General features: G+C 42.6%; 2 protein-coding genes across 6 annotated transcripts in view; one reads left to right on the forward strand and one right to left on the reverse strand.

Moving 5' to 3' along the window:
* Window positions 1-11,541: 11,541 nt before the first annotated feature.
* On the forward strand, window positions 11,542-95,601 carry agbl1 (AGBL carboxypeptidase 1). Of its 5 annotated transcripts, none has more exons than XM_083973779.1 (27): window positions 11,542-11,676; window positions 40,141-40,214; window positions 46,888-46,951; window positions 49,297-49,443; window positions 49,648-49,779; window positions 52,543-52,636; window positions 58,566-58,603; window positions 60,467-60,675; window positions 60,831-60,996; window positions 61,391-61,458; window positions 67,059-67,175; window positions 68,404-68,584; window positions 69,988-70,081; window positions 70,998-71,264; window positions 72,164-72,247; window positions 72,373-72,453; window positions 72,730-72,878; window positions 74,277-74,364; window positions 74,614-74,746; window positions 82,728-82,881; window positions 83,887-84,067; window positions 85,802-85,931; window positions 86,797-86,928; window positions 87,030-87,092; window positions 88,793-88,906; window positions 90,583-90,740; window positions 92,645-95,601. In XM_083973779.1, the coding sequence occupies exons 2-27, from the start codon at window positions 40,158-40,160 to the stop codon at window positions 92,940-92,942; spliced, it is 3,399 nt and encodes a 1,132-aa protein (XP_083829905.1). In that variant the 5' UTR covers window positions 11,542-11,676; window positions 40,141-40,157; the 3' UTR covers window positions 92,943-95,601. The 5 variants fall into 5 exon arrangements, with proteins under 5 accessions (XP_083829905.1, XP_083829908.1, XP_083829907.1 ...); XM_083973782.1 differs by lacking the exon at window positions 11,542-11,676 and adding an exon at window positions 16,827-16,977; XM_083973781.1 differs by lacking the exon at window positions 11,542-11,676 and adding an exon at window positions 16,977-17,014.
* A 22,387-nt stretch (window positions 95,602-117,988) lies between these two features.
* Window positions 117,989-129,592, reverse strand: part of smpd3 (sphingomyelin phosphodiesterase 3) — a gene marked incomplete at both ends in the record, with an annotated part of 38,609 nt that continues 27,005 nt past the window's right edge. The window contains 3 exons of the mRNA XM_083973798.1: window positions 117,989-118,090; window positions 128,834-129,002; window positions 129,405-129,468. Of these exons, the coding sequence (XP_083829924.1) occupies window positions 117,989-118,090; window positions 128,834-129,002; window positions 129,405-129,468 (335 nt within the window). The remainder of the gene's footprint in view (window positions 118,091-128,833; window positions 129,003-129,404; window positions 129,469-129,592) is intronic.

The raw sequence follows: 129,592 nt of genomic DNA on the forward strand, positions 1-129,592 counted from the left end.
CCTGGGTGTTAAAATTTCACATACACTGTTCTACACCACTGTGCATTAGAGTTGTATTTATCTTAACTTTTGTTGTCCCTTTCAATTGTACCTAATTTAGTTGTTATTGCCACATGACTACCTCAGCCACTGCACCATTTTCATATGAAATCTTTTCTAACGATGAAGCACAAACTATGGTCGAATTTATGTTATTTTTATTGCATAATTTAATTATATGAAATCTCAAATGATTGTCATCTATACACAAAACGAGAACAATAAATTTTTGATTTATTTGAGTCTGAATTTGTGAGTCTGGTCTCTGCTTATTAGGATATGTTTGTAGTTGATAGAATTCAATTCAATATACCTCATCATGACAGTGGTAGACAAAGTCATCAGTCCCTTTACCTGAGTAACAATACAGCAATACAAAAACAATATCCCACGAGTTCTCTATTTTAAATCCTACAAATGCAAATGCAACCTCAGCAAAAGGCATTTACAAGTAAAATATTTCCTGATTTATCCAATTTACAGTCTAAAACTCAAACATTTATGACAGAGGAAGGAATAAATCTACAAATGATGTTGGCATTTACATTAAGAAAAGGTTTTACAATTAAACATTTATCAAACATAATTCCAGATATTTGTTTCAGTGATCATTTGAGCTATAATTCACACAGGGTTGCCTTAGCAAACCATCAGAAACTGTTCCAAACTATGAATTCTCACTTTTTTTTTTAGCTTTGCATGCACACTGTTTTTACAACACCTACCTGTCTGGGCTGAGAAGCTACTCTGCCATCTTGAGGTGCAGAGGGAGAAAACCTGAGGAAGATAAGGTGGTAAGTCATGGACCTGTAAAGGCAGCTTTGGTCAACAAATTCAAAGGTTACACAAACAACACATGACAGATAATAGCACAGGGGGCAAAAGTCTGTATGACACAGATACAGTTGTTACATTAAAGACTTGTCACATGTGTTTAACTGAACTGAATTTAGTGGGACACCCAGCTGATTAGAGTTGTTGCAACCCAAACCTTTTCCCAAACATAACCCCCAAATGCTAAATTTAGTCTTCCGCAGTTAATTGTGGACTTTACAAAGGGAATAATGTGATTACGCTGAAACTGCAATATTGACAGTAACCCTGATGATACAAAGGCAGTGAACAACCAAAGCTTAATTTAGCGTGACTTCCTGCAGCTGTGATTAGCTATTAGCAAACATTAGCTACATTGTGTATTTTTATTTTTTATTTTTAGCTACGACGTTTTAGGCTTTTAGATGATTAGACTCTTTAGATAGACTCAAAGGGTGGTCACAACATTCGTTTTTTAGTTTGCTGTATTTTGTATGCAGAAGGCTACTTTAAAAAAAAATATATACTAGCCTACTCTTATTTTGAAACCATACTCACATTTATTTTCGTGTCGTATAATTTTAAAAGGCGATAACAAGCCTGCACATGTTTTCATAATGACTAATAATATTTTGGCGTTCTACAATAAGAAACAAGGACAAATGAGAGAGGATAACGCATAATACATCCATGGGATAACGTGGTAATTAAGGGTAAATGTAGCCGTTATTTCCCGGCTAGACCACCGTCCGCATTTTCGACACTTAACCAAAAAAAAAAAAAAAAACAGGTCTCCTTCGAGCCGGATTCGAACCAGCGACCTAAGGATTTCAGCTATACAGCCACTACAGTCCTCCGCTCTACCAACTGAGCTATCGAAGGGACAGTGCACTGTAAGAATACAATACAGTATACATAACTGTGCCAAAGACATCGTCACTGCGTTATGTTATGACACATAATTAGTCTTTTAAACAACCCCCCCCCCCCCCCCCCCCCCCCGCCACTTGACGAAAGTGCACGTGAAATCAATCTTAGCAATTACCTAGTTCGCTACCTAGCAACCGCTAGCAACCTCCAGTCAGTACGTTAGCATTCGTTTTAACTGACCGTAAAGACGCAGCGCTGTGGCGTCCACTGAACCACCCGGTGAAGGACTAAACTCGTCGTTGCTTTTTGGAGCTGATGTTTTAAACAAAATCACTAAAATAATGAGTAAGTTGCAAAAAACACTTGTGTTGTGAAAGCGCAAAGTGCTAATGTTTGTGCTAAAACTGAACTAGCTTTAAGTTAGCTAAAGTTACCTGTAGCCCCTGCCTATTACTTTGCAACAGAAAAAAAAAAAATCAGGAAGCAGAAAAAGGTTAATAATGGGATTTGTAATACATGTAAAAACAAACGTAAGCTACATTTCTCCCTATGTCCACAGACAGGGGTTAAAATAAGCCAAATCACAGTTTAACGGGGCATTTTTGTTCACTAAGATGAATGAAAATCATGTGCAACTTTGCAAATTTATGCATGGAAGTGTACCTATTTGTGATGTGTATTGTGTTTACAACATGTTTGTACAGAACCTACGATGGTTTTCCGAGGAGGTAAGTGAACATTTCTCTGAAGCCAGAACAAACTAAAACCATATGAGAGTCTGACTGTCCTGAAGCATCCGTGATTATCTGCTTGCATCACAATTGATGCCTAACAACATAATTTGGGAATTAGGCCTACTTGTAACCGTGATCAACAAAAATAGACGTAATTAAACAGCCCAGGACCCTTCTTAAAGAAGTGATTACAGAGTTTGCTTCACTGAACAGAGAGCAATTTCATTCTTCCTATCATCACCGCCATCTCTTACAGTGCCCTAAATAACAGGAAATAGCACTGTTATGTTAGTGGAGGGGTTATCTCCATAGAGCAGAATACACTTGGCTGTTGTCTCTGCAGTGCTGAGCTCTGCTGTGGTCAACATTATCGGTAACTGTGAAACATGAATTAAATGTGCATGCGTACTTTAGAGTTATGGAGGATTAATGATAACTTGTGTAAAACATAAAAAAATAACTACATATTACCCTCGGAGAGACTTATAGTTCACATGCATTGCTTAGGTTACCAGTAAATGCTTTAGGCTAAATTTCTCTGACAGACAGGAGTAGAAGTTTCCTGCAAGATATTTCCATATTGTGTAGGCTATTTCACATGTTTTAGTTTAAGACTGTGGAGATTAATGCATCTCACTCATTTACCTGACATATTTCTTCAGATTGACTTAATCAATGCAAAACTACATGATGCTCCTCTAGGCTACACAAAGATATCAGTGTAGTATGGGCCCTGGCTGTTGGCAAAATCCAATGTTCTCCACTAGGTGGCAACATTCGCCCATATTGAGAAATGAAAAACGTTTCCCTCAGTGAACAACCCAGCATAAGGTCAGATCACATCATTTTCTGTTTTCTACACACAGCAAAGTGTCATGTACGAATTAAAGCTAACATTAATTTAGTGTAAAATAAACATACATCATACACACAGTATTATATGCAGTTCTGTAATAACTGAGGTGGAAACTTAACAGGGGGAACTGACATTTACTTTAGTTCATTGTCTATTGTCTATTATAATGTGATCACTGTTAGTTTGGTCATAACTCTCTTATTTCCCAAAGCTAAAACAAACTTCAGTTCAAGTGTCAACACATGTCAGCACAGGACATTCCATCTGCAAAATGAATCTGTCAGTCAACCAACCGTTCTGACAAAGTGACAAGATGGTATCGGTATCAGTAACAGAAAATGAGACCAATCTTCATCCATTTTTGCTGGAAAAATGCCAGTGATTTCTGACAAGACAGCTCCCAGCTGCATTGGACATCTACAATGGACAGGGTCACGCTGGAAAGTAGGAAAAGTGCATTTATATTTATATATATTTATATTACTCATGTAGGGGAGAAAGGGTGTTGTAACATTTTTTGTATCAGTGCTGTTATTCACTGAATTACAGTTACCCGTACTTTTTCCTTTTATCAAATTGAAGAAGTAACACGTGTACTTCATCTTTCTCCATCTTGGACCCCTATGGAACATAGACCAGACACACAAACACCACATAGGCGCGAACGGAACGTTACGAGACAGAGTTGTTTTCGAGGCAAATGCAGAGACTGCTTGCCAAAAAACTGCCTCCGATGGGAACGCGCATCAGCGGTTTTGCACGAATTTACCTTGAAAACAACTCTGTCTCGTAATGTTCCGTTATTATCTCATAGCTTGGTGAATGTGTAGGTCACGGGTAACAGAGCGCTTTGGAGTTGTTGGATTGTGTATTCGGTGAGTTTGATCAAATCAAACTCATCAAATCCCATTAGCCTCCGTAGCGTAGCTCTGAGCAGCTCGTGGCTCTGCTCCGCCGTTCTAAAAATAACTTGCACCGACAATTAAAGGTAACAAACTTGCTCCTAAAACTATAGGGATTATGACAAAGGGCCAATTTGCCAAAATGTTGAACTATCCCTTTAAGACATGGCACCATCTATCAAGCTGTCTATCAGCGTTGCAACTCAAACATTATAAGTGTTCAAGTGTTTTGTGTTTTTTGAGCTTCTTCACTCTATTGAATGTAAAACAATACAACCTGTCTACACGGTTTAATGTCACTACACACACACACACACACACACACACACACACACACACACACACACACACACACACACACACACACACACACACACACACACACACATATATATTTATAACCATGTCCAGTCTTCAGGACGTTCAGGTCATAGTGCAGTGGCCACCAGTGACTGATAAAACAGGAGCTGTATGTCTTTGTAGATGACAACGGACCTGTAGCCTCCTGATGGAAAAGAGCCTGTCCCTTCCAGTAGATGGCATCTTTGTTCAGGCATCAGTCCAGTTTACCGTCCAGGTGCACACCTAGGAATCTATAAGCAGGCACCACTTCAGTGCTGACTGGCTGAAGGGTGGGCCTAGACCTCTGAGAGTTGCTGATCATCTCCTTGGTCTTGAAAGTGTCCAGAAGGACACAGTTCTTGTTGCTCTATTCATTGAAGGCACACAAGGTCAGATACCCGTACCCCTCTTCCTGCCCGTTCCTGATCCACACCACAATAGCTGTGTCATCTGGTTATTTCTGGATGGGAGACTCAGAGTTGTTTTTGAAGTCAGCCATAGAGGGTGAACAGGGTTGTGTGTTTTCCTGTTGTATAAGTGCCCCCCTAGTTTTTCTTGATTGCTAAGACACATTTCTCGAAAGCTGCTCTCCTTTTCTCTAAACTGTCAACACAAATCCCAATTTACATTACATTAAAGCAGATATCAGTGGAATGTTTTTGTTAATATAAGTCCTAAATAGTCCTATTTTCCGTCAGCAATCACTTACATGAAGTATTTCAGCCTAAACACGAGTCTCTCCGTCACTCTGCTCTGCTGTAACCCGAGGAGAAAATTTTCCTTGTGGGATACAAGTGTTATCCAATGAGGAGAGAGAACGGCATGAAGGGCTGTGTGTGCAGCCAAGGGGTGCGCGTGAATGTGGTGACGTAGCACGAGGACCAATTGATGCCTGACAAGGGCGGGGGCTGCTAACTCATGGTGCGTTCAAAGAAACTCGTACTTTGTGTTTTTCCTTCCTGTGAAGTCATACCAGTTCGATCTGGTACGAGTTCACGGGTCGGAAGTTACGAGTGGCCGTTATAGGGAACTTTCACAGACAACAGGATGGTAAAAACACGAGCTACGGGTTACCTGGAACGCTACCAAGTCGTAGTTGTGACTTGAAGCTGTAACTTACGGTTTCAAAAGCCTGCCTTGAACGCAGCATTAGCCGAAACGGCCGTGAAGCTGATATCTGCTTTAATCTACATTCACAAAACCTCAGACCCCTATTGCAAAACCAAATTTTCACCTCAAAACAGTTTAATCTGTGCTCAAAACTGAACTATGTTGTCAAATTGTGCCCCGAGTCAATCAAAATTAAAAACACTACTGAGCAGTCACTAAACACTACCATGGATGCAAACAGCGCGCCGAAAAGCGAAACTTGCTTTTTTCATGACCAATTAGGTGACTTGTGTGAATCGTTCAGATCCTAAGAGTTTTTGTTTTGAGAGGGGGGGGGGGGGGGGGGGGGGGGGGGGGGGGGGTCTCAGCGTCTCAGCTGGGGTCAGTAAAATGTTTTTCTAACAGGCTGACAGTGACAATCACGTGAAACTGAGGCGAACTCATTCATGGTTGTCTCTGATTTTACTGATAACAGCCGACCTCCAATGTAGACGCGCGACATGCGCGCTCATTAAAGCGGCGCGTATCCGCGTACATCGGTGCGACGGCGACGCCGTTTTTCCCCCCGTGCATGTGGAGCTGTGCGCCGCGGACATGCACGGTTCCCTACGTTGCTGTGTCAGGCAGGTGTCTCCCACGGAGCTCTGCCCCGTTTCAGAGGTGAAGGAAGCCCTGAGTGGAAAGACGTCACCTCCGCGATGTAGAATGTGTTCAAGTAGGCTAAAGTGATACTAACACATTATATAGGCCTAGCTATATGTCCATTACACACTGAATGACACATCCCATGTCTTTATTTACCGTATTCAGTTTATTTTAATAGTAATAATTATGACTAACATTCAGTGAAGACCTAAAAATCAGTATCAGTATAATGGAAATATTGCAAAGGTTTTTTTTTTAAAGCATTTTTAATATAGAAATGTTGGCCTTCTGAAAACTATGTCCATCTATATGCACTCAATACTTGGTTGGGGTTGAACTACTGGAAATTGCCTTTCCGTGATATTGTAATGTACTTATTTGTTAATGGTGAGCACCCCCCTACCCCCCCCCCCCCATCCCTGCACTACATAGAAAAATAGAAAACACAATGCTCAGCACATGAAGCTGTAGAAATACATGTTTATTGTTCACTGTAGGCTAAATGCATAGCAAAAAAGTACAAAAAACAGAAATCCTGTGCATTTACACGTAGCACTTGTACAGTACAAAAACAAACAGAAATCTTGTGCATTTAGCACTTGTATACAGTAAGCCTACGTAAAAAAAAATATAGAAATGAGAAGTGCATTACTCAGCCACAGCATCATTTCTCCGTACTGGGTCAGGCCACAGGACTTCATCCTGAACTGGTTTATATTTGTTCCCTCACATCTTTAGCCACAAGTGTGATCAATTTTGAGTTGTTGTGTTCAACCGGTGACACCCGTGCTTTAATTGTGTTTGACTTTTGCCACCTGTGCTCAGCATTATGCAACACAGGTGCATCACAATGAAAATGTGTTGGTAAGTTGTGTCTAAACAGGTGAAAAGTGCTGATGGTTTTGCCAAAAGAGTGACTGATTCAGTCAGTGGGTTCAGGCAACTGAGCATTTGGTTCAGACAACAGGGTTTAGTGTTTTAGCAATTGAGAAAAACTGTATTACTGTAAAGTGTTGTCTTCTGTCCACATGTTCGTATAAAAAGTCTTACATTGGTTCAGATGCTGCAGTGAGAGTTAGAACAAAACTCATAGAAAGATCAAATATTGAAGTGATAACATGGGGTTGTGTGAAGTAGCCATTAGTCATTGTGTTACCTGCAGTAGGCTATATGGTGTATATAGATTGTGTGTTGGTTTAGAGATGCAGTAGGATAGAAGCAGAGTGATGTGCCAGTGTGGATTGGTACAGGCGGCAAAATGTGTTTTTTTAGACACTAAGACACCATTTAACATTCCAGCGCCCCCTGACGTACTGTTCATATAGATTATTTCCAGCACTTAATCAACTTAATCGACTTTAAGCTTTTTTCTGATGTACTAAGCTCACCTGCCACTCTAGCATTATACAGGGTATTGTAAAGGTGTGCTTGGGCTTAGAAATATAGTAGTTCAGTGGTTAAGAAGAACATGGCAACAACAGACAGTTTTGTCTTATGGCTCTGCCTCCCTCTGATGCTCTGTACACAGTAACAGCGAGCAGTCTGGTCTGTTGTTTCAGTGTATAACCATCCATAGTTTCATAAAGAGATGTGATCACAGTGTTGGTTGCTAACGGCTGCCAACAGGTAGTTTGCTGCCACAGATCATATGGGACAGGAAAGATCTGATTATGGGAAAACCGGTGAATGTGACATGATAAATGACTCGTGAATGTGAAAGCTCTGGTAATTATCTGCCTGTGCATGTGCTGTGACAAACAGCCGTGCTGTTTACCAGAGTACAACCGGTGAATTGCTGGTGTGTGTACTGGAGATGAAGAGTGTGCCTGCAGAGAGGCTTGGGTTTCAGCCCATGTGGAAAATGCTATTTCAGCCATGTACAGCATGACAAGTGCAGCGACTCTCAATAAGAGCTCATGTTACACATGGTGTTGATGGATGGTGACACACATCAGGAGAGCTGCTCTCCAGCCAGTGTGGAAGGGACTCACTGTCAGGCTGAAGGGAAGCCAGCTCTGATCAATCCAGTATGCGATAAAGTTTGAGATTCTCAGGCCTGTATTCTGTGTTAGACTGCATGTAAAGAGTGATCCCTCACAGGTAGACAGTGCAGTGTCTTAAACAGTGGGATATATTACAAATAAGAACATAAGCTGCACCCCTCAATTCATGTTTGTCAGATGAGCCTTTCTCCAGCTGGTGTCTCCCGGCTGAAAACCAACCTTGCAACATCAGTGTAGTACCTGGCCACCGCCTCGGTGTCCCAGCTCTCATCTCTGCACACCGCGACACAAACGCACTCCGTAACCTGTATTCTTTTGTCTTTGACGGTTAAGACTACACAAACATACACGCCGTAACAACGTATATGTTATGTAACGTTATCCAGCACTCCCATTTATTGATTTTTCGCCAGCTTCGTTGTCAACAAATGCACATGGGGGAGAGGAGCGTAACCAAAACAGCGGAAAAGCGAGCAGACTTGCATAGTTCCCCTTTAAATAGCTTTAGGTTTTGACCACTTAATCTTTAATGCTAGTTCCGAAAAAGACTCAGAGATAATATCTGTGGGACTGTGTTTTCTGTGTTGTTTAACAAGAGTATAATATCATCTATGAAAAAGAAGAAGCCATGCCTCCTAAATGTGACCACAAATGGCGGATGCTGGAGGTTCCAATGCTAGAATAAACATAAGAGGGGAGAGGGGCCAGCCCTGTCTGGGTCCATGGGGGAGATATTCCTGTTTGTAAGGACAGACTGCCACACAATAGTGGGTCTTTACCCGACTTATGACTCAGTGTTATCCATACTCTCCAGAAGGCTTACCCTCTGACACGCATCCTGAAAAACTGAGCAATCCTGGAGCCAGCAATTCTGAGAATGTCCTGTAGAAATCCTTTGGAAATCCATCTCCCCCCCAGAGATTTCCCTGCACTAAGATCGTTAATTGCTTGCTGCCCAGCTAGTCTGTCCATGTAGACCCTTTTTTTGTCCATAAGGGCTTCAAGTGAGCCTGCCTGGGATTTAGGTGGGACCCAACTGGTTGAGTTACATGCAACCTATAAAACCCCATATGTTGGCTATATCAGTACCAAGAGGGATTAGAATGGACCTTAAATAGAGCCCAACTTGGCAATAAATGTGATACCCATTGAGGCCCAACCTGTGCTCTAATGGTCTTAGGTGAGGCCAATAAGTCATAAGCCAATAAGTTTTGCATTTAAGAAAATGCAAAACAAAAAAGTGCTACAGTTCAGCAACAAAACCTCCAACACAAACTGTACACTGAACACTGTATGTTAAAGAATACCTGTATCATAAAAGACTTGATCTGCACTGCAGTTCTGCAGTAAAAGATAAAAACAAAATGACCACCACATTAGCAATTTAATAGAAATTCTTTTTAAGGTATTCATAACATATTGCATTCACAATAGTGCACCAGAGAAAGGTAAGGTGATTGCAGTGTTGTATCTCAGGATTGGATGGATGTCAGTGCCAGTTGGTCGGAGGTGGCCCAAGATTCCACTCTTCACTTGGACGGTTGCCTGAGAGTGGCCGCTCAGAAGTTGGTCCAAAACAGACAGGGCCCTTTATGTCCGACTGGCCACGGGAAGCTTCGTCTGCATGTGTGCATCAGTAGTTGTATAGGCTTCTTTCAGTTTTTCAGAAGCTAAAATGTGTGTGATTGCATTGTTTAATCATGTTTTCCTGAAATGTGTGATTGTATTTTATTTGAGTCTTGTGTGATGTGCAACTGAGCTGTTTGTGTGCTGCCGTCTTGGCCAGGTCACTCTTGGAAAAGAGGTTTTAAATCTCAATGAGTTTTTTACCTGGTTAAATAAAGGATATTGATTGATTGAAAATATAGTACATCAAAACTGAGAATTGGTATGTTCTCTCAAAACAACAAGGGAAAGTACTGGTAGTTAAGTTTGTTATTATGATGCAGAGTAGCAACAGGAGGATTGGGACTCTGGGACCTTCTGAATGCATCTGCTTCCTGTCAAACATATATCTTCCTGGAAGGCAGTTGCACATGATCCTCCAGCACCATCTCTACCAGAGGCCTGGGTGACACTTGAGTAATGTGTTACCCTCTTACAAAGCTAGGAGAGCTAGGAACACCTCAAGATGCTTGTCACAGAGTTGGTGGACCAATTTATTTGTGATGAAAAACAAGCTGTTGAGAATAAAACGAACACTGTTGAATGCACAAGTACAGTCAACAAATACAGCTACATCGAACACAAGTTAACACCCACCTGAAAAACCATGACACACTTATTTTTAAAATAACCAGTATACCTGCGTAAGTACTGAGCTACAGTCGTATTTGCTCTTCATGCTACATCTTTTGACAGACCCTTTCTTCTGGTTTTGTGAGGTAGCTCTGATCCAAAAGAAGCAGATGGGACAGAAAATGGCACAGATTGAGTTTTGAGGATGATTGCAATGCACTGACAAGATAATTCACACTTTGTTATGAATAAATGGTGTTGATCATTAAGTACACACAAAGTATTCATCTTACCCTGTTCCCCCCAATGGGATAATCATGCAAGTAAACACAAGGCAGTAGTTCAATTTAATTGCTGATCTATTATTAATGCCATTATCCTGAATGTAGCCTAATATTGGCCAATATGAAATAATTTTGAAAAATTAAAGCAGAAGTAAGCGATCCGGTTATTTTGGCTAACTTCTTGTCAGCCGATGGAGTTAGCAGTCCCCGCCCTCGTCCCTACGTCACCACATTCACGCGCATCCCTTGGCTGCACACACAGAGAGGACCGCCCCTTTATGCCGTTCTCTCTCCTCATTGGATAAAGGTTGTAGGATACAAGGAAAGTTTTCTCCTCGGCTTACAGCAGAGCAGAGTGACTGACAGACCCGTGTTTCAGACCAAACACTCTATAGAAGTGATTGCTGTCGGAAGATAGAACTATTTAAGACTTATATTAACACAAATATTCCGCTTACTTCTGCTTTAACACAAACAATATTAAATGGTTGCAAGTTTGCAAAAATAGACAGATGTTAATTTATCCGCTATTTCATGTCTAACATGTTGAATTGGAGGTCAGGCTTGTTTCTTTAAAAGCTAACAGCAAAAAGTGCTTTCTAGGAGCTAGCCTGTGCTTGCATTAACTCCCATATTGTACAGATGACATTTATTTATTGCCTGTTGCAGCAAGAGATACTGACATGTTGTATCCTGTTTAGGGGCACTTGATACAACAGGGCCACTGCTGAATGGCTGCCAAATTCAGGGGGAGGAGAAGATGGCAGTTCATCCTCATCACATGAGTCAGCTTCCTCTTCACTGTAAAGACCCTGGGCTTGTTGGATGGCCTACATTCAGGTAAGAGATTTTTATTTTTTTATTTTTTAAGTATATTTTTTGGCGTTTTTGCCTTTATTTGATAGACAGTGAGATAGACAGGAAAGGGGGAGGCAGAGAGAGGGGGAATGACGCACCGCCACACACCGCCCCAGGTAAGAGATATTTTAGCAAATAGTAGAAAACCTGAACATTTATAACTTAGTTACAAGTAAGTTTTGAAAGACAAACTTAGGCTTAACTATTAGTATGTGGGGCAGTTGAGAAATTGAAAATAATAATAGTAAATCCCTAACGAAAAAGGCATGATATCGGCATGTTTTTATTTGTCAACATATTGGCTGAAAATAATTCTGTAAAACTGTGATATTTTTTCATACTGTTGCAATCCTCCAACTGCCACGGTAATACTAAAATGCTGGTAAAAAATATGTCCTCCATGAAGCATCTGACCAGAGTAACTGTAGGTAGGTACAATGTCAGTTTTCAAAGACTCAAGGATTACAGTTTCCACTATATGATGCTTGTCTCAAACTGTTTTTTACATGTTGTGCAGTTAAAAAATAAATAATAGTTTAAACTACACAAGAAAGTTTAATTATAAAATATAAAATGAAAGTGAGTCACAGAGCCCTATACCAAAGTTATTCACTAAACTCACAAAAGTTAGTATAGTGTGTACTATACACACACACACAAACATTGGGCACAATGCTACTAATACACCAGCAATGCTTTGACATTCAACATGTGTTGTGCGTGGTCAGAGAAAGTCTATATGAGAGGCAGCATCAGCCAAAGATTTCTCGTAACTCAGCTTCGTTCGACACTTGCTGAGTTGAAAAGCTAGCTTAATCTTCAACTATTTTTCACTCGCAGCATGTCAGGGGCTCAGTCAGCATTACTTTGAAGATGCATTTGTTTTTCTTAGCGCCCTGGTTGGGTGGAGTTCCACTGACTGTACTGACCTTAATAGAGGCTCATTTACAGAGCAAGAACTTGTTCAAACTTACTTTAATGATTGAATATCTCCACTCCAGAATTTGTTATCCACTCTGTGCACATGTAGCGTCTCTCAACTTCCTGAATATGTGAATGTGCATTAGTACTTCTGGTTTGAGCATTTCTACACTGCTAATGACAACATCAACTAAAGGAGCTATCTCAAAGTTACGGATGAGTAGATTGAGAGTAAAAGAAAAGTGATCCAACAAGTGAGAAAGTTGGCATTACATTGTTGTGTTCCCCTTTGTAACACTAAGCTGCACTATAACTCTGAGATTTTTCACTCATTACTGTACATGTTGATTCTGCAGGACAGGCTCAGAAGCTAATCAAGATCCATAGAGACAACCTCAGTCCAGGAGAAATAGTCTTGTGTGTAGCAGGCACTTTCAGCCAGGAGATGTCATAGTGACTGCTGGGCAAGTGAGGAGAGTAGAGAATTACAATCATCTTTTCCTGGAATGAGTATGTGCTACCAACACAAGACATAGTGTTTGTGAGTGTCAGCCGAGGGCAGAGAGCAGTTTAGACTGGACTGCAGACTCTGAGGCTGAGAGGGAAGCAGCAATGCCTGATGATGATTTCTGTGTGACTACGGCAACGGGGTATAAGGGAGGGGGGGGGGGGGGGTGACTCAGCTTCGATTTTATTCTGAAAGACACGCACATCCGTGATTCTGCGCCCTGAAGCCTGCATCCCATTCATGTAATAAATTGATAATAATACATTTTATTTTTAACGCACTTTACATTTAACAAGAAATCTCTACAAAAGAAAAATAAGTGATTGGTCTGGATGGCAGAGGGAGAATAGCGCAGTTTGGTCGACTCGTCTGCAGCTTGTGCTTCAGGTGGAGTGCTCCAACTGTTTTGGACTAGTCAGACCAACAGGTCAGCTCGGACCGTGATTGGCTCCTAGTTTCCCCGTTTTTCAAGGGGGGCGGGGCTCGCGATGGCAGGCTGCCCCGCCAACAGAAAGGTACGGGAAACACTGCATTATTACACCAGGTTTGGGGAGGCTAAATTTAAAAACACAATTAAAGCAGAAGTAAGCGGAATGTTTGTGTTAATATAAGTCTTAAATAATTATATCTTCCAACAGCAATCACTTCTATAGAGTGTTTGGTCTGAAACACGGGTCCGTCAGTCACTCTACTCTGCTGTAAGCCGAGGAGAAAACTTTCCTTGTATCCTACAACCTTTATCCAATGAGGAGAGAGAACGGCATAACGGGGCGGTCCTCTCTGTGTGTGCAGCCAAGGGATGCGCGTGAATGTGGTGACGTAGGGACGAGGGCGGGGACTGCTAACTCCATCTGCTGACAGGAAGTTAGCCAAAACCACCGGATCGCTTACTTCTGCTTTAAGTTTAACATGAATTATAGTTCTATAGTAGAATTATATTGAGTTGAGTTATTGAGTTATATTCTTAGGTTTGCCTGGTGCAAGCATTTCTAGGCCATTTAGAAGTTGCAGTCAACACCAAAATGGCCCAACGCTTATTTATGACCACTGATGGTTTCATCTGAGCAGGTACTTCGACCTGCCTACCCTTATTAGTTGTCTGCGAAGTTTAAAATGAGTTGAGTAGCCCTTTAAATGAAGGTGTTTGAGTTAAGTCCTGTTTGCTCTTCTCAGTGCTGCTCCTTGGTTCACCCCGGCTCTATCATTCCTCTCTGTCTTCAGAGTCGGTGTACACACTATTTTATTCGATCCACTTGAAAAGGATCCAGTGCAAGTGATGAAGCAGGGGTATTTTCACTCAGGCTAGGTTACAAGGAAGGCTATTTCAAGAAGTATCAACCGTGTCCTCCTGGCAGAGGGAGAGAGGGCAGGGTTTGACACCGAAGTTTAATGATGAGGGACAACTATAAATTATTTCTGCATCAAGAATTAACAGCGCTTGTTAATGTGTCAGGATGAAGGAAGCCCTGCTTAGACCTAAGACGCATGAGGATCACACCTGCATAACTCGTGTCGTCACTGTCCACAGAGTCTTCTGTATATTAAAACTAAATTAAATATAGAGGAAGTGAAAACATCGTGATTAAAAACCTTCACTGACATAAGGTACCTGGAGAGAGACGCATTGTTGCTCAGCAACCAGTTAACATAAACTTGGTTCAGTGGGAGAAATTATTTTTACAGCTGGTAACTTTATCCCAGTGAGCAGGAGCAGGACGCATTGGAACCAGCAGGCCTTTTTTTTTTTTTTTAACTCAGTGTTGCGTTCCTCTGTAGATTGCTATGTATAGTGTAAGCCATTCTTATTAATATTGTTTCAGGCTAATCTCTCTCCGATGTTGGAGCATGAGCATTGAGTTGTATCGCTATGTAACCCTGCAATAATGGCTGCCCTTCATTATATGCAAATTTTAATGTCAAATTCAGGAACTTGAGACCCAAACCCGGACCGATTGAGTCAAACGTGAAACTGAAGGCAACATGAGACTGGACAAGAGCGTGGCTCACATGCCAAGATGATGTTCTGTTAAGTCTCGTAGATGACAAGAATGTCTCAGTATGATTTCTTCCACCTCAGGAGCTCCAGCCACTAAATACTCAAACACCAGCAAATACTAATCGACAGTATTTTAAGAACTGGCATGGCAGCAAAGTCTTGTCCCATTTGATCCGGGGGGAGGGGGGCTATGAAAACTAGAGTCTTCTGGACAAGGTGGATCACAAAACACACCTGCAATCACGCTGAGATTATACAGTGAGATCCACAGTGAGATTATAAAAAGTAGCGCTGGGACGATACGCTTTTCTCCTGATTCGATTCTTCTACGATTTTTTTGGATGCCGATTCGATTTAAATTGCGATTCTACGATATTGACGATTTTCTTGATTTTTAGTCTGCATTTTTAACACCAGTGAAACAGTTGAATGATTATGATTGTCTACAGACTATTCCAGGAACCATATTCCCCATAAAATACACATCACATGTGAATCAGTTTTTAAGATTTATTCAGCAGCAATATATATGTTTACTCTCTTTTCAAAAGCCTGGACTGCATAAAAGAGGCAAAAATAAAACAGTATAGAAAAAACAGGCTTCTGAAACCTTTCTGACAAAATGAGATATAGACTGAGATAAACTGCTACATTTTAACATTTATCTGCACACAAATACTGTAGGAGTCTATAAATTAAAGCAGAAGTAAGCGATCCGGTGGTTTTGGCTAACTTCCTGTCAGCCGATGGAGTTAGCAGTCCCCGCCCTCGTCCCTACGTCACCACATTCACGCGCATCCCTTGGCTGCACACACAGAGAGGACCGCCCCTTTATGCCGTTCTCTCTCCTCATTGGATAAAGGTTGTAGGATAGAAGGAAAGTTTTCTCCTCGGCTTACAGCAGAGCAGAGTGACTGACAGACCCGTGTTTCAGACCAAACACTCTATAGAAGTGATTGCTGTCGGAAGATAGAACTATTTAAGACTTATATTAACACAAATATTCCGCTTACTTCTGCTTTAACATACTCCATTATAAAGTGAACTAAAACCCTTTTCAAAACCTGGACTCTCTGTATGTAAAAAAAGGCCAACAAATGCGCATTGCACAATATAAAAAAGAAATTGATTTTAAAAATCGTCCAAAAAAATATTGCAATACTTATGTGAATCGATTTTTTCTCCCACACCTAATACAAAGAGGTAGGAAGAGAGCTCCAATGTGCTGGTGTGGTGTTTGAGAACCTTTTTGACACCTGTTCTGAGGAGAGCAGGCTCTGAGGGAGAACAGGGGGCAGGAGCTGGCTGTGTTTGTCTGTAGGTGGCTGCCTGCAGCTTCCTATGGCAGCACAGACTGATGGACAGACACCTGAGCACGGTCAGAAAGCAGTTGTTCAGGTTTGTCACTGCTTCTACTTGTTTGGAAAACATTGGGTGTCATCAGTGTGGTGGAGAAACGTGTGTTTTTGAATGACAGGGGCAGAAGATGAGATTAGATTTCTGATGCAGATGAAGTACCTTTTACAGGGTGAGGTGAGGGAGGAGCAGACTGTGGCCGAGCCAAAGATTCAACCCTGAATAGGAGAATGCCTTGGTTACCGTATCAGGAGATGGCACAGGTCCATGGATCAGCTATCACTCCCCATCATTCAGATATTGATAGCTGTCGGAGCAATCGTTCCTTGGCTGCAGCGATAGAGGAGGAAACTTATCTCCCTGTAGTTCTCTATGTCTGTGGAGGGTAGGAAATAAACTTGTTTGCTGCAGGCGGCTGCAATGACACAGAGAGCGCTGGCAACGTGTGTGTCCCTGGAAACAAGCCGAGCTGGAACCATTCAGACTCACCACTGAAACAGAGGTACTAACACCACATCGGAAAAAGACTTAAAGTTCAGGTTGGTCCAGATGGAACATTATGAATATTGAGCTATATTTTACATTGTGTCAGTGTAGCAACTGCACCTAATTTAGCTGTGTGCATGTCAACTCAGATTAGTGCAGAGGAAGAGCGTGGCAGGAAGTAAACTTCACAAACTGGACGGTGTTGTCTCCAAATGATCCAACACAACATTGCTGAAACCTTCTTGTCAGCTGACAGACAGGAGAGAGGACAGGCAGGACACATCTATGTCTCTGATGAACAAAGACTGTGAAAGACTGTCACAGTTAAAACATTGGCCTCATGGCCTGTGATTAAATGTTAATCAGAGCCAGAGAAGATGTTAATATCAGGTCTTAACAGGGTTTAGGTCACACGTACGCACACAAACACACACACACAGGCTCGCTGTCTCTTCAAGCTGTTAAGTGTTAAGTGGCATTGGCATCTGTATTATTTCTCAATGTGCATTAGTTTCTAATGGATACTTTTGTGACATTGCAGTATTACAGGGACAACGAGGAGTTTGTATTTGGTTATAAAAAAGTCTCATATTAATGTAGATGAATCTACATATCCACTTGTTAATGGGCCCATTTTTTGATAAATATATCGTTTTGTCTCTATCGTTATTTTGTTATTATCATTAGTGGTGGAACTGCTGGGCGAGCCGACCAGCGTTTCTTTACTTTCGGTTTCCCAGACGCTGCCTGGCGAGTCATGAGAATAACGCCGCAGAATCGCCGTTTATGGTCGGAACTACGACGGTATCTGATCGTCTTCCAACCTCCAACTTTCATTCTTGATAAATGAAAACATTCTTGGCAAGACGTCCGTCTTGCGCCGGTCCAAGAATTTCACCGTGCGCACAGAGGCTCATGGTAAATGTAGTATGAAAACACTTCGCTTCCCAAAACTCCTTGTTGTCCCTTTAAGTATTAGGTTTTTATAAATCTAACGGCGTGTTCCCACCAAACGCGATGAACGCGATTGAATCGCGCGTCAAATGAAATCGCGTCGCGCTAGACGCTCCAGTTTTGACGCTGGTTCAATATGCAAAAAACGCCTCGTCGCGGCATCGCGTCGCGCGACGAGCCCGCCCAAACAACAACATTACTCCCACTATTTCATTCTCTGGCTGAGATAACCACCGTCGCTGCACTGTTCCTGTCCCTGTAGATGGGAGAGGAACAGCGGTGTGGGTCTCTGGCTGCAGGAGGAGGAGGAGGAGGAGACAGCTCCGTGAACTACTGTGTGACTGACCGCCTGTTGAGTGCTTTGGGACGGGGCGGCCGGCTCGCAGCGCCCGCTGGTTGAAAACAGCAGTGATAACGGGCTTTCAGGTCCGAATCTCCAAACCACAAACGTTTGTAACAGCACCGGAAAAGCAACAGTGAAGAGCTGTGGCTTTGCTGCAGCTAATGGGGATCTGAATAATAAACTAAACTAAACCAGAAAACTTCTAATATTGTCAATAGACTCGCTCTGACTAAACTGCCAAGGGAACACCAGTACGTCCGTACGTCAGCACGTCGGTGACGATCTCAAAGCTGATTGGCTGTCGCGGCGCGTCTTCACGCGAATTCGCCGCAAAAGTTCAATTATTTCAACTCGAGCGATGAAGCGTCATCGCGCCGGGCGACGCGATGGAAGCGATTTTTCGCGGCCAACGCGTCCATCGCGCCGCGCTATCGCGTCCATCGCATCGCCCGGCGTGATGACGCGACTAATCGCGTGTTTGCATTGACTTTACATGTAATCTCGACGCGCGATGAAGCGTCATCGCGTTTGGTGGGAACACCCCGTAACAGATTAAGTAGTCCAGTCATTTGACTTAAAGCAGAAGTGAGTGATATATTTGTGTTAATATAAGTCTTAAATAGTTGTATCTTCCGACAGCAATCACTTACATAGAGTGTTTGGTCTGAAACACGGGTCTCTCAGTCACTCTGCTCTGCTCTGAGCCGAAGAGAAAACATTTATCGTATCCTACAGTTTTTATCCAATGAGGAGAGAGAACGGCATGCAGGGCTGTGTGTGCAGCCAAGGAACGCCGTGAATGTGGTGACGTAGCGACGAGGACTGTTATGGTGCGTTCAAGGAAACTCGTATTTTTCCGACCGTGAAGTCGTACCAGTTCAATCTGGTACGACTTCACGGGTCAGAAGTTACGAGTGGCCGTTATAGTGACTTTCACAGGTAAAACAGGTCGGAAAAACACGAGAGGGTTGCCTGGAACGCTACAAAGTCGTAAGTTGTGACTTGAAGCTGTAATTTACGATTTCAAAAGCCTGCCTGGAACGCAGCATTAGCGAAAACGACCAGACCACTCACTTCTGCTTTAAAGGGACAATGAAGAGTTTGTATTTGGTTATAAAAAAGTCTCATATTAATACTATGAATCTACCCACTTGATAAATATATCGTTTTGTCTTTATTGTTATTTTGTTATTATTATTATTAGTGGTCGGCTCGCCCAGCATTTCCTACTTTCGGTTTCGCGGACGGCTCATGGGAATAACGCTGCCGAATCGCTGTTGATGGTCGACGGTATCTGATCGTCTTCGAACCTCCCGACTTTAATTCGTGATGAATGAAAACATTCTTGGCAAATGTTTTCGCTTTCGACCGTCTTGCGCCGGTCCAAGAATTTCACCGTGCGCGCGGAGGCTCATAATGTAGTGTGAAAACCAAATATAGAATCATACAAAAGAATTCCTCACAGATGGGCTTCGACTCACGTGTGGTGGTGACTGTATCGGGACGTTTCTGGGGGCGGAGTCGGTGTGTTTTCCCCAGCCAATGACAGAGTGCAGGTGAAGTTGGGCGTGCGGTGCTGTGAGCTTGCATAAAAAGCATCGTCTTGTTACCAACTGTCCTTCCTCCAACACAACAGCTCACTATCTGATCACTGTCCTGACGGCCGAGCTGTTCACTGATGCTTCGCCACACACTGTCCTTCATTTAGTTGCCTTTGTAATGTTTGTGTCCCTTGTCAAATAAGACAAGGTGGTGAGAGACGCAGGTTGTTGACATTGTTGTCATGATGTTGTGTAGGGTTGTGATGTACCTCCTTTCCACACAACATGATTGGTGATGCGTTTACTGTAGCTGCCGGACGAAAGCTCAGAAAAATCAACCTCACTCCAAAAAAAAAAAGTCATATTTTTGCTGCGTAACATGCGTGGATTGTGTGAAAGGAGTCATGTTGAAAACCAGAGATTGAAAAAAAATCCTAACGTGCTAATTACTCTCACAAAAAATACATCCCCTCCTGCTGTGTAAGGGCCTTTAGACTAGGGTTACTGTGGCTGTGAATAATGACTGTGTGGATTATTTGCATTGGTCATTAGTTAACTATTAGTCATCAAATATCTTTAAAATATCACAAATACTGTGGAATGTCTCTGTGGTAAGACAGCTGTAATCTCCGCCATCTTCATTGAGTTGTACCATTTGTTCCGTCGGCATTAACAGTGGTGAGCCTGAGCTGCAGACATGTCAATGTCACTGTCCTCTCACATGACTGACTTCTCTACATTGTTACTGTGATGATGGCAGCCCAGGACTCACTGGTTCATTTGTGTGTGTGTGTGTGTGTGTGTGTGTGTGTGTGTGTGAGAGAGAGAGAGACAGAAGGTGCATGTACATTACAATACAGAGCTGTCTGCTTAGACAGAGAGGCAGCACACAAACAGTCCACTGATGCAGTGGGACATTCCTGATGACACTGTTGTTAGTCGGAGCAGTAATGAAATGATACAGCCTTTTAATCTGATCTGAGAGCTGCTGAGGGTCTCGCTGTGGAGAGCTCCTTTTCAACACTTAGGTCAAGGTTTACTGTATAGAACATCTCAGAGCAAAAACAAAAGGATAAAAAAGCCCCACAATAAAAGGGAATAATAGCAAATGGTATTGTTCATATAATCATATTAAAGGGATAGTTCAACATTTTGGCAAATTGGCCCATTGCCATAGGCCTAATTGCTATAGTCGTAGTAGTAGGTTCGTTACCTTTAATTGTCGGTGCAAGCTATTTTTAGAACGGTGGAGCAGAGCCGCGAGCTGCTCAGAGCTGCGCTACGGAGGCTAATGGGATTTCTTGGTTTTCCTCTTCAAACTCATAAAATACACAATCCAACAACTCCAAAACGCTCTGGTGGACAAGTTGTGACCTGCACATTCACCACGCTATGAGATAATAACAGAACGTTACGAGACGGAGTTGTTTTCGAGGTAAATACAGAGACTGCTTGCTGAAAAACTGTCCCTAAAGGCAACGCGCATCAGCGGTTTTGCATGAATTTTCCTTTGAAAACAACTCTGTCTCGTAACGTTGTGTTATTATCTCATAGCGTGGTGAATGTGCAGGTCACAACTTGTCCACCAGAGCGTTTTGGAGTTGTTGGATTGTGTATTTGATGAGTTTGAAGAGGGAAACCAAGAAATTCCATTAGCCTCTGTAGCGTAGCTCTGAGCAGCTCGCGGCTCTGCTCCGCCGTTCTAAAAATAGCTTGCACCGACAATTTCACAACAATCAACAACAACAATTAAAGGTAACGAACCTACTGCCATGACTATAGCGATTATGGCAATGGGCCAATTTGCCAAAAATGTTGAACTATCCCTTAAAATAAAATTAGTAATGATTAGAATACAGTTAATCATTTCCTGTATTCAGACTCTAGTCTTTGTGCAGTATTGTTCCTCTGTAGTAGAAATCAGAAAGCCCCTGTATCAACAAGTAATGTCTTGATTGGATTTCAGTCAATTAATACATGAATTAATTATAATTCTATAAAACTGTTATACACCGAGTCGGCAACCAAGGAAACGTCACTTCCGGTCAGAGCCGTGGGGGAAAACAAACCGATTCCCCCACAGACATACGTGTAAAAAACGCGGCATTTTAAACCTTTGTCTAACGCTTGTCCGCTGTCATGTCTTAGTTTGAATCACTTGTATCTGCTGACAAAGAGCTATATATTAAAAAACTCATCACGATCCGGGTCGATTGTTGTCCGTACATTTTAAAATATTGGGTCTTTCACAGTCAGTTACATCTCGCCTACACCGAGGCGGCAACCAAGGAAACGTCACTTCCGGTCAGAGCCGTTACACGGTTGGGTAAGATATAAAAGTTCAGGTTGTGGTTTTTCAATTTATTTGCGGTGCAAAATGGTACACAACGACTCTTAGGCATTGTCTCCGAGTGTCTAGAGCCTGTCGGCGGCGACCAAGGGGACGCCACCGAAACGTCAGAGCCGTGGGGGAAGACAAACAGTTCCTCCATAGACATACGGATGACTGACTGTGAAAGACACAATATTTTAAAACGTACAGACAACAATCGACCCGGATCGTGATGAGTTTTTTAATATATAGCTCTTGGTCAGCATATATACAAGTGATTTAAACTAAAACATGACAGCGGACAAGCGTTAGACAAAGGTTTAAAATGCTGCGTTTTTACACGTATGTCTATGGGGGAATCGGTTTGTTTTCCCCCACGGCTCTGACCGGAAGTGACGTTTCCTTGGTTGCCGACTTGGTGTATACAAATGTACAAGTTACTTAATTTTAACGTGTGGCCTTTATAACGCTGCACTATTCATGTACTGCTGGGGTGAGAGGGGCGCTGGAATCTCTTTAAAGACAAATGCATCCAATCCACAAACGCATTCCCTCCACTCTCTCCTGTGACCTCTCTCTCTCTCTCTCTCTCTCTCTCTCTCTCTCTCTCTCTCTCTCTCTCTCTCTCTCCCTCTCTCTCTCTGACCATACTGTTGACAGCACTGATTTACAGACGCACATATACAGTACATATACACAGGAGCTATACATTCAGCCCACCTACTCCTCTGCACACACGCAGGCGCACCCACACAAACACACACACACACACACACATGCACCCAACATTGACATTTAGACTTCTAACCAATAGGCAGGCAAAAGGCGCGGGGGCATTTTACAGCTCAGCCAGGTGCTTATAAGAGCTGCTCACACACTTCCTCTCTCTGCAGTCACACACACTCAGACAGGCTTTCAGGGTTCAGCACTGTACTACTGTCTCTCTGTCTGAAAGAGGCAGACAGGTAAACACACAGACAGACAGGCTGTAGACGCGCGCACACACACACACACACACACACACACATACACCTGCACAAGAGAAACTAGTGGAAACTACTCATTATGTTTGGTTACGGCAAAAATAATTTCACCTGGAATGGAACTCTGAGGGAGCTGGAGGGTGGACACCGAGCCTCCTGCACAGGTAGGCTCAGTCTGACAGTGTGCATGTGCGAGTGTGTTAGTCACATCTATTTGTGTATTGAGAGACAGAGCTGCAGAGTTGATCTGATAAGATTGAAGTTGGCACGAGTCACTTCTCCTGAGTGAAGCTTTGACTCGACCAGACATCTTAGTTTGCGGCCGAATCACCGTGTTCTATAGCTCAGACAGGTGTCGGCTCTGATTGTGTTTCAACATAAAGTGATATTTAACTTTAAATCCGAGCCTCTTCTCCAACGGTTGGAATCACGTGGCCGACAGCCAGCCTCCTTATTACAGGCATCCCCGTCACTGACACAGTCTGACAGCTGTGAATGTTGAGATGCAGAGGACAAAGACAAACTCTTTTGGAAATCAGCTTTTGTGCGTCTGTAATGCACGCTGTCGGCACACCACAGCTCAGGCTCGGTGCTGCTGCTATCTGCGCTATGTGGCCCCGCTATGTCCTGAATGTGAGTGTGTCTCTGTGTGTTGGCTCTGTGCAGAGGGATGGGGTGACAGATCAGAGGCATAGCACAGGGGAGCGGGGGAGCACAACCATCTAATGAGACACGAGAGACCTGATGATGCTGAAGGACATTTAGTGCAGCTGTGAATGAAACTCAACAGAGCAACAAAGTGATGGTGTCACTCATCACCACTGCCTGAATAGTCCAGTCCATGGGCTGCTATGTTGTAGGGCAGTCCAAACGTAAAGTGAGACATATCAAAACCTATGTAGTTGACACATATCCCACAATGCATCATGAAAAGTAGTAGTGATCATTAACAGAGTCATACATACCATCATGCATTGAACTGAAGGACAAAATCGGCGCAGAGAAAATGAGTTATGCTTGATTTACATTCATTTATAATGTAAAGGTTTATTGGCAAAATCTGAATATTACCAATTAATTCTGAATATTACCAATTAATCTGTATAATCGTTATAAAATAAAATCTGTTTGGTTTTCATAGCCTTTCTTTTATAAGTTGTGTCTCAATTCAGTGGCTGCATCCTTCAGAGGCTGCATTTGAAGGCCGATTATGTCACAGCGTTGGGACTAGGCCTGTCTCAATTCAGTTTAATTTGAAGGCTCCTCCAAATGCAGCCGATGAATGCAGCTGCCCTTTGCCTGTTCTAGGAGGACGCACCACAACTATCCTGCTTTGTGGCCTCCTGTATCCCAAGATTTGGGACTTTAAAGGGATAGTTCACCCAAAATTGAAATTTCACTCATTATCTACTCACCCTCATGTCGACTAAGGGCTGGGAGAAATTTCAGAGTCCTCTTTGGCTTCTCTGAGTTACAGGGGTTCTCGGCGTAGCAGTGCATGTCCATATAATGGTTGCAAATGGATACCAACTATCTTGGTAACAAAAAGACACACCAAAAAACATCCAAATACCTCCATGCTGCTCGTATGTAGGCTAATGTCCGTCTTGTATTGAAGCCCCAAAATGCGAAATTGTTCCGAAAAAAATTAAATAAGTCTATTTTCCAAGCTTGTTTTGTAGCGGAAGCTTCTCGAAGCTTCTCTTCCCGGTTCGTCAAATTTGGACGAACAGCTGCAAGCTGTTTATTTTTCATAAGGGGGGCTCACTCTGACACTTTGAAAACCCCTGGGTTAGTGTGTCACTTTATTAACACTTTTCATTTCAGAAATACAACGAAAACCATTTGATTCACTCGCCTGAGATGTGAGAACGCTTGATTTGCCGTGGTAGATCAGCTGGCGATGGCAGGCAACGCCGGCACAACGGCTTAGTCTCGGTCAGCGGAGCGAAGATCTATTTCCGGGTGCCGTAGCCGTGGCAAAATCCGTCGTTGCTTAAAGTCCCTATTCTTTGCGTGCTGTTGTTGTTGTTATTAGCAACCTAGCATGCTATCGAACGTTAGCAGCTCTGCGCCGTTCCTCTGCTCTGCCGCCGGCTCGGAGGCATGGTCGCCCGCTGAGCCGGGCTCTGCCGGCCGCACAGGTGAGGAACGGAGGAACAGAATAGCCGTTGCAAGCGCCACTTTCAAATGTTTAACGTTAGGACGTTGTTTACATTCGGACGCAATCAGGAAATGCACCGAAGGCTAGACCGTCCCATTTACCGACCGGAGGTGCCTCTGAAGCCATTTCCTCCGTAGACCGCGTAGGCTGGGTCCTCCGAAGGCTGCAGCCGCTGAATTGAGACACAGCTATAGCAAGGGTCTTGCTTAGAGAGTGTCGCCATCTTGCGCCACCATGTTTGTATGGAATGGAAAATCCAGCCAACCAGAGAGCACGTTCCAAGAGTTTCATGTTCATAAACAATATAATTATTTAATAGATAAACCTTTAAACAAGGATTGGTATCAGATTACATTGTTCTGAATAGAATTGTATCATATTCTATTGAATGAATATTTACCAAACTGTTCCATATTAAAATGTATTGTCCTTGAACCATATTGTACTGTGAATGTATCAGATAATCTTGGATTGGAGTGATGCACACCTCTTGGTGCTCCAACTCTGTGGAGCATCAACTCCATTGCAGGGATGAACCTACATCTTCCCCCTGCTAGCATAACTGCTACCTCCGACTCTAGGATGAATCAGCCTGCATGGGTCTCAGTCCAAAACTTTTTTCATCTTTTGGATGTGAAGGTGAGGGGGAGAAGTCCTCCACAGCAGCAGACCCGCAGAAGGTGCTCATCGTACAGTCAACGTGATTGGCTACCGAAGAGCAATCAATATCCGCAACATGTGCCTCCCTAGCTTCGTGTTTTTACGGGAAACATGCACTCATTTCAGGCATGGACATATTAGAAGAACTTCCTATAATTGGATACATGATCTTTAATTAACTATAACTCTGACAAAATGCACATTAGATCTGTGCTGCCTCGTGCAGTGATGATAAAGACAGCTCACATGCGCAACAGGTAAACAATTATCATAATCCTCAGCAGCCATAACTAGTTAAAGGGATAGTTCAGCAGTTTTAAGATTAGGTTTGTTTTAATTATTAATTGTTGGTGCAAGCTATTTTTAGAAAGGCTGAGCCAAGCTAAGCTATGGAGGCTAATGGGATTTCTTGGTTTCCCTCATCAAACTCATCAAATACACAATTCAATAACTCCAAACATGCACATTCACCACGCTATGAGATAACAAAACGTTACCAGACAGAGTTGTTTTCGAGGCAAATGCAGAGACTGCTTGCTGAAAAACTGCCCCCGACGGGAACATGCATCAGCGGTTTTGCATGAATTTACCTCGAACCAAGAAATCCCATTAGCTTCCGTAGATTAGCTCTGAGCAGCTCGTGGCTCGGCTCGGCTCGCCCGTTCTAAAAATAGCTTGCACCGACAATTAGAGGTAACGAACCTACTGCTATGACTAATGGCGCATTTCCACTAGCACGGTTCGGCTCGGTACGGCACGGCTCGGCGCGCTATTGCGTGTTTCCACTAGCACGCAGTACCTGCAACCGGGTACATTTTTGGTATCACCTCAGCCCTGGTTCCAAGCGAGCCGAAGCGTTACTAAAACGAGACGTCAGCCGACTGCCTTCCACTGATTGGCCGATGAGTGTCGTCACTGGAAGCGACGACCGACAACAGAAATGTTCCTGCTGAAGCCTGAAGCCTGTTATTACCAGAGAATTTCTAATATTGAGACTGGCTCTGTTATTACGTGACTTTATTAAGTTTTAATATTTTTTCATGCGAGAAAGTAACTGTTTAGATCCCCATGTGCGGTTAGTTTATCCAAACGACGGCTGTTTAGAAGTTTGCCCCGATGTTTTTCGGAGAAGTGAAGCTCCAGGTCCGAGCAGCGACCGCGACATCACAGAGGCAGCAGCCCGGCTCCTGACGTGCTCCGCTGGCCAGCCTACCACCGTCACTCCGAGGAGAAAACGACCGCTAATTAACTTACCCGATGGCTTTTAGAGGTTTACCACCGGCTGGTTAAACTCTTAAATGTTGGTCTCATTGATGAAATCTAACAATTGTGGCTGTAGCAGCAGTTTGTTTGTGGTTAGAAAGAAGAGCAGCACTGCCTTGGGGTCTGAACGCACAGAAAACACCACATTTACATCAATAAATAAATGTTTTACAATGAACCAGGCCGATCTCAGAGCTGGTAGAATCTCCGGTAAGGCATATTGAATGGTTAAATGCCGTTAACGGGACGAGAGCAGTCAAAACGGCGGTTTAAAGCTAGCTACAGCGAGGGTAGGTTTACTTCCTGTTTACAAAGTAAAAGCACCAATTCTATCGTAATGGCTTTCCTTATGATAAAAGGCAACGGGTATTTTATTTTGTGAAAATAACCGGAAGTGCGTTGCTCACTACGGCTAGCTTTAGTAACGCCGACTTCGTTGAAACAAAATTGTAAACAGCTGGTATTTTGTCAGATTTTCAACATGTTGGGGATCTAAACGACTACTTTCTCGCCTGAAAGTGATTCAAATGTTGCTAAAGTTATATATTTACAGAGTTTAGAGCGTTGCTCGGCGCCGTGTAAATGACGTCACGGCGGCACTAGTGATACTCAGTTGTAATGGAAACACAACCAAACCGAGCCGAGCCGTGCCGTGCCGAGCCGTATCGAGCCGAGCCGTGCTAGTGGAAATGCGCCATATGACAAGGATTATGGCGATGGGCCAATTTGCCAAAATGTTGAACTATCCCTTTAAGCCACATCACGCATCGGGCCCAGTTCTAGACCACTTTAACTTATTTTTTAGAACATTTTGACTAACAGAGTATATGAGCATTTTGTCTCTGCCTATGTAGGAGCACATTACCCTCTTGATAATGGGTCCTTAAAATAACAGTGAAATACTGCACCATTGACCCATTGACCCATTGACTTGCGTGTGTACTTGCTATTTAAGCAGCATGGGTGGTAGATGGGGAAATGAAAACTGCGCTGGTATGAAACTGGCAAAGACACTTGTTTCTCCATTGTATGAACCCTGTGGTATTTTGTGATGTCGTTAAGTGCTGACATCAATAAAAGGACAGTGAAAATCTCCTCAGGTGGGTTAAAGTTCATCTGCTGATCTAAGCCGGCACAGCTGCGCCACTTAAATAGGTACAGTCACAAATCTAAAGGTGCTGTGTTGTAAAACTCAGGTCAGTTGTAGATGACAGAAAAAGAAAGTTAGAAAAAAAATCATAAACCTGTTTGAATGTAGATACAACAAATGCTGACAAAGATATTACATTGTAAGACTAACTTTCCATCAAGTTTTTGGCCATTTTACTAGAAAACAACTACTAGACTACAATGCAATGGATAACTGATTATAGTACAGACTCCAGCCAGTCACAGACCAGCTTTAAAAAAAAACAGTTCAGTCTCCAGAGCAGATATGCTGCTGCTCCAGCAGACTGCAGCAAAGAACAGTACACTGGACAAAAACATGTGCTGTGTCTCACTGCAAATGTCAAAGGACTTTAGGCTCTTGAGGAAAACCAGTTCAGCTCTGTCCCTTCCAGTAGATGGCATCTGTGTTCACGGACTGTCCAGGTGCCCTTCTAAGTATTTATAGTGTCCCCCCTGTGGTGCCTGCTGTACAGTTACCCAGCGTGATGTACTGGTCCTCCTGTCAGGTAAGCAGTGATCCATCCCCCATCCCTTTTTGAGATGGGTGGGTGTGTGTGGTTTTGGTGGTGTCAAGAAAGCAGAGTACAGTCCTTGCTAGTAATTCAGTGTCCATAATGAAGTTAATGTAGTATATGGTACATTTAAAGGGACAACGAGGAGTTTTGGAAAAGCAAAGTGTTTCCACACTACATTTATGAGCCTCCGTGCGCACCGTGAAATTCTTTGACCGGCGCAAGACAGACTCATGTTTTCATTCATCAAGAATTAAAGTCAGAGGTTTGAAGACGATCAGATACCGTCGTAGTTCCGACCATAAATGGCGATTCGGCTGCGTTATTCTCATGACTCGCCACGAAACTGAAAGTAAAGAAACACTGGTCGGCTCGCCCAGCATTTCCGCCACCACTAATAATAACAAAATAACGATAGAGACAAAACAATATATTTATCGAAAATGGACCCACTTGGGGGTAACGTAGATTCATCCACATTAAAGCAGAAGTAAGCGGAATATTTGTGTTTAATATAAGTCTTAAATAGTTATATCTTCCGACAGCAATCACTTCTATAGAGTGTATGGTCTGAAACACGGGTCTGTCAGTCACTCTGCTCTGCTGTAAGCCGAGGAGAAAACTTTCCTTGTATCCTACAACCTTTATCCAATGAGGAGAGAGAACGGCATAAAGGGGCGGTCCTCTCTGTGTGTGCAGCCAAGGGATGTGCGTGAATGTGGTGACGTAGGGACGAGGGCGGGGACTGCTAACTCCATCTGCCGACAGGAAGTTAGCCAAAACCACCGGATCGCTTACTTCTGCTTTAATATGAGACTTTTTTTTATAGTCACGGAATTTTTCGATCTGCCGATGGAGAAACTCCTCGTTGTCCCTTTAACTATTCCATAAAAGTCAGCATCCTCGCTGTCATCATTTTCTGGTGACCTCAGCAGCATATTCTTATCTAAGCACTCAAAACTGTCCTTTAGAGGCTCACTGGGCTCTGGTCTCTTGGATGAGCTGGTTGAACTTAAAGCCTGCCTCAGTGTGAGGTTTTATAGGAGTGCTGAAGAAAAAACAGATTATAATGATCTGATCTGCCAAGTGATGATAGAGCTGTAGCCCTCTAAGCCCCCTTGACATTTGCATACAACAGATCAAGTGTCTTATTTTCCCTTGTGGCAGAGTCAGTCAACGTGCTGAGTTGGAGTCGGTCAGGTGGCAAGTGAGAGTGACAGGGTTTACATATTGCAGATATTGCAATCAATGCATCAGGGTGTTGGGTCTGTACTGCTGCCACAGAGGTGACAATGTGAGCGAGTACATGCTTGTATGGTTGAAGACCGACTGCCAACACTTAAATATCCAAACAGCAGGTCCTCTCTTCCCCTGTGTAAGATGACCGGGGTTGCACCACCTGTTGTTCACAGGTTTCTTTCTGTCCTTTATTACATAGCTATAGATGTTCTTACAGGTATGTTTGATAGATGCTCAGGAGACAGGACACTAAATGTAAAATCCATGTACTTTCAGAGGCTGACTGCAGTGCTGTTAAAGGGATACGCCAACATTTTTCTTTTCGTGTCTTGCCTCACTCCCGAGTCCATGACAAGCAGATAGACACCATCCTTTCGACTGTGCGTGCAGTAACAAGGGAGATACGGGCAGAGCTGGTGCACCGGTAATTAGCTTAGCTCAAACGCTGGAAGTGTATAGGTAGTGTTAGCCTGCCTCCTACCCGAGACAAAATCAGCCGTCAGAAGCTGATTTCATTTTAGCTCTAAACTCTGTAAATATATCACTTTATTGACATTTCAAACATTTTTAGGCGAGAAAGTAGCCGTTTAGATCAGTGTTGTTTTCGTTGATGACGAAATATTTTCGTTGACGCCCCTTTTTTTCATGACGATAACGAGACGGTGACGAGATAAATATGGCTCTCTGATGACGAAAACATGACGAGACGTGTGTGAGTTTTCGTTGACGAGACGAGAACGGACGTAAATGTTAGTGGTCGGGCTGTGATCGCCTCTAAGTTCCATACTATGGATTGTCATAAGCTTCACACGATTTAGCAACGGCTCCGTCAAAAATAGAACGAAGCTGCTGAGACGAGCCGCGGTGCGCCGCCGCCCGGTGCTTGTGATTAGAGCGGCAGAGAGCAGCAGGCTGTGATCAGCTGCTCCGGTGACCGCAGTGCAGCCGCTCCGCGGCGCTGACGGGTGGTCAGACGTTCAAAATGCACGACATTTCTGCTTATTGTGCGTATAACCAGCAGAAAAAAACTGAATGCACTACTGTTACCACTTTATGTGTGTAGGCTAATGCATAATCCTTAGACCATAAAGTATTTGCCATTGGGTGGAAACATTATGTGTAAAACCATTCCTTTATTGAATTAATTTGTAAAGACTTTTTTTTTTTATTTTTTTACTGAAACTGACTAAAACTAGACGAAAACCTTGTTGAGTTTTCGTCGACTAAAACTAGACTAAAACTATCACATATAGAAATGACTAAAATTGACAAAAACTAATAAGTATTTTCGTCAAAAAGACTAAGACTAAATCTAAAATGCCTGCCAAAAACAACACTGGTTTAGATCAGCAGTGTGTCGTTCATTTGTCTAAATACCAGCTGTTTACAATTTTGTTTCGACGAATTAGGCGCTACTCAAGCTAGCCGTTGTGACCAACGCACTTCCGGTTACTTTAACAAAATAAAACACCCGTTGCCCTTTACATACAGAAAACCATGACAATAGAATTTGTGCTTTTACTTTGAAATAGGAAGCTAACCTACCCTCGATGTAGCTAGCTTGAGCCAAAATAAACCGTCTTTGCTGAAGAGTTTCTCTGATGACTTGAGGTGGAGGCAGGCTAACACTACCTAGCGTTCACTTCCAGCATTTGAGCTAAGCAAATTAAAAGGGGGGAGCCAGCTCTGCCCGTATCTCCCTTGTTACTGCACGCACAGTCGAAAGGATGGGGTCTATCTGCTTGTCATGGACTCGGGAGTGAGGCAAGACATGAACTTTTATTTTTTGGCGTATCCCTTTAACTCCAACAAACAGTAATACAATGATGTCAGACATTTCCCTCACCACTTCCATACCTCATTCCTAGAAAGTCTGGACCGGCTCTGCACATCTTTCACCTCCATCATCTTCCACCATATTGAATTATTAAATAACCTGACAGTCAGTTTGCTGTATGAGAACCCGGCTCTATGTTTGGGAGGGAGCTGTTAATGTTCACAGCCACCGGAGGAGGTCCATGATCACAGCAGCAGGAAGAGGGAAATGTGTCTTACACTGCTTTTTACTCTTGAAACATTCATGGAATGAAAAGTGGTTTGACCTCAACCCCAGAGTTACTACCACCTCACTGCTGATCAGGCATGTGTGCCTCTCACACATGTTACTATGGAGATGTCACGGAGAGTCACACGAGAGAGTAAAGTGTGTGTGTCACCGGACATCATAACTCAGCTGATCTATTACCCTCTGCTCGGGTCCATGACTTGCAGAGGGAAAGAGCCACTAAACTTTCTATGTATTTTTAGAGGCTGTGATCCTCCTTCATTTAGAATTCACTGTGATATTTACTCTACCTGGATCAAGCTGGGAATGAAGAAGACTTCCATCAAGGTCAAAGTGAAACAACACACACTGGATTACATTAAAAAACAAACATACTCTCTAAATAGCAATTTCTGCCTAATCTGAATCACAACAGCTAAGATCATCACAGTGTGCAAGAGTTTGTCTAGCTTGGCCTAAGATGAATCAGTGATTGTGAAGATGGCAGAGTTTTAGCTAGCTGGTCTTCAAAGTAGTCATTCTTCTGTTTAGTTCAGCAGCATCAAATGTCTGTAGCTAGTTTTAACTTTACAAAACTAACAGAACATTTTATTTACTTTGCTTTGCTCTTAGAATGTTTTGCAACTTTTTAAAGTTGGTCAGCAAAAGCGGCATTAATGTTTTTCTTATCTCATTTTTTTTTTTTTAATTATATCAATTAATATTTCCAAGGGATCATCAGCTTTACCCTGGATGCAAGTTCCATGGAAAAACTTGACCAGTACACCCATAATGTGCTTTGTGTGAGGAGCTGCAAAAGTGAATATTCATTGTATTAAAAACATGCTGAAAGAGGCAGTTGTTGAGACACCCATCATAAAAGAGGAGCACTTTTCACTAAGGATAAGATGGAGGAGAGAGGTTGCTCTCTGTGGCTTCATCATGGTGTAGGCTATGTCGGGAAATAGGAAGACGAGCTCTTCAAAGAGCAATTTGTGGGTAAATCTGAAAAGTTACTTTTATTACTTTATTCACAAAAAGTTAGAGATATTCGGCTTTTGGATGAAATTTCAGAATGCACCTAAAATGCGCTATAACCTTTACAGGTGAACTTAATTTGACCTGCTCTAAACTTTTGAATGCACATGTCCAACTGTTCAGTGTTTCAGTACTTATTACATAACATGATGTTCTCTAACAAGGTGATTAAAGCAGAAGTGAGTGATATATTTGTGTTAATATAAGTCTTAAATAGTTATATCTTCCGACAGCAATCACTTACATAGAGTGTTTGGACTGAAACACGGGTCTCTCAGTCCCTCTGCTCTGCTCTGAGCCGAAGAGAAAACATTTATCGTATCCTACAGTTTTTATCCAATGAGGAGAGAGAACGGCATGCAGGGCTGTGTGTGCAGCCAAGGAACGCCGTGAATGTGGTGACGTAGCGACGAGGACTGTTATGGTGCGTTCAAGGAAACTCGTATTTTTCCGACCGTGAAGTGGTACCAGTTCGATCTGGTACGAGTTCACGGGTCAGAAGTTACGAGTGGCCGTTATAGTGACTTTCACCGGTAAAACAGGTCGGAAAAACACGAGTGGGTTGCCTGGAACGTTACAAAGTCGTAAGTTGTGACTTGAAGCTGTAATTTACGATTTCAAAAGCCTGCCTGGAACGCAGCATTAGCGAAAACGACCGGATCACTTACTTCTGCTTTAACCACAAAAATCACAAGTGTCTGATCAATGAATCGACCACTACATGTTCTGGTTGAATGACAGTTTGTAAACAGTCCTCTTCATCATGCCGTTCACATTTTGACATCAAGTGTCCACAGAGCTTAGAGCGTCACAGAGTGTCATCAGCAGGTTGAACAGAGACACAGAATGACTGGAAGAGTAACAGAAAGGCAACGTAAGGCTGGTTGTCCAGAGGGACCCGCTGCTCCTGCATGTCGATCAGAGCCAGATGAGATTGTTTGGGCATCTGGTAGGGATGCCTCCTGGGGACCTCCTATGAAGGGCCAACATTTTTTTCCGTGTCTTGCCTCACTCCTGAGTCCATGACCAGCAGATAGACACCATCCTTTTGACTGTGCGTGCAGTAACAAGGGAGATAGAGCCGTATCGCCTGTAATTAGCTTAGCTCAAACGCTGGAAGTGTATAGGTAGTGTTAGCCTGCCTCCTACCCGAGCCGAAATCAGCAGTCAGAAGCTGATTTCATTTTAGCTCTAAACTCTGTAAATATATCACTTTATCCACATTTCAAACATTTTTAGGCTAGAAAGTAGCCGTTTAGATCAGCAGTGTGTTGTTAATTTGTCTAAATACCAGCTGTTTACAATTTTATTTTCGGCGCTACTCAAGCTAGCCGTTGTGACCAACGCACTTCCGGTTACTTTCACAAAATAAAACACCCGTTGCCCTTTACATACTGAAAACCATGCCGATAGAATTTGTGCTTTTACTTTGAAATAGGAAGCTAACTTACCCTCGATGTAGCTAGCTTGAACCAAAATAAACCGTCTTTGCTTGAACCCTCCGTTTTGACCGATCTCGTCCCGTTACCGGCATTTGACCGCTCAAGATGCCTTACCGGAGAGTTTTGTCAGCTCTGAGACGAAGATCGGCCCGCCGGTTTCCGTTTAGAGTTGCTGAAGAGTTTCTCTGATGACTTTAGGTGGAGGCAGGCTAACACTACCTATTATATATATATATATATATGTATATATACATATATATATATATATATATATATTATATGCACTTCCAGCGTTTGAGCTAAGCTAATTACGGGCGATACAGCTCCCTTGTTGCTGCACGCACAGTCGAAAGGATGGTGTCTATCTGCTTGTCATGGACTCGGGAGTGAGGCAAGACACGAAAAAAAAATGTTGGCGTATCCCTTTAATACATTTTTTTAGGGCACCTTCCTGATGAAAACCTCACTCACATGGGTATGGATTTATTTGTTTATTGATGCTTAGCAATGTTGTTCTCACCGATGTCGTTCGCCTCGAAGAACTGTAGAACCATACTGTTTACCTTTATGACCTTTTATCCTTGTCGCCAGTTTTTCACACTTTCTGCACGTTTGCTCTTTTACTCGGCTCAACAGGAAGTGAATACAGGTATCCCAAAATTTCCTAGTACACAGATGACTACAGTATAGCTAGGTTTCCAAAATACAAAACTCAAAATGTAATACATCACAAGTGTGTCTCTTATAGATACGTCTTGTGCAAATGTATACAGTATGAATATATATTGGAAATATAAAAATAGTACCTTGTTTCTTACTGTTTGTGCGTATCTCAGTGTGTATTACCATGTGTGCATATCTCAGTAATGTGAGCACTGTTACCATTATAGATGTGTCACTGTCAGAAGGTATCAGTGAAACAGATTAACCAGACAGCTGAAAATACACACAGGGTCTCCCCTCATTACAAAGGAAGTTTGTTTGTGTGTGTGTGTGTGTGTGTGTGTGTGTGTGTCTCACCCAAGGGGAATCCTTTGTGTGTGTATAATTTCACAATCTATTTCCTGACAGAAGAGGCAAAGCCTGTTTGCATGTGTCTGGAAGTGTGTGTGTGTGTGTGTGTGTGTGTGTGTGTGTGTGTGTGTGTGTGTGTGATCCCATGTTGTGATTATTGTGTGTCTGTGTGTGTGTGTGTGTGACCTCATGGGAAGAGTCCACGCACTCCAGGATTCATGTGGGCTGGAAAACTGGCTATGACTCACTGGTTGAATGTTAGGATTAAGGATGGATATTCTCAGCCAGTGTGTCCTTCAGCTTGACTCCATCTGTCTCTATTACACACACGCGCACACACGCACACACTTGATACTGGTGCCAAAAACAAGTCAATTGTGATTGATTACATTGCAGACATGTCTACCTTTACAGCAGAGATAAACAGCTAATCTACAGTCACAGTCTGGCACAATAAATGGTTTTGGTCTCCACACTTCAGACTTCAGAACAGATTTAGGCTCAAACTGCTAGGCTACTTCATATAAACTGGTGTCACACACAAAGACTGATGATGAGTAGTAGCTCATGGACTTCTTGTTCCTCATCTCCATCACTTATGAACAGCTGCAACAGCTTAGGGTCAACCTGTCAGCCACACTATTGCTCTATACTCACATAGCTATTTTTACACCTCTACATTTACATTTTTAACTAAAAAAAAACCTAGGATGTTACACCAGAGATCTCTCTCTCCTCTCATGCAAACCTCTTGTAACAGCAAACTTCCCCTTTACCTTCATCCACAACTGTATTTTTTAATTTGTGTAATTTGTTGACACATTTAATTTAATTGTATCACATTCACACACATTTTTATACAAATTACCAGTGTTGTAATTTTTTAAAATTGATGCAGTTTCATGCTTTTATTGAGCATTTCTGCTATGAATTTTAATAGTAGCATTCCTGAGGTCCTTTAACGTCTGCTGGATCAGGCTGAGGATGTGCCATTTTCCATGCAAGGCCACAGGCAAACTATGGCCTATCAATCAAGTCCAACTGGCCTGATGATCAATCGTTTTCTAAATACGACACTTGTGATGCAGTTTAAACCCTGTGGTAAGTCCTGCTTTTGCTGTGATGTAGCTCTGTAAGGAATGTCTGAATAAATCAAAGGATGTGCCAGACAGCTGACATGCTGTGTTGTAGAAAAAAGTGTTCATATTGCAGTTTATGTAGCACAGGAAATCAACTGAACCACTTGGCTGGATTACTTAAAGCAGGCCTAATTATTTTCTTTCTTAGGAACTTACAGATGTGAAAATGTGGTGCCATGTTGTATCAAGTTGTGCCTAAATAATGCAAATAGTTAAAGGAAATACCCAGTCACTGGGCTCTTAGCTTTGAGGAAATGTGGCGCCCTGAAGAGCGTGGGCCAGCAGACTGAGGGTAAAGGATGCCAACAGTCTGAATAAGCTCATCCACTCAGCAACATTGTAGCCGGCCTTGCAACACTGGACAACTCTTCACACCCTCTCCATGTCGTGCTGGTCAGATGCAAGATCAGCCAGAGACTCATTCTCCACGTTGTTCCACAGGAAATTATTCCTGCCTGTTGCCATGAAACTGTTCAACTCCTCCCCTAGAGTCAGTCTATTAATTTACTGATCACTGGACAGTTACCACTCATGTGCAACTAACCCTGACCTACGACCCAATTATGACACAACAACACAAGTATAGCAAAAAATTCAGGTAGATTATACAAATAAACAGAAAATAAAACACCCCAGTGCCTGACCTAGTGAATAGAGACTGTAAAAACAAATGGCTTAAGTCTATTTTAAATGAATTTCATTTTTGGGGGGCATGGTAATTGAATGCATCTTCGCCTGCTTTTGTTCTTACCTGCAGGACAACAAGGAGACCACTCACTGACGACCTGAGGCATCTTATTAGTTCATATGGAGGGAGCAATGCTGTGATGTTTTTTTTAGGAGGGAACTATTGTGCTTTATAGACGGTTAATTAAAAAAACAAAACCAACAATTCTAGCCTATCGTAAAACACCAAATAAAGGCCCGGGCGTTTATTTGCTTAAATCGCTCAAATCAACAGGCGTTTATTAGGGACCTGCGTTTATTTGGGACCTGCCTTTATTAATAGTGTGTCCGTGGCAGCAGGCTGCGGTGGGACGATACATGTTTCTCAAGGGGCGGGGCAGACTAGTTCTCGGTCTCGCTGACCTCCGCGGTCCTGGCCCGCACATGTAGCCTACCAGGAGACCGAGACCCCCGGTCATCCGCCACAAGGTGCAAGAGCCCCGTGGACGCCCAGTCTCTCCACTCCTCTCCCTCACTTCAGCACCTGTGTTGGCTCGCTCCTCCGTCCTTTTTTTTTTTTTGAGGGAATGAAGTATAGCTTATAATAATGCAACGTATAGCCTAAACACGCGTATGAGAACAGAACAGTAAATTGTCTACTTTTAAATGGAGTAATAAGTCATTTAAATGATGAGTAGTGAGCCGAGCCGAGCCGACACGGTGCAGGTGCTGAAGTGCGGATGAGAGGAGTGGACAGACCGGGCAGGAGCAACCAGCCCAGAGGCGTCTCGTCAGTCCTCGGCCGTCTTCAATGTCTCGAGACACCCCTTTCAATTCGTTTAAGGTTATTTGTTTGTGTTTAGGGAGGCTATATTTGCATAGAATATTTTTGGCAACCAGAAAAACAATGTTTGACCCGGCGTTTATTTGGGATGGGCGTTTAATACAAAAAATATTTTGCTCTACCCGGCGATTAATTGGGACCGGCGGCAATTTGGGACTCGGCCATTATTTGAAGTTTTACGGTATTTAGGGAGCCAGTGCAGGGACTTAAGAATTGGGGTGATGTGAGTGTTTTTTTGGACCTGGTTAAAATAGTTGTAGTCGTTACTAGATGAGGCAGATGCAAACTAAAGTCGTTACCCAAGGCAGATACAAACTAAAGTCGTTAGTCGAGGCAGATGCAAACTAAATAAGAGTGGACCGAGAACTGAGCCCTGTGGAACCCCACAGGTCAAGGGACAATTATCAGATGAAAAATGATAAATGGAAACGAAGAATACTAGTATTGACAGAGTATATTTTATCTTTTGAGAAGGCCATATTTTATTTATTCGTAATATATTTACATATTTCGAATGGAGCAATGTAAGAAAACACTTTCTCTCTTGGAATTAATAACATGCCTCTGATTTATTATTCTGAAGAAAAAAAACACTTCAGGGCATTGTTCAATGCTATAACTGAGGAAGGAGAAGATCACATTAGTGGGGCCACTGGAAGCAATGATGTTGGCTTCAGATTTATCTTGGTTGAAAAACTGCAAATCATCCAAGTATTGCCATCCTTCATGCAGTCTTGTCAGACTGGATTAGGCTAAGATGTCTGTGGACTGTGGTGTGAATGGAGATATGTGTGTGTCATCAGCATAGTGATTGAGGCTGTGATGATGAATTATGTGTAAAAGGTAAGTGATGAATGGCAGTGGCCCAGGAAATGAGCCCTGGGAAACATCATGGGAAAGGGGGGGGGGGGTCTGGGAGACCTGAGGTTGTGACACATGAAAGTGAAGTAAACATATAGTTATTAAACTGCAGGTTTATTCAGAGGTTTCACAGCTTCTGATTCTGAGCTGGTTGTAACACTTCTATGTGTCTGTGCTTGGTGGCTTTTGTGACAAGTAGGATGATTTCAAGGTTAATGTTCTATCAGCCATCACAGACCCGGATTGGCTGAGGTCTGCACTGACTGTGGTGTGTGTCCTGCAGCTGCCCCGCTGGTCTTGTCGAGGCCTTTTTATAGTGGCAGCCTTCTCAACACCACAGTGCAAATGTTTTCTGGAGTGCTTTATCCTGCAGGAGTAGGGTTACACATGCACGGGCACATGCATGCACTTAGACACAACAACGCACACATTTGAGCACATGCGTTTATGTTCACGTGTCCAACAGTGTTGCACACTTTTCACCACTATTCTACAAGATAAATAGATTTGTATGTTTGGGTGAAAAAAGACTGATCACACATTGTATGCACAGGAAAACACTACAGACAGCAAACACACACACACACACTCGCGCACACACACACACACACACAGACACTTACTCTGGCTGTGGGCATTAGCAGTCAGTCACTTTGAGTCAATCAGTCTCGTCTCGCAGCTGCAGAGCTGCATGTGGACGTCTGTGCTGGTGTGAGAGAGGAAGACGAGAGAGACAGATGCTTTAAGTTTCACGTGTGTGTGTGCGCGCGTGTGTGAGTGTGACGTATGTACAGGACGTACTTTGCCTCCCCTGGCCGACGATCCTTGCCGGTCAGTGCTCCTCTCCTCTCCTCTCCCTCCTGTCCGTCTGTTTTTCTGTTTGCCGTTTTAACTGTCTGTTACTGTAACTTATCCGTCTGTTTGTCCCTCTGTCTCTCTCTCTGTCTGTCCGTCCGTCCGTCTGCCACAGAACGAGGGAGACTAAAAATGACCGCCTCCCCGAACTCGTCCAGCGGTGTGGAGGTCCTCCTCTCTGCTCTGCAGGTAGGGATCTACAGTGTCACTGTATTCTTCATAGTATTAGAAATGCAGAACTAACCACATGGCTAAGCTGTAACAATTCAAGTGTTGAATTAGCATCCAGCTTTTTTTCATTTATTACTAACATTTGAGCAAAAGTTTCATCATATACACAAATACCATACGTTTGTTGGTGCATTGTATCTAAATGAACAGTATGTAAGATTGTCATCTGACCCACAGAAGGCATTAAGTAATGAGACCACAGAGGCTAGATTTAGTCCTGTATCCCCTGTAGATTTGGGATCTGCTGACATTTCAGAGTCCGCTCTGATAGTTGACCTCTAACATTATCAAAAGCACCATCTCAAGTAAAGGCTACTAACCAATCCAGTCATATTCAGTGATGCTCTTCAAAGATAAAAGCAGAGGTTCCTCACAGGATCACTGTGGAAACAAATCTGCACGGTTCCAGAGAACTCTCTGAGGAGGAATGGGTGGGTGGGTGGGTGGGTGTTGATGGAGGTCACAGAGGAAAACCATTTACAAGTTCTGCTTACTAGATTTTTTCCAGCCGCATCTCATGTGACAGCAGATCAAACTCTGCTGATAGAGGTCACAAATTGAGATACATGTAATCCCACACAAAGAACCATAGGTTTTAATATAGGTTTGAATATATGTGACGTAGGCCTACATAAAATTGGCCGTTTTCATATACAGCTCTGGAAAAAAATAAGAGACCACTTTCACAAATGTTTCTTAAAAGCATCTCTACATGTATGACAGTCATTCTTTTCCCTTAAAAAAAAATACCAACACAAACACAACTCATTCTACTTAATGAGACACTGATGAGGTCATCACCTGAACCACATCTGGTTTTATAGGAAGATTATAAAAGCCACTGCTGGGATTAAACATTGACATTATGCCACAAAAACTGATTTATAAACTCTTCCTGAGTTAAAATATTCTTACTGTGTTGTTTAGGAATAAATATGAACATGTTTTCTTTGCATTATTATTATTATTCAAGGTCTGAAAAGACTTGATATTTTTGATATTTAGACTAGTTTAGTCATTAGCCAATAAAAGTTCTAAATGATTTTTTTTTTTTTTTCAATTTTGGGAGACATGTTGTCAGTAGTTGATAGAATAAAACAAAAACAAAAAATTAATTTTACTCAAACACATACCTATAAATAGTAAAACCAGAGAAACTGATCATTTATTGGAGTGGTCTCTGCATATATGCAGCATATATGCACAGATGAAACCTATATGCAGTTTATCTGTGCATATATGCTGCATGAACAGAATGTATTCCCAGTGATCACACTGATGGGGAGACATGTCTGCTCCAGACCCATTAACAGTGTTACCGTCACGCTAACGATTCCTTTGTTTAGGTTGCACCCCACTCAACTTAATGACCTGTTGGGGACCAGTGCTCCCATCACTTATCAGCACCAGTGGCTGAGCAGAATCTGATATTAGTCCTGTCCCTGGAGTTGAATCCTTCCCAGGTCAAAGCAGACATGACATTAACAGTAAATCCAGGTTCTGCAGTTGTATGCTATTATGACACCCGGACAACTGGGTCTGTGATAACTATAACTGGTATGTCTTGATTGTCAGCGCAGCTCAGGCAGGTGTGTGGTGTGTCAGGGTGAGACTGAAAGCTCACACACTGGAGACAGTCAGGTTTAGGTTTAGGTTTATTTATTTAGCACAAAAAAATGCGTAACGCTGCGCAAGGAGGGAAAGAAGTCCTAGTGAACTTGTACAAGGTTCCACCCCTGTCAATAATACAAAACAAGAGACAAGCAGACAACATACATGAGCTAAACAAAAACAAAAAGACAAAAGATCAATAGCAGCAGGAATCAAGGTAGGACTTGAAGCAAATAAGAGCAACAAAAAAAAAGTGACAAAAAGAGAACAATGACAGAGAAAATATAGTTAAAGAGCTAGTAGGGAAAGATAATTAGGTTCCTGTGGAAAGCAGATTCTTTTTTAAAAATGCAATGGGAGGAGATGGACCGCAGTGATAAGTTTAATTCAGTCCAAAGCTTGGGGCCTCTATAAGTAATGTTGAATTGATGACTTGATGTTTGGGAAGACGGTAAAAATAAGCTGTTATGACTAAGCCTCGTTTGATAGGAATGAATATCTGTAGTCGGAATAAAGAAATTATGTGAAGTAATAGGCAGATCTTGATTCCTGTTAATAAACTTATGGATGAAGAGGCATGTTTCAGGCTTGATAGTAAACAAACATCCATGTGAAATGACCAGCTGTGTGTTGAGGTCAGCAAAATGATGCAGATCCATAATGTATTTAAAGTGATGATGTTGACTGACCTCAGGACACACATACAGCACACTGAGTGCAATAACAGAGGTATAGTTTCTTGCTGAGGTGATGCGATTATATTAAAAGAACATTAACGTCACAGAGACTTTTGTGTAATTTGCATGCACATGTTCTTTCGGCTGCTTCAGGTTATAACTGTATCAAACATATCGCATGTGCACCAGACCCCGATTCCACATTGCGCAAACTGTAGATCAGGTTCGCATAATTTGGTTTGTGGTTGATACTGGAGCCTGGAGAAGTGAGGTGACATAAAAATAATAACACAGACATATTCTATGTGATCTCTCATTAACCAGCAGAAAGTTGGAAGCTTCAAATGTGACAGATCACACAGATCTGGCAGAATGAGGTTTGAACTCACTGGCCCAAACATGTTAAGAACAAACAAGCGACAGCTGTTTGCTTCTGAGCTACAGCCATTTTCTTTTTATTCACGTTAACACCTTCATTTCTGATGTCCAGTTACTCAAACATAAGGAGTAACATTTTTGTATTTTTTACCATGCAGAATAGACTATAGCAAACAGTACCTACCAGACGATGTAACCACCATAAGGCTGCTGTGTTTTTATATCTATTATATAGGCATACCCCACATGAATCATAGAATCAATGACTACCTACAACCATCAGCTCTAAATTAATGAATGAGAAGGAAACTGAATAAACATAATCAGTTTACTGACAATATCCTTTTGGTTATGGTACTGTATATTATCTGATAATATACTGTAGACTTCAATGCAGAATATAGAGTGAATTAATTAAAAAATATACGACATCTGTGTCAGAGGTTACTCACTGATGATCTGTACTGGATCAACACAGGAAGCTGCATTCTGAGAAGAATAAGATTGAAAAGAAATTAAACTCACATCAGACTTTACCTTTTATAGAAGCATGTCAAATATTCAAACTAAAATCTGCAAAAGTGTGAGACTCATGGCAAGAGGATCTTGTTGGTGAGACTGAAGAAAATTTATGGCAGGATATAATCTTAAAGGGACAATGAGGAGTTTGTATTTGGTTATAAAAAAGTCTTACATTAATGTGGATGAATCTACGTTACCCACACTTGTTAATGGCTCCATTTTTGATCAATATATCGTTTTGTCTCTATTGTTATTTTGTTATTTTAATTAATGGTGGAAATGCTGGGCGAGCCGACCAGCGTTTCCTTACTTTCGGTTTTGCGGACGCTGCCCGGCGGGTCATGATAATAACGCCGCCGAATCGCCGTTTATGGTCGGAACTACGACGGTATGTGATCGTCTTCCAACCTCTGACTTTAATTCTTGATGAATGAAAACATTCTTGGCAAGAAGTCCGTCTTGCACCGGTCCAAGAATTTCACTTTGCGCGCGGAGGCTCATGGTAAATGTAGTATGAAAACAGTTTGCTTTCCAAAACTCCTCGTTGTCCCTTTAAATGTCGATTGGGCCACAAGAAAAGCACAAGAAAAGCAAAAAGCAAGCTTATCCATTATAAAATTATACATAGATATTACTCGACACCCTAGAAACCGTTTAGGTTTGACTTGCTGGTAATAAAGAGTTGGGCACATTTATTCAAGCAATGTGTTTCTACCTCTCTGGAAGGCATACGGGTAACGGTGGCTCAAACAAACTGCCATTATAACCACAATTATGTCTGTTTGTGTTCAAAACTCTTGTTCCACCAGGCATTGAAAATACACAACAAACCAGACTTGGTTTACATGTTCAGGAGCATCATCTTATGCAGCACACCAGCCACATTATTAGGCACACCTGTTCAACTGCTTGTTATCGCAAATATCAAATAGGTCATTACATGGCAGCGACTAAATGCATTTATAGATGTAGACACTGTTAAGACGACCTGCAGGGAAGCTGAGTGATGTGAGTTGAAGCACACCCTCTGGTCTCTTTGCTGGAGATGGGAACTATGCTACTTTGCCACTCCTTCACAAGAAACTAAAGAGATGTGACATCCATGGCAGCCCTTCAACAGGCTTCTTGACTGCCTCAGCAACCTTTAACTCCCTGCCAACCTCCCCCAAGTCTACAGACTCTACCTCATCCCCAGAGGATGTGTCAGTTCCTCAAATGATTTCTTTCACCACCAAGGCAAGGCAAGGCATCTTATTTATATAGTGCATACCCAGGGGAAACTCAATGTGCTTTACATAAAGACAAAACATTTAACAGTAAGAACTGAAAACAGAGGGAAAAGAAACAAAAAACATAAACAGCATAAAAACATACAACTTTTAAAAATTAGAATAAAACCCCAAATAGTAAAATTTGGAAACGTTAAACATACAATTAAAAGCAAGAAAAAAGAATAAAGAAAGTACAGGAAAAAAGTATAGCTATATATAATAAAATAAAAAGTAGACTAAAATAGAGCATAAAATATGAGTTCTGCATGAAATAATGATTTGTATTACAACAATTAAAGGTACATTATGTAACTTCTCCTGTTATCTATTCACGAAAATCGATTATTTCGTTCAAAAGTACGTTTTTCATTCATCAATAATTAACCCCATCAACAAACTGAAGTGTTCCGGTAAGCTCTGAATTTGCCGTTCATATCAGGTATCGAGGTGGCGTCTATGAAAAGTCACGGCGGTAACGCAGTGAGGACTGTGAGGACTGCACGTGAATGCTGCATTCAGGTGCAGTCGGGCAGACGGCCGTCGGTAACAAACCAGATGTCATTTTAGTCACAAAAGTCGAGAGAAAGCCGGTAAAACGTGGGTCAGGTAAACTATACGACATCGCCATGACAACATATTGTCACATGTATTGTTTTGCCTCTTGCTGACGGACCACTTGTTTACATAGATGCTTGTTTAAGCCGTTACGTGCAGCGGCTTTTGTCCGTCTGCCATCTAACCGATTTCACGTGAATGCAGCATGAAAAATATGACTGAGTTGCTTGCGATATACAACCGCAATGCTAGATGGGAGTAATTCTTACACAATGTACCTTTAAGAGGACTTACAGTGCAAATCGAAGATTACGATTTAAAGTTCTTTAAAAGAGCTCAGCCATAAGCACATGTTAAGAGAAATGTTTTTAACTTGGATTTAAAAGTGCTCACAGTCGGGGCTGATTTCAGTTCTGCTGGTAGTTTGTTCCAGTTGTGTAACAACATAACATAACAGCTAAATGCTGCTTCACCATGTCTGGTTTGAACTCTGTCTGACCTGAGTCAGTAGACATGTCATTCATGTATTCTGGACCTAAACCATTCAGTGATTTGTAGACCAGGAGCAGAACTTTAAAATCTATTCTGTAGCTGACTGGGAACTGGGGTGATGTGCTCTGATCTCTCACCAAACAAGACCTCTACTCCTGGTCAGCAGTTCTCCTCCCTGACAAAGCCTAAAAGCATTCTGAAAGTCTTCTTCTCCAAATGCCTCCCACACTCATCTTTTTGCCTGTGCAGCTTCTGAAGCTTCAGCTCTTGGCTGCATGATTCTTATCTGCTGCTTCTGGACATCAGTATAGAAACAGCTTTAATTCATACATTAAATATAATAAATATATTATTTTAAAAAATAAACGCTACCTTCGCTGGGATATTTAACTGCTCCATTGATGCCCCTCTAACAGGAGGCTAATTTCAGTCCGATGCTCAGTGATACCTTGCAACCTGCCTCTCACAGCCATTATATCAATGTGAATGAGTCATGTCACTAAGCCAGAGACACTCTGACCCAAACCTGCTCCATTTCATTTCACTGCGGCAGTCAGTGGCAGGATAATCCGGTGCATTAATGGGCGCATTAGACGTGTCCCATATCCAGAGATGGCGTTACCTCTGTGTTTAGCAACAGTATCTCATTACAGGAGCTCAACACAACTCTGTTTGTCTCCGTTTGAACATGCAGAATGTTTGCCACCTAAACTGACTGTGCATGGAACACATGATGCTATTTATATCAGCAAGATTGGGAAGTGCAGGAAGTCTTTTCATACAACACGTTTTAATGAGGGAGAGGTTTGGCCGCATCAGCTTTTCTGTTGAAACTGCAGAATTGAGTTGGCTGCAGCGACCCTCAGACTATTCTCAACACCCAGGCATAGAAACTCTTCCAGAGTGACTTGTGTAACAGTCAGCTCTTTATGGTTCTTACATTTTATTCCCCTCACTCACACAGCCCCTGAAGACCAGTTGCCACCTGTGGCCCTTTTAATTTATTCACTAGCTGCTTAAAAATATGATTTATTTTGTCACATATAACACTAATGTAGGTTGTACTCAGACAAGGTTATCTCATGTATCAGAACTCTGTGTTCTCTTTGTGTTTGTTCTCTGCAGACTGAAGGGGACGTGGAAAACACTTTGAATAACCTCAATATTCTGGATGAACTCCTGTCAGCCGGTGAGCCAAGATCATATTAACTCTTCACCACTAATAACACTGTAGACGGCCAACTACTGAATTATAGAATAAACCAAGGCTAATGACACAGCTGTAACACTTAAAGGGAAACTTCGTTTTTTTTCAACCTGGGCTCTGTTTTCATATGTTTTTCTGTATACGTGAGTGATGGATAATACAATTATTGAGGTGGCTCCAGTATTGAGCAGGGCAGGCAGCCTGCAGCCCAGCTAACACTCTTCAACCGGGCAAGTGGCTCCCGTCAAAGTTCGCCCTATAAACCTGCATTTTTTTCACACTGACAGGCTCAGATAGTTACAATGAGTGTCCCACAACATACTAGAAAGGAGAAATGAACGTATGTCTCTACCTTTAGCTGGAGGTCGCTGTTTGTTGTGATCTGTGTCCAAATCTCACCACGCTAGAAATCTTGTTCTGAAATCTCGCGATAACTGACTGAGGTGAAGAGAGATGACCGGAGCATTTCCAAATTGTGGCAACAAAATGTTGGGCTCCTCTTCGTGCAGCTTTCACAGAGCTTTCACAAGTTCTGGCTAGCTGTGCTACAAATGGATGCTGACACTCCTGTCGATGCACTGCACCGTCGCCGTGCCGACCACAGGGTCTGCAGCCACTTTGACCGGGGATGACTACTGCCAGTCAAAGAAGAGACGCTCTAAAGGTAGAGACATACGTTCATTTCTCCTTTTTAGTATTTTGTGGGACACTCATTGTAACTATCTGAGCCTGTCAGTGTGAAAAAAATGCAGGTTTATAGGGCGAACTTTGACGGGAGCCACTTGCCCGGTTGAAGAGCGTTAGCTGGGCTGCAGGCTGCCTGCCCTGCTCAATACTGGAGCCACCTCAATAACAGGTTGAAAATAAACGAAGTTTCCCTTTAAAGGGAACCTATTATGCTCCTTTTTGCACAAACTAAAATAGTTCCTGGGTGTCTTAAAGACATGTCTGTGACGTGCTTCGGTCAAAATACCCCAAAGATCAAACATCACAGCATTCTCAAAAACAGGCCTCTGCAAAACGGTCTGTTTCAGTGGCCCCTCCCTTTAAATGCAAATGAACCACTCCCTCAGCATTGCGTTACCATGACGATGCCTACTGATTTGGCCAAAATGTAGTTTGCAAACAAAAGCTAAATCTGCAGTAGGCAAATTGCCAGATCTCCAGTCTGCATCTGACCAGTCTACATTGTGTAATGAAATGTGCCCATGACCTAGTCTCACCCTAACCAAAGATGGTATAGAGTAGTCTTTGCCATGTAGGCTACTGTAACCATGTAACATGTAATATAACTTAATAAAATAAATTTAAAATATATGCAGACTGGTCAGTTCATTGTAAAACAGTTATTTATTGATGTAAATGTGGTGATTTGTGCACATAGACTACAGCAGCACTGCACCTCCTCTCCTCCTCCTTCTCACAGCTTCACTTTTCATTCAAACTAATTCAACTGCCACAATTGTAAGATTTCATCAATGAGATCAACATTTATCTCCTAAAAAGAATAACCACACGGCGGTAAACGTCTAAAAAACCTGCGGGTATGTTTATTAGTGATGGTTTTCTCTACCGCGATGAGCACGGACGCCTGCCCGGCCAATGAGGCCTGCAGACGGGCTCTGCCTGTGTGAGGAGCCGCTGCAGCTGCGGAGCTCCGGAGCTCCGTCGGTCCAGCGTTACGTCGGTCCGGCGAACAACGTCGCCCCGGCGGTACGTCGCTTCTCACACAGGTACAGCTTCACTTACATGAAACGTCGGTGTAAACTTCTAAATAAAACTTAGTAAAGTGACACTACAGCGCTAAAACATGCAGGGAAAAAGCAGGAAGTAGACCGCTCCGCTCTCCGCTGTGACACCAGCCACAACAGAGCAGCATGGGAGGAGGCGGGGCCGGCTGGAGCAGAGACCTCGGCATGACCATGTAGGGGAGTCCGGCACGCCATGACGTCGACGCGAGCTCATGTAAAAAAAAAGTCAGTGCAACCGAGTGTAACAGGTGTGCAGAGAAATCCAAGAGAAATCCCAATCATCTAGCAGGGTTTACCTCCAAATGCATTAACCTCAGGATATGACACTTCCACGGCCTCTAGAACCGTTATCCAACATTTTAAACATATATAAAAGTCTGAAAAGCTGGAAAAGCATAATAGGTCCCCTTTAAGGCTCAGACACTGAAGCCTTGTATTCATTAATTTCAAAATCTGTTACTGAGACGCGTCTTCCCTGGATCATTTCTCACCCTCACGCTGTAAAAAAGCTGTGTCATCGTCACCTCCAGTGAACTTACTTACTAGACAATGTAACCTCTACCTGTCTGTGTTCAGGTACAGATCGTCGTGTCCGCTATATGATCAGTAAAGGAGGCAGTGAGGCCCTACTGACGGCTCTGGTCAACACCGCCCGCAACGTGTATCCCAACTACACTGTTCTGCTGCCACTGCTGCACCTGGTGGCCAAGGTTGGACACAGAGGTGAGGACTGAAAACACTTTAAATCTAACCTCATTTACACCGACGGATGCACCAGTTGAAACTTTCTTCTGAGACTCTGCTCTACGTTGACATGACTGCCACATCATTTCTGCAGATCTGGCAGTTCCGCATTCATGCTGCCTGGTTTGGCCTTACTCTGTCTGCACGCTCATAAATATATTGTGTGTGTTTTTCTCTGTGCAGACCGGCGTATTGGTGTGAAGGCACTGGAGGCTGGAGCTGTGTTGCTCACTGTCAACCTGCTTAAACAAAACACCACACATGCAAAGAGGGCTGCAGCCTGTCTCTGGGTCATCAAAGTCTTCTCCTCATCAGGTACCAACACACACAGTCATACACACTCATTCACCACATACTCACACATATGCACTAGTGAAACCTTATATATACAGTATATATATATATATATATATATATATATATATATATATATATATATATATATATATATATATATATATATATATATATATATATATATATATATATATATTTTAGCTTGCCACAGTTTTATATTAAAGGACAATTCCAGGCAGATTCAACTCGGGGCTGTATTTTCCTAACATTTTAGGTCTAAAAGAAGGAATCTGAAGATTTTCAGTTTAATTGCTCCTGTTTTGCGGTAGTTGTGTCTGTCCCCGCATCGCCACGGCAGCGATGAATGGGAGTGGATGCAAGTTCTGCTGCTTAGGCTGTTTACATCCCTCAAAGCCGCAATTTTTTTCTCACAGACAGCGTCAGATGGCTACTCAAACATGCACCCAGAAGTTTATTTACTTCAAGCAAGCCGACATGTTAGTAAAACTAGATCTAATTCAAAGTCTCCCAGAGTCTCGCACGAGACCCAAGTTGCCGTGCGCGGTGTGTTCAGGTGCAGTCGGAAAGCTCCCGTTTGTGTCATAAACACAAGAATATCAATATCAACTCTTGACTTGCTTGAAGACATTTTTTTCACAGACAGCGTCAGGTGGCTACTCAAACATGCGCCGAGAAGTTTTTTTTACTTGAAGCAAGTCAAGAGTTGATATTCCTGTGTTTATGACACAAACGGGAGCTTTCCCACTGTCCGTGAACACACCGAGCACGGCAACTTGGTCTCGCGCGAGACTCCGGGAGACTTTGAATTAGATCTAGTTTTACAAACATGTCGGCTTGCTTGAAGTAAATAAACTTCTGGGTGCATGTTTGAGTCGCCATCTGACGCTGTCTGTGGAAAAAAATTGCGGCTTTGAGGGATGTAAACAGCCTAAGCAGCAGAACTTGCATCCACTCCCATTCATTGCTGCCGTGGCGATGCGGGGACAGACACAACTACCGCAAAACAGGAGCAATTAAACTGAAAATCTTCAGATTCCTTCTTTTAGACCTAAAATGTTAGGAAAATACAGCCCCGAGTTGAATCTGCCTGGAATTGTCCTTTAACCATTTTTTGTAGCCATTTTCCATGCAACATTTCCAATAACCTTGTTTCTTATTTGATGTCCTGACTACTATTGGATGCATCAGCAGCCCCTCTTAGTGTTGTGTCAAGATAGAAAACTGGATGTATATTTATGTACCATCTATGTTCCATCTAAAATCAATCTTTATGTGAGCAACTTTGCAACAGTTTTATGGAAAATGCTACTGTACATATAAAGACGTGTAAATTATTTAGAACATATTGCTGAATCACAATTAATTTGGTATTAACCTGTATTTCTTCATAGCAACATGTTTTAAGAGCCAGATTAGACACAACAATTTATTAATGTAAGGAAAAGATGTATATGCAAAATATTTATTGGGATATTTCAACATTTTGGCAAATTCGCCTATTGCCATAATCCCTATAGTTTTAGCAGTAGGTTCATTACCTTTCCACGTTTCCCTCATCAAACTAAGTACACAATCCAACAACTCCAAAACACTCTTGTGGGCAAGTTGCGAGCTGCACATTCACCACGCTATGAAATAATCACGTATAATTACAGTACGGTATGTAACATTACGACACATGGAGCAAATACTCAGAACTACTTGCTTTTGAAATCACTCCGCCCAGCAGCCGTGTCTGAAATGTAGTTTCGGCTACGCGTTTGACTCGAAAACAACTCTGTCTCGTAACGTTCCATTATTATTTCATAGCGTGGTGAATGTACAGGTCACAATTTCTCCACAAGCGTGTTTTGGAGTTGTTGGATTGTGTATTTAGTTTGGTGAGGGAAACGTGGAAATACCGTGCAGCTCGTGTCTCTGCTCTGTCAATCTAAAAACAGCTTGCACCGACAATTAAAGGTAATGAACCTACTCCTAAAGACTATAGGGATTATGGCAATGGGTGAATTTGCCAAAATGTTGAACTATCCCTTTAAGTAAATAATTTCTTCTTTAAAAGACAAGTGTTAACAAGAGGTCAGACTTAACAGTGACTTCAGACATCACCTGTTTGTTTACATTTATCCAACACCACCATCTCTCACAAACTTTACCTAACGTGGTGTTGTGTCTTAAACCACAGAAACGACAACATGCCATTCACACTAACTACCGTCCAGACACTCAGTTCATACATAACAGAAGTATGTATTTACCCATCTGTAGGCTATATGAAGCAGTGAGAGAGGTTGTAGCGGTCAACTGCAGGCATTTTAATGACCGATGCTTATTTCAGTCTGTAAAAGCCTGCACACATTTGTAAATAGAGACTCCTCTCCATCTAAAGTCCACAGTGTTCTTCATTCATTACCGATGATTGAAAACTGAGAAACCAGTTAGCAGTTGGCCAAGAAATGACTATAAAACATGACTGAGGATGAATCACTCTTAAAGAGGTGATTAAATGTTATACTGTAACTGACTGGAACAAGTCCCTGATGTTACCATGTATGTAAGCTAGAAACTAGTGTAGAGGAGGTAAAATAGGCACAAGATGAGGAAGAGAGGCTGACAGAATTTTAAGTGCTGAAGTCTTCCCACATCTGACAGAGAAACTTCACGCAGGAGGATTTATTGCTGAACATTGTTGGTTGACATTTACTGTACTTGTCCATTGCAGAGCAACTTGATCTTCCTCACCCCCCTGCCTTCTGCTTACAGTGCCTACAGCAAACCTAATAGGAGAAAACCAAGGACTAGACGCCATCTTCCACCTCATCCCTCAGTATACCAACAAACATCTGTACACCATCAAGTACGTATACCCAGGCTTTCTGCACTGTGCACTGGCCACTTGTATCTCCACATCCTCACAACAGGTGAAAGGTGTCCGTGGTTATCAACAGTTCCACAATAACACCGACCGATGTATTTTCTTAGACCGCCAGAGATGAGTAGGTGACATTCACTGACTTCCTCACCTTTACTTGGAATGTTGTGCTGCTAGAATTAGCATCGGTTGGCTGAGTAAAGACAAGCTCTTTATTTCAAATGACACTTAGTGATGGTTTTAGATGCAAATACTACTTTAGTCTGGACCTGGGCACTTTTGGCAGTGATTACAACCTCAAGCATTATTGGGTTTGATGTTGCAACCTTTACGTACATGGATTTGTGTGATTTCTTTCTTAATTGTCTCTTACTGTGTGCTGAGGGTCATTGTCCTATTAGAAGCTTATTTTTTCTCACAAAGTTGGACTGAGGCGCGGCTTCCTCTGGACACTCTACCATTGTAGTTGTACTTCTTGAACTTTCTCTATCTCCACACGGTGGTCTCCTCTCTTCTCTCTCAGTCCAGTCCAGGATCAGCGCTAGAAGAGTTATTCCGGTTGCTCCAGACTTCTTCATGTCAAAATGATGGAGGCCACTGTTCTTCAATGAACCTTTAATGAAGCAGAAATGTTTAAGAGCCTTAACACAATCCTGTCTCTAATCTCTCTGCAGTCAGTTTCTTCTTTCTTGTGGCTTGGTTTTTCCTCAAAAACAAGGCATCTTAAAGGAGCTTGAGGCAAGATCGAGAAATAAAACTCACTAGCGATACAACGGACGTAGCGGCCGTCAGGGTTACTGCAGCCATCAGCCAAGCTGGTGCGGGAGCGCGCATCAACTCTCCACAGCAGTGCAGCTGATGCTGTGACAGTGACACTGTGTCTGAATTGGAAACGGCGTAACGTTACTATACCAGTGTTTTCCACTAATCAGCCGCCACAGTTTGGTTTGTGTCCGCCGCAGCAGTCTCTCACAGAAAAAAAGAACAGCTTTCACTATCTCTCATCTCTGCCAGTCAGCCCCTCTACCTGCTGTCTCACGACTCAGACACAGAGACACACACACACGCACACACACACACGCACGCACGCACACACACACACGTAGGCTACACACACCGCGCCTGGCTGTTAATAAACAGTAAATGCGCCGTGCCGCGCTCATTGTACAGTGCTCAATTTACCGCGACACCGGGAGGTTGACCGCCCAGGCATCAGGTCAGCACTGGCCACCGCCGCCGCCGCCTCTGTGAGCCGCTGCTGCCGCTCGGCTGCTCTAGTGGCTCTGCTCCTCCGAACACGTCGGAGAATTTCCTTACAGGCGTTGTTTGGATAAACTGACCACTGATGAATCAATCGGCTCATTGTAAATCTATTTATTTATTTATTTATTGAAGTAGCCTAAATATGGTGATTTTTGTACGTACAGAGCCCCAAGGCTGCGCTGCTCACACACACCTGAAGCTTCACTTTTCATTCAAATGAACTAATCAATCAAAAATCAATTCAAAAATCAATTCACCCAAAATCAATAATTCACCAATTTTCTACTCACCGTCATGCCAAGTAAGGGTTTGGAGAACTTTCTGAGTTATCAAAACTCTTTAGGAGTTCCAGGGGGGGTCCGGCTGGCAACGGATTTTCATATAATGGCGGCGGATAGAGCTCACTTTTGAATCATCCAAAACACACACTATGAAACATCCAAATACCTCCATATTGCTCGTCTGTACTGACCCAAGTGTCCTGAAGCTGCAACATGAAAAAGTTATAAAAAATAATTTGATCCCTGTTTTAAGCCTTGTTGTAGTAGTGGCTGCACAAGATGTGCGGCATTTGGTCAGTACAGACGAGCAGTATGGAGGTATTTGGATGTTTCATAGTGTGTGTTTTGGATGATTCAAAAATGAACTCTATCTGCCGCCATTATGAAAATCCGTTGCCAGCCGGACCCCCCCTGGAACTCCAAAAGCATTTTGATAACTCCGAAATTTCTCCAAACCCTTCCTTGGCATGACGGTGAGTAGAAAATTGATGAATTATTGATTTTGGGTGAAGTATCCCTTTAATTACCAAAGTTTTAGGTAATGGATGGCAGCCATCAATCCAAAAAGGAAAGATCTACTAAAGTGTGTACTGCATCTGCTATTCATTAAATATAAAAAATGTTGTGGTCCAGTAAAATTTGTATCAGTTATCTTATTTCTCATTACAATAGCACCACCTGGAGGAAAAACATGAACGTTGTGACTATATTACAGGTAAGGGTCAAACAATAATACAAATCCCCTGTATTGTCGGCAGACCTGGCAGAAGAAGGAAGTACTGCACCTTCCCCTTACAAAAACTGGTTTACAGGGAAACGTCATCATCATCATCATCATCATCATCACCACCTTCTTGGTTTCAATGCATTGATGTCCTTCCTCTGAACTTCTGCACTGGTCCGTCATCCTCCTCCTCCTCCTCCTTCTCCTCTTGGACTGCACATCCTCTTTACCAGTGTTTGTCAGAACTGCTGGTGTTTGGCTGAAATAGCCAGCATCCTCCAGTATACCCTGTGGAGCATGCCAAGGACACCAGGAGTTCCGGCCTCTCTGCCTGGCTCCATGCCTGGCATACCAGACCCTGATCAGCCACACTAGAGAACATGAACTCCACGGTAGTGAGGGGGAATCAATGCTCTGACATTACTAATTTATAGCCTCGGGGTGAGTCTACTGCATAATGTTCATGCATAAGCCAGCTGTTAATTGTTCTAACACATTTAAGCAGACCTTAGATTCCAGGTTTCAAAGTCAGCTGCTACTTTGGAGAATTTGTTAGAATTGGCAGCTATGAACGATAATGAGAGCAACGAGGCAGGAGATATGCTATTTCCCTTGAGTGTGAGAAGCAGTTAGACATGTCTGTCACAATGATTTATCCAAATATAGTTTTGATGTGCTGACTGTTAGATATGCCAGTCGGCAGCGGTCCAGACATTTAAAGCAGTGAAGTCAGTCAGACTGTCTAAAGCTGTACAACTAAATCCATCCAGCTATTCTCAACTGTCAGCAGCCGTTAGTCCCTGCCTCTTGTCTGTGAGAATGAAAGGCATTGCAGCACTTCTTATTGTCCACTTAAGCTTGGGGGACGTTTTGCTTTGATTGATATTCCTGACAGGGTTTGAGGTTTCAACAATGGTTTATAACACATGTATGTTCAAACTCTTCATTTTTCTTGCATTGAAATACAATAAACCAACCGGGATGCATTCCAGCCATATACAGTCTAGTGTATGATTCCATCAAACAAATATCATCAAAAAAGTGTTTGATTTTGATTTATCTCAAATCTGTTGACTATATTTTCATGGACAGTACAAGCTAAATGTTGCTTACATTGCTCCAATGTTCACACTGTGGACACTTTCATAGTGGTTGAATCACATCATGAACAGGTCACCACAGGTCACCTTTAAGTCTTTGCAGTTATGTTTTCTACAATAAATTATATTTCCCTGTTGATCCTGATGAATAGGAGCCACTCAGCTTGGCCTGGAAGTGACGGTAAGCGAAGTAAGTGACAGTAACGGTGACCTCAAGGGCACTGGAACACAATCCATCAGCCCCGGGGCTGTCTGCCAACCACAATCCAACACATCAAGTTCAAACATCGCTGCATCCATTATAAATCATTTCTTTTCTATCATGTCACATATCTCACATCTGTCAAACACTAGAGTATTCCTATGCACAAATGCATCGATGGAGTGCTCTATATTCAGTATTGGGCCAGTTTACCCTTGCTCAGTTCATACAGATGGAAATAAACTCTTTCACAATCATAGTTCTTTTTTAAAAAAAAAATCAATTTCGAAGTTCACAGTTCCACAAATGAAATATTTCATGTTCATTTATTCCAGTTTTTTTTTTTTATAAATATGCTGCTATTCTTTTCTAATAGAAACTCATTGGAGAAAATTCCTGCACACTGTCTTCATTTGCATCAGGTTTATTGGGGTTACAATGTTTTAGTCTTCATAGTATTCCAGTGAAGACCATGTGCAGGAGTGAACTTTGTTGGCCGTTCAGTTCTCTCCGACACACCAGTTGATCTTTTGAGGTGTGCATATGCTTTTCGTGTCCAATAGAAACTCCTACCATCCATCACCAGCAGAATCATTGCCCCTCCATTCATAACTTGGCATCGATTACAGTAGCTTGGGCGCTGGTCACACCTTGGTGGCATCTATGGTTTCCCTTTGTCTTTGGAAGTGGATCCAATATTTGGTCCCTTGATTTGAGCACTTCTTGGTGCTGCCAACTTCGCTGGACTTGGATGACAGCATTCCCGCAAGCTGCCAAACTTTGTTTGATGGAGGGGTATTGTTTGATGGATTCATAGGTTTACTCTGTTCCCAGCCAGTAATGGAGGTTGCAAGGTGAAGGTAAATAGTCATAGGTCACCCTGATGTGGAAACTAATTCTGGCCTATAGTCTGCCCAGGTCATTGTCCAGCTCATCACTCCCCTCCACAATGTCCAGCAACCCTGCTGCCCCTGTGTCACCACCTTGACCCTGTACTCTTCCTGTGCCATTCTTGAGACCTTATATATAACAACCTCAAGGCCTTCTTCACTCTGGTAATGGCTGTTCCTCACTGACTCCACTGCAGAGTCCCTCAGCTCCATCACCAGCCTTACCTTCTCTTACCTGTGCCCAGGAGTAATGAACATTGGGGAAGTTGCAGTCTGTGTTACCCATGCTTACTGTTGAGAGGAGTCTTGGGTGTCCTTGTCATTTGCAAATGAATGACTTGGTTTTTGCTTCCATCCTGCTCTCGGCTTCAATGGCCACATTGCCTTTGGATACCAGGTGAAGTTGAAGCAACACACCTTGTGCTTTCTGGGTAGCTGGCTTGGGTTGATCTTGACCAGGCCTGCATGCTGTAGTAGTAGAAGTACATCTTCTTCTGTGCTTTCGTGGTGAGGGAACTGATGTCCAGCTCTCACTTAAGGTACTGGGTGTGATGATGGTGCCCAGGAAACAGATGGACTCCACCGTTGTCACTTAGGGAGTCACAAATGGTGCTGGGGTCGGGTGGGGATGGGTTCTCCCTGTAGTCCACAACCGTCTCCACTGTTTTCAAAGCATTCAGCACCGAGTTGTTCTGGCTGCACAAGGTCACCAGATGGTCAATCTCCCACCTTAAGTTAGCGTTCTCCTCCCCAGAGGAGTGCAGTGAGGATGGTGTTGTTCACAAACTTCATGACTAGTGGGTGGTACAGCTGTTGGTATACAGGGAAAAAAGTAGTGGAACACAGCCTTGACGGGATCCAGTGCTGTCAGTCAGGAAGTTAGTGAGAGAGCTGGGATGACAATGTTGAAAGGAGATCAGACGTCCACAAAAAGGATCCTGGCACAGGTTCCTCAGGAGTCCAGGTGCTTTAGGATGAAGAGGAGGGCCATGTTGACAATGTCGTCCACAGATGATTGACTCACCAGTTAATGTTAGTATAAAAACTAATTCCTCCACTTTAAGTTTTGTCTGAGAGTTCTGTGTTACAAACCACTCTGAAGAGAAGCACAAAACTACACGAATAAAGGCAGAGGTTGGTCCCACACTGTAGGTCTTGGACTTTTCTCATTTGATCAGTTATTCTATGACAATAAACACAGGGTTATATATCTGTTCTTTATCAAGGTCATGATTAAAACTTATCAGTAATCACAATACAAGTCCAAGAAATATGTTGGATAGGTTCCCGTTTGACATTTGACTGGATTTTTAATTTGTTGTTCAGTAGATTTATGTTGAATAATATTCTGTGGTAACACAACAGTACATGAGAACCTGCACTGCAAACACTGTGTGAATTGTAAAGAATGTGTTCATTCATTCAGACTAAGCGTCCCCTGTGTTTGTTTTCAGGGCAGCCATCGATGCCTTGGCGGCTCTGCTGAGCACAAGTAAGTTTTTAATGATCTTCTTCATTCACAAGCTGGTGGTTATGATCATCATTAGCCTCATCCTTACCATCATCATCATCAGCAGCATCATACTCTCATATAAGTACATAAAACCTGACCCCCTTTTGATGCTCCTCAATTGCAAACTGATCTTTTGCCTTGGCCTGATTTTGTGACCTACCCAGTCAGATGGACTGAGGTTATGTGAATGACTTTGCCAGTCAAGACCTGCTCACTGCAGCGTGGTAGAAACCTATCTTCCTGGTTCCACATTGTCATCCTCCTGTACTGTCCGAAAATTGGCAAAATATGTAAAAAACAACAACAACAAAAAAAAACCTCATCTAAGGCGTTTATTCCAGCCTGGCTCTCGACGTAATACATCGCAATATAATACACGTTGTTAGTGATGGCCAGTACCATTGGTGAGTCTATACATCAGCTTTGCAATTCTTTGGCCTATACAGTCTGTATCCTCAAACACACAATGTTGTCAAGATATATTTTAGATATATAGAGATAAAGACCATACCAATGCCTTATCGATAAAAATAATAAAAATGCAAAACATCATAACAATACAGCTATGATGTAAATGACAAAATTAAATTGATTCTTCTGGAAAATCGAGTCTTACGTAGACAAATATCTTCTGAAATGCAGACAGAGCTGGCAGTAGTAATGGGTAACTTTAGCATTCACACCCGGCTAAATCCTAGAATTCAGGAGACAGATTGTCCAAGTTAAATCTTTGGATGGTGGTGAGTGCATTTATGTTAACTGGCGGAGGGTGAAATCATCTCGAGTCACTGGTCTCTACATGAAAAAATCCTCACAGAGCTCTCAACCAACTAGAGCCAGTCCAGCAGAGGAAACTGTTTCAGCACTTCAGATCTGTTTTGAATATACAGATCTTCAATGACAATATAGAACAACACCATATATACAACACATCACTGGGCCAGGCCATATTTACCCCTGGTTTCAAGGCCACCACCATTACACCATTGCCAAGGACCTCAGGAAGAAGCCATCAATGGCAATGCTGTAAAATCTGTCAGAACCACCAGCTTCCTTAGGTTGCACATCACAAATGATCTGACATGGACTACAAACACTTGGCCACAGCAAGAAGTCATAGCAATGGCTACACATCCTGCAACAGCTCAGATAAGCAAACCTCTGCACATCTGCCCTCACCACATTCTTCAGAGACACCACAGAGAACACTGTGACCAGCACCGGCATCAGCTCAGTGTGGTATGGCAGCTGCTCATCCCTGATGCAAATTGTGCCAGGAGCAAATGCAATTTTGTTCTGCTGTGCATGTATGGCCTGAATGACAATAAAGTTCACTTGATTTTAAACACAGTAGACCAGTCTTTGTTCATAGGGGGGCCAAAAAGCCTTATCTGGGTTGGGTTGTTGTATTCTCTTGCCATTGCAGAACTCTTAAATCAGCTGGTGATATTATGGTTTTCTTAATAGGACAAAAAGATGTAAATATTCTTGAGTAGAAATTGGCATTATCACAAAGACCTTCTTTTGCAAAAGTCAGCTGGCCAACATCTGAAGGTTTATAGTTAAGTGGAACAACAAAGACAAGCCAATATTAACAGCTGGATTGGTAACACAGAAGGAATAACACCCAAGGTGTACTTCTGGGTAGTAAAATCAGTGTTGGGAGGGTCATTTTTTTGACCCCCGTGTATTAGACAGTCACTGGTTAAAGGGATTTCAGACTTTTTTTTGTGTGTGTGTGTGTGTGTGTGTGTGTGTGTGTGTGTGTGTGTGTGTGTGTGTGTGTGTGTTGACAGATGTGTGAGTCAGTCCATCACAGCTGTGCTCTTTGTTTCATCACAGAGGCTAATGTTGGCTCAGTCGTCTCTAAGGGCTACGTCTCTGGTCTCCTGCGGCTGTACGAAGACTGGCGCAGCAAAGATACTGAACATGTTGCCATAGCGATCTGCCACGCACTGCTGCGCTGCCTCCACCAGGTCACCCACAGTACTGCAGGAAGACAGGCTTTTCTATCCCACGGAGGCATGAGACTGCTGTATGAGACCACACAGGTACAAGGAAATACATTTACTGAATAGTCCAAAAATATTATCTCTTCAAATATAATTTGTGTTTTTACAAAATGAATTAGTCTGTGCTCAGAAACTGCTGTTGCACATTCAGGAATGAGGCTCTAGTTGACATGTGGCTTCCTTTCTCTTCTCAGACTTGTTTGTTCACTAAAGCTCTGGAGCCTCTGTTGGAGCCCTCGGTGCAGCTGATCAGGAAGTGTCTTCCCAAAACCCGTCTGCCACTGACGTCAGATCAGTCTGCATACACCTTCCCCCTGCCTGGAAGACCGCCAGCTGACTGTCCCATTGATCTGGACCCAGGTACAATGTGTGACAAATCAGCTGGTTGACTCTTAATTTTTTGGTGTATTTGATTGAAATGTTTTGATTCTAATTCATATTTGCTAGATATAATATCATAGGAGTTTATTGTGTCATTTGAAATGAATTGTGAATATTTTGTCAGTCCCTTTTTAGCCCAACTTTCCAAGATTTTATCTGCTCTATTAGGGATAAAGTCTGGGTCCTCCGCCATTTCTCTAACTAATACACATTCATTATCCATTTTTACAATTTTACAAACGCGTTTCCAATTGGCCAATGTGTCAATGCAGCCGTTCTGCCCTGTATAATTTTTCCATTGCGTTCTTCCGATGAATGGCAATGTCCCAGTCTGTTGACTCGATTGACTTCTTGACTTGTGTTTTGTGTGTAGATGACAGCGGTGAGGAGAGCGATGATGACGAGGCTGAAGAGAATGAGGAGGCAGAGAACAAAGACTATGTAAGTTTGTGTTGCCTGTGCATGTGTGAGTGTCTGTTTCACTGCTCTGTCACTCTTTTTGTGATTCTGCTCAGACTTATCAAACTTATATGGTTTAAAGGAGTGATATGTTAACTTTAAGATGATATGATTAGCATGTATCAAGAGCACTTTGTTTAGTTTGCACATGGGGTTTCATCATGGCTGACCGGACGGGGACAATATATGAATATAAAAACAGACCACAAAACAGTATTTTGACATAATTTTTTTTTTACTGTTGTATTGCTAAAATGATGAGAGAATAAATGACAATGGCAATATAAAAGTTATTCCCTCACAAATTGTTCCATTCATCCTATGTCACTGAAAGTCTTTTTTTTCAATTTGAATATTTGACATCTGCACATACAATAAGGCCTCCTAATCTAGACAAATCTATACTGTAATTGCCATCTGATCAAAGATGATGAATAAATAACACTATAGAACTTACATTTTTGATAATAATCCTTTTACTAGACATGAAATATTGTATTTGTAACATGTTGCAACCATCCCCGGGCCCGGGGTCAGTTGCAACATCTGACTCCTTACACTCAAATGCAAATTGTGAAGAATGTGGATTCTGTAATCATCTTTTAATTGTGTTGACTATTAACAGACAAATGTAAGTTTATTGTATAAAAATGTGGTTTGTCTAATCCAAACTGTCTCTGAGTAAGAGAGCCAAATGCAAAAAGTGTTGCAACTGTCCCCGGTCTCCCTTAAAATTATAAGCTATAAAACTGCACCATGAGACAACATCTTCATCACAGTTTCCCCTGCAGCGCGCTCCTTCAAAGATTTAAAACAAAGGCCCAGACTCAACCCAACCCCCCCTCCGTTCAGTTGTGACAAATGTGTAGCACAGTAGCCTGACTTATCACATAACTCTTCCACCCTGGCACGCAGCAGTGTTGCCGTGTTGGGAGGAAACTACCAGCTGGCGCGGTGGGTGATGCCTGGCTTCTTCGTAAGTTAATGAAACAATTAACGCATTATAGGGTCTACTAATTCTAATTCACGCCTGATGATATTAAGACTCTTAACCTGCGGGGTGATAGTGGCTGTCACCTCTGGAGCTGGCTCCTCACCTTATCCCCAAACCCCCAGGGCACGGAGCAAATGTAGGGGAGACTGGGGACAGTTGCAACAGTTTTGCATTTTTCTCAGTTACTCAGAGACTATTTGGACTAGGCTCACCAAACGTTTATAGATTAAACATACACATGTCAGCTAATTAGTCATGCCATTTAAAGATGGTTACGTATGACACATCAATCACAATATTCATTTGAATGGAAGAATCCAGACGTTGCAACTGACCCCAAATGTGGGGACAGTTGCAACATATTAAAATTTCACTAATTAACTTTTGATTTTTGTCTCAATAAGCAAAGTATTCCTAAAATATGCATTGTCTTACAATAGTACTACAGTATTATTTTGTTATTTAGTAATATTTATCAGAGATCAGTTGGAGTTTTGTTTGCTGTAGAACATAGGCCTCGAGTCAAATTGCAGAGGTTAACTGTGGTAATAAAAATGTATTCACTGTATGATATCAAATAATTAACTTTTCTCCCATTTTCATAGAAAAATATGTGGCTGTTTTGTCCCATAGGACAAGATACAACTAGGCTATAGATACAAATTGCATATTTCATTATAGGAAGTTATCTGGGGAATTATTATGTTTATGTTAAGCGTCTCTCATGGTTTAATATAATTGGCTGTTCTGTTCATCATGAGGAATAAACATGCCTATTTTGTGTCTATTTTAAAGCAGAAGTAAGCGATATTTTTGTATAGCCTAAAGGCCCTTTCACACCGGAGACGTATTTTTCGTGCGAATAATTCGCGCGTCAATATTTTTTTTCGAACCCCGGTTTTCATCACGGGTCCTTTCACACCGACCGCGAATGTTTCGCGGCGAAAATGCGGCACAATTTTTTTTCGGAGCGAGGTCGATTTTTCGGAGCTTTCGCCCGGCGAATAAACGCATCAACCAATCATGTGGCGTGAAAAGGAGGTAGGCTACGTCACATCCACCACGTCAGAACACAGACAGCTGTTTCCCATAACAGACGGTGGCCGCACAGTCTCGGGCCGCCACAGTCTCTCACAGGAAAAAGAAGTTGTTGTTTCACCGTCTTTGCTCTCATCTCTGCCAGTCAGCCCCTCCACCTGCCGTCTCTCTGGGCACGTACACACACACAGACACACGCACACACACACACACACACACACACGGACATGCGGGCGCATGGACACGTGCTTGGCCGCTAATGTAAACAATAAATAACCTGTCTCGGAGGAGAGAGGAGGAGGAGGAGAAGAGAGGAGGAGGAGAGGAAGAGGGGGGGTAAGTGGAAAGAGGAGAAATAGCAATAGAGTGTGTCCATACTGTCAGGACAGTGATCAGATATTGATCAGTGATCAGACAGTGAGCTGCTGTGTTGAGTGAAGTTGGTAACAAGACGACAGTGGCATAACGTAGCAGCGAATACATGAGGGATAATTAACAGATTAGAAATGACGTGGAGGCGAAGAACCACCCGTCGCAAAGCGAAACATTGGAATTTAATTGTCGCATCGTCGCATATTCGCGTCGCCGCCGGTGTGTATGGTTTTGATGCGAAATATTTGGCCGCGAATATTTCGCAATTTCGTGTCGTTTATTCGTTACGTCCGCGGTGTGAAAGGGCCTTAAGTCTTAAATAGTTAGCCTATATCTTCCGACAGCAATCACTTATATAGAGTGTTTGGACGTATCCTACAAGTTTTATCCAATGAAGAGAGAGAACGGCATAAAGGGGCGGTCCTCTCTGTGTGTGCAGCCAAGGGATGCGCGTGAATGTGGTGACGTAGGGACGAGAACCAATAGATCCATGACGAGGACGGGGGCTGCTAACTCCATCGGCTGACAAGAAGTTATGGTGCGTTCAAGGCAGCCCGTAACTCGTGTTTTTCCGACCTGTGAAGTCGTACCAGTTCGATCTGGTACGAGTTCACCGGTCGGAAGTTACGAGTGGCCGTTATAGTGACTTTCACAGGTAAAACAGGTCGGGAAAACACGAGTGGGTTGCCTGGAACGCTACAAAGTCGTAAGTCGTGACTTGAAGCTGTAATTTACGGTTTCAAAAGCCTGCCTGGAACGCAGCATTACCCAAAAGGACCGGATCGCTTACTTCTGCTTTAAAGGGATAGTTCACCCTAGAATGATATTTCGCTCATTATCTACTCACCCTCATGTTGACTAAGGGCTGGAAGAATATTCAGAGTCCACCGTCCCTTCTCTGAGTTACAGGGGGTCTTGGCGTAGCAGTGCATTTCAATGCAACGGTTGCAAAGGGACACCAGAGCTCTTCGTAAAAAAACACACACAAAAAAACATCCAAATACCTCCATGAAGCTCCTCTTCCTGGTCCGTCCAAATCTCGCGTGATTCGCAGTAACCGCACTGACGCCGGCGCAAATCACGCGAGATTTGGACGGACCAGGAAGAGGAGCTTCGAGAAGCTTCCACTACAAACAAGCTTAAAATATAGACTTATTTAATTTTTTTCGGGACAATTACGCAATTTGGGGCTTCAGCACAAGACGGACATTACATACGAGCATCATGGAGGTATTTGGATGTTTTTTTGTGTGTGTTTTTTTACGAAGAGCTCTGGTGTCCCTTTGCAACCGTTGCATTGAAATGCACTACTACGCCAAGACCCCCTGTAACTCAGAGAAGGGACGGTGGACTCTGAATATTCTTCCAGCCCTTAGTCAACATGAGGGTGAGTAGATAATGAGCGAAATATCATTCTAGGGTGAACTATCCCTTTAAGCTAAAAATGTTCCAATTTATAAATTTGCATTTGCATATGTGCTTCCATATTCAAATGGAAGTTGTTGCAACCGTCCCCACCCTGTCAGCCATGACAAAACATCATGTACTATCTAGACACAATGACATTGACACATGCTAACCATTTCATTTCATTTAATAGTCAACAAAACAGTGATTGGGGCGGTGCGTGGCGCAGTGGTTAAAGCGGCCGCCCCATGTAGAGGCTATAGTCCTCAACGCAGGCGTCCCCTGTTCGAATCCCGCGTCGGGCAGACCTTTCCTGCATGTCATTCCCCCTCTCTCTGCCTCCCCCTTTCCTGTCTATCTAATAAAGGCAAAAACACCAAAAAATATACTTAAAAAAACAAAACAGTGATTCAAACTAGGTAGGTTTGGGTTAATTCATACAAAAGATCAGGACAGTATGACAAAAATACAGCTCATCAAAAAAGCTACTTTCATACCCTTAAAACAACTTTGTCTCAGTACAGGCAGGAGCAGATGCTGAATGTCTTCTATTCTTGGTGGGTTAAGGGTATAACTGTGCATGTGCAGTGTGAGTCTCATCCAAGGGGGCAGTTATCGGTCTGAGAAGTGAAGCTCACTTCCGCATTCAACAAACTGCAATCCCCTGGGCTGCCTCTGGGGCCTGGTGTCAGAAAGCAGCATTCTCCATAGGCCCCCATGTTAAAATCGCCGACTTTACATCCTCAATAAACATGATCAAAGCCTGGTGTCAGAACGTTTTTTGGTCTCAATCGATAGTTTCTACCCCCACACACACTCTGAGGGGGGTGAGTTTTTTTTTTAACTCTACCGTTTTACTGTTATTAGGTTAAAACTCTGGCCAATTAGGGCGCGGAAATGTTGAGTGACAGGTCCGGAGCAGCTCCGTGGACAGCTGCTTCGAGGCCAGTGGGCGGGTTCTCGGCCGGCCAATCCAACATGGCGCTGTTCAGGCCGCCATATTTGAGTCACAAAAACGACTCCCCAAAACCAATGGGTGACGTCACGGATGCTACGTCTCATCACTTTAGCATGTTTCTGATTGGGGAAATAAGGCTTGTTGCAACCATCCCTTGTTGCAACTGTCCCCAGTCTCCCTTACTATAATACCACCAATGCTTGTGCAGGCTCAGTGGGGCAGTGTGCTATCACAAAAGCAGATGCTGGTGTTTGGATAGATCAGGACACTGAGTTTTTATAATCCAAAAAGAAAAAAAAAAAACGGTCTGTACAATATGGAACAAAAGTTTGTTCTACAGTACATCATATCATTGTGAAGAACCATTGATCAACAAGGCCATTTATATGCATCAACATTCATGAGATGTTTTGCATTGACCCTGCATTGATGTTTGAATGTTGGTGTAATGAGGGCAGGATGATGGATCCAAGTTGATTGTGTTTTGTCGGCTGGTGAACATATGCACAGCAGCCATGAAAAGAGCTGTTCCAGTTATCTAAATGATAAGAAGAATAGGGGCTTCAGTACAGAGGAAAAGTTGGAACTTCCTTTACGAAAAGAAGGAAAAATGTTTGATCCCTGTCTACAGTCGGTCAGTTTCCTCCAATCAGCTCTGAGGCTCAGACTGCTGACTGCAGAGCCCTGAATAAAAGAAACTGCAATGTTTTAAAAAATGGACATATTTAAATCAACATGTGTAATGGAACATGTTTTCATGAGTCAACGTGTTTGTGTGTGTGTGTGTGTGTGTCTATGTCTGTCTCTGTGCAGGATGAAGACCTGGAGACTGACCTGAACAAGCTTTGTGTGCGTCCGGACCCTGACAGGCCTAAAGAGCTGCTGCTGCAGTACAACCGCCTCTGTCCTGAGCTGTCACATGACTTTGAGGTACAACCAACGTCTATGGCCCAATTCCAGTCCGGCCCCCTCACGGACTCACTGACTTAGAGGCGCGTTCAGGTTCAGTCCGTGAGTGTGTGAGGGCTGTTCCATTGTCAGATCATCAAGTCAGTGAGTCAGTGAATGAGCCCTTACTGCCCCATCACCGTAAGTCAGCACCGATGCTGACTTTGGGTAAGGGAATTATCCACAGTACATAGCGTTGTGAAGTCAGATACATGGGATGCCGTCGGAACGCCAGTGTTAAAAAAAAAAAAAAAAACGTAATCAGAGAGAGCTCCGCCGGCCTATTTATTTATTTATTTATTTATTTATTTATTTATTTATTTATTTATTTATTTATTTAACTCACGTATCCCTCCGCCCAGGGTTAGCGCCCGCCGATCAACAGTTGGTTAGGTCCAAATAAAAACTGCGTTTTTCCTGCACTTTGAGGGGCTGGAAAAAATTATATTATAGCGAACAATGGAACTGTGTATTTTTTTTTCAGGTAAAACCTCTTTTAGGCCACGAAAATAAGCCGTTTCTTTGGGTCTGTTCACAACACTGTATGTTGTAAATCTCTGGGCAGGGCTATGGGCTGGCGTTGCTAACGGGAGGAGTGTAGAGAGTCTTCTACTGCAATTAAAGTACTTAGGGGCTATTTGTAGATCATACAACCCCACTTTAAAAAAAATGCTACTATCCCTTTAATGGACAGGAGCAAAAAAAGAAGAAGAAGTTTACTGTCAGTATTTTCGTGTGTAGTTTGTGATTAGTGCTGTTCATTCATGTTTACAGCATCTGGACCCTCACAGACTCTCACACTCTGTCACTTAGAGCTGACGTCACTTCAGTCAGTGAGGGTTCAGGGCTGAGTCTTTAGGGGGCGGATTGTGTGGAGTGTGTGTGTATGGTAATGTCTGTGACTGTTTGAGTGATGGAGTTTCCTCACTGATAACAGCTTTTTCAGAATGAATTGGTACCATCAGTTTCTATCAGGAAGTGTCTGTAGTGTTGAGTTATTTGGTAACCAGTCATAGTGTGGAAAATTTAACGTTTGAGGTTCTTGACAGAATTCACATTAAGCCATTAAAACCTGATTCAGAACAAATTACTACAACTTATCTAAAGACATGATGAAACAGCAGCTGTTCTCGTTCAGTCAGACCATGAAGAAACCATGGTGCTCTTTGTGCTAATCACAAGATTGTAAAGCAGCATTTGTGTCTCGCAGGAACTGAATCTGAGTTCAGAGCCTGAGAGGAGTTCAGCATCGTCATCAGATGAGGAAGATGAGATGTTCTGGAGAGACTCTCCTTGCTCCTCCTTGAGGGACAGAAGGAGCAGCGACTTGTCCTCCTCCTCTATAGGCTCTCACTCAGGGACGGAGGTGTCCACAGAGGGACACACACCAGGTCAGAGCCAGACCACATGATAATGGTACACACACCAACTGGTATCAAAATGTACCATAACTGCTAATGGTCCAAACATATGTAGGTAGAAGAAATGTAATAACTGGCCCCTGGTGGAGCTATTACACACTTCCAAGGAGAGACGTGTCTCTTTGTTGTCTCTGAGTTACAGTATGGACCCAAAATGATTTCTACATTGTGATGCAGTGCTTCTTCTATTTCTCTGGTGCACATGCTAAAGACCCTACAGTATGTACCAAGTTTCACACAATAATTTAAAGACAACACAAGGGTGAAGAAACCATATCTTGATGTCAGTCATCAAATTCTGCATTACAGAGTTTTGATCCATTAAGTGCATCTGGCTTTTAAACTTTGATAACCAACTCTCTTTTGTTCTCCGGTTTCCTCTCAACGTCCAAACACATGCACTAATGTTGATTTATGGCTCTAAATTTTGTGTAAATGTAAGTGTGTGCACACAGTTTCCCTCTATGTGTCGGCCCTGTTATAAATTGGATACCTGTCCAGGGTGTATCCCATCCTTGCCCTAATCCCCTACCTGGGATTTCACGGACATGTGGTAAAGACAAATATGTGGTGATGCTCATTCGAGCTGGGGTAAAACTTAGCAAAAAAATCCTGAAGGACAGATAATACTTAAAGGTACATTGTGTAGGAATTCCTCCCATCTAGCGTTGCGGTTGTATATCACAAGCAACTCAATCGTATTTTTCATGCTGCATTCACGTGAAATTGGGCAGACGGCAGACGGACGACAGCCGCTGCAGCTAACGGCATAAACAAGCCTCTATGTAAACAAGTGGTCCGTCAGCACGAGGCAAAACAATACACCTGACAATATGTTGTCATGGCGATGTGGTATTGTTTACCTGACCCACGTTTTACCGACTTTCTCTGGACTTCTGTGACTAAAATGACATCTGGTTTGTTAGCGACGGCCGTCTGCCCGACTGCAGGTGAATGCAGCATCAGTGTAACGCTCCATTCCTCCTCACTGCGTTACCACGGTGACTTTTCACAGACGCCACCTCCACCTGAGCCGACAGCTCCGGTGTCTCCGCTGAGTTTCCGTGGTTTCCTACCGTCACGCTGCCACTGAACATAAAAACATGGAGACACCACATGGCAGCAGCACCGAGCTTACCCGCTCCATGGAGATATGAATGATATGAACGGCTCATTCAGAGCTGAAAGGAACACTTCACTTTGTTGATGGGGGGGATTACTGATTAATGAAAAACAGACTTTTGAACCAAATAATCGATTTTCGTGAATAGATAACAGGAGAAGTTACACAATGTCCCTTTAAGTCTCAGGGTCTAATAAATAATGCACAGCAGCTTCATTTTTCTCTTGCTCTGTTTCCTCTGTGTCTCCAGCTGCTGCTCAGTTAGAGCCCAGAGGCGTCCAGAGGAATCGCAGCAGCGTCCTCAGCACCAGCCCTGCCTCCAGGACCATGATCAAAGAGATGAGGTACATTCATACATGCATAGATTACATTACTTTTTATGCAGAGTCATATGAAATGTTAACCATATATGTCAAATCTTGTACTTTGTGAATTCACAAGTTATGGCTAAAGTGTTTTATAAAGTCACACTGGCCATGACTCGAGACCACCACCATCAGTTTAATTTTGACTGTATTAGCTAAATATATACAGTACAGGCCAAAAGTTTGGACACCTTCTCATTCAATGTGTTTCCTTTACTCTCACTGAAGGCACCAAAACTATGAATGAACACATGTGGAATTAACAAAAAAAGTGTGAAATAACTAAAAACATGTCTTTTCTTCTTTGTCTTCTCTTTCTTCTTTTCTTCTTCCTCTCCTTCTTCCTCCTCCTCCTCTATCTCTGACCCCTCCAATTCTAGTTTCTTCAAAGTAGCCACCCTTTGCTCTGATTACTGCTTTTTGCTCTTGGCATTCTCTTGGTGAGCTTCAAGAGGTGAACCTGACCTGAACATGGTTTTCACTTCACAGGTGTGCCTTGTCAGGGTTCATTAGTGGAATTTCAGTGAGAATCGACAGTGTAAATAGTCATGAAAATAAAGGAAATGCATTGAGTGTGTCCAAACTTTTGGCCTGTACTGTATATATATATATTTTTTTTTAAAGTATATTTTTGGGGATTTTAATGCTTTTAATTAAAGTGACAGGAAATGGGGAGGCATAGAGGGGGGAATGACATGCAGGAAAGGGCTGCCCAATGCGGGATTCGAGGACTGTAGCCTCAACATGGGGCGGCAGCTCTACCAAGTGAGCTAAACGCCGCCCCATATTACCTAAATAATTGAACATAATTCAACAGTTCTACTAGGTCATACTGAGTGTTTTCTCAGACAGCAAACAGTGGTTTCTGTGTGCTTTGTGTGTTTCCTGCTGACAGGGGAGACTCCCCCCCCGGTCTAAGAGGGGATGAGCAGGGTGAGGAGGAGGAGGTAGCAGAAGAGACCCACCCTCACACACTGATAGACAGGTTACTGGAGAGACACGGAGCTTGTGTTCCCCACCATGAACCCAAACTGTACCGCACTGCAGCTGCCAGAGTCAAGTCCATCCCAGGCTTCAGCATCTTGGCCTTTCCTGATTTCTGGGGTCACCTTCCTCCACCACGACATGAACCCATGCCCCCCCGCAAACCCAAAGTACAGAGGTACTGTACTGCATGCTGACTGTGTAGCTCCTCTAACTGTTTGTTCATGAATGGTTAACTGTGCAGTTTTCCTGATATAATTAAAGGGACAACGAGGAGTTTCTATTTGGTTATAAAAAAGTCTCACGTTAATGTGGATGAACCTACGTTACCCACACTTGTTAATGGGCCCATTTTCGATAAATATATCGTTTTGTCTCTATCGTTATTTTGTTATTATTAGTGGTGGCGGAAATGCTGGTCCGCCAGCGTTTCCTTACTTTCGGTTTCCTGGCGAGTCATGAGAATAACGCCGCCGAATCGCCGTTTATGGTCGGAACTACGACGGTACGTGATCGTCTTCCAACCTCTGACTTTAATTCTTGATGAATGAAAACATGAGTCTGTCTTGCGCCGGTCAAATAATTTCACGGTGCGCAGAGGCTCATAAATGTAGTGTGAAAACGCTTCGCTTTTCCAAAACTCCTCATTGTTCCTTTAAGTTATTACACAACACAATGATATAATTTTACACATTTATAGAAACACTAACTTTTAAACAGTTAAAGATGCACTTTTTTCTCTGAACTTTGTGTCATCTTGTTTCCATTATGCTGGAGCTCGACAGACAGAGAGTCGTCTTCAGTTCAAAACTTGTGTCAGCACTGGTTTTGTGAGGGACCTCTAAAACTCTTTCTCTTTTTTAAACTGAATGTAGTCGTCCATGCAACCATGTGTTTCTGTTCAGAGGCTGTCCTTTGAGAATTACAATGAGGAGAGACTGAGCCCTGAATCTGCTCAGCAGTTTTCAAACTGCTGAGTCAGGTTTCAGTCTGGTTTCAAAGTCACGTCCAAGCCTTCACAAGATGAATACACGATCATCCTCAGGGTGAATGTTTGGATATCTGTGTCTCAATCAGGCAGAAAGTGTTTGAAGACGTGCAGCGTTTCCTGTATCCTGATGACATCATCAACCAGGTGGTGTTTGACCTGGAGGACAGCAGGTAGGTACACAAGCACAGCCAAAGGTTTTCTAAGATGAGATTTCATTTGAATTGTGTGAATGCTATTGTGAAAATTACTTGAATACCAATGCAAACTTCCTGTAGTTAGTATCTGTTTCTATCAGTCTTCAGAGTCCATCCGAGTCCCTGAGGTTTTTCTCTAACTTTGAATGTGGAAACCTAAGGAAGGCTGTTCAGGTCCGCAGGTAAGGATGCTGAGATTTGATATGCAAAGCACATAATATCTATATAAAATGAGGACTCTGGCCTGGTACCGTTTAAACTGCAGTGGAGACCTTTAGTGGGTTTTGTCCAAAATGTTTTCAGCACCAAAACCCCTCAGATATGCTGTAGCTGTAGCTGTAGTTATGATTCTTTACAGACATCAGAAAGAAGCGTTCATTCTTGAGCAACAAAGAAGTTAAGATTACATTTCTGTCCCTCTCTCTTCTCTCTTTTTCCTCTCTTCTCTTCATGTATAGAAATGAATATGACCTTATACTGAATGCGGATGCAAACTGTTCGCAGCACTCTCAGTGGTTTTACTTTGAAGTCAGTAACATGGTGGCTGGCGTCCCCTATCGCTTTAATATCATCAACTGTGAGAAGAGCAACAGCCAGTTCAACTACGGTAAGTGAGAGAGAAAGTGAGTGAATGTGTGTGTACCCACACGGAAAGAACCTATAGGTTTTAATATAGGTTTGAATATATGTGACATACATAAAACTGGCCTATCTTCATGAGGATATATGCAACCTACAGTATATGCACCATATGCGTTGCGTATATATGAAAACGGCAAATTTCATGTATGTCACATATATTCAAACCTATATTAAAATCTATAGGTTCTTTCTGCGTGGGTGTGCTTGCATGCGTGTGTGCGTGCGTGCGTGTGCGTGTGTGTGTGTGTGTGTGTGTGTGTGTGTACATGTATTTGATATGCTGACAACTGGACCACAACGGCTGCATGCAACAAGGTGCAACACTTTCGCCCCAAGAGCTTGTCATCACTGCCTCAGAGATGACTTGGAGATTGTGTTTCTATTTATCTTTGTTTGTTAGCCTATTGCAAACATTTATAGTAATATAAATATTATCTTGAAATTATTTTCTAAAGGGATCTTTCTTTTTAAAGTGTAAAACTACTTAAATGATAATAAAAAACACATGTTTCATAATGTGTTCAGTATCTTATTGTACACAGACCTGATCAAACAAAAAAACTTTCCAAAACATATATCTAACTGTGTTTTTAAGCTTCACCACCAAATCATTGTGTGCGTGTACAGTATGTGTGTATTTTCCACATGCATACTTTATTACAGATTTATTATACATTACACATTATCTTAATAAGACACAGTTCCCACTTTAGATCCAATGGTTGCAAAGGAGAATTGTTAACTTTTAATAGGTGCATAATAACGGATTTACTAGCCTCAACAAGGCATTAATGTGAACCTCTTATCATCTTACTACCATCATTGAATATTTTATTAACACTGGTAAGTTGTCAACAAGCTGTGCTCATAAATATTTTATAATCCAATTAAATGTTTTACTTTTTTTATGATATGATCATATGATGATATGATCAATGAATGTTAATGAACACCTAATTAATGTTTATGACAGGTATATAATCTATATGGCTAAGATCCTCTAAGTGTCTTAGCAATAAAAATGTGTTAGGACTTATATGGACTTATGTATGTTTATGAGCATCTTATATGGTCTTGTCTTTTAATTACAAGACTGTGATACTGTAAAGTTCTACTGACTTCCTGATATTAAAATATTGCAAGTGAGAACCCATGCAGGCGAAGGAGGAACAGAAAAGCCCCAAAACCCAAAGAGTCGTATATTCTTTTGACACAGTCACAGACCAGAGTAAATACACTGTTTACAGTGCCAAACATTTCCACCAGTTTACTGACATGACATTGTGTCTGTTCCCTGTGGCTGACTGTCTATCTGTGTCTGTATATATATATGTATCTATGTGTGTGTGTGTGTGCACTGTAGGAATGCAGCCAGTGCTGTACTCGGTAAGAGAAGCTCTGGAAGGGAGACCACACTGGGTCAGGACTGGAACTGAAATTTGTTATTTCAGGTATGAATTAAATGCTGATAGACAATAGACAAGTATGAAGTAACTGAATTTTACATTTTGCAGAATAATAATATATGACTGTATAATAGAGATAACATAAAAAGACATTTCAATGACCCAGTATATTAAGGCTCCAATACAGCTTGAATCTCAGGTGATGTGTAGGAACATACAGACCTCACACAGAGGTGTGGATCCCTTTTCTACACATGACAGAACTTGTTTCTTATTCCCTGTTGTCTCCTTTAGGAACCACTTCTGTCCGGCTCAAGGCAGAAGAAGAACCACCTTTTATACTCTGACCTTTACTGTTACCTTCAGACACAATGAGGACGTCTGCTACCTGGCATATCATTACCCCTACACATACTCTGCTCTGAAGGTATCACCTGTCCATCTGACATTCAGGTGCAAAGCCCTCTAGTTCTTACACTAATTCACTTTAGTGAAACACACTAACAAAATTCTATATTGTTAACTTGTGAATTATGTAAACAAGTTGAAACAAGATTCCCGTTTCTCTCCCATCAATATTTGACCTTTTTGCCCCTCTACAGTCATGTAACAACTGAGGATGTAAGCCATCTGATTTTGCAGATGAACATTTACATTTAAACATATAATACTCTAAACCACACCTGCTTTTTAGGGTATAGGATATAGAAGGTATGTACACTCAACAAAAATATAAACGCAACACTTTGGGTTTTTTCTCCCATTTTTCACGAGCTGAACTTAAATATCTAAAATATTTATATATTTGTACAAAAAAGGCCTATTTCTCTCAAATATTGGATGTATGACAGTGCGCTCCCGCCAATATCCAGCAACTTGGACTCCGGACCCCCAATACAGTAAAACTGCACATTTTAGACTGGCCTTTTATTGTGGCCAGCACACTTATTTTTATATATATATATATATATATATATATATATATATATATATATATATATATATATATATATATATATATATATATATATATATATATATATATATATATGAATATGAATATAGCAATATTCATGCTGTCTAATCAGCATCTTGATATGCCACACCTGTGAGATGGATGGATTATCTCAGCAAAGGAGAAGTGCTCACTAACACAGGTTAAGACTGATTTGTGAACAATATTTTAAAGAAATAGGCCTTTTGTGTACATAGAAAACACTTTAGATCTTTGAGTTCAGCTCATGAAAAATGGTAGCAAAAACAAGGTGTTGTGTGTATATTTTTCTATGCAGGGTACAGGAAGTACACTCTGTGGTTACAGTGGCCTCTTCCTGCAGGAACATGTCTCCTTCCACAATTCAAATATACGGTTTGAGGGAGACAACAATGTGTCTGTGGATCTGAAATCTGTGGGATGTGCTGTTGGAGCAAATGGGCTATACTTTTCTTTGATTTATGTATTATTCATTGAAATATTTTGTAAGTAAGATCCAATAAATCAATCACAGTGCCGTCTCCCTCTCCCATTAAAAGCCCAGAGCTCTTGCTCCCTGGTGTATTGCTATTACAACGGAGCAGACATAGATTCTATTCACAGTCATTTGATTACACATTGTTATAGACCAGTGAGTTCAGTCCTCACACACACACACACACACACACACACACACACACACACACACACACACACACACACACACACACACACACACACACACACACACACACACACACACCGTAGCTCTGTATGTCTGAGAGACAAAGACGGACTGATCAAATCAAGGCGCTGCATACAGTTCTACTGAAGTAATGGCACAAAACCTAAATAGTCGATAACCCCACTTTAGTAATAGCAGAGAAGTTCTATATTAGTAGGACTTTGGTAATAGCCATATTTTCAGTGAGTGGCATCAAGGCAAGGCAAGGCAAGGCAAGGCAATTTTATTTGTATAGCCCGTTTTTACAAACAGTTTGTCTCAAAGGGCTTTACATGGCATTGTAGCAACATCCTCTGTCCTTAGACCCTCACATCGACTGAGGAAAAACTCCATGGAAACCCTTTTAACAGGGAAAAACAGGAGAAACCTCAGGGTGAGCAACAGAGGAGGGATCCCTCACCCAGGACGGACAGACGTGCAATAGATGTTGTTACAGACAAGAAAACAGTTTACAGTTTGTCACAGAATGTGCGGAATATGGAAATGTTAGCAGGGGTTGATGAAGGCAGTCTCTGGGGGGGGGGGGGGGGGGGGGGGGGGGGGGGGGGGGCAGGGAGAGCCGGTCAGCTCGATGGGAGGACTGGGTGGTAGACTGGACCATGGGAAGGGAGGGGAGGCCGGTCTAACAGCAGGGGAAGGGGTGGGAGGGGGGCGATGCAGGCGGCGGCTGGTGCAGAGAGATGGAGCTCCGGTGGATCTGCGGAAACACAGAGAGAGTGCGAGACACCAAGGCCAAACTACAAAGTACAACAGAAAATGACAGTTCAAAAATATACTGAGGAGAGGAGAGGAGAGGGGAGGAGAGGAGAGGAGAGGAGAGGAGAGGAGAGGAGAGGAGAGGAGAGGAGAGGAGAGGAGAGGAGAGGAGAGGAGAGGAGAGGAGAGGAGAGGAGGAGAGAGGAGGAGAGGAGAGGGCTCTGTGTATCCAGATGTGTTCCCAGCAGTCTAAGCCTATAGCAGCGTAGCTATAAAATGGTTCAGAGCTACCTGAACCAGCCCTAACTAAAAGCCCTGTCATAAAGGAAGGTCTTAAGTCTAGACTTAAATGTAGCTAGAGTGTCTGCCTCTTTGACCCATGGAGAGAGCTGGTTCCACAGTAAAGGAGCCCGGTAACTGAAGGCTCTACCTCCCAGTCTGTTTTTAGAGATACTGGGAGTCACTAACAGACCTGCGTTCTGGGAGCGGAGTGCTCTGGTAGGACAGTAAGGAATGATTAGTTCTTTCAGATAGGTTGGAGCTTTATCATTAAGAGCCTTATAAGTCAGCAGAAGGATTTTGAAGTCTATTCTAAATCCTACAGGAAGCCAGTGGAGAGAAGCTAAGGTGGGAGAGATGTGCTCTCTCTTCCTAACTCCTGTCAAAACTCTCGCTGCGGCATTCTGGACTAGCTGGAGACTCTTTAGAGAGTTTTTCGGACATCCTGACAGGAGAGAGTTGCAGTAGTCTAGCCTAGAAGTGATAAATGCATGCACTAGTTTCTCAGCATCACTCTGGGAGAGAATATTCCTAATCTTAGTGATACTGCGCAGATGGAAGAAGGCGGTCCTAGTCACATGTTTTATGTGGGAGCTGAAGGAAAGGTCCTGGTCAAAAATGACTCCAAGGTTCCGCGCGGTTGTACTCGGGGTCAGGGTGATGCCATCTAGAGTAGCGATCTGATCAGAGAAAGTGTCCCTGAGATGTTTAGGTCCAAACACAATGACCTCAGTTTTATCTGAATTCAGTAGCAAGAAGTTAGAGGACATCCAGGATCTAATGTCTTTCAGACAGTCTTGCAGATTGATGAGCCGGCTTCTGTCATCTGGCTCCATGGACAAGTAGAGTTGCGTATCATCCGCATAACAGTGAAAATTGATTGAATGCTTCCGGATGATGCCACCTAATGGGAGCATGTAAAGAATGAAGAGGATTGGCCCTAAGACTGAACCCTGCGGTACACCATGCGTAACTCTGCTATACTCTGAATGGTCGTTATTAACATTAACAAATTGAAACCTGTCAGATAAGTATGACTTAAACCATTTCAGGGCGGGCCCTTTAATCCCAATTTCATGATCTAGTCTCTGCAGCAGGATGCTGTGGTCGATGGTGTCGAATGCAGCACTGAGGTCCAAAAGTACAAGAACAGAGACGAGACCTCTGTCTGAAGCTATAAGAAGATCATTAGAGACTTTGACAAGTGCTGTTTCAGTGCTATGGTGTTCTCTGAATCCAGATTGGAAAGCTTCAAAGAGCTCGTTGCTGTGCAGATGTTCATGTAGCTGCTCCAGGACAACCTTCTCAAGGATCTTAGAGATGTAAGGAAGGTTGGATATAGGCCGATAGTTGGCTAGGACATCTGGGTCAAGAGAAGGTTTTTTAAGTAAAGGGTTAATGACGGCCACCTTGAAGGCCTGTGGCACGTAGCCTGTGGCTAAGGAAAGATTGATTTGGTTCAGAAAAGAAATGTTAATTAAGGGAAAGACATCCTTAAGTAGTCTTGTCGGGACTGGATCCAGCAGACATGTGGCTGACTTGGAAGAAGTAATTGCAGAAGTTAAGTCTGACAGGTCGATGGGAGAGAAGCTGTCCAAGTGTGTACCAAGTCTGGGAGGTGCTTCTATGGGTACTGTAATCTGTGGTCCGTTACTAGCAATTTTTGTTCTAATATTAACTATCTTTTCGGTAAAGAAAGTTAGGAAGTCGTTACTGCTGAGAGTTGGAGGGATGGATGGCTCAACGACACTATGGTTCTTGGTCAGCCTGGCCACAGTGTTGAAAAGGAACCTGGGGTTGTTCTTATTCTTTTCTATTAAAGATGAATAGTAATTGCTTCTAGTATTACGGAGTTCTTTTTTATATATTAATAAACTATCCTTCCAGGCTTGACGGTCTTCCTCATGTTGGCTGGAATGTGTTTTCCTTTCCAGCTGTCTGGTCTTCATCAATGTGCAGCGTTGCATGTCTGCAGCTCTCTGCTTCTACTGGCTGCTACAGTGGATGTACCCTTTTTCTTCTCTCATATGCACGCAGGACGGAGGTACGTTTTATCAGTCTGTTTTCTGGGAATAATTGACATAAGGAGAAACCAGATACAAGCCGTTTTTTCGTTTTGGAAAAAAAGACGGAAATCAAAATTTCAGTTCGTTTTCTCGTTTTTGGTTCTTATTTAACAAAACGAATTTACCACTCAATATTTTGTTTCCGTGGGTGGGCGGGTCCTCTGATTGGCTAGTGTGCTTCCTTGCCCTGTGCCCTTCAAAATAAAAGTTCCTCAATTTAATAATGTCGACAAAAATATTACTGTAGGCTACACTAGCAGACATAGAGGGCCCCATCACCCACAGTCAAGACTGACACGGCTTCAAATAACAATAATAGTAGGCTATTCATAATGAAAATGAGAACTTATGAAGTTATGATGACTTCAGTGTAGATGTTTAGCCACAAGGTGGCGCAGTTATTACTGTGCGTTCAGACCGAAAGCGTCGAGAGCGTCGCGGTGGCCGGAAGTCATTCATTTTCAATGAGAACCAGCGTCGAGGAGCGTTGAAGAGCGTCAAAGGCGTTGGCGTCGCGTTTTGGCGGCGAGAGCGTCAGGAGAAAGTTGAAATCTCCTGAACTTTATGCTAATGAGCGATGATGCGGAGCAGCGGCAACCAATCAGAGTGTAGATGTCCCCCACTCAACCAACCACAACCGACGTCAACTTCTTTGACGCGCGTCAAAAACGCCAGGGTGTTCAGACCACCAGCGTCGCGGAAAAGCGTCAAGAGCGTCTTTTGACACTTTTGACGCTTTTGGTCTGAACGACCCATTAGGCTACATGAAGAATAGATCTGAGGGCTTTACTACGACGGAGGCTCACAACATATCGTGTGTATTATTGAAAGCGAGGGGTGTGCCTATAGGCTATTAACTAGTGAGTACAGAGTGTCTACTCTGTACAGTGACAAAGACTGTACAGTAACTTCGTTCAATATACAGTAGATACTACTTCAAAGTGGCCATTTCACTCGCGGGGAGCGAGATTCACGCAACGCGTGAAATGTGAGTGACAAAGTGATTACACATAAGAGTATTATGACTGATAGCTCCCCTGGTAGAGCAGCTCCCTCAGTAAGTTGATTCATCCGCTAGTGTGGGTTCGAATATCAGTTTAGGTTGTACCATTGATGTGTTTTCTTTTCTCATCATCATTATGATCACATAAGGCTTAAAGCAGATATCAGCTTCGCGGCCGTTTCGGCTAATGCTGCGTTCAAGGCAGGCTTTTGAAACCGTAAGTTACAGCTTCAAGTCACAACTACGACTTGGTAGCGTTCCAGGTAACCCGTAGCTCGTGTTTTTACCATCCTGTTGTCTGTGAAAGTTCCCTATAACGGCCACTCGTAACTTCCGACCCGTGAACTCGTACCAGATCGAACTGGTATGACTTCACAGGAAGGAAAAACACAAAGTACGAGTTTCTTTGAACGCACCATGAGTTAGCAGCCCCCGCCCTTGTCAGGCATCAATTGGTCCTCGTGCTACGTCACCACATTCACGCGCATCCCTTGGCTGCACACACAGCCCTTCATGCCGTTCTCTCTCCTCATTGGATAACACTTGTATCCCACAAGGAAAATTTTCTCCTCGGGTTACAGCAGAGCAGAGTGACGGAGAGACTCGTGTTTAGGCTGAAATACTTCATGTAAGTGATTGCTGACGGAAAATAGGACTATTTAGGACTTATATTAACAAAAACATTCCACTGATATCTGCTTTAAGTTTGAGCAAATAAATGAGCAAATGAGCATTAATTCTCCGCCGGGCCGAGGCACCAACTTCCCTGCTTGTGTAGCCTACGTATTTGTCTCCAACGGCTTATGACACGCGCCGTCCCTGCAGACTGACAGCCCAGGACAGGTGCTGAAGTGTGGGAGAGGAGGGAGAGACTGGGCTCCGCGGGGCTCTTGCAACTTGCGGCGGATCAGGAAGGGTGGAGGACCGACATGACAGGGGGTCTTGGTCTCCTGGTACCTGTGCTGGCCAGGAAAATGCACAGTGTACACGTGTACATATTTAAGTACACGTTCACATCCCTATAAACATGTACACAAGCAGGGAAGTTGGTGCCTCGGCCCGGCGGAGAATTAATGCTCATTTGCTCATTTATTTACTCAAACTTAAGCCATATGTGATCATAATGATGATGAGAAAAGAAAACACATTAATGGTACAACCTAAACTGAGATTCGAACCCACTCTAGCGGATGAATCAGCTTACTGAGGGAGCTGATCTACCAGGGGAGCTATCAGTCATAATACTCTTGTGTGTAATCACTTTGTCACTCACATTTCACGCGTTGCGTGAATCTCGCTCCCCGCGAGTGAAATGGCCACTTTGAAGTAGTATCTACTGTATATTGAACGAAGTTACTGTACAGTCTTTGTCACTGTACAGAGTAGACACTCTGTACTCACTAGTTAATAGCCTATAGGCACACCCCTCGCTTTCAATAATACACACGATATGTTGTGAGCCTCCGTCGTAGTAAAGCCCTCAGATCTATTCTTCATGTAGCCTAATAACTGCGCCACCTTGTGGCTAAACATCTACACTGAAGTCATCATAACTTCATAAGTTCTCATTTTCATTATGAATAGCCTATATTATTGTTATTTGAAGCCGTGTCAGTCTTGACTGTGGGTGATGGGGCCCTCTATGTCTGCTAGTGTCTGTAGCCTACAGTAATATTTTTGTCGACATTATTAAATTGAGGAACTTTTATTTTGAAGGGCACAGGGCAAGGAAGCACACTAGCCAATCAGAGGACCCGCCCACCCACGGAAACAAAATATTGAGTGGTAAATTCGTTTTGTTAAATAAGAACCAAAAACGAGAAAACAAACTGAAATTTTGATTTCCGTTTTTTTTTCCAAAACGAAAAAACGAAAAAACGGCTTGTATCTGGTTTCTCCTTATGTCAATTATTCCCAGAAAACAGACTGATAAAACGTACCTTGGTCCACGCAGCACTATTTAGAGGAAAACAAAAGAAATGGCTGCAAATTGAAGTGGAAATACATGTCCATGGCTTTTCAACAAAGAAGATGCCCAAAATGAAGTATTGATAGCCATTAATCAAGGCAAACCCATGGTCAGTAAAAGGATATTCAGGCAATTATTGTACAAGTCACAATTTCGATATTGTGACAATGCTATTCATAAAGCGTGACAATGTTATACAACACAGAACATGTCACAAAGATGCTCCGATCTTCTGAGGCTGTAGGCTACTGTTATGTTACACAGTTCCAGCATCTAAGTGCTATTTCAACACACTGTGTTTTGTGTGTCATAGGCAGAGTGTGTGCACTCTGTAAGCCTGACTGTCTTGGTGGCTACTACTCTCTGGGCAGAATGGCCTTAATTTAACAGGAAATAATGTATCACTGACTTGAGACTTATCTGCTGTTACAAGATAGTAACACACTGAGCTAGGAAAGACACTTGTGTGACACTTTGTGCTGCTTTGCACCTGTAAGATAGGACCCAGAGGCTTTCATTCATAACTGCTGCGTCTTTGTTTCTTCCGCATCACCACTGATTACATCCGTCAATGACCCTGGAGAACAAGTTATTTACAAAAGCTTGGGTGTGCATGTGTAGCCTACATCAGAACCTTAATATCTAACCCACGTGTGTGTATTTCTCACGTCCGTCAGGCTCATCTGAAAGTGCTGCAGAAATCCGTGGATCCCTCCAAGGTGTTTTTCCGGCAGCAGATCCTTTGTGGCACGTTGGCTGGAAACCCGTGTCCGGTGGTCACCATCACTGCCTGTCCTACCAGCAGGGCCTGGAAAGACATACACCAGCTACGTGAGTGATAGTCTGTGTGCGTGTCTAAAAAGACAGTGGATATTCTGTATGATCCTGCTGTCCTCAACTTTGACTGAAATCAGAACTAAAATTTTTAGATGTCATTATGGACCATAAACTGAATTGGAAAATGCATATTAATCATGTCAAATCCAAATTAGCCAAATCAATTGCCATATTATACAAGGTAAAAGATATGTTGAACCAGCGTGCTTTGTATATTCTGTATTGTACAATGTTTGTTCCTTACATAACGTACTGTCTAGAAATATGGGGGAATGCATATTCTACCCATACTAAACCGATCTTTATTCTTCAAAAAAGAGCTGTAAGGATTATCACTAAGTCAAATTATAGAGAACCATCAAATGAATTATTTATTAAATTAAGGGCCTTCAAATTTATGTACTTAGTGGACTATAAAATAGCATTGATAATGTACAAAGTGTATAACAACTTGTTACCTTGTAAAATTGTGAACATGTTTAAAAAAAGGGAATGTAGATATGAGCTCCGAGGGAAACGTATGATTGAAAAAACAAAGTCCAGGACTAAAATAAAAGATCAATGTATTTCTGTAAAGGGTGTAAATATATGGAATGCAGTTGATTACGAATTGAAGATGTGCCAGTCAATTTATGAATTCAAACGTTTTGAGAGATGCGGTTGGTGTAGCTGACACTATTATGGAATTATGTTTGGGATTTTGTGCAAAACGATATGATTTTCTGTTTGATGTTTTGAATGATGTGATCTGAATAAGCTGATCATGTAAGAAGGGTAGGCGAAAATAAGTGATACCTTCAGCCTATGCCTTTTCGGTTTGGCTTTTTTCTAGTTGAACTGATGTTTTCTGTTGGACTTTTAATTTTGAATGACCTGACCGAAATAAACACATTTTCATTCATTCATTCAAACTGTCAGTAAGCTGTCACTTACTTCCTAACTCGGACCAGTTCTCCTGACGCTGTACATCATGACTGTCCTGCATCTGTCTCCTTGCAGGGAATCGGCCCTATATCATGCTGACAGGACGCGTCCATCCTGGTGAATCCAATGCCAGCTGGGTGATGAAGGGAACCCTGGAGTTTCTGTGCAGCAATGAGCCGGTGGCCCAGAGACTTAGGGAGGCTTTTGTCTTCAAGATCATCCCCATACTCAACCCAGATGGAGTCATCAATGGGATGTAAGTGAGACAGGGGCCACGACAATGATATCGATGAACAATTTCTTGAACAATAATTGCTGATAACTCATGACAGTAACTTATAGTACTATTAGTAGTATAAAAATGATACTAAATGTAATTTAGTATTTAAAGGTACAATATGTAAGAAATCTAAAGCATCTGGCTGTAAAATCATCCTAATACGTCACAGAGACTTAGGAATAATGTTCATAAAACATACTGAACTCACCAACAACAATAGTACAGCCAAGATATTCGCATTAAAACTTTTTTTTTTTTTGCAGACCGCAAATCATGTTTATGTTTTGAATTTACGTGTTGGCATGTGTCTCCACCTAGCGCTCTCTCCCAATCACAGCGTCAGTGGCATTTCAGCCTCCGGGTTGCCAGTTAAGCTTCCACTGAGCTGTACGGCTGGGAAATAAAAAAAAGATTGTTTTCTATTATCGGTTATTATTGTCATATTTCCTTGATATCACACAGTCGAAATAAGCGGCTTGTCGCTCTGCCTAGTTAGTTTGAGCTGCTGCTAAAGCTAAAGGGAAGAATTACCAAGTGAATGTTAGAAAAGAGGGAGGAAATGTGGCGAAATGGAGCCGATGGTAAATGAAGTGATTGTGAATGTGTGGAGCGGTTCATGAGATGAGACCGGCCCGGTCAGGTCGCCGGTCATCATGTTTAATGATCTCACGTCAGAAAGTGGAAGAGAAACGGAGCAGCACGCGTCGGTTATTATATGGTAAGACGTCTCATATGTTGGCTCATCTCCGCTCGTAGTTACTGTGAGTCAACGCAATAAAACAGTGAGGTTGTTGATGAATATTGATCTTTTTACTCTGCTTTGAGACTTTGAGACTGACTGTGAGTGAGCAGAGCAGGTTATCGCGTCGCTGTCTGGCAACCTAGAGTCTCGGGGGTAGAGGAGGGGAAACAACGCGCTGCTGTGTTTTGAATTTGACTGCAGCAACAATTTTGGCTACATTCTTACATATCGCTCCTTTAAATATTTAGGATGGGCGATATATTGAATTTACTTGGTATGTCAGGGCTTACTCCACGTGGGCTGCAGTAAATAACAATATTGGGAACATCCAGTATGAATGAAGGCCATTACAATTGTTAGCTTGAATGGGAATAATTTATTATGCATCAATATAAGTGATATTACAAAATTACAAATTACAAGTGACATAATTAACTGATATTTTATTCGGTTAATTTTTTAGTTTTCAAGTTTTTATGTATGAAGAAAGGTTCTGACAGATACCAACTCCAGCTTCGAGAGCAGAGGAGATGAGAGAACATGTAATATAATTCAGTCATTTTTATGGTTATAAGCTGTTGTATTTTAACATCATAATGTCATAAAATGTATCTATCATCTGATTGTCTGAGAGAGGTGAGAAGAATGGGACAGGTTTGATTTGATGCCTTTGTCCTGTGTTTTTACCAGAGTAACTGTGCTTGTGGAACAGGACACACTTTATAAATCACCTTGAGTCTTTGGTGTACAACATGTGAATATGGTGTACTCCTTTTTTCCATCCACACAACCTTTTGTTGTCTTGAGGGGCCTCATACCGAGAAAATCGAATACAACCAAAGACAAGTTGAAAACTAGTACTCCTACTGATGTGTAGGATCTAACAGGATCTGTCATTGAAACATTTATCCACTACAGTGCCAGTGCCCCGTAGATCCTCACATGTCTCCTCTGCTATTACTCCTCAGGAACCGCTGTGATCTGACCAGTGAGGACCTGAACCGTCAGTGGAGTAAACCAGACCCTGTCCTGAGTCCGACCATCTACCACACCAAGGGCTTCCTCTACTACCTGAACAGTATAGGACGACGCCCACTGGTGAGACACATAGTCCAAAGTCACTGTTACTGACATACACACCTGCCCTCTGATGCTGTGGTCTCTTCATTCATATTTTTTGGAACACATTCATGCAGCATAGTACTGCAGATTTAAAGAGATAGTTCAACATTTTGGCAAAATGGCCCATTGCCATAATCCCTATAGTTTTGTCGCTGCAAGCTATTTTTAGAACGGCGGAGCAGAGCCGTGAGCTACTCAGAGCTACGCTACGGAGGCTAATGGGATTTCTTGGTTTCCCTCATCAAACTCATCAAATACACAATACAACTCCAAAACGCTCTCTCAAGTTGTGACCTGCACATTCACCACGCTATGAGATAATAACGGAAACGTTACGATGTTTTCGAGGCAAATGCAGAGACTGCTTATAGAAAAACTGCCACCGTGGTGAATGTGCAGGTCACAACTTGTCCACCAGAGCGTTTTGGAGTTGTTGGATTGTGTATTTGATGAGTTTGATGAGGGAAACCAAGAAATCCCATTAGCCTCCGTAGTGTAGCTCTGAGCAGCTCACGGCTCTGCTCCGCCGTTCTAAAAATAGCTTACACCGACAAAGACTATACAGTAGGGATTATGGCAATGGGCTAATTTGCCAAAATGTTGAACTATCCCTGTAAGTTTCATTAGCCTACCAAAAGGGAATAAAGGGAATCTATTTTTTTTTTTAACATTAACCAAATAAGTCTGCTTATACTCTAAACACATTGAAAAACACATGCTTCAGCTGATACAGTTTATCTGACACCTGACATTCAGTGTAGACTGATGAAAAATATAGCGTGAAGAAACAGAATAATGACTGGCTGCTTCAATTAAACTCATGGGTTGCCGCACAACCCAGGTTTTCTGTGACTACCATGGCCACTCGAGAAAGAAGAACGTCTTCCTGTACGGCTGCAGCGTGAAGGAGACTCTGTGGCAGTCAGGCTCTGCTGTGGACACTGTTGGACTGAAGGAGGACCCTGGATACAGGGTAGGAACCACATCTATCTACTGTCTGTCTGTCTGTCTGTCTGTCTATCTGTCTGTCTGTCTGTATGTCTGATATGTATCTATCTGTCTCCCTCTCTGTAGACCTTACCAAAGACCCTGGATAGTATCGCTCCAGCCTTTTCATTCAACAGCTGCAACTATTTGGTAAGAACAATAATTGTAATTGTGATCATTTCTTTAATTAATGAATCATTATTCCTGACATCCTCATTAAAAGTTTGCATTGAAAACAGAATTTGGCATTGTAATAACAATTTTTGGCATTGAAAATAAAATTTGGCATCGTAATAAAAGTTGTATTGACACTGAAACAAGTATTGGCATTGAAAAATGTTGGAACACAGGCGTAAAAAACAATACAATATTTTATTTGGATTTTTAAAAAGTATAGTAGGCTATCATGTAGTTTTCAAAACCCTGACAGTAACTTGGCATTGAAAAAAATAACATTGAAACTGAAAAAAATTATTGAAACACCAGTTTAAATTACTTTTTTTGGTTTCGGTAAAAAAAAAATAATAATAATTGAAACACCAGTGAGACTTGGGGAAAAACTACAGTGTAAAAAACACACACTGAAAAAAGATGGACATGAAGAAGAAATCTGAAGACTGACATTGAAAACTACATGATAATATATATATATTTAATCCAAATAAAATATCGTATTGTTTTTTACGCCTGTGTTCCAACATTTTTCAATGCCAATACTTGTTTCAGTGTCAATACAACTTTTATCACAATGCCAAATTCTGTTTTCAAATGCCAACTTTTAATGTCAGGGAAATGGCTCCATAGAATTATCATTCGTACTGCAATAGCACAAATGATATTTCCAAAGAGCAGTACAGCATGACTTCATACAGCTTTCTTACACTGTCAAACCACGTGCCAGGAGAATCTTTATTTCTGGACCTTTTATCATATTTGATACTTGCCATGCTGTGACTTTTATGACTAGAAATGACCGGTCCATCAGAGAATGATGTTCCTTATGTTCCAGTTCATATAAATTTGATCCCACTTCCAAACAGCCATGTTTCACAAGGACTGATCGATATCCTCTGTCAAGTCTCTTGCTATAGATCATTAAGAACCCCCTGACATGGACCTCTTTACTGATGAATGGATTTATCCAAGTTAAAGTGGCCCTGTTAAACACAACTTTACCAAATAAGACTTTTGTTCTCAACGACTTTTTCATCTCTTGTGGACTAGACGTGTTGTTTCACACTGAAACCTGGTTTATTGCAGGGGAGATTAGTATTAGTCCACCTATTGAGTACAGTATGTCCACCTGACTGTGATATTTTACTGTCATAGTACAACCAAGGTAGGAACGCAAATACATTGCTAACTGCTCTGCAGGATTTATAGTTAGTTAGGGATGTAAAAACTCAAGAAACAGTAATAATTTGATGCAAAATTAGAAACACACTCAAATGCAGGATGAGTCATCATGAGTTTCACAGGAGGAGAAATTTGCTGATGTTTTTGTTTTGCTGTATTGCTCGTCTTTACCAGATGTACTGTAGTTTTGTCAGTTGTGTGCTGTTTTAAAATGTTTAATAAATGAATAAATACATTTGTTTGACTTGATTATCATTATCATTATTATGATTATCTAAATCAACTTTTTGTTATGTGGATTATCATCTTTGTTCTCCTACTCATCACCATCATTATCACCTCATCTTCATCATGGCTTCACCCCTCATTCTTCTTATCAGTACGAGTCTTACCATCACCATCACCATCACCATCATCATCATCATCATCGTCATCGTCGTCATCATCATAACAACATTACTGTGATTTCATATCTGAGCTGCCTCCATCCTCAGGTGGAGAAGTCTCGCTCTGCGACAGCCAGGGTGGTGGTCTGGAGGGAGATGGGGGTGCTTAGGAGTTACACCATGGAGAGCACTTACAATGGCTGTGACCAGGGGATATACAAGGTGTGTGCATGAGTGTGAGACTACTGAGGAAGCACTCAACCAATCTGTGGCCTCATCCCCATCCAGTACAATGAGCATACTGCTGTTTTACAGCTTGTTCATGGGCAGAGGCTGGTGGTGTCACATTGAATGACATCACCAGGGAGCAAATTATTATTATGAGCAATTATTAGCAAAGGTTCTGTTCATGCTACAATCAGCTGATCAAATAAATGTTTTTAATTATTTGTCATTATTATTTATTATGTGGCCCAAACAAAATTCCCACCTGGTGGAACAATAAAGTTTTTCTTGATCTTGATCAGTGTCACTGAGCAGCTGATCAGAGACATGAGCAGTCACTCCAATGATTGTCAATTGTGAGATCACGGTCCATTGGACCACACGCGCAATGGGCTCTTTGCACAGCTCCACTACTTTCTGAACTTAATGCTGCTCCTTTGTTTCCTGTTTTACATTACTGGACAAACTGATTAATCCAGGTGTGTCTGACCATTGTGACTACTCAGACACCCCTGGATTCATCAGTTTGTCCAATAATGTAGAACAGGAAACAAAGGAGCAGCATTAAGTTCAGGAAGTAGTGGAGCTGTGCAAAGAGCCCATACCAACAGTAAGTGCACAATGAATGATAAATGATAGGAACATAGAGAAACAATATGATTGTGTGAAAAGGTGAAATGTTTCCCCATATGTGAAGCTGAAGCAAGTAGCATGACCTTACATTTTTAATTATACTCAAATGTAAGCAGTTACTGTATATAACAATAAGTACGGATAAAGACAGAAAGCTGTGTTCTCTCTTTGGACTGAAGTGAAATCAATGTAGCAATAAGCACATACATGATGGGAGAACACTGAGAGGTCACGTAGGACCAGGGCCGTTGCTAGGAATTCTGGGCCCCCTTAAAGAATACTAAAGTGGGCCCCTCCCCCTAACTTTTCCTTAGACTACGTATGTATTATAGTTTTTTATTTAGCCTTCTTTGTTTTGATGCTAATGCAGCATTACACTGCAAAAACTCAAGTATCTTAGCAAGAATATTTGTCTTATTTCTAGTCAAAATGTCATTTCTAGTCAAAACAAATCTAATTATACTTAAAACAAGACACATCATATTAAAAGTAGCTTGTTTTTAGACACTTTTTACTTCTTTCAAGCAGATTTTCACTTGGAATAAGTAGAAAAAATCTGATAGTGGAGCAAGTTTTTCTTCCTTATTACAAGCACAAAAAACTTACTTTCACTGGCAGATTTGTCTATTTATTGTGAAAATTATCTAAAAACAAGTACATTTTTAGGTAATGAGTCTTATTTCAAGTGGAAAGAGATTAGTTTTGAATAGAAATTAGACATTTGGACAAGAAATAAGACAAATATTCTTGGAAAGATGTTGTACTATGAGTATTAGTCAGGGTCTTACGCAGAATAAATCAGTCATACAAAGATTAGACTACTGGGGTTTTTTATGGGCCCCACTGGGCACTGGGCCCCTAGAATTATAATCACCTTTCTCCCCTATACAACGGCCCTGTGTAGGACTCATGTAAAACAATCTAGATCAAACAGCAAACAATAATTGGTAATAAGTAGACGAGTGGCTGCATGTTTTCAAATGTATGATGAATACACCTCTCTTGATTACAAAGTAGTGTTACTGTGTGTGTGTTTACAGGGCCTGCAGACAGGAACCAGGGAGATGGAGGAGATGGGGATGAAGTTCTGCCACAGTCTGCTGTCTTTGACCAAAGATATGAGGGCTCTTTACAGCAGGACACTCATCAGCAACATTGACCAGGACCACAGCAGCATCATGGACCACAAGTCTCACAAGTAAGACACCGTGCGGTTCTGGGCTATCCTCATTGTTGAAGGTGGGATGACTCTGAACCAGACTTTGCTTCAGGGTTAGGGTTAGTACTCACGGCTGATAAAACCTGCAGACATACTATAGAAGGGAAATGTTGCAGGGAAAATGTCTTTTAATTTTTTTTTTAAACAACGTTGTTTATTAGATTTTCAAGTAAGCCAAAATTTACAGAAGTATTGCATATCTGGTGAATCTATAGAAAATGTGTCCCAAACAACAATAACACATGCATGTAGGCTCATACTCAAACTTATACACTACCATACGCTCTCACATGTTACAAGATATGTAAGAGAAAGAGATTGTACATGTGAAGGCAAATTATCATGTATATGGAACAACATGATAGTGAATGTACTGTATAACAGAATGATATGGGATGTGTGTAAGAATAGTTGTTTGTGTTAGAGAGTTTGATTGAAACAGAAGGGAACTTGATAGGAAAAAATGGGAGCCAATTGACCCTTCGCCAACTCCTCCCACAAACGGCTATTGTCCAATCCTACGTTAGCAACCGTAACTATAGGCCTGGCAAGCTTTCGGCAGTTGAGTCATTACGTTTGCTTTTGTGGACACATTTTGAGACTAGGATGAAAAACATTTGTTTGTAGAGAAGGATGTTGCTGCTGCTGCTGCGGCTGCTGCTACGGCGGCGGCGGCGGCAATATAGAGATGTTCAGATACGAGCGGACTTTTTTTTCGACTTGAGCAAGTGTAAATATGGGGATAACTATATGTTCACCTCCGAAATGACAGGCGAGGGATCCTCCAGGCAGGGACTGCTTTCACTGACTCATACAGCGGTGGGAGAAAAAAAACAGCAGCCAAAGCTGTATGTGGTTCACAATCGCCCAAAAACTTGCAGTTTGACAACGTTTCATGACCAGTGAGATGACCTAAGTCTTGGTGGGTTGATAGACGGTAAAATGACCAGCCCTTACTGCAGTGGCGAAAGTAGTCTGCTACGGGCCCCAATGCAAAATGATTGAAGTTATTGCTATAACAACAGGGGCCGATGTTAGGGCTTATGTTAGAGACAGGCCTCTATATGGGACAGGCTTTTTAAAATTATTATTATTAGGCCTATTAATTTCAAACAATTCTGATGCTCAGCAAAGATGGAAAATCTATAACATAATGAAATGGTTCTGTTGTTACTGTTTAAAAGAGTTAGGATAGAAGGGAAGGGTTGGAGGGATGGAGAGCAGCATTCATTTACAAGTTTAATCTGCACCAATTACACTTTTCCTAAATAAATGTGTGCTCCGGCCACAGACTGTACTACGTAATAGGCTAGCGGCTCTTCCCTTGGCTTTTTATTTTTTATTTTTGCAGGGATAAAAAACTGAATGACCAGATATTGAAAGCAAATCCCCATAATCCAGAATAACATCAATGAATTACAGTAATGATGTAAAAGCCAAGATGTTAATACAGTACCACCAATTGATAATTTTATTTTTTGAAATGTTTAATTTACTGTAATTTTTACCAGAGTTCACCACAGGCCTTTTTTGGCCACGGGCACTAATGCAACGGCATTACTTGCATTAATGGTACTTTCGCCACTGCTCTGTACATTGTCCAGTCGTGTCGTTGAACAGATGTTTTATCCTCCTGCGCGAGTCATGTCACTAAAAACTCTGAATGATCTTTGTGACGTCTTCTCTCTATTATCTCAGAACAGTTTATCCAGAAATGTTCTGATATTTCCTTTGAAATCGATACCAAATATTGCCAGGAGCATGGCTGGGAGTGAAAGCTTGCCCGGCGTAGCAACAGTAACCAAGGGGGCGGGGCTTACGCGAAGGATCAATTCTCAGTGTTTGATTGGAATATGATAAATATCTCCTCTCCTCTCCTCCAGCTGCTTTGAAGATGATGAACCTCCATGTGTTGAGGAGATTGAATACTCCACAGACTGCCCCCCACTCAAAGGCACTGATCTGGATTCAGATATCAACAGCAGCATGGTCAGCCCTGATGGAGACGAGTTCATCGATGAAGGTGACAGGGGAGGAAAACAGCAGCAAGACGGCGTCGACCAGTCGAGTCTGAAGAACCGGTTGTTTCCTCACCTGTTCAGACAGGCATCCGAGACGCCGAGTGAGAAGAAACACACGTGTAACGTTGGGAGCATCTCTAACGGACACTTGAATAGTTAAAGGAGCAGATGTTGATTTGTTAGTAGCTGCTGGCATCTTAAAAACAAAATTCATACCTTAGACTGTATCTGTTTGTTTTAGTCAGAAGAAAAGGAATTAAATACAGATAACTTGTTTATTTATCTGTTTACAGAATGTGAGCTACAGTAGAGCAAGGCTCTAGTATGAACGTGGATGAACATAAAGATGAACGTGGCCTCAGTTTTATCACCCATAGGTTTATAGGAACGGTTTTGAAGCTCAAAGTGGGCTGTTCTAATGTCGCCCTCTTGATATTATGCTGCTGAACTTCTTGTCAATACAAAATTAATTTTAAATTAGTGAGTAATATATAAAAAAAAAAAATCACCCCTGTACAGTTGGCATGAAGGACGGAATCAGCCATTTTTGTACCAGGCTGTGGACATGTTTATTTCTGCTGGAAAGTTACTTCCTTTAAAGGGACAACGAGGAGTTTCTATTTGGTTATAAAAAAGTCTCACGTTAATGTGGATGAATCTCCGCTACCCACACTTGTTAATGGGCCCATTTTCGATAAATATATCGTTTTGTCTCTATCGTTATTTTGTTATTATTAGTGGTGGCTCGACCAGTGTTTCCTTACTTTCAGTTTCGTGGCGAGTCATGAGAATAACGCCGCCGAATCGCCGTTTATGGTCGGAACTACGACGGTATGTGATCGTCTTTGAACCTCTGACTTTAATTCTTGATGAATGAAAACATGAGTCTGTCTTGCGCCGGTCAAATAATTTTACGGTGCGCGGAGGCTCATAAATGTAGTGTGAAAACGCTTCGCTTTTCCAAAACTCCTCGTTGTCCCTTTAACGTGGGGGAATATCAGGACTGACTCGCTTTTGGATCCAGCCTCAAGTGGCCATTCAAGGATGTGCAGTTTTTGGTAATTCTGTGTTGGCTTCATTTTTCTGCCTTGTGGTGCCACTTCATCATGACACACAATAGATATACTGATATTTTGAAATCTTCCTTGTAGAGCCTCACAAAAGATTTAACCCATCCTATTTTCTATAATCTGTTTTATCACCCGCCCAAATCATTTTGTCTTCTTGTCAATTTGTGTAATACCAAGCCACATTCCAATAAGTTTATTGATATCTAATTGGTTGATCTGGACATATAAATATTGGATACAGACAGGAGAGTTACTTCGCCATTCACTGTTTCACTATCACTGTGTTCATACTGAATGGCTTGACTGATGAGGACCGTACTGTATGGTTTTAGTTTCAGCTAATCAATTAGATTTGATGTTACTGGAGCTGCTAAAGTAGAGCTGCTCAGTTTTACAGTATTACAAACCTTACTTTTAATAAAATATACCATATATAATTATGCATATATACAATATATACATAAACCACTTGTTGTTTTATTGACCTCCAGGGCCCGCAGAGCCACAATCAGACTTAATGTTTCTTTGGCCAACACGTGTCAGAGGATACACACCTTGTTATAGACATTCTTGGTGACCAGAAGATGAAACCTTGTGTTTGTCTTGACCTACTCTTGACCTGGTCACAAACATAAAGTACAGTAATGTGCCAGGATCATGCTCCCTAAGGGATACAGTATGTGTTCTTGTTTTATTATGAATCTGTGCTTTTGTTTCACAGAAACTCTGGAACCATTGTACCATTGTACAAGCATCGCCATTGTTTCATCCCCACTGTAACGTGTTTTATTAATACTTGATTTTTTAAATATAATGTTATGAATAAGAATAATTATGAATATGATAGGCTTATGGGATGTTCTCAGATCTTTTCATTTTTCCTGCATTCAAATTTTCAACAAACACCATGTCCTAAATCAGACAAATAAACAATTTCAACTTCATGATGACAGCAGTGGAAAATAATCTATCCCTAAAGAATACTCATAATTGTAACACCAATATAGCATCCAGCCATCATTGAGTGTTGTATGTATATTTACACACACACACACAATCCCCCAACAGTGAGTCACACACTATTCCGACTTTTATCATTATAAATGAGCATTTCAATCATTGGTCACTGATCAAATAAGGACAAATTCTCTTATCCTCTCCTAGCAGAAACAGTCTTACATTAACTTTTATCTGTATCACATGCTCATCATCAGACAAAAGAGAAAAACATTCAAAAATGTATTGGTAATTCCATCATTTAATATATCTTTAGTATGACTTGATCTTTAGTATTGGAAAAATAATTTTGTTTTATTCCAGTCATATGATCATATTGTTTACATTTCACTTGTTTTTCACTTAATGTCACTGTAACTGAATTTACCCTCGGTTATCTGTGTATCACATCATATATCATATCATATATCATATCATATCATATCAATACTTTGCCCATGCTTCTGAAAAAAAACATGGCTGTAGCTGCTCCACTTAACCAGGGTTAACTGAACCACTTAAAAACCACCCTCATAGTACATGTTATCAAGACAAACAATGTTAATGACTAAAGTTATCATATGTATGTTGACCCTGATTCAGAGCACAGGAATCAGGTATTACACCAAATTGACACCAAGGTAAACATACAGGTATGCTATAGTAAACCATGGGGATGTATTTACAACCATGGAAAGTCACAGCAATAGAAGATGAAGAGATGAGGAGGCTAAATATGCATGAATTGTCAGTGTCAGACCTAGTCTAGAGTGATGTTTGGTGTGAATGGTTGGTGTAACGTGTGTTATGATCTAGATTTTATGAGATACATGTAATTTGCAGTGACACATGTAAGATGTAAGGCATGTGCAATAAATGTGTTTGTATTGTGGAGGAAATGTCTAACTGGAAAAATATGTCATGATTGATGATGAGTGCAGGGTGACATGGTGGTTCAGTGGTTTAACACTGTCGCCGTCCGGGCCTGCAGCCTTTATGTGTGGATGTTCTCCCTGGGCCAGAGTGGGCCCCCTCCGGTCTTCAAAAAGTTGAAATTGCTTCACAGGAAGAGAAAATACGTTGATTTTGAAAAACACTCGACAGAACAATTAACACAGGGATAAAGGATTAAAACTGGCAAAATCAATTTTTCATTTCTTGAGGCCTTATCAAAATCCCTTAAAATGTGACCACATGACACCAGTTTTATCTTCTCTTCACTGGCTCCAAATCAAATTAGACTAATATATGCTCAAAGTTATAGGACTTGCTCCTTCACATTTCTTATAACCATATATTCCATCTTATGCTCTTTGTTACGATAATTGTTGCTGCTGCAGAGTCTTTTCCAGCTGTTGATATGAGACAGGTCTGGGACCGTTTAGTGGCTGTTTTTGTAGCTGCAACCAGAACCAGGATGAGAGAGACAGGATCCGGAAAACGATGGATGCACCTTTCCGTCAAAATAAAAGCACCAAGCTAATAACAACGTGGTGAAACTTTTTAATTTAAAGAATATACAGTACTTTACAAGAAATCCCCGAACCATTCAGTTAACCTTTCTCTTTTACTGTATTTAATTGTATTATTGTGTATTTCAGTTGTATGTTTTATTTAATAGGCATTTGATCGAAATCGGCATCTTTTCGAAAAAGTTTGGGGCGGTGGGGGCAAAGGGAGATAAATTGTGTGATGCTCGCCATGAAGCATGCTCCATCGTCATTATCAACAACAACCACAACAACAATATAACATTGCCAACATTGCTGCCTGATAATGTTACACCTGTCAAAACGGTGAAAGAGGATGCAACGAGACACAAGAGGCCTATATAGGCTACTGTATATATATATATATATATATATATATATATAGTTAAGGTCAAAATTATTAGCCCCCATGCAACTTTTTAACATTTCCCTAAAATAATGCCCAATGTTAGCAATATTCATAAAATTTTATTTAGTAAATCATTCATCAATGATATGACCCCATTTTGGTACACTTTGGAATGTGAAATAAATATTCAAGATTTATTTATGAACAATTTGGTAAAAATTGAGATGGTCAAAATTATTAGCCCTCTATGGGATTTTTTGCTTGCTTTTTCTGCTAACTCGGTTTGAAACCACACCTGAGCAGTCAAAAAACACAAGATTTCCAAAACTTTGGAGCGCAAAATAATCAGAGATGTCAACAAGAAACCCTAGACCTCTGCAAAGACGATTGTTGCTGAACTGGCTTCATCTGGACATGATGTTTCATGCAAGACTGTTGTGAGGGCTCTTCATCGTGGTGCATGCCCAAACAGCTCATGTGTAGTTTCATCAGACCAAAGCACAGACTTCCAAAACTCACCCTAATGTTTCAAATTGTCTCTGGCAAAGTTCAGTCAAACTTTGATGTGCTGCCGTGAGAGCAAAGGGGTTTTTCTTGGACGATGACCATTAAGTCCATCAGGGGTCGCGTTAACCGGATATTTTCCGTCATTGACCGTTTTTTTAAAACGGTGACGGAAAGATTTTGAGGCCATCCATCATTTTGACAGATTGCAATTCACAGCCATGGCCGTCTGGCCATGTGCATTTGTTTACAATGAAGCCGGCGGATAATCAATAAATGGAGCGGTGGATAACGATATAAAACATATACAATGTCACAAAGTCACTACGGTGAGAATTAGATTAAAAAAAAAAAAAAAAACTCACAGCTGGCTGGTGCGCTCAGTAGAAAACGCTGTAGTACATCCTCTAGGCCTGTGTGGAGCGTGTGTGGCGCTGTAGCGCTGCCACACATAAACACTAACAACAGAGAAGAAGACAGAAAGCTTCCCCGCAGTATTCAAACTCCTTCAAGTGGATTAAATGTTGACTGGGAGTCGTGTCAGTGCAAATATGACGGTCGATAATGATTTAACGGGCGAGATTTAGCTGCAGTGTCCGAGGGACCGACAGTAGTCAGCTGTTGTTAAGTTACGTAGCTGTAGCTACACAGCGGTGTGTCTCGGTACAGGTAGAGTGGTGGGGGTAGGACCTCTATGGGTAGGACATCACCGTTTCACACACTCGCCGCGCACAACTCTTCTAAAGGTAACGTTAAGCCTTCTTTTAATGTATTTTGCCCGCCATGGCATTGTGTATAACACTTAAAGCTGAGTGGGTCTTGTCCTGTCTGAATGTATGCTGCATCTGGCTGTGTGGTCTATAGCTTCAGTTGTTTCAGTGATGCGCAATGGCTGCGTGCGTGCGTAAAAGAGAAATGAGAGGCAGAGAGAGAGAGAGAGAGAGAGAGAGAGAGAGAGAGAGCTAATGCCAGTGCACTATGCGGTGCCTATGTGAAAACGTGCTCCTTTGGATGTTTTGGTATAACACATGGGTTAGCATGTTGATTGTTGACAGAAAACTGATGTCATCTAACGTTGTATTTAGATGTTGAGTGGCAGAAAGTGACCCCCGCATTCACTGATGACCCACAGTTAGATGTGCTCTGACGCAGACTCTGCTCCGGAGCATTCTCTGTTCAATTTGTTTGGACTTGATATGAATTAAACATGAATTAAAATTGAATGCTATATGGCATTATTATCATTTTAAAAAAATTAAAGTGACCGGTAAAAATAGATTATGACGGAATTTTTATGACCCCGTCAGTCAAAATGACCGGCGACGAAAAAGTCTAGCGCAACCTCTGATATATATATATATATATATATATATATATATACACACACACACTATATATTATATATATATATATATATAAATTATTATATATATATATATATATATATATATTTTTTTTTTTTTATCACATCGTGATATTAAAAGTAACATTGCGGAGTTTTTCGGCCTTAAAATATTGTTTCCAGACTCATTGCAATGGTAGAAAAATGGTTAATAGGATGAATGGTGCTGCCGCCGCAGCCTGAGCGGGGTCGCATCGGCTGAAACTGCACTATGTAACAATTCCCTGCACGGGTACGAAACACTGCCCCCCCTCCTCCCCCCTCCCCTCTGCGTCGAGGGAGAGACGTGGTGGGTAAAAGCGAAACTACGTTTCTCCTCCGCTCGTCCTCGCCGTTGTTGCCGCCGCCGCCGCCCCAGAGCCAGTCTACGACGAGCCTTACCACTCTCCATATCGAAATTGGTTGCAGTTCCACCAGAATTCCACTAGGAGTGATCGCGGGCGAGTGCAGAATGAATGGGATCCTATGGAGCTAGAGGGCTAAATTTGTCCCTTTCACCTGGTAATCGTCGCAAATACTGTTGTATTTTCTTAAAGTTCAATATGGATTATAGGTTGGAAGTGAAATTGTTGAGAAGTTTTGTCCTTTTAATTTCCTACAGGTTGGGCTGTTGTTGGCCATAACACGCTAGCATTCTGCTAATGAATGCTGACTGGTCAGTGACGGACTTGATCCCACCTGATGACAAAATAGCTGTAAAACAGGCGAAAAGCTGTTTTATTTCCTGCTGTAACGTTGTTATTATGCACTTTATTAACTTTATGTACCCAGGAGCTCACAAAGAAATTTCTTCATAAAAAGGTGCAATGCCCACATTGCAGACTTACGGAGAAACGAAGATGCAACGGTGAGAAGTGCTTTGAAGAGTGTCTGTGTAGATGCCACAAATGGAATTTCTGCTGTCCAAAAATCTAGGCATGGCTTTTCTGTGCCTATTCATGTGCAAAAGAGAACCTGGGGCCACCATCATAAGGTGCAGTGTGAGCTTGAAGACTGCAGACTGTATCATTTGATGGCAGTCCGAAGTGGATTGAACTTCAGCCAATGTGAGCACATCCCCTCACTTGAAAATTGCACAGAAATTGCCACCAAGGAATTTCTCAAAGAGGAAGTTCTGTCTGAAATTGTTGATTTGAATTTTTTTGGTGAGGCTAAAAAGGCCACTTGCTTAAAAAAGCAAAAAAAGGACCCTAAGAAATGTAGCTTTTCAGTCCATGAGCCGGCTTTGCATCATTATAGTCGCCTTGGGAGGGTGATGGTAACGTACAACGCAACAGCTAACCATGTGTTCACACCAAACGCGATGGAATCGTCCATAACGCGAGTATCGCGTCGCTTGACACATTTGTCACATTTTTGATCATGGCTTCATCGCTTGAATCGCACAATGACGCAACCCACCTCCCTATAAATACATATGAAATATTCTTCCATTCCATTTTTCAGAAAAAGGGTCCTATGTTCCCCAGTATGTATTGCAACCGGGGAACATAGGACCCTTTTTGGGAAAACCGGGGAACATAGGACCCTTTTTCAAAAAGAAGGACCTGGGGAACAGAGGTACAGTCCCCCATCGCGTTTGGTGTGAACGCACAGTAACACCTGGCATTGCCCTTGTGCGAAACCTAGATTGTCCTGCGTCCACAAAAACAACAGTAAGTGGCATTTATTTCAGACAAACCCAGACCTGTTTCAAACAGAGATCCCCCCAAGTTCACCCAAACAGCAACAAGGCACTGTGTATCCACCATCTGGTGAAAAGTTGAAGCAGCTTGTTCACTACATCTACAAGCATAAAAAGCTCCCAGACAGCCTATGATGACCTTGTAAAACCAAGGCCAAGTTACATTATGGAGTTGCATCCAATAGAGACAAATTGCACCATCTGTCCAGGGTTAGTACAACTTGATGAGTCAAAACTCATCTCCGAAAATGCCAGGATAATCACCGTCAATGGTGTCATTGAACCTAAGTTTTTCATTTCATTTATTTAGATCTCCATTAGCTTCGGCAAAGGCCATTGCTATTCTTCCTGGAGTCTACTTTCACAGATGAACTGTCCATTGCAGTCGATAAATACAAAAACACATCACACCATAAACACAATAACAACATCCATAACCACTACAACTCACAACGATCTACAAGACAAAACAAGACAAAACAACAAAACATAAACAATACAAACAACATATACATATTACTGGACCTTATTCATTTCCACAGTGTAGCTAGCTATTAACCATAGTTGTGAAATAATCAGATGTTTAAAGACATTCGTTCCTCATAATTACATTAACTTACAGACAGTACCCAATACACAAGCAGACTGAAGATATTTCAAGTAAATCAGACAAATACTAATTAATTGTGCCAAATAGCTTCAGCTAGATAGACAGTTGTTTGACTAATAAGTGTTCTTTCAGTAGCTCTTTAAATCTGTATTTGTTATGTTCTTGGATGATATGTCGTGGTAGAGCATTCCATATCACCATGGCCCTATACATTACCGTGCTTTTCATCTTGTTTGTTTTTACTTTGGGTAAGGTGAATTTACCCTCCGTAGCATGTCTTGTTTTATAACAATGCTCATCTGAACTGAAAGACAAACGTTTATATAGAACCCTTGGCAATTTGGTCACAGACAGTCTTCTAATAACAGCTGCTACTGAGGCAGTAAATCTGTTCTTAACATTCAACCAAGCAAGTTATTAATATCTCTCCTCATTTTATGAAAGATTTCTGAATGCAACATTGTTCATTAATCCAAATCTTGTCACATCACAAGTTTACACCAAATACTAAAGAGTGAGTAAATATTTGATTGAAAAAGCAAGATCATTTAAAATTTTTGAATTTGAATTTTTTACTAGATGTATCAACCTATTTCCGGCAATGTCCAAACTGCCACATGACGTACCGCTATCAGGAGTGGCAGGACGGTCTGCACAATTTTGACGACCACGTCATTGTGAGCCTGGAAATGTATTTCACTGATTCTTGGAAAATTGGATAAAACAGGTTTTAATTTTGAAAATAAAAAGTTACTTAAATGACAAAATCTAAAGGTATATCATTATAGACCTTGGTCTTGGCAGTACAGCAATGTATCGGTGCAACCTCCTGATTTTGTTATTTTTTCATAAAATAGGCGTTTTTACAGCTATAACTTTGTTTTTGTTAACACCGTCAGACACAATAAAAGGCACATTATTTTGAATTTATTTGGTCTAATTGGTATTTACAACACATTTTTGAATTAAAAGAGATAGTACTTTAATAACTCAACAGCACTGAGGAAATGTTGTAAGTATGTTCATTTAAAACAAATAAAAGTCCCTCTGACGGTGGTGACACTAATCTGACGGTGGTGACACTAATCTGACGGTGGTGACAATGGCTTCATTTACAACATACAATTCAAAAATTAATACTACCAAAGTCAATCACTTCTTGCTTAACAAATTTATTTAAGTATTTGGTCCAAAACATAACAATCCTGAGCAGTATGAACACATTTTCTTCACCGTCAGACACAAAACCTGACGGTGGTGACGTCTGACGGTGGTGACAAAAACCTACTCTTTCACATGATATGCATGAGTTGTTCACATTAGCCATTTTGTTTTCCTCCTGTTGCTAGCTACTTCAAACCTCTTTTTAAAAAGTATACATTAATGTCATAATCTAATCTAATATTTTTTTTACAAAAGAGACGGTGTTGACATGTTATGGTTGCGACAGTATCAGTGTCAACAAATATGAACCATTTTAAGAGAAAATAGCAAACTTACAGGAGCTTGAGTGATCTTAAAGCATGCTGTAGAGCTGAAGGTTTGAAAAGGGGGTCCTCAGAAATATTGCTGACCTTGTATTTGCCTGATTTTATTGTTTTTTATAAATATCTGACGGTGGTGACGAATATATGGGACACATTTTCAGCAGCCACAAAGTAATAGTAAATATTGTTCAAAACTCACTTTTTGTAGTTTTTAATAAACATTACAATGTAATCTTTCATTTAGTAAAGATATTATTCAATTAAATTATTACTTTTTGTTTTTTTAATCAAGTTGAAATTATTAACCCCTATCCGAGGACAACTGATTTTGTAGGCCATGGGCCAGCATATAATCATGAAATTAATACAAATTAAAAATAAAACCATAAAATAACCTTACATGTGTGCAAAGGACCCCCTGAGTATAATCATTCTTCTTTTTATTCATGACAATGTTATTCATTTCCAACAGAATGAGCACTTTTCTTAGTGGGACATGTTTTTGCCAAAGTTTCAAGAATCAGTGATTTGTATCTGAGAGCCAACTTACAGGTTAGTAGCCTACAATCGATGTCATTGTCTCTGTCTTTTGGTTCCTTTTGAGTTCCTGTTTTCCTGTTTTATTAAGGGCGTATTCACACCAGGCTCGTTTGGTCCGCTTGAAACGGACTTTTCCTCTGGTGCGGACTTTTTGGGGAGGTGTGAATACAAACTAGCGGACTCTGGTGCGGATCAAACAAGTGGGCCGAGACCACCTCTGCAGCTGGGACTCGGTTCACTTGTTTGGTCCGCACCAGAGTCCCAAACGAACCCTGGTGCGATGCGCGTCCGGTGTGAATGCAAACCGAACCTTTCCCGAACCAAATGCAAAATCCAAGCGCCTTTTTGGATTCAACAGGCTTCCGTTGGGTCAACATGGAGATAGACACGCTGCCTCCTTGATATTTGGTCAGTGGAAAACATTAATCAGATGCTGGAGAGGACGCACCCGTCGTCGCCGTTACGGATGCACATTCTTAATATTTTTTTAACTGATAGCCTGACAGAAAGTCGTTATCCGATTAATAACCGTTAACAGAAATAAATGTGACTAGGCTTATGCCGATCGGCAACGCGGCATCCTGAGAGAATGATTATGTTTTTTGCTGTGCCGTTCTTTTTTTTTTTGCGCACCATCCTTCAGACGCACATGCAGACATCTGTGTGTTTGTTGTCTGACCATCCTTCACGGGGACGGCTGCATAACGGCCACATAGCCTCCAAGTGATGAATAAGCACAGGACAGGTGCAACTACTACCAAATTGAAAGGGCAGCAAGAAACGCATTCATGACCTCCATTGTGTAGCTACTTTTCGTGGAAGATCCCGCTGATAATTTTTATCCAGTGATTGAGCGACGGTGGGACACACGTGCTTTTGTTTACAAAGTTGATCCGCTTGTGAAAAAATGCAATGTGAATACAAACCACACCAAGTAAAAAAAAAAAATAGTCCGCACCAAAGCAAGTGAACTATCGGACTTTCCTGGTGTGAATACGCCCTAAGTTTGGCGTCCCGTCTTCCTGTCTGGTTCCCTGCTCGGGATTACCTAATGTGTTTCACCTGTCTTGATTGCACCACCTGTGTCTTGCCTTGTGTATTAAAGCAGAACTATGCAACTTGGCCGGAAATAGCTCGCTCCTTCGTTGGTTTCTCTTTTTTTCCCTCTCCGGGGCTCCCCCACAGTTCTGGGAGGCACATGTCACTGTCGTAAAAAAAAAACTCGCCGCCCCACCTCCTCCACCCCCTCCCTACACGTGCTTGTGCTTACTGCTGAAGGTAGAGAGCGGTGTTTGCTAAGCACGGAGCTAATGCTAACACGGAGCTAACGCTAACAGGGAGCTAATGCTAACACGGAGCTAACGCTAATACGGCCACACACAGACACAGACACAAAGACACAGACATACACACACACATGAATAAAGGTTCCAAAACGCGAAGGCGTGTGTGTGTGTGTCATGATGTATTACATTATCTTATAAAAGATCCATGGTGTGTGTGTGTCTGTTAGCATTAGCTCCGTGTTAGCCACAAGCCGAACTTCATCAGTACAAACATGTTTCCATGGTTTCCTCCAACTTTCCGAACTCAAACCAATCACGATTCATGACATGCATGACGTCATCTGCGTTCTTATCTCGTACCCGTAAGGCAGTTTCTCGCGATAGTTCTATCCATTGATGAGATTTACACCGAGACGGAGGACTGATCTTGCAAGTGCGGTTTTCAGCCAGTGGGGGGGGGGTGAGCGCATTGGCCTAGACCCCATTCACCTCATAATAGGTCACTCTACCATCACAGTGACTCTGAGCCACAATAATTACAGCCGAAATCCTGCATAGTTCTGCTTTAAGCCTCAGTGTCTCCTTTTGTCTTCGTTTGATCATCTGCATTTTCTACCTTGTGTTCCATGCCCTGTGTTTTACTCCAGTGTTCCTTGAGTTTTTGTTCTGTAAGTTGATAAATATCTTTTGTTCCACCACACCTGCCTTTCTGTGTCGGGCCACGTGACCAACCAGTCAAGAGCACACAGTTTTTTTATCAACTCTCTGAAAAGTGAGACCAGTTCAGCATAACTGTATTTTATTTGTTTCTTTGTTTTTTTTAAAGAACAACGTTTCAGTTTCAAAGGTGGTGGACTCACTCGAGAAACTTAGGAAAGTAACATTTCGGTCAAGAGATACTGTCCTCCATACCTACCTCCACTTTGAGGCGTTGACGAGCCACGACTACTTGTATTCATGTGCTTGCTGTGGGTACCATCCTCCTGTTGTTCAATCAATCAATCAATCAATCAATCAATCAATCAATCAATCAATCAATCAATCAATCAATCAACTTTATTTATATAGCACATTTAAAAAACCACAGGGGAAGCCAAAGTGCTTTACATTAGGACATAAAAGATTAAGATAAAAGACATAAGCACATAAACACAAAATCACTTTAAAAAAACAAACAAATGGACCAGCTCACTGCAGGTGCTTTTATAGGGAGTGACATGTAAAAAATTAAAATTAAGGTGAGTTAAAAGCACGGGAGTAAAAGTGTGTTTTTAAAAGAGATTTAAAAACAGGAAGCGAGGAGGCCTGTCTAACATTCAGAGGTAGCTCATTCCAGAGCTTGGGTGCAGCAGCGGCAAATGCTCTGTCACCTCTGAGCTTCAGCCTTGTTTTGGGGACTGTCAGCAACAGCTGGTCGGCTGATCTTAGTGATCGGGGTGGGCAGTAAGGCTGAAGCAAATTGGTTAGATAGGGTGGAGCAAGGTTGTTTATGCTTTTAAAAACAAATAACAAAAGCTTAAAATTGATTCTGTAATACACAGGGAGCCAGTGTAGGGACGCCAGGATGGGAGTGATGTGCTCACGCCTGCGCGTCTGGGTTAGCAGGCGTGCAGCAGAGTCCTGCACAAGCTGCAGACGGGCGAGAGACGCCTGGCTGATCCCTATGTACAGAGAGTTGCAGTAATCAAGACGAGTTGTAATAAAAGCATGGATTAATTTTTCCAAGTCAGGTCTTGATAAAATAGGTTTCACCTTCGCTATTTGACGTAATTGATAAAAAACTTTTCTGTACTACACCACTGATCTGTTTCTCAAATTTAAAATGTTGTGATGGACCTCCACAAGAAAGGAGTTTTCAACCTGCCTGGTAAGTCGCAATATCGTGTGTGTTTAATAATAAAGAGACTGTAAATTACAGGGATTTTTTTTTCTTTCAGTGAGTGACATAACAGAGGTCCCTGAGAACTGGGGAAGTAGACATCGAAGAGTTCTGGGACTCTATACAGTTAGAGATGGTTGCTCGTGCCTTTTTCCCAAATTTTACATCCTCTCAAATTTCTCTATATTTATTACCTTTATTTAATGGATCAGTGCACTTTACCATACAAAAAACCACTTGGTGTATTTCTTTCCCAGGCCATGCAAAAAACATCTTTGCTGTCCATCCAAGTTTTGAACATTGGGCCCCGTGGATTGGGAAAAATACACAAAGAACTGACACTGTGTTGAACACCGAATCTGAGAAGGTTTCCCATTCAAAGTCCTCTGCTGAAGCAGACCTCAGCATGGTCTCAGAGGATCGTCTCACTGATGAACTCATGAAGCAAAAGGTACAGTTATTGATTGTATATTTGAGATGCATTGTGTATTAATGTTTTACTTGATTTCTCATGTTCTGTATTTAAAAAGGTTTCAACAGTAAGAAAGCTGTGCAAGGCCTGCAATCTAGATGACAAGGGATCCCGCATGGACCTCATCACCCGACTCAGGGATGAAATGAAAAACAGACACACGACAAGATCTTTCAAAAAATCTGGGGAGCTTCTGGTAAGAGTAATGCATAGGTCATAAAAACAATTTAATTTGTTATTTAAACAATTTTATTTTTTATTTGCATTTACTTATTACTTTTCAACTTTCCTTTAAAGGTGGCTGGTCAGTGATTCTGTGCCCTCATGGTGTTGTACACAGCTTAAAGTTTAACCTGAGGGCAGAGTCTCCAAGAGATTTCACCGATCTTCTTTTGTTCTGGAAACACCTCCCAAATGTTTCTGTCTACGATTTTGCTCGCGGTCATTGCCACATGACGTACCGCTATCAGGAGTGACAGGACGGTCTGCACAATTTTGACGACCACGTCATTGTGAGCCTGGAACTGTGTTTGTATCTGAGAGCCAACTTACAGGTTAGTACAATCAATGTCATTAGTTGCGTTTCCATCCACCTTTTTTTATTCGCATTTTCAAAAATTGCGAATAAATACTTTAATGGAAACGCCAGAAATTCGAAAAAAGGCAGGAACTGCGCATAAAAGTTTTTACGCTTTGGGGGGGTGGATTTGTCAGCGTATCGATTAAATGAAAATGCGACTTTTTGTTATGGAAACAGATTATGCGAATTGAGCCAGAGTTTGTGGGTGAAGCTGCTGGACTTCACCCAGCGACGTTCAAACAAATGGAGAACGACGCCCCGGTCTCCCAGCTCCCGTCTCTGCACACCGCAGCACAAACGTGCTCCGTAACCCATAATCTTTTGTTTATGACGGTTAAGACTACACAATCACACGCCGTAACATCGTTATATCCACCGCTCCATTTATTGATTTTTCGCCGGCTTTGTTGTCAACAGATGCACATGGAGGAGAGTAGCCTAACCAAAACAGCGGAAAAGCGAGTGGACTTGCACAGTTCCTTACTGTCTTTCTGTGTAAATATCTCATGTTACAACATGAAAACCTGAGGCTTATATTCAAGTGCGGCCTATATGTACAGTATTTTCTTTTAAAATTTAGCCGGTGGGGCTTATACAGGTGCGTCTATAGTCCGGAAAGTACGTAAATTGTCCATGATGTTGAGTGTCAGCTGTCAGCTGAGTGTCAACTGTTGGATACATTCACGCTCTCTTATGACGTAATCTCACGGCGCACTCCTAATCGCAAAACACTAATGAATGGAAAAGGTCATAAATTCGCTTTGCTTTTTGCGCATTTTCACAAAATCCGCTCTTAAATTCGATACATTTGGATGGAAACCCAGCTATTGTCTCTGTCAGTGCCTGGACCCTATGCTGGACGTGGAAAGTTGCTGCATAACATATTACTGGAGGACAGTGGGTGAGTTGTTTTCGTCTCTTTTCAATAGAAACCAGGCTAAGCTAACAGATGTTTGATGCCTCGTATTATGGGCTGGGACCCTGTTTGTACTGTTGATGAAGTTTGGTGCTGTTCTGAGCGTTATTTGTGGCTACAAGTGGCTTTTTGATCAGTTGCGCGTGGATCAATATACTATGCTGTTTGTTATGGTGCGGTCATTGCTAAAGTTGCTACAACTAGAGAAGCTAGTGGTTAGCAGACTTCATCTCTCGAGGGGGGGTCTAACTCTGTGTCACGGTGCATTGGACCATGGGTTAAACTTACGCCGGAATATTCCTTTAAGAAGGATAAACCTTGTCCCAGAACTGCAGGGTTCTTTGAATAGTCAAGTGGCCGAGCAGCTGTTTTCATCTCTGCAGAAAAACAACTATTTTCTTAAAGGAGTATTATCGCAAAATTCGGCCACTAGATGGAGCCAGGCGGAGCTTATCAGATATAAACAAGTGGGCAGCTGTCAGAGAGAGAGAGCAGCCTCGTTTAGTCCCCCCCCTCCCCCCCTCCTTCTCCCTTCCCCCTCCTCCTCCCTCACCGCTGAATGAACGTGCAATCGCGGGAAAAAGAAAACTCGCTAGTGGAAGCGGCAGCTCTACGTCGCGCACAACCACAACAACGACAACAACTACTGACACGTCCTCCTCCTTAATAATGCTGAGAGGACAGCTGAAGAAAGACACAGGGACGTGGAGACAAAGTGTTCTACCAGCGATTCAGTGACTGTGAGCACCCTAACACTGCTACATTACTTACTGTTGCATATTTGTCCGGTTCGGAGGTCGGATTTGCGAGTTCCGAGTGCATTTTAACGCAGCAAGCGCCGGGCCGGCTTGGATCATAACAAAGACAAATGCTGCATTTGCCCCATGGACACTATACTGTTGGCGATTTTTTTTTGTAAATTTAGTTATGGCTCCCCCCGACCCATCTTTTGCATATGTCAGCTTATTTTATGCTATTACTGCTGTATTTGCGATAATGCTCCTTTAACAACATGGCCTCGTCAACCCACATTTTTATGATGAGAAACCTGCATCATCAAAACAGCAACACAAATGGAAAAACTTATGAAAAAGCAGCTCAAGAGAGGACATGAATCACATACTCTGCACAACATGTTCTCAATGAAGTTGGACCAGCAGTATTAGGCAAGTCTGAAGTCAAGGATTGTTTTTATTTTACAGTTATTTGAAATGTAGATTAAACTGAATCCTATGTTTTTTCTAAAGCCCCAGGATTCCTACCATCTGAAAGATCTGCTCAGCATCAGCCCTCACCAGTTGGAGCCCCTCAATGAGGGCTTTGCGCTGACACACACAAAGGTGTGTGGCAGGTTCTGAAAATGGCAAATTATTTTGGCTTTTTTTATTCTCCTTTTTTTAATATATTTTTTTCAAACCTTTATTCTCCTGGATAGATGGTGACACCTGTGGACCAATGTACAACCATGCCGGGCATCATGGACAGTGCACCCACATCCTTCCCAACAGCAGCTCGTATGTCTACGTATTATGTATATGTCATGAAACCCAGCCAACCATGACATTCTTGGGCTACATATTATGCTGAATTGTAAAATATATGTGTAGTAATTTCTTTTCTTTTTTTTTTATAACAATGATTAGCTTGACTATGTCCTGGATACTGAGAAGCCAGAGTCAGAACTAATTGTGAAGACAAAAAAGAGTTGCCTGACACATAGTGACTTCTGGACCCTTGGCCTGAATCAGGAGATGGAATCAACTGTGGGTTAACAGTTAATAGATTTCATATGTGAACTAATTATGTGTCGTTATGGCTGCTAAATGAAAGTTTGGGTGTTTTTTTTTGCAGATAGGAAATGCTTGTTTTGAGCTCATCAAACAAACCGCTCAATCAAAGGTATAAGGTTTGCATGCCAAGATTCACATTTGCAATATTTTCCTCAGGGGAAATGCATTTTTGTGGCTGATTTGTATGCTGTACCAACATGGCGACAGCCAACTGCATGCGACCCACTCCCAAGTTTACCTGTAAGTATAGCTACCTACTTGAGTAGATTTTTACACCAGTACTTTTACTTTTACTTGAGTAAAATTTCATCAAGGTTTTAGTTGAGTAGATTTTTTTGGTACTCTTTCCACCCTTACTGACTGATTGATAAACTGACTGAAGCTGCTGCTCTTCTAGCAGCCTGACAGATGGATGGATGAAGGTAACCAAGTGAGACAGCTTTAGCCTTTAGTACAGTGATTTCTGATCTTAGCCACTATCATTAGGTCTAATTATGAAAGCCTAAACAAAGAGTGAGCCAGCTACAATTTCTGTGCATAGGCAAAATGAAGAGAAGGAAACTCAAAACCTTGTGTGTTCATAACAGTAACTTTCTATCTCTTAAGACAGAATGGAGCTCGAATTAGAATGAAAAGACACAATTCATTAAATCAAAGATCAAATATGTAACATTTATATTTTAATGTGTTTGACCTTTTCTGGAGGCCTAAGGCCTGAGGGCTCGCTCTGATTCCCACACGCCCTTGACTAGACAGCATCAAATAACACAATTTAGTTCAAATAACAACGCAGACAAAGATAGAGGGAAATATCCTTTGTTTAAAAAAACAGAAGAAAATAAGCAGTTTGTTGAAGAAGCTTAGAAAGAGAAAAGCTATTGATCCCCTAGCCATATTACAGAGACCAAGCTAGACGAGTCCATCAAGACACACCCCCACCCAAAGACCAAAAAAAAAAAAAATCAAGTCAAAAGAACATACAAATGATAGAAACCCAGGACAGAAAAGGAGAAAAGGATAGTTGAATGAGGCATCACTTAAACTACAAGCGTGAAGCATATTATTACAGTACATGCGGCTACAAAGCTTCAATCTCAACTGGGACTTGCTGTGAAATCATTCTGTCCTGAACCTGATGGTGAGATGCAGAAACATCAGAGAACACTACACACATCTCAGGAGGTACAACAATGTCTTCAGCAACAGGTCCCATTTGTTCGCTCACTTGAGAATTTAGACACCAAAATAATTAATGAGTCCTTTCGGATTATTATCTGAAATATATTGTGAATATTCCAGTGACCTGTTTGTGTACATATACTGTACTTGTAACAGGGACATTTTGGTGTCCATGCTCCCATCACATAATAATATATCAAATGACCATTGGGACAATTTAATTTCTGTGTTTATTTTCTGACAGTGATTTGAGAAAAAGCTCAAGTGAGAGGAGGATGCTCTGTGGGGTGTGGTGCTTACACCTGCATGACTCCACTCAGAAGTGCTGTGTTTGCTCATGGTGTTTACAGTGCACAGGACCACTGTGGTGGTGGGTGACTCTCAGAGGATCTGTAAAAAAAGATGTCCACACCTGTCAAAACTACTGATTATGACACTGATGCTTGATGTTTGTTCAAACCACGGTGTATTTGATTGAAAGACCATGACAATGATGGGCCTTGAACCTTAAATACAGTAGATGGTTGGCAATGGCATTATTTGATGTGAGTTAAACACACAAAGTGAAGTTGAACTATATTCTACATGGACGTGGCCGTTACCCTGTGCCAGCTGTGTTGTGTGTCTTGGTTCCAGCCGTCCACAACACTGCACATATACTGTACTGTTAACTGCTATGGCCAAAGAATGGATGGATGTATATTCTACATGAAGGGAAAATGTAAAGGATATTGGATTGTTTCGGTGGTCAATCAATCAAAATGTAAAAAAAAAAGTTTTCCTGGTGGCACAATCCACAGCAGCACAGAACTCTGTCACCATGCTCCCTGCTGCCTCTCCTCATTGGCTGTGTACTGATCTACTGCAAACGCTGACTATACTCGACCGTCCTTCACAACCCCCTGTCAAATAACCCAACTATTCCTTCAAGAACTGATTTTAAACCAAACTATGACCTTTTCCTAAACCTAGGAGTAGTTGTTGATTCAAAATCGGTGTTCCATAAGTTTATGCGTTTATTATTATTATTATTATTATTATTATTATAACCTGGCACTGTTTGTTGTTTTTTTAAAGGTCCCATATTATACTATTTTTACTCAATTTCACTCAGCTGTCAGACGTCCAACTAAACTGTATTCGAAATGTATTGCCTCAAACTGATCCATGGTCCTGAATGTCGGCTGTCTAAAAGTCGCTCAAAAGCTCTACTGAGAACAAGCTGTTTCTGTGCCTGCACCTTTAAGTAACATGGTTACTGTACACGGCAAAGATTATTACCGACTTGACTTAAAATTGGTCTGTATTTCATCAATTTAGCTCAGGAGTTTCTTGCTGTGCACTGCAGCCATAGAAATAGACGTGGTAGGCGTTTTATCGCGCTGAGGGGCCGGCCTCACTCCCGTCATGACATCACCACAGGAGCTGAGTCTGAACAGCCGGTATGAGCACCGTTTGACCAGTCGGTGGGCTGCTGAGTCGATGCAGGACCCGTTTGCTTTCCTCATTCTAGGAGTTGATAGGCTCAGGGAGGATCAGTTTATCTATGTAGAGACCAGAAAAAAACAGTTTTTCATAATATGGGACCTTTTAAAGTATATTTTGGGGGGCTTTTTGCCTTTAATTGATAGTGTAGTAGTAGAGAGAGACAGGAAATGGGGAGGCAGAGAGAGGGTGACTGACATGCAGCAAAGGTCCGCCCAAGTGGGGATAGCGCCTACTCTACGAACCGAGCTAAACGACGCCCCATAACCTGCTACTGTTGCTGCTCCATTTCTGGTGATGGTCCTACTGTCTGTGTTTTTATTAGATGATCATTCAAGTTAGAGGAGGTTTTCCTGTGAAGGGTCAGAAATGGCTTCGGCTTTAAATTCTGCTGACTTGATTGTCTTAGCAATAGAGGTGTGCAAAAATAGATTCACATTAGATTTGCAATTCTATCTCTATAGCTTCCAAGTTGATTTATACATTTCAATCGATTCATATCTTCAGTCTTGTGATGATATTGTCACACGTCTTTCCCTAACGTTAGTGAAGCTCACCAGTCTCATAGATGGTGCTGTGTTTCTGCCCAGATACTCCTCTTTGGTGAGAGCAAGAAGTGTAGTGTTAGAAATGGGGAACAAAAAGAGAAAGTAATTCAACCTACTCCATCTTCACCGAGGGCAGCAATTAGGCACGTTTAAGATGTTATTTCTTCCATGGTGTATTTAATGTCAACCAGTGTAAACATGTAGCTGCCAGTAGTCTCTGAGCTACACAGTGACTGAAATTGTCAATCAGTGGATATGTGCATGACAAAGTCACACTGTTAACACTTCTACACAGCTTGTGCTATGTCTTCATAGCCTTGCCTGTCTTAAACTGTCTTCATCTTGAATGGATTACCTGCTGCTTTATGCTACACCAATTACAACCTGCTACATCCATGGAGATGGATGTTTGGCTGATACTACATCATATTTCATTATGATAAAACTGAACATAAAGTCAGTCTCACATCTGATCATGTTACTATAGTCAGCTGATCTTTGTAAAAATTCACTGTATAAAGATTATTAACTACACAAGCATAGAAACAAGCCACAACTTAAAGGGATAGTTCAACATTTTGGCAAATTGGCCCATTGCCATAATCGCTATAGTCATAGCAGTAGGTTCGTTACCTTTATTTGTCGGTGTAAGCTATTTTTAGAACGGAGGAGCGGAGCGGCAGGCTGTTCAGAGCTACACTATGGAGGCTAATGGAATTTCTTGGTTTCCCTCATCAAACTCATCAAATAGAAAATCCCCAAACTCCAAAACGCTTTCGTGGACAAGTTGTGACCTGCACAATCACCACGCTATGAGATAATAATGGAACGTTACGAAACGGAGCCGTTTTCGAGGTAAATACAGAGTCTGCTTGCTGAAAAACTGTCCCTGAACGCAACGCGCATCAGCGGTTTTGCATGAATTTACCTCTAAAACAACTCTGTCTCGTAACGTTCTATTATTATCTCATAGCGTGGTGATTGTGCAGCTCACAACTTGTCCACAAAAGCGTTTTGGAGTTTTGGGATTTTGTATTTGATGAGTTTGATGAGGGAAACCAAGAAATTCCATTAGCCTCCATAGTGTAGCTCTGAACAGCCTGCCGCTCCGCTCCTCCGTTCTAAAAATAGCTTACACCGACAAATAAAGGTAACGAACCTACTGCTATGACTATAGGGATTATGGCAATGGGCCAATTTGCCAAAATGTTGAACAATCCCTTTAAGAGTGTGTACCGACCTATGCACATGATGTAGGTCCAATACTCTGACAATACACTTATCGTATGACCATCACATATCACCTAATACCATCATTTTTGAATTGAAAATTTGTTTTGAATCAAAATTTGATTTTAAATTGAAATCCTCAACCCATGAATTAATATTTATAGTGTGAAATTTTCTGAATCGTGCAACTCTAATTAGCAACTGTGTGATGAGTAGTGGATATCTTGTGATTTGATTTTTTAGGGGGGATTTATTGTGAGTGCTGTGAACACTGGGATGTCCCTGTTTACCATAAAAAAACTACCATTCTTCATAATATGTACAACAACTCCATGACTGAGCGCAGGCGTCACTCCGGTATACAGTTTGCTTTGGTAGTTTTCTCAGAACCTGTGAGCAGCATCCAATGATAACACTGGGAGAACAGCCAGTGAGCGAGGAGGAGATTCTGTGACTTTAAAGCTGCACTCATAGTTGAATGTTGGGTGAATGGATTTTATGGCTTAGATGAAGAGCTTTGAGACTTGGAAGAATGACTTGACTTTGTAGTTCCCCTCAGTTCCACAGAGCATTGTTACATCATTCAATAAAGTATATTTGTTGTTAAAGGGATAGTTCACCCAAAATTCAAATTTCACTCATTATCTACTCACCCTCACCCTCATGCTGACTAAGAGCGGTTCACTGCTCTTCCTGTGTCAGTGCAAATCACGAGACATTTGCACTGACACAGGAAGAGCAGTGAACCGAGACACTGGGAGCTTCCGCTACAAACAAGCTTAAAATATAGACTTATTTAATTTTTTTCTGAACAATTTCTCATGTCGGGGCTTCAATACAAGAGGGACATTACAGACGAGCAGCATGGAGGTATTTGGATGTTTTTTGGTGTGTCTTTTTGGACGAAGAAAGTTGGTATCCATTGACAACCATTATATGGACAAATACTGCTGCGCGGACCCCCCCGTAACTCAGAGAAGGAACGGAGGACTCTGAAAATTCTCACAGCTCTTAGTTGACATGAGGGTGAGTAGATAATTTGAATTTTGGGTGAACTATCCCTTTAAGTTGTTTGTTTACCACCCAATAAATTGCTGTAATAAATTTGCCCCAGTTACTGGTCACCCCTCTCTCAACCCATCACTTTCTTCAGGCTTGTTGTGTTTAAGAATAGCCTATGCAAAAAAAAAGAAAGAAAAAAAAAATACAAGTTTAGCAGACAGACCCCAAGTTCAATCAATTATTTTTACCTTTCAATTAAAAAAAAAAAAGAACACTGGAGTGTATTTTCATCATGAAGATATCACATTACACATTTCTACGGTTTGCTCTCTCCCCACTAAGTAAATGTTATTTCATGAACTTCTTACTTATTGAGAGAAGTAAGAGACATTCATTGATAGACCGTGGCACCTTTCTGTAACTCATTGTTGACCTACAGTGTATGTACATGACTATTTACCAAGTAAACAACATATTCTGGGATTTGATCTCATTGAATTTCAACCTGACCTGAAGAGTGGGGATTTGCAAAAGAATCAAGGGGGGAAAAAAACACAGTGAAGCGTGCATGGAAAAAGAAGAATAGGAACAAACTGCAGTAACAAGAACATGTTAGTCATAATAATTATAATAATGTGAGTCATAAAGAGACAGAGAGAGTGTCAGAGCAGCCAGGTGATTTTTGGACTCACATACAGAACATAAAAAAACGACCCTCATGTTTCCTGCGTTACCTCTCACATACCATACAGTACACATACACTCACACAGGTGGACGCTTGCAACAGTACCAAATACTGTATACTCTTGTATGACACATGCTCTGCACTGTGTTTCATGTCAGCACAGACTGTTCAGGGAAACACCAGTTAGCACATTTGTATTGAAAAAAGATAACATGATGAGCTGCCCAATCATACACACATCAGAAGCTCCGGTCTAGTGCTAAAAACACACAAACAGGGCAAAAAAACGGTTGTAAATATTGTTCACCATGCAGACCATGGAGCCCAAACAGCATCTGTGCCCTAAACTGTCACTGTGATGCAAGTTGTACTGGTTTTCAACACGCATCTTTAGGAGAAACATGAGAAACATGAAACATGGTTTTTGTTAGATGTCCCATGAGCTCTCATCATACAACACACTTGAGTTGTTATTACACTGCTTCATGTGTTTGTTTACTCCATATTCATTAGCCTTATATATATGGCTGGACTGTCTTGACAGTTTAGGGACACATAAACGTGTTTGGACAACTGGCTGTGCTCACACCAATAACAACACAGTCGTGGCTCTCTGACCAGATAGCTACGGTGGTTTGTTAGCAAGCCCATAATAGCTTCTCTCCTTGAGACGGTGGAACGTGTCATTGTGGGATGTTTTATCACCTGACAACTCTGTACATGATGTGTGTGTAGCTTGTGTTTCCGCTTTAAGCAAAATCCTCAGTATGTTTTCAGTGCACACCTTTTGTGTGTGTTAGGTTTTCATTAGCAGGGTAGAGTCTCACATGCACACATGCCACACAGGCTTACAGTTAGTGTGTGTTTCCAACTCGTCGGGCATCCAGACTCAAGCAAGCAAGTGTATTAAATCACTATATGAAAGTTGTAAACTCAGACTGTTTTCCACCATGCATTAGCAAAGCCTTGGTTCCCAGTATTACACCAAAATGTCCTTTAGTCTTGAAATTGTCACCAATCATGGCTGAAAAACATGCTATATGCATTTCACTGGATCAGACTACTTTATCTTCAGTTCCATCACTCTATACAACAGCCTACCGCTTTTTTAGAAACATACAATATAGTATTAAACAGGCATTAAACTTCCTATAAAAAGTAATGTGGCCACAATAGAAATTGTATCATATTTTTTTTCTCATTTTAGAAAGACTAGTTTGAATTTTCTTTTCTTTCGTTTTTTTTCTTTTTGTTTTTTTCTTTGTTTTTTTTTTGGAAAAGAAGACACTTGTTGAGGTTCCTGGGACTGATGTGGGAGGGCTAAGGTGAATGACTGACTGCAGAACTGACCAATAGCCTTTCAGAAAGGTGCATGACACAAGGACACAGGTAGTCAGTGAAAAGGCCAGTCAGCAGCTGTACATTGCACTCTCATCACTTGGACACAGTCGCTAAAGGAGGAGGAGGACCCAACTGATGAGGATCCATCTGTCCCTGAAGGTAGAATCATAAAAACATCAGACTTACACTGCGGCTAAAACAGATCCAATAAAAGGAGTGTGTGGAAACTGGCTACATGAAACAAAAAATATAAATCTCCAAATTTGATTCAGGGAGTGTTTGAGGAACAGGAACAAAGAGGCCAGGTGACGTTGAATAACCAACATGTTGATCACTTGTGTTTGTGATGTAATGTGTGTGTGTGTGTGTGTGTGTGTGTGTGTGTGTGTGTGTGTGTGTGTGTGTGGTTTACCCAGGAGGCTTGCCTTTCTACACTGAATTCTCTTCTTTATCTCTGCCCTTCAGAGTCTTCCTCTTTCCTATCAAACATCTGTTTCTGCTCCCTCTATATGTACCTCCTTTATATCCCTTCCATTCCTCTCGCAGACCAGCTTTGTGTCTGTGTGAAGCATCTCCATATCGGTAAACTTCATCTCTTCTCCTCCTCCTGGGTGTCCGTCATTCCTCCATGGCAGTATTTTTTTTTTTAAAAACACACAACGCTCAAGTGGTCGATCAACCTAAGGCTCCTCTTCTCCAGTGGACACAGCCAGTCGCATGGCCACAGAGAGGTGGTCGGTGAGGCCGGCTAGCTGAGTGACAAAGCTGAAGTCCTCGATATCCTGCATGGGGCAAAGACAAAATCCATTATCATCATGACTTCACTAATCTCAGCTGTTATTCTGTGTAGAGCTTTAAAGCTGTGAGCAACTGAGCAAAACATGGTACTGATTTTGATTTTTGTTTCACTGAATTGTCTGGTTAAAAACCAAGCTGAGAATGAGCAACAGTATAATATATTCAAATATGTGTTTCTGTCTACTTCTTCCTCAATCACACGAGCTGTTGTGCAGATGCCCTCGTGTGGCAACAGTGGGCAAATGCATACAGTACTTAAACACATGGAGCAAGTAAAATGGTGCAGTAGAGTGGACTTTCTAGTTTCCAGTTGAGTAAAGCTAGATATTCTAACTTATCAGATCACTTTTTTTCTCTGTTGTTGCACTGAGCAGGGCCGTTGCTAGGAATTCTGGGCCCCCTTAAAGAATACTAAAGTGGGCCCCTACCCCCTAACCTTTCCATTTTTTTTCCTTAGACTAGGTATGTATTATCATTTTTTATTTAGCCTACTTTGTTTTGATGCTAATGCTAAGTATTGTGTGGAGATTTCCTATTTTCAGACATGTTATTTGTCTCCTGCTATTTTACATTGTCGGGAGTTAATAGCGCCCTCTAGCGGCGGAAGTACACCCAGTGTTTCTTCTTCGGTGGTTATCATTACTGTGACTCGGTTTGACCGGTGAAGCTGAGCTGGTGAGTTGATGTGCATAAAGTAATGCAACTTGTGTTAAATATCATAAATATGACCATTAAGGTAGTAATGTTTATATATATTTGTGTTTTACAGTTGATTACCTGCTACTGCGGCTGCTACTGCTGCAATACAGTTGCTACTGACGGCATGATCACTGTTTAAGTGCCAAAAGAAAAGCATGTGTGGAGTTGCTAATGAAGAAATAAACAAGTGAAAAGACAGAGATTGTGTCGGAGCTGAGTGTGACACTGTTTCGCCGGTCAAGCACACCCCGTGCGGTGGGATTTATTAGGTTAACACAGTTAGGTTAATAAAAACCCGTACAGTAATCAACACTAAGCCAACCCCGTGACGGAGAAGCGGAGGTCGGACAGTGTCAACAACAGCAAGCTACAGGAGGAGACCCGGCGGAGCTTCGCGGCCGCTCGACGGAGCTTCGGACCCGGTCCCGGCCCTCAGGAGAGGAGTTCGTATGTTCTGTGACTGTGCTTGAGTGACTTTCATTGTGACTGTTTAGCACGACGGCATAGGATAAGCCGATCGCCGCGAATTAGCTGTTAGCACGCTAGTTAGCCGCTAAGCTAACGGCTAAGCTAACGGAAGTTGATCGGCGCCATCTTGGCTCAGGTACGGCCGGCCGGAAGTGCGTCATCAAAACAAACAAAGAGTGAAAGAGAGAGGGTCATTGAAGCATGGCTGACTGTGGAGAATTAAAGAAGAAGCGTTCCTATGCACAAGGGGCTTTTACTAGGAAGGCAAATGCCATCGAGTTTAACATGGAACTTTTGAATGAGCATGACCTCAAACTTGAACTGAAAGCGCTCAAGGGAAGTTATGAAGAGATCTGTAATAGCAGTTTTGACTACATTGCTGTTATGGAAGAAGAGGATGCAAGTGGATTCGACATGGATGTAGCTGAGGTGAAGAAAAGGCTGCATGAATGCCGCGCAAAGTATCAAGACACAGAGATGAAGGTAAAAAGGACATTGTGGTCCCGCTGTGCATCGAGTCAATTGGGCAGTTTGAAGGCAGATCTCAAAGAAGTGTTTGGCCAGGCCGAAGCGCTTCTTTCAGGCCACTTGACCCATGACCAGTATGAGCTGGTGCACACAGCATTAGAGAGCAGAGTCGAAGCACTGGAGGAGTTTGTGCGAGAATGGGACCGCTTCGTCCCGAACAAGGAGGTAGATGACATGCGGGTCTGCCTCAAAGACTATAAGGAGAGGAGAAAAATGACTATAGTTGCACTGACTAACTACATGCACCAAGGCAGAAGGTCAGCGCATGGCGACCTTGGTGTCCTGGCAAGCGGTCAAGAGGACGTTGACGTCGGAGACGATGGTCAAGGTGGTGTGGACGGTGGAGGAACGTCCACCGCTGATAAACCAAGTGCGCCTCCGGACGGTGGCGGGGACAGCGGCACAGCGCAGGATGATGGAGTGCAAGGTGCAGGTACAGGCCCAGCCACCAACCCAACCGTTGCTGTGACTAGCAGTGCACTGGATGGTAATGTGGACCTTCTTGATGGGGCACAAGGCACGGGCCCTCCGTCGGGGTCTCCCCAAGCGCCACCACAGAGACATCCACCACAGTGGTCCTTGAACCCAACGTTTAACCCCGGCTTCTCTAGCACACCGCGACAGCAGCGAGGAGCGCATGCTGTGCTACCGGACAGTGTTGGGACAGGACGGAGCATGTCTGCTACCTCTCGGGGGTTAATCGGGCCTAGGATTGCGCTCGCGCCCCTAAGCCTACCAAAGTTCTCTGGAGACAGGAGAAGCTATTGGAGATGGAAGAGTAACTGGGGGACCCTCCAGGCATTAGCTGAACCCACAGGCTCCCCTGAGTGTAGGCTCTTCCATCTGCTGGACAGTATCGCTGATGCAGTAAAGCGCGAACTCAGGCTGTCTCATTGCCGTTCCGCGGAGGAGGTCTTCCGGGTTTTGGAGGACTGTTACGGGGACATGTCGCAAATAGCGGACGATATTGTACTGGAGCTACAGGACTTACCAGCTGTGCGCAACAACCAACCAAGGGAGGCATTGCAGTTGATTCAAGCGGTGGAAAGGGCGCTGTTGGACCTTATAGACTTGGGTTGTGAGGACGCCATAAAAAACCAGTTGGTGATCCGGTCACTGGAAAGTAAGCTGCCGGAAAGTATGAAGGAAAGGTGGCTTTTGTACCGATGCGACGCGGCTAGCAACGTCAACCCACGTAACCGGTTCGACAAACTATGGCAGTTCCTGAGAGATCAGAAGACGGTTCTGGTGCAACTGGAGCAGTTACAGATCACCAGACGACCAAACTCTGCCAGAGCGGGTGAACCAAGCCCCCGTGAGAAGCCAAAGGAAAGACCGGGGGATCGAAGGCAGGAAAGGCGTTCATTTACTAAGGCCACGGCAAGCGAGGCGAGAGAAGAATCATCGCGAGATCCTTGCGGTATGTGTGGCGAAGAGGGACATACTGGACGTCTATATCGCTGTAAGACATTTAAGAAGGCTAATCCAGCAGAGCGCAGGGCTCAAGTAAAAAAGACTAAAGCCTGCCCCAAATGCCTGGATCTCCATGGGAGGGACAGTCCCTGCAATAAAAACTTTCTGTGTCGCAAGGACGAATGTAAAAGAGGCGACGCCCCTCCAGATCACCACTTCTTCCTGTGCCTCAAATCACCAGCCAAAAGGGACACTGCTAGGGCGGAGACCAAGTGGGAAAAGAGGAGAGAACCCCGTGGCCCGACCGAAGAACAAGAGACTTTGTTTGCTAGCCTAGGTCTGACTCCGGAGCAGCTGGAGGCTGTTCGTAAGGCCTGCACAAATAAAGTGTCCTCAACAATATGTGCTGGCAAAGATTTCGTGGACGAGAGTGGACCGAAAGAACACCCGGTCCTCATGATGTTGGTTGAGGTCACGACCAAGAGAGGAGACTGGGTCGGAGCCCTCATCGACCTAGCCTCTGATACTAACTATATCACTCACCAAGCAGCAGAGAGGCTTGGATTGGCAGGTGAGCCAATCACACTGGTCGTGTATGGTGTAGGTGGTATGGAGGCTAGGGTTGAGACAAAGAGGTACTGTGTGAGCATAAAAGTAGCCACAAAAAGGGGAACATGGCGCCTCCATGAGATGCTCTGCTATGGACTAGAGGAGATCGCCAGAGTGGACCATGCAGTGGACTCGGAGCGCCTGGAGAAATTCTTCCCTGGTGTTGTCAAACCGGGGGAGCTGACCCGCCCGGAGAAAGTTGAGTTACTTATCAGTACCCGGGAAGGTCGCCTTGCTCCCCAGCGGATGATGAGGAGCGGCGATCTGGTGTTGTGGGACGGTCCGCTCGGTAAGACCGTCAGTGGCGTGCACCCGGACCTTTTTGAGGACATTGAGGTGACTGCGCGCCACTCATCGACTCACTTTGCATGTTCCATGAGAGCGGAGTCCAGGAGAGTCGAGGTTCACCATAACTACCACCCCGAGTTAAAGAGCAGCGTGGAAGTCGGAACCACGGCTGCGTGCAATGCTGAGATCGTTAAGTGGCTGCAGTGGGACAGCATTGGGGCCGCCTGTAACCCTATGTGCGGTGGTTGTCGGTGTGGAAAGTGCGCCCCTGGTGGGAAGGAGATGTCTCTCGCTGACGAGCGCGAGTTAGAGATCATCAGGGGAGGTCTGACCTTCAAAGTGAGCGACCACCACAGCGACAAGCCCCACTGGGACGCCAGGTACCCCTGGAAAGAGAACCCTGCTACCCTGCCGAACAACCGCGAAGCTGTCAAGGCGGCTTTCCTGAAATCGGAGAAGCGCCTCGAGAAGGATCCGAAGTGGAAGGAGGCTTACGCGAGGCAGGTGCACGACATGGTAGCCAGGGGGGCTGCGATCAAGCTTTCCAGGGCTGCGATGGACAGTTGGAACGGGGCTGTGTGGTGGGTGAACCACCTGACAGCACCCAACCCACACTCCGTCTCCACTCCGGTAAGACTAGTCTGGGACAGCAGCCGGGAGTTCAGGGGTGTTAGCCTGAATAGCATCCTGCTGAAGGGTCCAGACGTCTTGAACCCCATCCGCGCAGTTCTGCTCCGTTTCCGGGAGGGGGAGCACGCGGCGGTTGGAGATGTATCCAAGATGTACAACTCGGTGTGGTTGGAGGATCAGGAGGTGCATGTCCATCGCTTCCTGTGGAGGGACTCTCCGGCTGATGACATCGAGGACTACGCCGTGGTACGGGTGAACATGGGCGATAAGCCGGCTGGCTGTATTGCCCAAGTGGCCATGAGGGAGACCGCCCATCTACCCCAATTCGCCGACAAAGTGGATGAAAGACATGTCATTGTGGACAACGCCTACGTGGATGACATTCTGGTGTCCCACAATGACCCCCAGAGACTGAGCGAGATCCTTCAGGGGGTTGAGGCCATCCTTGCAACCGGGGGGTTTTACCTTAAGCCTTGGGTGCGGTCTGGCCACAGTGGGAGGCGAGGCGGTGTTCCCACCAAGACTGAGACTATTGTGTTGCCCAACCAGTTGCGCGACGAGGACAACAAGGCCCTGGGAGTGGGTTACCACGTGGGGGAGGACAAACTTTTCCTCATGGTGGCCGTCAATTTCTCCACAAGGAAGAAAAAGATGCGCACCGAGCTCGACCTCACCGTGGAGGACATAGAGGAGAAGACACCGGATCCTCTTACCCGTCGTATGTTGCTGAGCCAGGTGGCCGGGCTTTACGACCCCCTTGGTCTGGCGACGCCCCTGAAACAGAAGGGCGTCATTCTTGTCAGGAGGGCCTTTCAAGAGGCCGGGACATTGACCAAGGATACGTGGGACAAGCCACTGTCTGATGAGCTGCGCGGGAAGGCGGTCGAGCTCTTCAAAGAGTTTGCCCAGCTGAGCACCATCACATTCCCCAGGAGTATTACCCCTACCGGCTGGCTGGGTAAACCCTGGGGGATTACATTCTCCGATGGGAGCTGTGACTCTTATGGGGCGGTTCTCTACCTGCGCTGGGAGACTTCAGGAGGTGTTGTGACTCGGCTCGTGGAGTCAAAGGCTAAATTGACCCCCCTCGACCAGAAGGGCGACGCTGTTAAAGCGGAGATCTGCGGAGCCGTTTTTGCCGCCCGCCTGAAAGGTTACATACTGAAGCATGGGCGGTTGGAAGTGAGCAGGTGGTACCACTTCGTCGACAGCCAAACTGTGTTGGGAGCCATCCAGCGGGAAAGTTATGGGTTCCAAACTTTCTTCGCTAACCGTGTTGGTGAAATCCAAAAGGCCGGACCTGTGACGGATTGGTGGTGGGTCCCCGGTCAGTACAACGTGGCCGATCTTGTCACAAGAGGGTGTTCCCCTGAGCAGCTTGATGGTGACTCCCTGTGGCAGAGAGGTCCCGAGTTCCTGACCAGAGCAGTGGAGGAGTGGCCCATGAAGTCTGCTGCAGAGGTGGCCTCCGGTACCAGGGAGGTTGTGAGTAAGCTCCAAAGGAAAGCTTTCTCTGCCATCATTACAAGGGCTCAGGCAAAGAAGTTGTCTGCTTCAGACGGTCCTACCGATGTGGACGCCATGGTCGAGGACGGGGCGATCACGTGGCCTCCTACGGTTGATGATAAGGGATCCTCGCAAGGTGCTGCTACAGGGTCTTCTTCAATAGCATCTAGTGCCTGCAGAACGAAGAGGTTCTGGGGTTTGGCTCTTGTAGGACAGATGGATCTTTCAAGGTTTGCTACGCTAACCAAGCTCTGTGGGGCTGTCGGATACATCCGCAGAGCCATTCACTCCTGGTTACTCGACAGAGATCGAACTGGCGAGCGAGAACAGTGGGAGGCAGTACTCACAGTCCGGGAGCGAGAAGAGGCATTCAAGGACTTATGTCTCGCAGCCCAGACAGGCGTGACCTTCCCCACAACTACACTCAACCGTCTGGTTGTGAACAAGGACCAGGCAACGGGCCTCTTGCTGTGCCACGGCCGGATTCAGTCCGTTGATAAGGAAGGACCTGGGGTCCCGCTGATCCCCTACAAGGAGCGGATCAGCACCCTCCTTGCTGAAGAAGCCCACCGTGTCAACCATGAAGGCGTTGCCGGTACCCTCCTTCGGATGAGGAAAAGAGCCTGGGTGGTGCAAGGCCCTAGAGTTGCTCGCAAAATAATTGACTCGTGTCTTCACTGTCGGAAGTGCAGAGCCAAGTTATGCTCTCAAGTAATGAGTGATCTTCCTTCTGTGCGCACCGGGCCAGCAGCTCCTTTCGAGTACACAACGCTGGACCTGTTCGGTCCATACACAGTCAGGGACGGTGTGAGGCGGCGCACAAAGAAGAAGGTCTGGGGCGTTGTCTTCAGTTGTATGGCCTCAAGAGCGATCCATGCGGATCTGGTCGAAGACCTATCAACTGAAGGCTTTCTCAAGACTTATCAGCGCTTCACCGCCCTAAGAGGTCATCCCCGTAAGCTCTGGTCCGACCAGGGCACCAACTTCGTGGGGGCCAGGCCTGCGCTGGAGGATCTCTACAGCTTCCTGGCAGGTATCGACAAGGAGGAAGTCCAAAGGAGAGCAGTTGTGGCTGGAACTGACTGGGTGTGGGAGTTTAGCCCTGCGGACTCACCGCATCGGAACGGGGCAGCGGAGGCAGCTGTCCGCGTGTTGAAGAGGTCGTTGAGCAGTGTTGGTGAGGAGGGCGACTTAACCGTCCTGGAGTTTCAAACCCTCCTCTACCTAGCGGCCAACCTTTCCAATGAGAGGCCGATCGGAGCCAGAGCTCAGGTCCAGGAAGAGACTGTGGACGTTGTGACACCAAACTCGTTGCTGTTGGGTCGAGCGGGGCCCAGAGGTGACACTCAGGGTTTTGAATTCCCTACCTACCCATTCAGTCGTCTGCGAGCAGTCCAGGTGGAGGTGGACAAGTTTTGGAGACGTTGGAGCCAGTTGGCAGGGCCTCACCTGTTCATTCGGCAAAAGTGGCATGCCCCAGCTAGGAACGTCACCGTTGGAGACCTGGTATGGGTTGCAGACCAAAACGCCCTCCGAGGTCGATTCAGGCTGGGTCGTGTCGAGGAGGCACGTCCAGATGATAAAGGTGTTGTCCGTGACGTCAAGGTGAGGATTTGTCATAGTCTTCCCATCAGCCTGTCCCAAGCCAGGAAGGACAAGGAGCCGTGTCCTTCCACGATACTGCACAGAGACGTCAGAAGACTGGTGGTGTTGCTACCAGTAGAGGAGCAAGGGGAGGCTTAACATACCCCTAAGAACTTGAAACTGTGGACACTTGAATCAAGACTCAGACCAAATCTGTGTCATTGGACAGTTATGTTGATTCTTTATTTGCCAATTGAAAGGTTTCACCTATTCTGTGTAATTACATTGTTGTATTAATAATAGTTATTGTGGCCTACTTGGTCAGAGACAAGTAGCCCAAGTGGGAGGTGTGTGGAGATTTCCTATTTTCAGACATGTTATTTGTCTCCTGCTATTTTACATTGTCGGGAGTTAATAGCGCCCTCTAGCGGCGGAAGTACACCCAGTGTTTCTTCTTCGGTGGTTATCATTACTGTGACTCGGTTTGACCGGTGAAGCTGAGCTGGTGAGTTGATGTGCATAAAGTAATGCAACTTGTGTTAAATATCATAAATATGACCATTAAGGTAGTAATGTTTATATATATTTGTGTTTTACAGTTGATTACCTGCTACTGCGGCTGCTACTGCTGCAATACAGTTGCTACTGACGGCATGATCACTGTTTAAGTGCCAAAAGAAAAGCATGTGTGGAGTTGCTAATGAAGAAATAAACAAGTGAAAAGACAGAGATTGTGTCGGAGCTGAGTGTGACACTGTTTCGCCGGTCAAGCACACCCCGTGCGGTGGGATTTATTAGGTTAACACAGTTAGGTTAATAAAAAACCGTACAAGTATTAGTCAGGTTCTTATGCAGAATAAATCAGTCATACAAAGATTAGACTACTGGGGGTTTTTGTGGGCCCTACTGGGCGCTGGGCCCCTAGAATTTTCATCACCTTTCTCCCCTATACAACGGCCCTGGCTGGCACTGAGGCTTAGCTAGTGTCCTCATCATGTGGCCTGCTTTTCTGCTGCTAGTTCAAGTAGAGGTGTTGGTGAGTAAGTTCATTTGAGCTTCTCTAACATCTGACCTCCTTGTATTTGTTCTTGCTTTAGACCGCAGTGTTAAACTCCCACATGTTTGTCCGCACAGTTGTGTCTCAAACTGGGTCAGTAAAGAAGAGTTGCTGCATGTTCTGACTGACTGATACCACATATCCCTAAACCAGTAGTCACAGCTTCTTTTACAACAGTTAAAACTAAAATATGGTTTATTTTTTACAAGTAAGAATAGAGCAAATTATTAGCAGTAAAAAAAGGGTCAATCAACTTAAAAAGAGGAGCTTCTCACTGTGTGCTTCTGTATCTCTGTTCAGCTGTCACATGTATTTACTTATTCATCAAAGGTGTAGGTACCATTCCTGATTGTCCCATGATGAGTCAAAAGTGTAGGACAAGAGTAAGCCTCAGTGCAGCAGGAACAGTATTAAGTGCAAGTGCTACATCTATTTAATAAGTGAGTACATAGTGCTAGTTAAATGTGTTAAGATTTTAAGAAAGGAGGTGCTCTCAGAAGAGATTCTTGAATCAGAAAGAGACACCCCTGCTCTGATTGGATGCTGCAGTTTGATCCACCATCACCACAGATGCCTTTTCAGATGTTTGTATAGAAACATAATATGCAGGAAGCTGGTCAGGCAGTGGTGCCCACAGGTGAAGCATGAACAGACACAACATGATGACATGATGTGTGTCAGGAAATGTAACAACTAATTGATGAAAACTTTGAGGTCTGTTATTGCAGAAGCAAAACAACAATCTGTGTGTTTAGTTTCACTTGGCAGTTGCTGTATCCTGCCACAAGGTGGCATCAATAAACTGTGGAGTGCGAGATGCAGAGAGTCAGAGAGCAAGACAGAGAGATGCTCTATGTAAATCCCTCACACAGACAGGCAGCCATCACATCACTGCCCTCATTCTCTCCTCCACAGTCTGTGTTGTTGTGTTTCATTGTTCCCAATCTTTTTTTTCTTTTTTCTTTTTAAAGTCACATATCCTCCTGTGGCTCCCATTTATGTGTCACATGGCTCAGGAAAACAAGTGCTGTTTTGTTGCGGGGAAAATATTCATAGCAGATCACCTGCCTGCTGACAAGATAAAGGTACAGTACACAGTATATCAGGGTTCTTGCACCAAGTTCCTGGTAATGGAAAAACAGTGTCACTCTACAAGCACTGCAGCTTCTTGGCTTGATGCCGTGTCTCTTTCTGTTTGATTTTACATTTGGTTTCCTTTGTTTTTTTTATTATTTATTGTGGCCCTTTATCACACAGGGTTGACTTGTTTATATACAGTAGTTTATGGACTGGGAGACTCTGATTAAGGGGTAGGTCTGCTGGAACATCTGTCAGCATGTAGATTACTATTATTGGTTTAGAACAATAGTTTCCAATCTGGGGGGATGGGATAGCCAAATGATTAACAAGAAAAGAAAGCAGCAAAAAAAAAAAAAAAAAAATCTCAGTAAAACCCTCTTTGTTAAAAAAAAAAATAGACAGTGTTATGGTACTACTGTAAAACTACACTTAAAAAGTACTTGAGACTTAATATATGGTTTATAATTAGGTAAAAAAGTTATAGCAAATTTCACTATTTATCTTAAATTTGCCTTGCCTTGCCTGTCCTGCAATAAAAATTTGTCATAGGGATCGTGAGTGTGCTGGCTTTTCCTCTCTTTTTCAGTTCACTATTTATCTTACAAATGACTAACGCATTAATAAATCAGGATGAATTTTACACTCTACAATATAGCTCATTTGTCAGTCACTCATTCATTAACAGGTATTTGACCCTTTTGCCTGTTATAAATGTTTGTAACTGGTAAATGAATTGTTGTTAAAATGAGAGGAAGAAGCAGAAACATGGATCTATGAGTCTCACTTCATTGTTGGATGTGGTATCTTTATAGATTCTTTTGACAATACAAAAAGAACTGAATAGTGACCCTCTGCTAAACCATACCAGTTTCCAGTCCTGCTGCAGGCCCTCGTCGCTGTAGAGGAGGTAGTCAATACGGCGTCCGTTGCCCTTCAGTGGGATCTTCCTCCCCTTTTGACTGCTGGCAGGACACTGGCTCTTACTGGGAGGAAACACCACGTACTCCTTCCTCCCTTCCTCGTTTTCCATCACTCTGATGGACACACAGTGTGGGCAGAGGATCAGTAAACTGAAGTTTAGACTCAGAGACACAGATACTGTACATTAGAGGTCAGAGGGTGTAGCCATGGCAGTCAAAAACAGTAACAAGACAACCAACAGGTATTGTGCCATTTAGCCACTACTGCAAATCCTGTGTCATAAAGAGAACAAGCTCCTTCTAACCGACAAACAACTGAGTCAGAGATATTAAGGTGAGCTTGAGTGCTGGAGACCTTGGTGAGGACTAGGTACTACATCTATTTATATCTAGTACAAATAGACCAAGACAAGAAGACAAGAAAAGAGGCGTGAGGGAGAATCAGCAGGAGATGGAACATTGTATGTGTGTATGTGTGTGTGCGTGAGTGCGTGTGCATGTGCTTGTGTGTCTTACTTTTGTAAACTTTCAGGTGTGCCGACCTCATCGTCATAAAGGCCACTGGGATCCAGGAGAGTACCTATTGAGTGACACATTAAACAGCGTCAGTCACACACTGACCACACGCTTTACCCCGAAAAAATGTAACAGTTGTGCTAATGAGTTGGAATTAAGTTGATTGGGAAGGTGTGATGAAGTCATTG

This window comes from Trachurus trachurus, assembly GCF_905171665.1.
Source record: "Trachurus trachurus genome assembly, chromosome: 6".
Classification (NCBI taxonomy): domain Eukaryota; kingdom Metazoa; phylum Chordata; class Actinopteri; order Carangiformes; family Carangidae; genus Trachurus; species Trachurus trachurus.

Bases quoted from the DNA above. Each gene is read 5' to 3' on its own strand.
- agbl1 (XM_083973778.1), top strand. From the start codon at position 23,197: ATGTTTGGTTACGGCAAAAATAATTTCACCTGGAATGGAACTCTGAGG. The intron at 71,265-72,163 runs GTACTGTACTGC...TGTCTCAATCAG, and splicing joins CGCAAACCCAAAGTACAGAG to GCAGAAAGTGTTTGAAGACG. The intron at 74,365-74,613 runs GTATGAATTAAA...TGTCTCCTTTAG, and splicing joins ACTGAAATTTGTTATTTCAG to GAACCACTTCTGTCCGGCTC.